Source organism: Lytechinus variegatus, chromosome 2, assembly GCF_018143015.1.
Source record: "Lytechinus variegatus isolate NC3 chromosome 2, Lvar_3.0, whole genome shotgun sequence".
NCBI classification, from domain to species: Eukaryota; Metazoa; Echinodermata; class Echinoidea; order Temnopleuroida; family Toxopneustidae; genus Lytechinus; species Lytechinus variegatus.
In genome coordinates, this window is record NC_054741.1 from 81,963,922 (window position 1) to 82,108,100 (window position 144,179).

The window sequence follows — 144,179 nt, forward strand, 5'->3', positions numbered from 1 at the left end:
TGCTCATGCCCTTATGTGCTATTTAGTTCTCTATCTTGTTATGCAGCTATGTGCATATAATCTTGTATATTGTATTTTATATTTAGTTTATGCAAGGATATTCATATCCTTCCTCTTGTTAGGTGTACCATGTAACATTTATGTCATACAAGACATTTGTTTTAGTTTAAATCAATAGATCAGTTCTGAATATAATTCCTAATTCAGACTCTATGATAGTTGGCTACAATTTGTACAATATTTTGGCAATTTATAAGTATAAATGTGAAATCGCCAAGATTTAAATACTATTTATTTGGGGATTTCTTTGAAAATCACTTTTCGACATTCCCTCATGAATCTCATTCTTAATTCCCACCTGAAGTCCTGATTACCAGTGAATATTCTTTAATATGCTGCAGTCATGTGTTTTTTGTTCAAACTCTGATTTTTGGAACACACATACATGCAAATTTTGCTTGATGTGTTGACATCATTTGTTAGGTAAATCATGTTTTAAATTTGTGTACGTAGTAGACGAAAGAAAAACAAAGAGAAATAAACTTTGACAAAAGTTAAAGTTTTAAAATATTCCTATGTTAAGAGTCTAATTTTCATATATTGCTTGGGTAAGTAGTACCATTGAAAAAAATGTTAAAATTGAAGACTTTGAAATAAGAGATGAATTTTCTTTAGCCAGGAGTAAAAATATAAGGGTTTCATAAAACTCTTCAATGTTAATATGACTTGTGACCATTTCTTGCGCTAAATTAAAACCCATAATATGCCTTGTTTTGACATATTCTCACAACCGCATCAAACATGAAATATTGAAATATTTCAAGTCATGTCCTCGCTGAAAATGAGAATTATGATCTTGAAAGATGTACATGTAGGTGACGGGAATACAAACAACAGACAATAGTGTATCCAGCATCAGCTATGTCAAAGAAATGTACTGGCACAAGCATGATAGTGTCACTATTGTCCCCTGACAATTGGGTACATGAAATGCTCTGTAGAATCTGATGCTGGATACATGGCTGACAGAGAACTGCTTGGGATCCAATGAAAGGTTATAAATTATTTGTAAAATGGTGTTTAACTTATAGATTTATCAAACCTCACACATGTAAGATCATTGATCTCTACTTGGTGTGAGAGGGAGTTGTATAGAGGTTACTAATTCAAGGTTGTGAGTAAAGCAGTTAATGCACAAAGATAGTGCAGCTTAACATGTTATACATGTAATCGTCTATTTGATATACTATTCCTCTTCAACATATACAATATGTTTATTCTATTTCTTGTATTGTATTTGCAGTGATCATACTATCATATTGAAATATTTCTATCCACCTCGTATAATGCTCTTCCATACATGTATATGCTGAAATCATAATCATTTCTCTATGAACTAGTTTTTCATGTTGGGTTTAAAGTTTTTGATAATCTTAGATGTAATTTCATTCTAGATGGATTGAGAATTGTAAGAAAGAAGGGGTACATATTAAAGTAATGCATTACTTGAAACATTTTTTTTTCTTGATTCTTCATTAATTTGTTAGCCTAAAAGGAAAACAAATGCTGCCAGGATTCTTTTTAAGACAGTGAAATTTTGAATAAAGGAAGATACACTGTTATTACAGTATATATTAATTTTGTAATTGTACTTATCCTCATGTTTTGAGTTTGGAACAAGATGTATTCCCATAGAATGATAAGCAGATAACCTAAACATATTGTGTTTTCAGTATGTATCGATAAAGGCCAAAAGGGTTTCAGTCAGGTGCTTGTCAAGATTGCTGGATTGTTTGCTTTCACTATCAGTCTCGTAACAGAAATAGACTCATTTTCCTTCATTTTATTTCTCTCTTTTCTTCTTTTTTTTTAAGCATTCCAAAGGAAATACTATCCTTCCATGTACTGTACTTGTCACAATCATTGATGAAATGGTTTAATTAACTCTTTACATGTCCCTGTCGCCAAGTGGTACCAAATTATACACATTCAAAAAGAGCTGCAATTTGTCTGGCATGTTTAGAGTTTAACTTTTTACCCTGGCTAAACCCTTGTCCAATCTTTTAATTGTCACACGATCTAATTTTTATTAGGTATAATAGACTAACAACCCCTTTGGTGAATTATTAACATAGAGTACTATTTTTGGTAATTACTATGTCACCCCCCCCTCAGAAAAATGATTGAATACAGTAAAATAGAAAACAAGAAAGGATTAAAAAACAGGATATTAGATGAATTGGTTGCTTACAAAATGAATTGATACCACCTGTAGTTTGACCATACGTTAATAAGATATCTGTAGACCCAGTGGTTTTTAGATCAAGGGGTGTATCAATTAAATTGGATGTATTTTCTCAATAATACATGTAACATTAATAGTCCATTCAAGTTTCCCATCAACAATCATATCATAAGAATTCTCAAAGGTGTTTTCCAACCTGTGGTTTGACATTGTGATTTATCCAGATTTCATTTTTAATTACGCTTCAGCAAGTATATTCAAAACCACCTTAAAGAAATTTCGGCCAATGTTTCAAAAGGAAGTCACTTCTAAATAAAGCATAATAAATTGAGTGCTTCACGATCCTTTAGAGAATTTATACTATGGTTTGAAATTGGATATTGACCAGTCAATCAATGAAACAATTTCCAGGGATAAATGTGTGACTATCTGGAAAAAATAATGTTGGCTTCTGGCTCTACCAACTTACTTTCAGGCCACAGAAAGACATTCATGTATACAAATTAGCTTGATATTTTTTAATGTAATTTTGGATGTAAATATAAATATGTATATTGAACTCATTGTAAATGTAAAAAAATGAAAGGGAAAATATATGAATTGAATATATCAACTTGGCTCTTTCATATAAGAAGACAATTACTAAGTTCAGAGGAACAAAGTTGAGTTCTTTTCTCCAATACCTTGGTAATAATCATAGATTGAATATGTATAAAGTTTTAGCTCCTGTGCTAGCATTAAATTATAGAAAGTACTGTATACATATTATATACAAACTATCAAGATTTTTGTAACTATGAATAAAAGAAAATGAATAAGAGAAAAGTGTTAATGTTGTTTGATGTGGTCTCTTTTCATGCTCATCTTCCAACTGTTTGACCGGAAATAAAAAAATGAGGTAATAATTTTGATCTGTGTAGATATTTCTTCTGCAAGGAATAGAGGAATTTTGCCTCTAAATTGTGAGATAGTCACATATTCAACCTGCTGCAACATTACAAGCTATTGCATGATTTTCTCATTTATCATTATACATGTAGCCAGGTACATGCCATGTTGAGCATGTAACCATCTGAGACAACTTACTTTGCTAGTCATGATGAAAATAAAATAGATTTGATTTGCTCAACAGTTGGCATTTCCTGAGGATTAATGTATTTTACTATACATGCATCTCCAAAATTTCATGAAAGATCTTATTGCAACATCTCGTTCTTATGGCATGTACCGTGACCGAACAATAAATCTAAAATTGTAAGAAGAATGTGGATTAATATGTAGAACAAGCATTGAAAACCAAGATAAACTAGGCTGTGTTTATGCGACCTCAAGCCAGAATCATGATTTGAGTCATGATTCTAGGGTAAAAAAGTGGCGCATAAACGCACCCCTATATTGCCTAACTGCCCGGGGGGGGGGGGGGGGCTCACTCACATACATTGGTGGTATGGGGACGTGCTGCTTTGATGACCCCTTTTTCAGACCTAATTTTCAGTTCCGAAAAAATTCTGTTCAGAAAGCCGCCCTGCCCTGCTTGCAAGACCTCCGTTTCGAAACATCTCAGTTCCCCAGCCCTACCAGATTTGTCCAGCGTGAGCACTGTATGTGAGAGCTGCACGCACAACTTCAAAACTCAGCAGCTAGCAGCTCCATGCATGGCTATCGCCCACAAATACTTGCACAGCGCTAGTGTGCACCGTACCTACAGTACCGCGTTCCCGTTCCATAGACCGTTTTCCACACTGCCCGATATGTTTAGTTCCCAAAGATCCTGTATTTTACCTGTGTAGTCAGTTCCTTAGACCCCCATTTCACTGTTTCATGAGGGGCACACCCCATCAAAATATAATTATAGTGCCCCCCCCCCCCCGGGCTTGACTGAGGCTTGAAATAAATTGGAATAGGAGAAACATGCGGGGTGAATGCATAGGAGTGATGTCACAATAAGGACCAAACTGGCATGGCATGTGAGGATCATAAAATGTGCGCTAATGCCCTCCATTTTATTTTGTTATGAAATGTCTTGCACAAACTTCTCATTAACCTCAGCTTTACTACAAGAACCATTCTGTCCGTTAACATCCTTTCATTTCTATCATCTACATCTCCATATTCTAAATTCCAGATTATTTCATAATGGCTATGTCCACTCCAACATCAAAATCATTTGAATGAACAGGACATATCAAACAAGCATAAAATCAAAACTTCAGCAAAATCTTCTGTAAAATAACATTTTTGCAGAATGTTTAGAGTGAAGGCATGCTCTATTTTTTTTGTTTTTATTATCTGAAATTAGAGGAATTTCATTTATGATTTGCTTCAACAATGTAATAGTCTGACTCAATAGACTGTATCTTTATCATCAAATCTATGAAGTGTCATGAAATTTCCAATTTGTGAAAAATCATAGGCAAGTGTGTCATGTTGACCAGAAAAAAGGGGATCAAACTAAAATATATCAATAACTTATTGATTTAACCTGTCACTTTTTTCTTTTGCCAAGACACAAGGTGATTATATACATATTGCAGATGCAGTTCTCCATGAAGAGATTATCAGAACATGAGATAAAAGATGAAATACAGCAAGAGAAGAAAAGGCAGATCAGAATAAATGTCTAATAAATCATTTATTTACGATTTTAGTACACAATAATTACCATCAAGTAAAAACACAAAAATCATAGTTGTATCTGATTCAGCTATAAAAAACAATACTTTACATTCCAGACAGTAATATTCCTTTTGAAAATCATTCATAAAAATGAAAAAAAAATCAACATTGAGGTTTCTCACAACTTCATATACAAATGGAATTTTAATAATATCCAGGAGATTAAAACAAATCATGCAATGTATATATTTTACAAAATATTTAATTTCTTCTGAAGATAAAAACATACATTAATCACGGAAAAACTATCAAAGAAATATTTATCAAAATACATATAGGAAGTATTGATCTATTTATGTTCAATATACCATTTTTGCCTTAATTTATCAATAACACTAAATAAACATCTTGTGACTATGTCTAATGTATTTAGTAAGATGAAGTGTGTGTGTTTGTGACATTAAAAATAACCTTTCAACAAGCAAACAAAAAAAATTTAGGCAATTTGTTTGGAAAATTTTTCTAAACAGTCTTGTAGTTTATTTTTGACTCTAAGTGCTAGATTTTTTTTGTGACAATAAGCAGCCAAGATTTGAGGGAGGGGGGGGGGGGTTCAAGTTGACCCCACAATAAACCTGGTCTGAAATAGCCCAGTTAAATCAAGATTAGGGGGGGGGGTCCATACAGTAATCTCTATACACCTTGGCCTGTATCCTGAAGTCAGGTTTAACTTAGACCACAGTCTAACTCTGTGCTAAAGTTATGGGGAGCCAAAACTTCAAATATTCTGTTTATATTGTCTATTTCTTATGTTTAATATTTTGTTTCCTTTTGCTTTCATTATGAAGAAAAATACTTATCATTTATCATTCCCAGACATTTACGAACAATTTGGGTGTCATACATGCATGAGTTAATAATTTGAATGTGTACTGTTAGGGATTTGTGCTCCAATTGGCTCTCCATAGTTAAACCACACCTTTAAGCCAGGGTTTAATTTAAACCCCAGTTCAGAATATGGGCCCTTGTATTTCATGAGCATGCTACTATTCTTAACCGCCAACCAAATGTTCCAAGATTTCAAATTAACTGAATTCTAAAGCTGTAGCATAAAAGAATACAAAAAATAATAACTTGGTATTGATAAAGAGATGAAAATCTGTCTATTGAATAATAAAGCAGTAAGATCACATAATAGAATACAAGTTTTTGGTAGTGCTGATAGTCAAACAAACAGCTGAAATACAGAATATCTAGGACTTCTAACACAAAGCTTTGTAATCGATTGCATAGTTTGTATGATTGATATCACATGATAACCAATGCAATCAATCTCAACTGTATGAACAATCTTTGTGTAACAGGACAAAGATGAACTTGGAATGTTTACATCATACTAGTCTATTCCCTGTCAGCTATCCAAGATGACATCATCAAACAACCTCTTAAAATGAACGGCAGTAATTCAAGAATAGTGCACTCTACACTTTGCAAAGAATTAGTGAGATTGTGCTATACAGTGCGTATCAAAAAAAAGTTTACACTTTGAAAAAGCCCTGGGAATTAAAAAATATACATGTGGGTAATTTTTTCACATATAATTATGGGTTTGGGTCTCATCTATCCAATGAAAGTAAAAGTTTTGACAGAATGTTACACTTGAGTGAGCACTGTCCATTTTTGTAAAGCTCGCAGAAATCTGTTTGCGCAGAAATGATTGTTTTCACGCTGTGTCAAGGGGAAAGGGCGAAATCAAACTTACCCTGCGAAGCATTTCTCATAAATTTTCCTAGCACTTTTAGCCAATTGAAATAAAACGGATACATTCAAGCATTTTGTAACAATTTTGCAGCCCAAATTTGAAATTTCAACACTTAGTAAGCACAACCTTTACCCTTTTTGTGCCAGCTGGATCTGAGGACATAACTGAATCTGAACAAAAGTTTATATCAGACATCTCCAGCATTTTTCACTAAGTTTTTATCATTTAAAGTTGGTTTACATTTCATTTTCATTTAATACTTGTTTCTCCACACTTTTTCCAAGCTTGGCAATGATTAACAAAATGAAAATCAAGCCTAAGCCATTTCATGTAAATCACAGCTCAGTGTAAAGCAAATATCGTCACGATGGACTCGGTGTGTGGGGGAGTGGGATGGGGCGCAATGCACTCTTCGAAGTGTTTTGGGCAAGGAAACAAGTTTAAAAAGGTAAAAGATATCTTCATATCAATTTTACTTGCTAATTTCCACGTGTTCTTCATGATTAAGGTCTACTTTTATTCGCATAACTATTTCAAAGTTCTGCGCAAATCATTTTTCACCAACTTTTCAAAAGTAAGTGGTGCTCACTCAAGCGGAAATATTTTTCGACAGTTATATCGTCATTTGCTTAAATGGATCTGTACCAATGCTAAAATGTGGAAAAATTGTCAGGATATTACAAATATATAATTTTACAGGATTTTTTCTAAGTGTAAACTTTTTTTTGATACGCACTGTAGTGTAGAGAATTTATGAGAATTATAAGTTTTCCACAATCTAGACTAATATCACACACAAAAATATTAATTATCATTTTTTGTTTCAAGAATCAGTTTTATGAAATATTACTTTGTAGGTTAAACTGTTCAATGATGAGAGATTCAAAATGGTAGAGAGTGGCAGTTTGTACATGTCTACCTTCTTATTAAATTGTTAATGAGAGAATGATGTGCTTCAATTTTGGCAGATAGATGTGTGATGTTAAAACAAATTAAGTCTGCACTATATGCAGTATTTCCAACTCATTCTTCAATTAAAATAGAACATGAACAACAACTTCATTATTATTCATGAATAGCGCCATGAAATGGGATTAACTTACAACACATCTACTTATGAAAATGATATATTAAAAATCAGAAAAAAATAGATTACAAATATAGAATTATTTAGTGTTTGATTTTTTTAAGTAAAAAGAATTGACCATGGAAAATTAACAATACTATTGTGATCAATTACAAGATTGATGGTATCTTAATTTACAGGCTAGCAATCTGGCACACTATGTTTTATCAGCAAGAATAACATTTAGATATACAAATAAAATGAGCAAAAAGCTACATTGACAAATCATTATTTTTTAAATCAGATGTTTGAAGGCTTGCATGTTGCAGAGCTGCCAAGTAGTACTGGTATTCAGTAATTATTACTGAAAAATTAGAAAAAATATTGGTAGTTTCATGCAAATTACCGATTTCTTAAGTTTCAGTTTATGTGTGGTCCTATGGTATTCTGTGAAAATACTGATTTTCAGCCTTTTTCAGCACTGAAATGTTCTTGATCAGGTTCGCATCTCTGATGGTGCTATGGACAATTGTGGAAGTGGTTTACAGTACATGATGTGTTTAACTTAACACATGGTGTTCTGTAAACCGCTTCAGTGATATATTTTTTGAATAATAGTCATGGAAATGGTTCTAATATGTTGCACTTGGTACACCAAACAATACAGAGGATATCAAAAATCAATTTTTGATAATAACAGAACCCATGGAATATGTATTCAATCATCAGCATTGCTTATTCAATTCTACTCCAAAAATTCAAACCATAGTTTTGATTCCTCCTGAAAATGTTCCACCTATCTTGATATCAATTCAAAATCAAGTTTAGTTGCTAAAGCACCCCTTGCACGTGTTATGAACTTTAGACGTGAAATACTCACAAATAAGTGAACCCCACCACAAAATGCACTCCTTCATACTGAGTGTTGAATGTAGACAACACTACAATGTTCGGTGACCCCTGGGTAACACTTTATTGAATGTAATATTTTATCACCAGACTTCATAATTAAATACCTAAACATGGCAGATCTTGAACACTTTAAATTCTCTTTTGGGGTTAACTAACCTGTTTTTGGCACCACTGTAGGTCATAGGTGACAAGGGTTTAACAAAAATGCGATTAATAAAAGTTCCAAATTTTAAGATGTTTTCCACATACATGTACATTCATGTTTGATGAATTGTAAGAAATAAAAACCCACAGCACTGAAATGTAAATCAAGTGAATACATGTCATAATATATACCAAATACTCAAACAAGACAATAAAGAGTTATAAACAATCTTAATAATGACATCACTCATCATCAGGCTAAATAAATCAAGGAATAACACAAGTACTGGTCAAGGAAAAATGTGAAAACTACTGGAACAAAAATGCATTAGGTAACTGATAATTTTTCATGGTTGACAGGTTGAGAAGTATCAACATTTGTTTGGTAGCGAGTAGGGAAACTTTTATATAAATGTTATTGCAATTAGTCTTGGGTTCTAGCATTCTTACTAAAATAGTCGTGAAAAGGACGACAGAAAAGCTCTAAAAAGCAAGGATGTATATTTTTTTTATCTATTCAAACACCTGACAATTAACATAAATACAAGACCTAAACAAACTGACCTCATGAGCATTCACATTATTATTATTAATATTACTATTCATATTAGTGCACTCCAGAATACATTATGTCTAAATATATGCACTCTATAAATTCTTGTTATCATTACCAAATAATTTTTTCATGAACATTTAAAATATGAAATGCCAAATTAAAAGCATTTTTTGTCAAAAGATATTTGATAGTATTTCTCATCAATACCAAAATTTAGTAATTTTCTTTGTTTGAAATTGTGTCTATATCAGTAAAACTATATTCAACAGACATTCAATGATATTACCCCCTTCTCAATATAAATCTGATAAATATAATGAGAACCCCACTTGGCACTTCATACATGTATTTATTCACAAAGAATCTTCTAAAGCATTCTAAAGCCCCAGACCAGAACATGATCTATAAAATTCTATTACAAAGAAAGACGGCCATTTCATTTACATACGTACAATGTATATTTATCTGTATCATCATTTGCACTATTTGGTATTAAAACGAAAAACAAAAATCTAATATTTACAATACCATGTCTAAAAAGGCAAGGATATTGCTAACATCATTAGCCATACTTACATCAGTACTGAAAGATCCAATACAAATGAATAAAATTAAACCTAACATTCATTTCTATAACATGACTCTCAATAGGATACAGGTATGAACACAGATCCATCTTCATATGTTTACAATAATAGCAAGAAAGATGAAAACTAATAAATATCAAAAGGACAGTATATGCAGAAATTACCAATTTTGGCCTGAAATGATTTAGACATATTATTCATGGTATTAAATACAAACAGAAGTGACCTAAACAAATGAAAAATAATGTGTATAATGCCAAACAAATCATTATAATACTGATTTGGGCCAATAACCAAAATATCATTTTACAATTTTTGCTGAGTACAATATGGTTTGTAAATGCCTGTACAAAACTAAAACTTTCTCTCAAAATAATTATAGGACTGGCTCAGTGATGACTGCCACCATAATAATGGAGACTCATGAATATCTTTATGTATATTGCATTTGGGATACAGTTGTATCAACAAATAATAGAAAGCTGTATTGGGAAAGTCTGGTTTGAAAAAAAAAGATAAAATGTTGAGATTCATCCCAATCGTAATCTAACATTTCTTTCACTTTCTGGAAAGTTTCAAAACATGAAAGGCCACCAGAGCAATGCAATAAGAAAAACAAGATTTTGATTAGACTAATGTTTGATCTGGTGTAGAAATTCATTGGGAATTCAAAATACAAGGGTTGCTATTATGGTCTCACGCTGCACCTGCAATGCCAAGAGACCAATGATGTAAATTAACATTCAGCAGTAAGATAATCTCCTCTTTCCAATACACTGAATAGGTAAAATTATTGCACAATTCCATTGAAGGCAAAATCAGTGATTGGTTAAAAATATTCCCTGCTTATGCTATATATGATCGTATTTCAATAACAAATAAATTCCATAAATCTATATTCATCATTCATGACAATATCTGATTTGTTTTCATCTCAACATATAAAATTTCAACATTTTTAACACAGAATTCTCTAAGCACAACTTCTTGTCTGTGCATGACTATTATACAAACAGCAATCTATTTCATGTTATTTGCTGAAAATAAACTGGTGATTCTTTACAGTGGAACATGGAATAATAATATCTCAATGGCAGCCAAATTAAAAGGACAGTGCTTTAAATATCATATTCAAATCACTAATTTGGTTGACTCTCTACCATTTTCATACAGTATGCTTCAATAATTTCAATTTTAAATATAAATCTTGCATTGTCACGGGGTGAATCAACATAATCGTGTACCAATAGGATAGCTGAACTAGACTAACTCCTCACTGCATGATAACATCACATATGGTCCAAATCACATCATCAAATACTGAGTTTCTATTTCCACTTTAAATGTTGAAGGTACATTTTGTTTCCATCACTTGAGTGCAATATCTAGGATCTTTATCATTTACATGTAAAGCAAAATTTCATATCTTTAATGAATTTTGTAAGTTAGAAATTCAACATCAGGGTAAAAATGAACATTTGTACAGAGTGTTTTTTTAAAAACTTGTATCCATCTTTAATCTACAAAATTTGAATATCAAATGAAATGAATGTAATATCAAATTATGTTTTTGATCCATTGACTCAGTTTATAACCATCATCCATCTATATTGAATTGCATTTCCATTTCATTTTAGTTTCATTTACAATTAAAACAATGTTTGATATTTATACCTCTAAAGTTAATTATGATTGCAATTAAATTTCAAAATACAATTTTCAAATTCATTGGTCCACTCTCCTTATAAAATATCTACAGTTTATTCTATCTGCATTTAAATTTCAATTTGATATTCCAATTTCAATTTCCATCATTGGTCTATTTTCCTGATAAAACATCCATCCTGGCAACCTAATCCTCTTCCATCTCATCAACATCATCTAAGTCTTCATCTTCTAGGTTACCATTCTTCTCAGTAGAGACCATACCAACCCCTCCTCCTTGTCCGGTACTAAGCTGCCGAAGTACCAGTTTCTTGTAGACACCACCCTTATTGAGAAGTTCATCATGGGTACCCCTCTCTGCAATCTTACCCTTTTTAATCACAATAACCTGGTATGATAGAGAGAAGGGAAGAGACATGAAACCATATCAAATTCAAATTCAAATTCATTTCACATCTCTCACAAACAGGATACAATACATAGTGAGTTAATGCAATAGAGTAAAAACAACGACAGTTGTAAAATTTAGACAAAAAATAACAAGAAAAAACATAGAGTAATGAATGGGATGTGAGGGAGTAACAAAAAGCCATTGGCCTATCTAGGCTACTCCCTTTTTATATTCATAACTGATAATAAAACAAAACATTATCTTCCAATCAACTTTTGAGATTGAAAACAAAGATCTCAAAATCAAACCAAATCAGTAGACTGGTAGAACAAAAGAACAGCAAACAACTATATTCAACAGAACTATCTTGAGTCCAGCATATAACATAGTGCCTGTTCTATGACCTGTTTATGAATGAATACACATTACATTTTTATTTACTGATTGCAGGGCATAACTTTACTACTTTGAGGCCATTGTGAGAACCATGGTAAAGATAAAACAAATATCCATGCTCTCCCTATTCATTCTGTTTTATCAATATCCGTTTCACAGTTATCGTAAACATGGTATTCGAGGCTTGCTGTGAGTTTCAAACGGTGTAAATATACATGTATGTCTGCCTTGCATGTTACAGATCATATCACACTCGACTTTACAATGAAATAATTGGAATGCCTTTATCACCTCTCATCAAAACCCATCCTATATACTGGCTTTTCTTAAAAAGGAACATGGGGGGGGGTATCAGGGCATTTGATTTGATGAAAAGGTTCAGTCAAAAGGAAAGGGGGGGGGGGTGGCTGCTTTGAACAATATTCCTGGATCTAACACAGTTTTATATATCTACTTTTATCAAATCTTTCATCATAAAGAAGGCTGTGTACCAAACATTTTCATTTGAATTTTTAAATGTTCAGGGTGCTTACCCGCAATGTCAGTTAAACTGCCATCATCCAGAATGGAATATTGATTTACAGACAATTGACATCATGTAATTGATATATTCTCCTCCTTGCCTCAAATGAAACAATCATTATCTCACTACCCTCATTCCAACAATTACCATATATGGTAACGGTAAAGGATTATCTGTGATTCAATATGAAAATGCAGACTAATTGCCTGAGCCCCAAAGATGTAACAATATTACAGAGATTCATATTGCTTCTTACATCTGGTATCAACAAATTATAATGTACTTCTCATGAATTGTCAAGCTTGGCTTGATTCAAGTTACGCTGTCTACTCACCTGAGATGCATGTTTGACTGTTGATAATCTATGAGCAATAACCAACACAGTTCTACCAACCATGGCCCTGTCAATAGCCTCCTGTACAAGATGCTCACTCTCTGCATCTAAAGCACTTGTTGCCTAGACAACACAAATTAATAAGATGAATCAGAATGATAGTCTCTCTGTTCATATCATGCAGGATATTTCACATGCATCTATACAATTTTTCTTACCAGTTTGTGAGAGTTGCATACTTGCATTAATGGCCTAGTAACAATAAACCCTACCTGAGTACAACAGCAAATACATTCAATTCCTACAAATTTAATATACGAGTACACCTATGTGAAACCATGTACAAAGAATTACAATCAGATCTTAATACTGGTTTTATTTCTGCATGTAACAGGACTCTAATATTCAAAGGTCAAGTCTACCCAATAAAAAGTTGGTTTGGATAAATGGAGAAAATCAGACAAACAAATCTGAAAATTTCATCAAATTTGCATGTAAAACAAGAAAATTATGTTGTTTTAAAAATGAAAACAGTTAAATGCATATCCTGGTCAGTATTCAAATGAAGGACCGAAAGCATCACACACTCACTAAATCTTTTGTATTCTATTGTACAAAATATGAACTTTGGTTTTCCTTGCTATAATGTGAAAGAGTTTGAATTACTGTCTGAATGTGTGAAATTACCACTGTTGCAACATATGATTCAACTGAGGTTCCTTTCCAACTAATCTATAATAATCATATTATTAAATTTCAGATAAAAAAATAAAAAATGATTAACAAGTCTGTATCATCAAATCCTTCATTTGCATAGATCTCACCTGTGTTGTGCATATAGTGAAATAAATTAATTTAAAATGTCTCTGATTTTCTGGTTTTACATCCAATTTTGTTGATACTTTGTTTTATGCTCTGTTGATTTCTCTATAAACAGTCAAATCAAATTTTTTTCGGGTGGAGTTAATCTCTAAGAGGGAAAACTATCATAAACATAAGCATACTTATTCATGTTTAGTTTTGCTATTCAATACTTTATAAATTTTAGAGTATAATGAAGTGTACTGTTTGAGTAAAAAAACCTGACACCTCACAAATCTATAATTTAAGGAACAATATGTCTTGAATGCATAATTATTATATATGGCCTAAATAAGTATGTTCTCCCAAATACCATATTTATGTGTTAACGCTTGGATAATCAGGAGGTATTCTTTGCAGTGATGCAAATTTTGATTTGCACGAATGTAAGGCATGACTGCAATGATGTCTTCATCCTACAAGGGTTACATCAAAATCCATTTCACAACACTTTTTCAGTGATTTACACTATAATTGTTTAATACACACTTTTTAGTATCAATTCTCAAGTAATTTCATTGAAAAGGGATTTGAAAATATGTTTTCTTACTAATGTACGATTATGACATTATTGGCATCTGGTGTTTATTTATTGCATTCATGCCTTACATTGGTGCATATCAAAATTTACATGACAGTAAAGAGTACCTCCTGATTATCCAAGCGTGAAGACATACATGTACCACATAAATATGGTATCAAATTATTTGGGAGTAGATACTCTTTCCAGCCACATATTATAATGATTTTTTCAGGACATATTGTTTCTTAAATCAGGGATTTTGGGGTGTCAAGTTTTTTTTTTTTTACTCACATGGTAGTGCATAAATATTTATTGTCCTACAAGATGAAATTCATTTTCCAAGTATTATGACAGACAAAACATACAAATCAGTCAATTAAACAAGATGAACACACTTGTCGGTAATAAATTACCATCAATACAGAATCCATAGTGAATAAATAAAAATAAAAAAAACAAGGTAATGAATCACGATTCATACAGAACACATAGTGAGCAAATTATAAGAAAAAAATAATAATTAGAATGCCATTGTTTCTTTTGATTTTTTAAATGGATCAAATTTGTTTTAACATATAATCACAATATTAAAAATATTAGTTAATTTTATTATCAATATTCATATTCAATTAGCATTGAGAGAAATCCAGATAAGAGTATATTATTCTCACCTCATCAAGCAATAGTATTGTAGGATCCATGATAAGAGCTCTAGCAATAGCTAATCTTTGCTTCTGACCTCCTGATAACATTATCCCTCTCTCACCAACCAAGGTATCATAACCCTTCTCAAACCCTGTCACAAAGTCATGGGCATTCGCCATCTTAGCTGCTTCATAGATCTACATGTATTAAAGAAAATATTTGAGACTTGAATTCAAACCAGACAAGAAAATTCATGTTACAAAAATATTACAGCTTAGAATAAGACCAGTGTATTGACAGAAATTGCTCTTCAAGTTACTGTGCAATTTACTCACTTTTTTCCATTGTTTAACCATACGTATTTTGCCTGATATATAGTGTACAGAGACTTGACTATGGTTTTGGTGCAGATTCTATCCAAATTATATTTGATTTCTTTACCACAAGTGTAAAGTGTTTAACATTAAAAATATGAATCAGCAGAAAGAGTATCAAGAACGCACACCTTGAACTGACGCATTTACTTTTTCTAGAAATACTTCAATAATTGTAGAGTCATAATGACTTCATGACAAACTTTTGAAACATCTCTCTCCCTCCTTGGGTGTGAACTGTACCTTTAACTGATCTTACCTCATCATCTGTTGCATTCCTTCCATATGCTATATTATCTCTGATGGAACAAGCAAAGAGGACTGGTTCCTGACTCACTAATGAGATCCTTTGTCTAAACCACTTGGGATCAAGACTTGCAAGATCAACACCACCTGCAATAAATACAACAGAAGTCAGATACAATTATATATCTCATACATTCTAATAAATCATTGGTCAAAACTGCAAAACTGCAGAGGAGCCAAGGTGCAGTGGTTCTGACTCTCGCCTTGTAAACAGAGGGTCATGTGTTTAAATCCCACCACGGTGTGGCGTCCTTTGGCAAGGCGTTAATCTACACTTTGCCACTCTCAAACAAGGTGCTATATGGGTACCCGATAGGATGTGAAAGTCATAATTGGAGCTTGTCCAGTACTGTGTGCGCCTCACCGGCGACCAACTGGAATACTCCCCAGGGAGTGGAGGATGTGCATACATTGTGTGTGGGAATGACTGATTGAATCTGATGACTGGGGTAATAATATATCTGTAAAGCGCTTAGAAGCGACGTTTTGATTTATTAAGCGCTATATAAAAGCGGATTAGTATTATTATTAACTAAATCATGTGACGAGCAGTTCCGTCTATCATCCCTGTGATAGAGCACATAAACCCTTGAAGGAGGGGCCATGGGTAGCTGTTTAACTATGCACAGCTAGCTGAATACCTCTGCAACTGTACATGCAGCCAATTACTAAATTGGCTGGTAGATGCCTGTGCTTGACAAACAGAAGCACAGCACATTTTAATTACAAAGTGATCTAGTGAATCAACATAGACTTGACTTACACTAATGGTCCAAAAATAGATATTAGTGGCCCTTGAGTTCAGATTTAGTGTAAGATATAACTTTATGAGTTACAATGATGTCAAATAAAACAAATATGGACTGCTCTGTAGTCGGACGATCGTGGAAACCATCACTCGCTCTCTGCTTTTCATACTAGTCCTTTTAAAATGAAAATTTCAGTATTTTTAAAGCTGAAAATCAGTATTTCATTGAGGAAATCAGTATTTTAAAAAAATACCACATGAAAACACATAAAGCTGAAACTTTAGAAATCAGTATTTTACATTAAACTATCAGTATTTTTCTCACTTTTCAGTACTAAATACTGAAAATCAGTACTACTTGGCAGCTCTGTAATGTTCATTTATGCACAGAGATCTGTTTCATACAAGTATGGCAAAGATTTCATACAAGATACATGCAGTCCCTTTCAGACAATGAGTATTATGGGTGTTTGGACAGGAAAATTTTGCAAAAAAGTGTGAAGTAGCAGTGTGGTTCCCAACATAAGAAAATAGAAGTGACAAATTGCGCTTACTGAATTTAACTTGTCCTGAATCTGGATTGTAGAAGCGTTCCAATAGATTGACAATGGTAGACTTGCCTCCACCTGATGGACCAACAAGAGCAACCATCTGACCAGGCTGAACATCAAAACTAACATCCTGTGTATCATGAAAACAACAAAATCTGATCATATTCTGGCGATGAATCTGAATATTAAACTCTAATGGGAAGCATCAATATTTGATCATCTCCAATTCTAATGATTTCCTCACTATCATGCATTTCTATATCATTTACACATACTTCTCTGGCATTATCCTCATGATGAACACCGAACCACAATCAATTCCACCAATATCATCACCAACATCATCACATACTGGTAATTAAAATTGTCATCTACCCCACTAAACATCCAACCCCCTATATGCAGGAACTTCCTAAAAAATCATTTGCCTCTGCCTTGCGTTTCATATGAAAAAGGTGTAATGCTCTCAAATTATCACTGCATGAGTAATGCATGAAGTGAAGTAAAAATGGGGTCAGACTAAATTAAGTTTGATTAAATAATGGCATTGCACAACTGCATCACCAATGCACTGAACACCACAACCAAGAGCAGCAAACCTTGACTGCTATAATCCAATCTAACCTGTAATATCTTGGTCTCTGGTCTTGATGGATATGTAAAGCTAACTCCTTCTAGAGAGATCTCTCCAGTGAAGTCCATGATCTCTTGACCCCCCTCTTCTGGTATCTCTGGTTTCCTGTCCATCAGCATAAAGATTCTCTCTGATGCTCCCACAGCTTTCATGAAATCACCATAGAGGGCAGACAAGAATGCAAATGCCATGGCCACATTCAATGTGTAAAGCATAAAGGCTGTCATGAGATGAAAGTGGGTAGTATTAAAAGTTAATAATAACAAGGAGTTTCAAGAGATGGAGTAAAAACGGTATCCAAATCAATTCATGTAGCTTTAAATTTCTAAACAAATACAGAAGAATACACAGGCACACTGTAGCCTTTGGTGACGACATGTGATGCTCCCAGATTCACGGGAAAACTGAAGTGATTTGTGTTGAAAATAAATGATTTGGAATATTTCCAGTTTTATTTGATTACAAAATACAGATTTTAAACACAAGACGAAATATATCCCAAAGCCTTATCATGGTCTAAAGTTGGGCGAAATATTGTATGATAATAGTTTCAAAATGTGAACAACTCTTAGAATTTGAAAATTTCAATGTTAACATTTTACAAATTTCCACATTACAAAAAATTAAGATTAGTTTGACAGAATATACTATCTGTGCTGTTACGAATCACAGATGTGGCCAGTAGAGTAATCTGAAATCAAACTTTCAATAGATATTGCAACATTTATTAGTGGTGTGTTTGCTCATAGTATCCAACCAGAGGCAGCGAAAAGCAATCATCATTACAAAAGCATACTTTCTATTTTATCTGACCAGTAATTCTGTAGTTAGGTTGGAATCTTTTGTCTACAATTGCAAGAAAAATCCAATGAAGAACATATATCTATTTTATCCTTGTGGCATCAAAGTTGTGTAATAAAGAGGTTCAATGGAATGTATTGGATTGTTCTCCATCTCTTAAAACTCCTTGAATGATAATAACATCACAGTAATATGCAGTATATAAATCACAATACATAATAAAGGAGAATGAAACCATTAGCTTAAATGAAAACAGACAAGTCAAAGAATAAGATAAATTAAAATTTGAGAACTGAGAAAGTTATGAGCAATCAAATTGTTTTGATTTAGGTGGAAACTATCAAGAAAGATCGCTTTCAGATCTACCTACACAAAAGTCTACATGGAAGTATAGACAGGGTTCCCAGTCTTTCAAGAAAACCAAATTCCCTGATTTTTCCTGATGAAGTTTAAAAATTCCCTGATAATCATTTAAACCCATTCCCAGTTTGCATGTTTTCTAATTTGTTGCAGTGAATTACATGTATTTTCAGTATAAAAACAATAATGTAAAACTAATTAGTACCACCACAACCAGTCATTCAATGGATGTTGTTTTGATATGCAACAAAATATAACAGAGTCTGACTGACTACCATGCTTTCAACTTTTGGGCTGATCATAATTCCCTGATTTTTCCTCATTTGAGGCATTATCCCCTGATTCGAGGTACTTTTTATCAAATTCCCTGATTTTTCCGACTGGAAAAATTAAAATAATTTTCCCTGATGAGCTGGGAACCCTGATGGAAAATTGATGACCATTGCATGGATGTTTGTGCTAACAGTTGTTTGAACGGCTTTGAAATGTTTTTGCTTGACTCAGCCCTAGTCGAAAACATTGATTGCTGTGGAGATCCTCCAAAGGTGATGCGACCAATTTGTAAATTTCCCCCATGTATCCTGGATTACAGGTGCATGTTACAACCTCCAGTGTGGTATTTGCTATGAAATCACATAAAGATACTACCAATGTTCCCAGTTTTTTTCAATAGAAATTGAATGACTGTATTTCTTCAAAAGAAAAATTACAGAATATTACCACTTATTTTACAAAATTTTAAATGCAACAAGACTATTTTAGTGCACATGGTATGAAATTCATTGTGGACTACAGCTCCTTGAAGTTCAGGGTAATGTCTGATTCAATATTTCTCACTGGTTTTCAATGATAAATTTGCCAATCAGATGCAGGGATTTACGATAGCTTATAAAAAATGTCTGTGAAAATCACTAACAAATCTCTAAATGAACAACTACCCTGTTCTACACTAAGTTAGTTAAGCCAGAATTCAGAATGTGAGTCAGATTTTGTACCAATATACTAACATGTGAGTTGTCCAACAGAGATTCCCTGTGTCGGGTCTGTTTGATTCAAATGAACCAACTTGCCACCGTACCAGAGCACAAGTGCTATAGCTCCCTGGAAGAAGAAAAAAAATCCAAAATTCAACATCCTAACATTCTCATTCAAATAAATACAAACAAAGAAGACTCTCTAAATAGTTAAAGCATGTTCTGCAAATGGGTGATTTGGCAGATATTTTCTTATTGGTTTATTATGTATTATTTTGTCAATCCAACATCAAAGCAATTTTTATTCATGAAAACTTATGGCCACTGCCCCCTGCATGAAAGCATTTCCAACTTTGCTTAACTCTTTGTGTGTTTCGTCGGCATCAATGCACATCTGTAGACATTTTTCGTTCGCATTTTGCTCATTCACGTTTCCCTATTCATGCCCCCTTGTCCGGCTTAGCTATGTTTTGTTTTGGAAACATTCTCTTTCAAAACCACTTAAAGGAGCTTTATTGTGCCTTCTTTACAAGTGAATAATCAATATGTCCTCCACCAGACTCAGGAAGTCATTGAAAAAAGAGAGGAGAAATCAATAAATCCTTCTTCACAAATAATACCATGGTTAACTTCATTGTTAAGGATTATGACTCATAAAACCTATACGTGACATAAGTTCTTTTATCAGGTATACTTTGATCAAATTATTATGATTTGATTTCAATAGATAACTAGTATAATGAACTGTCCAGGTGAATAAAAAAAAAATCATGCCACTAAGAAGCAAAATAAAGGATTATACTTATATTGGAAATGTAAGAAGAAATAGTTAATAAAACATAATATCCTGTTCTTTATTACATTTCCTAGATTACATTAGTCATGTCTTAAATTTTGCGACACAAAATTTCCTTTTAATATATTCAGATAAAAGTCCTAGCCCTGCATATAAAATAGGAAATTATACCACGTAGAAGGGTACACTGCTAAAATAGTGCAACGCACAGAGGGCTTACGGTCAATGCCCAAAGAGTTATTTCGGGCAAAGATGCTTTAGTAGGATAAAATTCTCATCATAAATCCATCAAATTATGGGCTGCAAACTAAGTCATTCCGTAAAAACAAATTCAACATATAGAAAGCACAACTACAATTCACGGAACTATGAGCCAACAATTATCTGGTTTCCTCTGTCCCCTACCTGCATGACGAGACCAACAATTCCATTGAAGACACCATTGGCTGCAGAGATACGCTTTCCAAAGAAGTAGCTCTTGTCAATCTCTTTTTCATAGCTTTGAATAGCCTTGGGTTCTCCAATGAATGACCTCACAGTCCTGATACTGGACAGGGCCTCCTCTGCAGCAGTTCCTGCATCTCCAAGGGCATCTTGGAAGTTCTTCTGGAAATTCTGAACGTATCGTCCTGTCAAAGATTATAAGGAGCATTAAGAGATAAAAGCTGAATCAATCTGGCAGCAAAACTTAAATAATAAATCTTCCTCTCAATGTGAGAGATATCAGAATTCTGAATAAGGAGAGGTATAAGTCTTGCAAAAAGCAAGAAATCCTGAATCCTGGTATTTTTTTTTTTAGATGATACAAAGCAAATTTAACAATAAAAATGCATCTCAACGAATCAGGCCAACCAACCCCTTACAAAATCTTCACTGATAATTCATCTGACATCAATAGAATGCTCAATAGGAAAACCAGATTCTTATGTATTGATTTGCAGTTTATATTGTAAATAATACAATCTAAAGTACATGGATTTGGAGTGGTTGGTGGCTGGTCAGTCTCTGGATTTATCTTCGGTCCTGGGGATTTGTTTTAAAGTCTCAAATTGAAGTCTTTGGGATTGAAATTAGATCCTTAAGATTAGACTTAGATCCAGAATTTGATTGATCATTCACAAACCCAGACAATCTAGATTTATTTTTAAGCCATACAGGTTAATGTGAGGGCAGGTATATTTTCTTTAAAGAAAACCCTATGTTTAAAAGTCTTTTGCTTTCTGAAAAAAAAATTAAATTTACTTAAAAAAAAAAAATAATGAACAGTTTATCAATTTTTACCTATGTTTCCACCATGAGTTACTTTAGTTGCTTATGAATATATTTTCATCTCAGTATTAAACTCTTTGGTACCGGTACTTTATTTCACTATTTTTTTATAGGTTCATGTGTCCTACGTGAATCAATAACATGGCCTAGTCCTGGAATCTATTTTACTATTTGTTATCTGATATATACAATGTATTTGTCTTGTACTTTACACTTTATTGTTAAATATTCAAGAAAGTAACACAAAACAATATAAATGTATCTGTACTTACCATACTGCACTGCACCAATTGCTATAATAGGGACTACAGAGAGTAAGACACCAGTAAGGGATGCACTCTGACTGAACATGATTGCAATTGACCCCAGGATTTGAAAAGAATATCTGACAAGCATAGAAATGTTCACCTGTTAAAGAGAGCATAGAGAGAGAGAGAGAGAGAGCATTCATTATAAATAGTGAGAGACAAAATAAGATGCATTATAAAATGAATGAAAAAAAATGATGAAAATCCATATTTTATTGTTCGAAAATTGACATGGAATGAAATACTCTGAAAATTTGCTTTGCCAAATTGATTGTGGGCTTGGCAGCCGCTGTGCAGCGCCAGATTGACGAGGCTCTATCCCTTTAATCATTGGAACGCCACACAGGGTAGCAGTAACTCCTATCTTTTAAAATCTTTTGGTCTAACACGGCCGGGGTTTGAACCTCCAACCTCCCGGTTGTGAGACGGATGCTCTACCAACTGAGCTAACACATAAACAAGAGGGAAGAGAGGATGAGGAGGGACTTGATAGTTGGTATGAAAAGAAAGAATGAGACAGAACTGCCCTTGATAGTGAAATAATGTATATGAAATGTGAAGAAGCTTACCGTGACGGCATTCTGCACCACTTGAGTGTCGGAAGAAAGTCGACTGGTGAGTTCACCAGTACGGTTAGTATCAAAGAATGCCACTTCCTGTCTTATGATGGCAGCAAACAGGGTATTCCTTAAACGACAGACCACACGCATCCCAGCCAGAGTAAAGGACCAAGAACGGACCATAGAGCAGATAGCACCCCCAGCAAAGATGAGGAATAAAATGAGGACAACTCTGTTCACACCATCTATTTGTTGTCAGAAGAGTGTAAGAACAATCACAAAATTTCATCAAAATCTGATAACAAATAAAAAAGTTAGTAAATTTAAAAAATAAGCAATATTAATGAAAACAGATACATGCACAGCATCATAAATATTCATAAGTGTGCTGATGTCATGTTATGTACCCACTTTGCTTTTTCCTTACGTTATTACATGAAACCATAATTATTTCATATTTCCATGTATTGATAAATACATGTATGTCTCTCTTGAAGTAAAATTAGTTACAGTAATGATTATCTTACACATCAAATCAGTTGTCTATCACTTTTTTTTCAATTCTTGTGGACACAATTTGAATAAATATAATTTCATGAAATAAAATTCAAAATAAGTAGGAATCTGACATCATCAGCTTGCTCATTGCATATTCATGAAGACATGCACAGAGAATTCACTAAAATAATGCAAAAATATAAATGCCATTGATTTGTCATGTACCTTGCCCAATATATTGATGACATTTTCAGTGGTTTTGCTTGTCTGATTTTATTACATCATTAGTTCCTAAAATCATATTTTCAGCTTGGAGTACCCCTTTATGTGTGAACCTCTCTGTCAGTTTTATTTTCTCCAAGAACAATCAATTACCAAGCAGCCTTTCAAGGACTTAAAATTAAACATGTTAAAACACGAGTAGAATAGTACTGTATCTTGTAGCTACACTATAAAAAGTACAAGAGCCATTATCTGAAGCAGCACAAATGTATCATGGACAGACAGATATCTTGTAGGTGAGGTATCCAATCACATGGGGGACTAAAATGCTAGAGGGCAAAAACTGCCGTAATTGTACATGTAGGCCAAAGTCATAAAATACTAAGCACCAGGAATGTCATATCAGTGCTAGAACCCACTAAACTACTGTCTTTATCAGAATAAGCCTGTTTAATCTTGTGTAAATATTGACATTATCTCTTTATGTAACAGGGGCTTGATTAAATAGATGCCCATTCATGACTACACATTGTCTGGCTTATTATGCGATAACTACCAACTGATACACAGAGAATGACTCATATTCAGACCATTAACCCTCAATGCAATTATGTTTGTGATTTCCAGTCAGGATGGTAATGATCCGCTTTCTAAAAATAGTTTAAAAAACTCTATGAATGTAATGTCTGTAATGGGGTATTGTTCACATACAATGGAACAATATATAAAGCTTTCCTGACTCACCCATTGATTTTGAAGTGACTGCTTCATCTACGACCTTTCCAAAAAATAAAGGAGCTGCCATGGAGGATGCACTAGATCCTATCAAGCCAACCATTCCTAGTGATATCAAACCTACTTCCTAAAATATGAAAGAAAGAAGAAAAGTTGTGGGGTTTGTAATAATGTGGTGGTTGTTCTATATCTTCTCAGAGTGAAACAAGATTAAATAATGAAATATGCTGTAAGCAAAGACAAGATAAACTATCCAGTCAATCATATGAGTTTGGATAATTGAAAAAAAAAGGAACACAGAAAGGTAACAGCTTTAAAAGACAATAAACAATATGTCATGCTACTGGAAACTAGGTTTAGTTCACTTACTGGTTTAGCAAGAGACAACACTCTGCCCAGATCAGCTTTGCTTTCTTTCTTCTCCTTCTTCTCATCCTCATCATTGAGTCTGTGCTCAATGCGGATGATCTGCAACTTCCGCATAAAGTAAGGTCCTGTCAACGATGTAATCAACTCCAGGAATGAGAAGGCAACCGAAGATATCACAAGGATGTTGTAGGTAATATGCATAAGTTCATATTTGGGGTTGTTCAGAATAGCATTTAACACAAGGCCACCCTATATAAATAATATATAAAAATAAATATGAAAATATCGACATCATATCACTTCACCAGAAAAAAGAGCTACGTCTTTACGATTCAAGATTTTATTAGAACAAATGATAGCAGCTTGTTACAGCTGAATCGGCAAATGTTTTACAAAAAAGCCTAAAAATACACATAAAATCACAAAAAGCAATGTTACAAAAGAATCAAGAAATTACAAAAATAATTACGGTTAATTCATGATAATAATGAAGAAGTGATCTTAGCTTTGGAAAGCTTTGAAAAAGTACATATGTTGGAAAAATGATTTGCTCCTAAAATATAAAATTATTGTGATGTAATATGAGTTAAAAGAAGAATTAGAAGGAAATTTATTGTAACGGCTTTCTGAGGTGGGGGGACGGTCCCCCCTAAACTCACCGAATAAGGAAACCCACAAGCCCTTTCCATCAAATATATTCATTTTCCAAATAGGTGAGACCATTAAAGAAATCCACTGTGAGAGATGTTTATAGATCATATAGTGGGATTCAAAGTCCTCACACTTTCAAAATGGCTTTCCCATATCCTTCATAAAAATAAAAGTGAGGGTTAGCTATGTAAAGACAGTTGAAAGGACGAAGGTAAGAGACTTTTCATATAAAGACACCTTTCATTATCTTATCTTTACATTTCATTATTATAAATATATACACTCAGCAAAAAAAGTTCTTGGACACTTATAAAAGTTAAAATATTCCATATAGATATTTGATTAAAGGCAAATTATTGTATGTCAACAAGACAAAACAATATTCCTCTTCCAATATGACATGACATTTTCATGTGAACAGTCATGCATGGGTGGTTAAATGCTTTAAACAATAGCAATGTCAGTAAAAGAAAATAGCAAGAAATGGATCAGTCAGTGCATGGCTGGTTACAGGCATTAAAAATAGCAATGTCAGTGAAAGAAAATTGCTACAATGTAGCAAACGATCAGTCATTCTTTCAGTTGTGAAAGTTTGTGTGGCATAAATATCCATTAAACGACAAAAGCAAACCTAAAGTCAAATACCACTCTAATATTGAAGAGAAAGTTATCCACCTTGGATGCATCACTATTCCACTGGAATTTTAAGTCAAAGTTAGTCGATGAACAAAATGTCAAATTTCAGTATCTTGGCATAAGCAAAAGAAAATTATCCTTATCCTCCTATCTACTGCAGGGGTGGTGGCCCTAAGTCGACCACTCCTAGGACGGTCTCTAACTTCATTTGTAGCCAAATACCGCTAGTTCAAATTTGAAATTGTTGTTGGTGACACTTAGAAATATCGAGCCACTTGTCTAAATGACTGCCCAGACTGCAACATTCCTATTGCTCTTGCATGCTCTTGGTTGGAAAGCTTAATCTTGAAAGTGAGTGTCCAAATGATCCATCTCATTATGCATCTCATGATGCATCCCTATAGCATTCAATTCAAATGATAGACAGATGTTGCTGAATTGTTGAATGTATGCCTACAGGATGGCTATGATCATTAGCATTTGAATGGTCCATTTCTTGCAATTTTCTTTTACTGACATTGCTATTGTTCAAAGCATTTAACCACTCATGCATGAATGTTCACATGAAAATGTCATGTCATACTGGAAGAGGAATATTGTCTGGTCATGTTGACATACAATAATTTGCCTTTAATCAAATATCTATATGGAATATTTCAACTTTTTTAAGTGTCCAAGAACTTTTATTGCTGAGTGTATTTCCATGGATTACCCCAATATTGTGTTATGTAGACTTTAAATCACATCCACATGTACATGTAGCTTGAGAATAAGATGTAGATATCAATGGATTCATGTCTGTCTGAAATAAGCAGTGTGTTAAACATATATAGGCCCAGGTAAAGAACATCTAAAGTCATAAGGTTTTGAAATCAGCATGTTAAAGGATTTCTCCTCCCTCTAAAATGAATATTTTATTTGTTGAAAAAAGAACTACCAAGATATAGCAGTGTAGTAGCCTGATTACAGGCAAGAGAGTACCCTATTAAGAGATTACTTGAAAACAAAATAATTTCGATAGAATCTGATTCTAGTTTGAATATTTATATTCCTTGTAGGTGATTACCTTTGTTGTTGTGTATGCCAAGCTGAGAAAACTGAAGAAGATGGTAAAGATATGGCTTGACTTCTTCCATGACTGAAGAGAAGCATCAAAGGGATAATCCAGGAGAGCCAGGGAGTAGTCTTCCATCTTGGTGAAGGCATAGAAGAGAAAGAGCATCTTAAACAGGCCTAAGAGGGCTAACTCAAAGGTAGAGCCAAGGATAGTCCATTGCGTCACACTGCTCTCAAGGTAGTTTGTATGGCCACCTGTATTTGAGAGAAATTAAAAGATATTTTCTTATCAGATCAGAAAATATTACATTACTGGTACACAGATGGGGAGCTGGGGGCAAAGAGCCCCAAAAGTTTCATGATCAAGAAAAAAAGTTGATAAAGAAAATAAAGAAAAAGGTAAAATATGATATTATATTTATTAATTTATTCATGTCATTGAAATCTATCACAAAATAAGATTTTTGTATCCAAAGGTCAAAATTTAACTCACTTGCTTCACTCGCTTGAAAAATATATTTCAGTAATATTGCCCCAAACATCATGTCTGGCCTCTCCAAATTTTTTTGCTCATTACGCCATTAGGGTACATGCATGAAATTTCAAGTGTAAAATAAGAACTACATGTACATGTAGGTGTAAAAGTAATACAGAACATTAGTGGAGCCACCAAATTTTCATCACCTTAGCCTCAGGGACTTTCGACCATTAAGAGAGTGAGATAGAGATGTTATGAGGTAATTTGCAGATCATACAGTGCATTTGTTTGCTTGTCATAAAACTGAGTGGATCAGCATTTGACTATTATCAAATTCCCTACAAAAACCCGATAATATCGCTTTAACTTTATACCCATTGAATCTGGTATTGTTTTAAAAGACAAGGGAGACAACTCAGACAAGTCATCAAAACATACATGGTCTCATCAAAAGGTTTACCCACTAGGAAACCGACATTATACAGAAGAAAAAAAAAGAATCAAAGGAAAGAATTAAAAAAACAAAATCCATCGATAGACATGGGTGTCAGATAATAACAAAATAAAAATCTGAATGCCTTAGGGTCTGTTATATGTTTTTTTCACTAAAAAGAATGTTTACATGAAAATGGAGTACATTTCAAATAATCATTCCATATTCATACTATTCAATTTTTAGTGATACATTTTTACATGTTACTCTTATTATGCATTAGACAAGTAGAAAGGTGAAGTTCTGATATTTTTTTAAGTTGTAAAAATACCGTGATGCAAACTTTGTTGGCCACATTGGTAATGAAATAGAAGGCAAGGACTACTCTTCCATTTATTCCAAAAAATAAAATGGCTAATTTTTCTTCAAAGTAACAGAGGCACTAACACATCATCTGCGTTGCAATGGTAAGATATGCAAAGTGTATGTATACGCAAGCATTGTTCTGTCGCGTAATACCTATGGATACGCAAGATAAAATTTATGTGCAAGATGAAATTTAAAATTTTATCTGAGAGATAAAATGTCATCTCAGAATACCAATCTCCTTTTAAGAGATAAAATGAAATATTTTAATAAGATAAATGACCTCAGAATATCACCCCAGATTGACTAAAATCAAGATGCACAATGTAAATATCATAATACTCACCAGTTACCCATAGAGCAAGAGACACAGAGCCATCTAAGAAAACTAGAAACCTTGCAAATGTACTGAATCTCCAAAATGGCATCGAGTATCGTACTTTTGCCATCATGTAATTGTCTAGTTCGATCAATTTTGAGTATTAATCCCCTCCTGTAAAGAATAAAGAAAAAGAGTATACATATTTATTATTTTCTCAATATGCTTTTAGTTTGGTTGTTAATAATGAAACAGTTTTGTACATTTGTAATGCGCGGTAATAACATGTACCCAGGAGGTCTTGGATATATGCTTTGCCCACAGAGAATGAACATGTACTGCAATGTCTGATTCCTATGCAAACTAAAATCTCTATATTATGGAGCTACTACACTATTTCTTTTTAAATCTTGAAATGACATTTTAAATTGTTAGTTTGGCCAAGGAGGGAAGGAAAAGGAGTTGTTCATTCTATGGAAGCCCTGCAAGTGGATCTAGATGGAAATTAGATTAAGTTTAAAGTTTAGCAATATTTTGTGAAAACAGTCATCATGAATATTTATTAGGTGGGCTGATGATGTCACATCTCCACTTTCCATTTTCTTATGTTATTACATAAAATTGTGTGAATAATTTGTCTTCCTTATAATGAAATAAGTTGCATCAATAAATATCTAATGCACTAAATCAGTTGTCAATCCAATTTTTCTAGTTCTTGGAATAAAACAAATAGAATAAACCTAATTTCATATAATAAAATACAAATGAACAAGTGGAGATGTGACATCATCAGCCCACCTAATGAATATTCATGACGACTGTTTTTACAAAATATTATGAAACTTTAAAATTCAATAACTTTGTTACTTGTTATCCGATTTTGATGAAATTTCGGCATTTTGCTCAGTGAATTCTACTTTATTTATTAAGCTATACTTTCAGCCTGGATCATCTATAAGTAATATCCACAAGGAAGAACTCTATAGAAACTTGGGAAGACATTTTGAGACAACCCATAAAGCCACATGGTATATAGTTCATTTTTTCTTAGTTTCCTTTCTTTCCTTCATTCTTCTTTCTGCCTTACTTTCCTTCTTTTTTTTCCTTCATCTCTTTTATCTTTTGTTTTCTCTCTCCCCATTTTAGGTAGCGCGATTAATAGCGCGCCTCGCGATCGCTGACCTGCGCGGAAATGCCTAAAGTCGCCCTCGAAATCACCCAAAATCATGCTTTCGGAGCGACATAAAATCTGAATGTCGTCCCTGAAATTATTGCCGAGTGATAACAACTCAACACCTGCTGGCTAGGACCCAAAGGTTACACTGTTCCCCAATCCACTATTTCCCAAGAGTGTGGGAGGAATTAACACCTAGTCTACGAAACGAGTTTGTCCTGGTCTGTGGATCTTTAAATCCATGGCTAAGATGCTTACGGACTGAGTTATTTGAATAAGATGTATAATGATTACTGCGAGGGGGGGGGGGCTCTATGAGCAACAGAATGGAATATTGGTCAGCTTCATCTTTCCTATACTCACTGCATTAATTTGTCTAATCTAATGTTCTTTAATCCATTTGCTTTTATATACTTTTAGTTTGAATTACGTTAAACAATGTATATTTATTGTAATTCCTAGTGAACTGTTAACCTGATAAATTTCTGTTTAAATATACACTCATTTACCGGTACATTATTCTAATATACATATTTTCTTTTTTTATTAATTTCAAATCTTATTAGGTTTCCCTTTTTTTACTGCTTATACACCTTCCCCAATACAATGTACTTTAAAGTTTATATTTACCTGGCTAATTCAAATGTATATCTAAATACCAATTTACTACAACTTCTTTAAGTTGCCCTTTAATTACGTTTCAATCACACTATACATGCTATATTGCATTGTTCTTATGCATATCAATTTCAATATGCTTTTTCTATATGAATTATTGCTTGTATTAATATAATAATCTATATACATGTTTTTATTCTTGGGGTGTTTACATACAAGTCCAGGTCGGGAAGGATAGCCTGCGGGCTACAGTTATTTATTTAACTTTTTTCTTTTCCAGGCAACCTGGACTTGTTCTGCAAACATCCCTTTTCACTCTGTAATTGTATTTTCTCCTATAAATTGATTGTAAATTTTTTGTTGTTGAAATGCCAAATAAAATAATAACGGCACTAGCCATCATATGCTCGAGCTCCGCTTTATACCATTCAGTAAAAATCATCCAAAATAAACACTTAAAATCATAAAGCCGGGCGGGCGGGAGTTTCCTGGGTTAGTTTTTGCCAGCATTTTTTTAAATTGGTGGAGAGGATATATGGTCAGAAAGTCTTTCCTCCTTTTTCTTCGTCTTTCTCATTACCTTTCTTCCACCCTGAAATCAATATTGACGACCGGGAAAAGCGGGCTGTGGGCGCGGGGGGACTCGGCGCGGCACGATGAAGCTGCAGCGACGGCAACATGGTCATGGATTTGCTTTTGATTTGATTTTGAAATGATACTTGATTAGTTTCTTACAGTGAAATAACACTCACAATTGCACGAAAATGCCGCTTCATTCTGAAAATATACTAATAATACTTACCCGTATTGCACAACACTATCAGCCAGCAGAAGATGACCGGTTCAGGCCGCGCCGACACATCAATTCATCGAATCATCTCGATCGATCGTAGCTAGTATCCCTAGCTCGTATCACGGTGGTTCGATTCGCGTCCAGTCATCGTGTTGCTGCCCTCTCCGGTTGTTGGCCGTAATTCTTTACAAATTACAGGCCGAATGATTTACACGAATCTTCTGTTTCTCAGGCCTCATTAGGTAAGCCAAACCCTCAAATCTTGGATTTTGCCCAGAATATATTCCGAAACTATCACCCACAACTAAACTTTTGGGAAAAACCTCTGAAAAGTTGAAACCAAAGGCAAGAATAGTAATACTGAGACTGAGTAGGCCTAGGCTACATATATTCCTGTAGTCCCACATATCGCCAATTTTGTTCCCGGAATTTAAATTCAACAGACACACCTGGCTATGGCATGCCTATGCCATGGATACCTATGGATGCTTCTGAACGCAGTCTAAGACTCTATATTCAGTTCCAAATTCTGTCTCCTTTTTAGGTTGGCCGGGTCATGTCCTGGTGGGTCAGCATCAACAACGTTCTCGCCAGCGTAGAACACACGCGTCGCATGCGACACACGCAAATTCCACAAGCTCCTGGTGCGTCACGCGCAAAAAGTGAGCGACACGGGCAAAAAAAAAATTATAAAAAGTGAGGGAAAATCATCGAAAATAATTGTTGCATCATTCATCATCAATCCTCAAAAATATAGAATGTTTCAGAATCATTTCGGCAACAGACAAACTACGATCTTATCACTTGACCGGATAATATCCATGCATAGACACTGGCGCATTTCCACTTCCAGCCAGCCACCCAGCCACGCTAGCTTTGCCAGCCCGCTGGCGCGGGTAGCTAGCTGAGCCAGAGCCGGACCTGCACCGGCTGCATGCAATGTTTGGAACTGAATTGTCCGCGATGCGACGTAACTTCATTTTTACATGATACCGTATTCTGATAACTTTCAAGAAATTTTGATTTTAAAATGAATTGTTCCATATAATTTTCCTGGTAATTACTTGCTAAGTATATTCTTAACGTTCATTCTCAATTTCTGCTGTCATGTAACAACGAAATAATTGTTGAAATTCTTGGATGTATGAACTGTAATAGGCTTGGCCGGCCAGCGACATGCGTATGGCAAGCTATTTTAACATTTTCTGATATAAAAAATTATTAGATTTATTGATATCAAGAATTAATTTCTTGAATTCATTTCTTGATATCAAGAACTCATTTCTTGATATCATAAAACGATTTCTTGATATCAAGAAATTAATTCTTGATACCAAAAAACATTTATTTTTATATCAAGAATTAATTTCTAACTTGAAATCAAGAATTCATTACTGATTAATAATCAGAATGATTTTTTTTCAATAAATTGACGATCGAATTCAGAAATGAATTCTTGATATCAAAGATTCATTTCTTGTGATATCAAGAATTCATTTCTTGATATAAAAAAATAATTTCTGGATATCAAGAATTCATTTCTTTAAAAAAATCAGATTGATCAGAAATGAAAATGAATTCTTGATATCAAGAATTGATTCCTGAATAAATATCAGAATGATTTTCTTGATATCAAGAATTCATTTCTTGATATCAAGAATTAATTTCTGAATAAAAATCAGAATTATTTCTTGCAATATATTGATGCACGAAATCAGAAATGAAAATGAAGACCTTGATATCAAGAATTAATTTCTTGATATCAATAATTCATTTGTGAATAAAAATCAGAATGATTTCTTGCAATATATTGATGCATGCACAAAATCAGAAATGAAAATGAAGATCTTGATATCAAGAATTAATTTCTTGATATCAAGAATTTCTGATTGAAAATCAGAATGATTTCTTGCAATACATTGACCCTCGAAATCAGAAATGAATTCTTAATATCAAGAAATTAATACTTGACATCAAGAAATTAATTCTTGATATTAGAAAATGTGAATGAATGTTAAAACGGTTTGCGATATACATGTGGATGATTTTGTGAAAGGAAAAAAGCGAGATCCTGGGAGCGAGATGTTAATGTTATTTGTATGACAGCTAATTGCTGGATTCACCATTTATTTTTCATTCTTTCATCTAAAACAGACTATAATTTCTTGTATTGTTTTTCACATGTGTGTACAGTTCTATTGATTGATGTTCTAGGGGGGGGGGGGGGGTGGCGTGAGATCGATGTTTAGGTATTTTTAATCGATATGTCATGCCAACTCCCCCGCCCCTAGATCCTGCATCGTACAGATCAGAAATATGCCTAAGACTTTGCAACATCTCTCTAAAGGGAATTTGAATTGCAAAATGATGAAAATGGTCAACACATTTTCGAAGTCTCAACCTGAAAAAAATAAAGCATGGTAAAAATGAATAAGTGATTTTGTATATTTCCAATATTTCCCAACTGAAAATTAACTTACTGAAAACACACGTTCGTGATATACGTAGGTGTCATTTTCAAGTGACCAAACATTAAAGCGGGAGTTCACCCTGACAAAAAGTTTATTGTAAACATAGCAGAACTTAAACATAATGATAAGCATTGATGAAAGTTTTACGAAAATCCATCAAAGACTTTAAAAGTTATTAGAATTTTTATAATTTTTTTTATTTGTATAGTCGCTGATTGAAAAAAAATCAATGAAATGTCCGTCACCACCCAAAGCAATCGCTCTCATGCATGGCTCATGTTTTAAAATGACCTCGGTGGCTGCCCAAATGATACCCAAGAGAAACGATTTTCATCTCATGTTTACCTGATTTAATGGTTCAGCAAATCTTGGCAGATTATCTAAATTTGTTGTCGAGTGTCCTGATGACAGATCTATCCCAGCTGCTTCACCCAAGGTATTACGCAATGTACCTTATATGACGAAGGAGGTATCACTTGCTTTGGCTGTAGCTTCATTTTTTTTTATTTCTTAAAGAGTTCATAGCAAAAGCCTAAAGGTATATAAAATATATTTTAACTCGTTAGGACCTCAAAATTTTTTAAAACATTCCTAATGGATCGTTCATTAATCTGACATTTTTGTGACTTCTATTTCGTTTTATTTTCTTTCCCGCGGTTGTCAGAAAAATGCGTGATTTATATTTCTTCTCGGAGAACGGGAGTCCATACCGTAAGGTATATCAGATATATTTTAAATCATTAACACCTTAAAACAATGTTAAAACATGTCCTGAGATAGATCGTTCAATAATCTTAGATGTTTGTGACTCTGTTCTTTTGTTTTCATTTCCGCTGTTGTCAGAATAAATGTATGAATTTATTTCTGAGAGAGTTCAAAGCGAAAGGTATATAAAATATATTTAAACTCGTTAGGACCTCAAAACAATTTTAAAACATACCTAATCGATCGTTGAGATGTTTGTGACTTCTATCTTGTCTTATTTTCTTTCCCGCTGTTGTCAGAAAATTGCGTGTTTTATATTTCTTCTCGGAGAACGGGAGTCCATACCGAAAGGTATATCAGATATATATTTTAATTCATCAACACCTTAAAACATTTCCTGAGATAGATCGTACATTAATCTTAGATGTTTGTGACTTCTGTTCTTTTATTTTAATTCCGCTGTTGTCATATACATGTGTGATTTTTATTTCTTAGAGAGTTCAAAACGAAAGGTATATAACATATATCTTACATGTAACTCGTAAGGACATCAAAACAATTTTAAAACATACCTAATCGATCGTTCATTAATCTGAGATTTTTGTGACTTCTATTTTGTTTTATTTTCTTTCCCGCGGTTGTCAGAAAAATGCGTGATTTATATTTATTTTTGGAGAACGGGAGTCCATATATAACGAAAGGCATCTCAAACACCTCAAAACAATGTTAAAACATGTTCTGATAGATGCGTGATTTATATTTCCTCTCGGAGAACGGGAGTCCGTACTGAAAGATATATCAAATATATTTTAATTCATTAACACCTCAAAACAATGTTAAAACATGTCCCGATATATCGTTCATTAAACTTAGATGTTTGTGACTTCTGTTCTTTTATTTTCAATTCCGCTGTTGTCAGAATAAATGTGTGATTTTTATTTCTTAGAGAGTTCAAAACGAAAGGTATATAACATATATCTTACATGTAACTCGTAAGGACATCAAAACAATTTTAAAACATACCTAATCGATCGTTCATTAATCTGAGCTTTTGAGACTTCTATTTTGTTTTATTTTCTTTCCCGCGGTTGTCAGAAAAATGCGTGATTTATATTTATTTTTGGAAAACGGGAGTACATAACAAAAGGCATATCAAATATATTTTAACTCAAACACCTCAAAACAATGTTAAAACATGTCCTGATAGATGCGTGATTTATATTTCCTTTCAGGGAACGGGAGTCCGTACTGAAAGATATATCAAATATATTTTGATTCATCAACACCTTAAAACAATGTTAAAACATGTCCTGAGATAGATCGTTCATTAATCTTAGATGTTTGTGACTTCTATTCTTTCATTTTCATTTCCGCTGTTGTCAGAATAAATGTGTGAATTTTATTTCTGAGAGTTCAAAACGAAAGGTATATGAAATATATTTTAACTCGTTAGGACCTCAAAACAATTTTACAACATACCTAATCGATCGTTCATTAATCTGAGATGTTTGTGACTTCTAATTTGTCTTATTTTCTTTCCCGCGGTTGTCAGAAAAATGCGTGATTTATATTTATTTTTGGAGAACGGGAGTCCATATATAACGAAAGGCATCTCAAACACCTCAAAACAATGTTAAAACATGTTCTGATAGATGCGTGATTTATATTTCCTCTCGGAGAACGGGAGTCCGTACTGAAAGATATATCAAATATATTTTAATTCATTAACACCTCAAAACAATGTTAAAACATGTCCCGATAGATCGTTCATTAAACTTAGATGTTTGTGACTTCTGTTCTTTTATTTTCAATTCCGCTGTTGTCAGAATAAATGTGTGATTTTTATTCTTAGAGAGTTCATAGCGAAAGGTATATGAAATATATTTTAACTCGTTAGGACCTCAAAACAATTTTAAAACATTCCAAATAGATCGTTCATTAATCTGAGATATTGTGACTTCTATTTTCTTTTATTTTTCTTTCCCGCGGTTGTCAGAAAAATGCGTGATTTATATTTACTCTTGGAGAACGGGAGTCCGTAACGAAAGGCATATCAAATATATTTCAACTCAAGCACCTCAAAACAATGTTAAAACATGTCCTGATAGATGCGTGATTTATATTTCTTCTCGGAGAACGGGAGTCCATAACGAAAGGTATTTCAAATATATTTTAAGTCAATACAGCTCAAAACACTTTAAAACATTTCCAGACAAAAAGACCCATACATTTTTAGATAAACAGCAACTTAACATTTCAACATTTTGCCGATATCAACTCTAAGTTAGGTATTGGTGTGCGCCGCCGATTAGAACAATATTACAGTGAACTTCGCGGATTGGCAATGAAACTTGACTTTACCGGGATCAAATCATCAAAGCACATGTGAAAATCAAAACATCACGTGTAAAATCGGCCACCACCGAATCGGCGGGTTTGCGACACGCGTAAGAAAAATCCTGGCGAGAACGCTGAGCATCAAACTTGAACTTCACAGGTTCACATCAATACTTATCATGCTTATCCAATCCATTCTCGAAGCTGTGGACACTGGGTGCATTTACTAATTCATTACTTAGGCTATTCCAAGGTTTCCTCATTCTTATGTAAAAGGAATTCTTACGTTTCTCAGTTACTGACCTCGGAATGTACAATTTTTTATCATGACCCCTGGTAGGCCCCTGCACCTGTCCCAAATCTGGCACTACTTCCTGGTCATACCTGTGAAATAACTTGTATGTTTCGATCATGTCTCCTCGCGCACGGCGATAAGCTAATGTAGGAAGTTTTAGTTGAATCAATCTTTGTTCATATGGGAGGTTCTTAACCTCAGGTACCAACTTAGTGGCCCTTCTTTGTACATTTTCTATTGCTTGAATATGTTTCTTTAAGTATGGACTCCATACTGCATGAGCATACTCCAAATGAGGTCTAATCAATGCTTTGTATAGGAGCAAGAAGTTCTCCTTGTGAAGATAAACAAATGTTCTCCTAATAAGATTCATTAGCCTATTGGCTTTATTTATCTTTGACTGAAAGTGCTGGTCAAAACTAAGCTTTGTGTCAACGATCACTCCTAAATCTTTACTAGTTTCAACTTGTGATAGATTATGTGAGGCATTATCATGTGTCATTGTATAGTCATTGGAATCATTTCTTTTACCTATTGTAAGTACACAACATTTATCCGGATGGAACTTTAATAGCCACTTGTCTGACCATGAAACTAGACGATCTAAGTCCGCTTGTGATAACTCAGCATCTCTGTCATTTTTTACATGCTTGTATAAAACTTGGTGTCATCTGCAAATAAATGAACAGTACTTGACAATATCTGATCTGGTAGATCATTAATGTACATTACAAAAAGCAGGGGTCCGAGGACACTCCCTTGCGGTATTCAGCTGGTTACATCAGCCCAGTCAGAGAACACACCATTCACACAAACACGGTTCTGTCGACCAACAAGAAATGACCTAATCCACTCGCATATGAGCTTATATGCCAAATCCCTCAACTTTGGCTAAAAGTCTTTGGTGTGGGACCTTATCAAAGGCTTTCATGAAATCTAGGTAGATGACATCAACTGCACCACCAACCTCCAACATATTTGTCCAATCATCTAACACACTGAGTAATTGCAACATAGTTGATCGTCCTGATACAAATCCAAATTGTTTTGAACTGAGAAGATTGTTGCTCTTCATATGCTCATATATTTCATCCCTCAGGATAGACTCCATGATTTTACATACAATACATGTTAGACTTATTGGTCTGTAGTTAGAAGGGAGTTTACGATCACCCTTTTTGAATACGGCACTGACGTTGGCCTTTTTCCACACATTTGGTACTACGCCTGATGCAAGAGAGTTTTAGTAAATAATACTCAATGGTTTTGCAAGAACATGACAGAAATTTTTTTTTTCCACAAGCGCGAGTTGTGACTCAGATTTTTCAATTGAATATCTAACTCATGTCACCTGTTAGAGAAATACACCCGAACGAATTAATGTTAAAGTAATAGACATGTGTCGACGTGTCACCACTCTAGTTTATGTCCATGAGTAAACGTTTGAAGAATACTAAATTAACTATCTCTGACCATCATGACCATCCATAGGGCATAGCCTCACTCATTCAATGAACATGATGAACAAGGAAGGTTATGATATAACCTTGTTCTCAGTTACATCCCCATGTGTGGCAAAATAATGGTGGCAATGTTTGGCTTAATTTATCTTTTTATATGGGACAAATGCTTGATTTTCTTACACTGTCAGTTTTCATAACAGCTATTCATCATATAACTTGGCACTTATGTAAATTTAATTCTTTAAAATATTTTTTTCTTAATTAAAGATAGAGATTGAAAAATGAAAATTTTCTTTCCATATTACTTTCCACCAATAGAGGGCGTACACAAAAATATGCCCAAAATTCAAGTTTTTGAGCGCACTGGTGAATACAAAAAATATTCCCAAGTTACTAATGAAAAAAAATTGCAACTGCATGGAAATTAGTAATTTTGGTCACAAAAGTGATATTTTAATGATTTTTCAAAGTGTGTGCTATGTACAGCATTGGCATACCATAGTCCTACCTGTAGATTCCCCACAGGCAGGATGGTTGCCATGAACAAGTGTATAGCCTAGGCCTAGTAGATGATTTAGAATTAGATCTAGGCCTAGATCATATTATTCTTGTCAAACTTATTTTTACTATATTTTTAGTAGGCCTACCCGGTAAAAAGAATAATATACCCAGTTGTTGTGTGTCGGGACGATCAATTTTAGAAAGTCATTTGGAAAACTATACAAGCGAAGTTTCATCAAATTTTAGTACAAAATGTATTGTTAATGCAATGTTAGGAAATATTTTTATTATTATTTGAATTCATATTTTTAGATTAATCCAAAGACAAAAAGAAGGCTTCAATTTCAAAAAGATAAAGTGTCCAGACACCCAACCCCCATCATACAACTAAGTGAAACTAAAGCCGGGTTATTTAGAACCATCTCACAGCCTGGGATTTTGATCATGTGAGCACCGCAAAAATTTGCAAGGTGGTAGTGAGTGATAAAATCTAGTCAAGGCTGTATGGACTATGTCTCTCATGGTAAATAAGATTTTTATTCAATAAATTAATTAGTTTGGTTATGCATGAATGATGAAATAAAACGTTTGCTCTTGAATCAACTATAATACTGCCCCAAAACTGCTTATTTTCTATTCACAGATTCTTTGTAGGATCCCGAATTTAGTATCGCAAATTGATATTTTTGAGTAATTTTCTTCGTTTTTAAAGTATGTGACGTAATTCACTCATCCAGTTTTCAAGTTTGTCAAGACAATGTTTCATTTTTAAATTTTACCCATTTCTAGATCTGAAGCAGTTTTGGTTTCTATTTTAAAAATATGATATTTTTACAATATTTCATTAAAACCTCGGGATTAAAACATTTGTCAGATTTATTTGGAACTTTTTTTTTACTTCAATGTGTTTATTTATTCATATATTTATTTTCATCTTGATCTATCTTTCTCAGTTTCTGTCCTTTCTTGCCTCTTTCTTTACTTGTTTCTTTTCTTCCATCCTTAATTTAATCCTTTCTTTCATTCATTCCTTCTGTCAGTTCTTTCTTTTTGCTGTTGCTCCAAATTTTTTCTTTCTTTCTTTTTGTTCGTCCTTCCTTGCTTCCTTCCTTTCTGTTCTTTTTTATTTCTTATTTATTTTCTTCTTTTGTCATTCCGTTTCTTCCATCCTTTCTTTCATTCTTGCTTTCCTTCACTCTTTCTTTCTTTCCTTCCCTTTTTTTAAACTTTCCTATCTTTCATTCCTTCCTGTGTATATGTCTTTCTTTTTTTCTTTCTTTCTGGATAACTGAGGGCTGAATTTAAAATGATGCAGAGGCTGAGACAAGACCTGTCAATGCACGCCAGCTGTCAGCTAAATCGGAAATATCTGAAATAGAATATAGTTTTCTTTCTCCCTATCTCCACCAGCAATATTCACCATGGCAACTCTTGAGGAGACAATGAAAATCTTCCAATCATGTGATGCAGTTTGCTTTGATGTTGATAGTACTCTCATTGAAGATGAATCAATTGATGAGCTTGCTGCATACTGTGGAGTTGGTGAAGCTGTAAAAGATCTGTAAGTACTTATAACAATGTCAGCTTTCATTGGGAATTGATTAATAGTGTTTTTTTTCTGTTACTGGGTAACACTAACAGGTAGTTGGGTACTGTCCATCATCCAGAGTAGAATTGAGTTGAATAACCCTAGACATTCTGTAAAAAATGCTATAATTCACCCATTGTCTTAACTAGCAAACAAAAGTAATCTGAGTCTTTCTGGTCAACAAACAGACTGTTGGGGATGGGAAAGGAAGATTTAACAAATACAGAACAGCTGTAAATTGGTTTCCAGTTCTTTTTGCAGACTTTTATAGCAAATTGATCTGCTCCATATAAAGACAGGATAATTTACTAGATTCTGGTAAGTGTTTGGAAGAAAAAGCTATTTGTAGTGATGGAATTTACAAATAATTCAAAAAGTATCATTATCATTATTTGAAATGTGAAATTGCTGAACAAATTATTGACTAGTAGAGTAACAGAGTAATATCAACATTGAACAAAGAAATAGAATGAGCAAGATAATTTTTTCCTGTAGATTAATCTCCCTCTCCTTCCCTATTGCAAATTACTTTTTAGGTTGTGATTTAAAATCTTCATAAAATATTGTATGAAACTTAATGGTTATCAATTACTTGCAAATAGTTGAATGAAATTTTAAGTAAGTAGGTGAAGGTCAAATATCATTTTGGGGTCAAAACTCATATCAATTTTTTAAAAATCTAAGCAAAAGTTAATGTACTAAAGTTTGAAGATTATGTTGAAGTTATAAGTCTGTATTATGTTACATTTGGATATATGCTAACAAGTATCTTGGATGAGTATACACATGTGAAATGGTTACTGGTTCAAGGTCATTAATGGTCATTGTAGATTTATAAATTTGGATAAGAATTGATACTTTTTTCAGTACTTTAAGAATGCTTTATACATATTATATAAGATTGTTATTTGATATCACAAATAATATGAAAAGAATAACAAGTTTGAGGTCACCATATTTCATTACCAAATGAATGTTGTTTCTTTCCTCTCCCTTTTAAGAAAATTAGTCATCCAAGTTGTTTTCAAAGTCAGCACTGCTGCAATTGACATTGCATTTTGGAATGAACAAAGAATACCAATATTTTGTACATTTCATTCACAAATTTAATTCATGATTATTATAATTCCTTTCAGAACAAAGCAAGCTATGGGAGGTCAGATGAGCTATAAAGAAACCTTAGAAGCCAGACTGAACCTGATCAATCCAAGTAGAGAATTGATGGAGAAGTTTATTCAGCAATCTCCTATTAAATTCACCAAGGAAATACCGTAAGTAAATCAATTATCAAAACAAATATTGTTAAATAGTTTTAAAGAGAAACTTGAATTCATTTGCAGTTTTTGTCTCACCTGCGAAGCAAAGTGAGACTATAGGCGCCGCTTTTCCGACGGCGGCGGCGTCAACATCAAATCTTAACCTGAGGTTAAGTTTTTGAAATGATGTCATAACTTAGAAAGTATATGGACCTAGTTCATAAAACTTGGCCATAAGGTTAATCAAGTATTACTGAACATCCTATTAGAGTTTCATGTCACATGACCAAGGTCAAAGGTCATTTAGGGTCAATGAACTTAGACCATGTTGGAGGAATCGACATCGAAATCTTGACCTGAGGTTAAGTTTTTGAAATGTCATCATAACTTAGAAAATATATGGACCTAGTTCATGAAACTTGGACATAAGGTTAATCAAGTATCACTGAACATCCTGCATGAGTTTCACGTCACATGACCAAGGTCAAAGGTCATTTAGGGTCAATGAACTTTGGCCGAATTGGGGATATCTGTTGAATTCCCATCATAACTTTGAAAGTTTATGGATCTGATTAATGAAATTTGGACATAATAGTAATCAAGCATCACTGAACATTTTGTGCAAGTTTCAGGTCTCATGATTAAGGTCAAAGGTCATTTAGGGTCAATGAACTTTGGCTGAATAGGGGTATTTGTTGAATTACCATCTTAACTTTGAAAGTATGTTGGTCTAGTTCATAAGACTTGGACATAAGAGTAATCAAGTATCACTGAACATCCTGTGCACATTTTAGTTCACATGACCATCAATTGTGTTTATCCTTTGTACAAATTATACTTGGGTAATACCACAGGTGTGTTCCTAAGGATGATGGATCAAAGTTCATGTAGAGGTCAAAAGTTTGGTTTATTTCCAATTCGTCACTCGTCCAATTGTCAACTCTTCTACTATCATTTGGTCTACAATCAATTCATCCACTATCCACATGCTCTAATTGCCAATTCGTCCACTCACCATTTCATCTAATAACCAATTGGTCCAATAGCCATTAGCCAGTTAGTTCATATACCAATTGGTTTAATTGGACTAATTGTTAATTGTGCAAAATGAATGAAATTAAAATGATTATTGGACCAAATGTAGTAGCTCCATGATTAGACCATGAGTGGACATATTGGCAGTAGACCAATTGGCAATTTACCAAAAGATCATATGGCATATTCTATAGATCGCAAAATCAGACAAGGCTTGTGGTTTGTGAACCACCTTGTTATTTCAAGTTGTCAGTCAATATGGGTGCGTGCATAGAGTCTTTTGACTATTATGCGCTCTATAAATTTCAAATATTATTATGAAATATTATTTCTGAAACATTGAAAACCCTTCATTTGTCGATATCAATGTCGGTATAAGGTCACTCAACAACATGTTGACAAACCACAAATCATGTATTCTACATTATCTGAATAATTCTAAAACAAACTTAATTTTGATAGCAAGTGTAGTCATTCTAAATATAAAATAAGCCTGGAAATTAGAGGAATACACCAATATATTTGTGAGTGTAGACCCTGTTACTGCTTAATAGGTATTGCATTTTGCTTTTTAGTGTCTCTAATAAATCACTTTAATGTTACACAAAATCACATCCCATTTTATGTTTTAAAAAAGACAATAACAGGATGTGCAAAGTACAAGGGGTTTAGAAGGAATGATTACAAAATATTTGGAATAATAATCATACAGTGTTATTGTTATTGCTTCCTTCACTTTAAAATGAAAACAAATAGTATCATGATCCTATTGTCATTGTCACTCTTGAAGGTAAAAGACAATAGTTGCAGCAATCAATTATTTCATGAGAAAGTCTTTTCATTTAAGGTTATTGTCAATATGTTATCATACATCTAGATCTGGTACATTGAAATGAAACTTGTCTTTGTGAAATCAGTCATAAAATTTCAGCTGGTTTCTGATGATCACTGACACAAAAAGGCATATTTGGGACAGTGTGTTAATATTGCTTGGAAAATATTTTGCTCCTCTCTAAGAAATTACGCATTTTCTTCCAGAGCTTTTTGCCACATAAAATACATACAAACACTTTAATGGTAATTTTATTGGATTCTATTCAAACTCATTTTGAGATCATTACCACAACTGGTATTCATCTTTAATGTTTTTGTTGGTATTATTTTGTAGGACTTTGGTGAGCAAACTTCAGGAGCGAGGAACAGCCATCTATTTAGTAACAGGAGGATTTACTTGCATAGTAAGAAGCTTTGCAGAGAAACTCAACATCCCAGTAGAGAACATATATGCTAATAAACTTCTCTTTGACTATGATGGCAAGTAAACTATCATTTTTTTTAGTTTCTCTATTCATTCAGTAATGCAACTATTTATGTATGTGCTCATGTATTATACTAACTTCCTCATTAATTTGTTTTAGTTATTTTTCTGTATCCTGCTAATTTATCATTCCATTTTTTGAAATTTAATTAAGGCCTGTAAAACAAGATTTTTGATCTATCTATCTCTCTCTCTATCTATCTATCTATCTATCTATCTTCTTCTATCTATCTATCTATCTATCTATCTATCTAACTGTCTGTCTGTCTGTCGGTCGGTCGGTCGGTCGGTCTGTCTGTCTATCTATCTATTTGAACTACATGTGTATGGTGAGCATCAAGATTCAAATATCACTACATGATAAATCACAGAATTTCTTTATTTCTTTCATCTTCATAGGCTTTTCTTCCCTTTTCAATCAGAAATTATTTATGTATTATTGTTTCTGTATTCAGCTTGTTTAGTTGGTCTTCCACATTTTGTGTGTTTTGTTCATAATGCATTTGCTTTTGAATGATATATTTGTGATAAACATGTGTACATGCAAAGTCATTTTTGGATTGGACCCAGTGAACAAGATTGTACATTCAACCTAAAATGCAAATCTTGTAACAATCTTGTAACTGGCGGAATCCATGACTAGGCAGGCAATGTCTCTATACCAAATAGCCATTACTGGTCCATGCATGGCACTGTCATGATAAACTAGAAACAAATAACCAGATCTGTCTTTACATTATTGAAACATTCCTAGAAAAACCTTTAAGAACAATTTGCCTTGATTGTATACCTGAAAGAGTAAATGGTTATATGATATTTTTAGTTATTAATATCTGATTATAATATTGTTATATAGGGAAGTATGTGACATTTGATGAGTCCCAGCCAACATGTAGTACAGGAGGCAAGCCAAAGGTGATGTCAATCTTGAAGGAGAAGTTTGCCTATAAACACCTTGTCATGATAGGAGATGGAGCTACAGACATGGAAGCAGTCCCTCCTGCTGTAAGTACATTCATTTCAACTTTTCAACATGATATTATTTTTTCATGCTAATTTGGTCACTTTGGCCCGAAATCACAAAGGTGGTACAACCACTAGTTGAACCCATGGTTTATGCAGATTTTCTGTATAAATTACGCTTATTTTCTACATATATTGAACAATTTCCAATACTGATGCACGCTTTTGTAACAGTGTGCCAAATTGACGCCTGTCGCCATGGTAAATATGCTAATTCATTCATGAGTCCACTGTTTTGGAGAGTGAACTCACTTATATATGCAATAAATTAGGCATAATTTATACAGGAAATCTGTATGAACCATGGGTTCAACTGATGGTTTTCAAAACCACCTAAGTTGTGAATTTGGGCCATAATGATTCATATTGACATCAGTAACACTGTATTTGCTGTTACATTATTTCAATTGTGCAATGGTTAATACTAGTTGAATATGAACAATCCTGGTGGGTGTTTCATAAAGCTGTTTGTAAGTTAAGAGCTACTTTAAGAACGACTGGTGATCCTTTCTTGTGGAAAATGGTATAAAACAAAATGTTCATTGGCAATGGTTTAGCGTAATACAGGTTCACCAGTCATTCTTAACGTCGCTCTTAACTTGCAAACATCTTTATGAAATGGCCCACAGATTAGAAACATTATAATGATAGTGACTTAGAATGTCCAAACATTTATTTATGACATAAATTTCACGGCACATATTATAAGTGGTAAAAATTTCATCAATGTTGATTGTTTTTGTGAAACTTAGCAAATCACAATAAAGTTATAATCATTTTTATTTATGTCCAGTTGTGATAGAATTTTAAAGTTATTGTTCATTTTCCTATACATGTATTTTTTAAAAACAATTTTTGTCTCACATGCATAGCAGAGTGAGACTATAGGCGCCGCTTTTTGAACGGCGGCGACAGCAGCGGCGTCAACATCAAATCTTAACCTAAGGTTAAGTTTTTGAAATGACATCATAACTTAGAAAATATATGGGCCTACATGTAGTTCATTAAACTTGGACATAAGGTTAATCAAGTAACATCAAACATCCTACATGAGTTTCACGTCACATGACCAAGGTCAAAGGTCATATAGGGTCAATGAACTTTGGCCGATTTGGGGGTATCTGTTGAATTACCATCACAACTTTAAAAGTTTTTGGATCTGATTTATGAAACTTGGACATAATGGTAATCAAGTATCACTGAACATCCTGTGCAAGTTTCAGGTCACATGATCAAGGTCAAAGGTCATTTAGGGTCAATGAACTCTGGCTGAATAGGGGTATTTGTTGAATTACCATCTTAACTTTGAAAGTATGTTGGTCTAGTTCATAAGACTTGGACATAAGAGTAATCAAGTATCACTGAACATCCTGTGCACATTTTAGGTCACATGACCAAGGTCAAAGGTCAATGAACTTTGGCCATAATGGGGGTATCTGTGGAATTACCATCATAACTTTGCAAGTTTATTGTTCTGACTTTAGAAACTTGGACATAAGAGTAATCAAGTATCACTGAATATCCTGTGCAAGTTTCAGGTCACATGATCAAGGTCAAAGGTCATGTGAGGTCAGTGAACTTTAGCCACATTGGGGGTATTTGTTGAATTACCATCCTATTTCTGTAAGTGTATTGTTCTAGTTCATAAAACATGGAAATAAGAGTAACCAAGTATCACTGAACATCTTGTGCGAGTTACAGTAGTTTTCAAAGTCAGCACTGCTGCTATGTTGAATCGCATGATGCAGGTGAGATGGCCAGAGGCATTCCACTTGTTCAGGTGAACTTGGCCTCAGAAGATTCATTTAGCTGTTAAACTTGTGTGTGTTTTTTGTCTTTTGATATAGGATGCCTTCATTGGGTTTGGAGGGAATCAGATCAGATCTAAGGTACAGGAAGGAGCACAGTGGTTTGTGACTGACTTCAAAGAACTTATCAATGTATTAGATGCATCAAGTGATTCATAATAGTAGTATGGTCATAGAGATTGTAGACAAGTGTCAGATACATATTCATAACATTAGTTCTGTGCTCATGCCATATTCAATTCAATTTTCTCCTAAATTCCGTTTATAATCATCAGAAATTGAGTTGAGCGGGCCTCTAGGACCCTTATTCGTTTGATTGTCTTAGTGATCAGATCTGTGCAATGCCATTGGTTTAACATTTCACAATTTTGATTTTGCACACTTCAACCAATCATAAGTACCACAGGTCTTCAAAGTGACACTATCAGTAATGAAGATAAAGATAAATTGATTTTCAGATTAAATTGCCTGGTGGGTGTTTCACGACTGGAACATGATCTTATGTCATAACTCAATTACATAGGGATATCACATAGCACAAGAAAGGATGACCAGTCATGCTTAAAGTTATTCGTATCTTTCAAACTGCTTTATTTTGTAGGGCAAGTCAGATGTACAGAGGTTATAACATTTACCTATCATGATTGAAAAAATAGTTGTCAATGTTCCCTTACTACCTCAAATAGTAGTAAATTTAAGATTGTATTTTAGGTTTCAACACTGCGTCAGAATGTGTCTGAGTTTCTTAATTATTTCATCATTAGTCCATTCTTCTGGTTCTAATGTCTATTGAGGGTTACGATAGGACATTGTGATATTAAATGACAGGCAGATCTTGTTCTTAAACAAGAATTTTAACTTTTATCTCTTGTTCCATTATGTCACTGCAAAGCAGTGTGTGTATCTTCTAGACATTACTTATCTTGCATTCTTGTTTTTGTGCTTCTTTATTATCTGGTGTGTAAATTCTACAAATTTTTTCCCCTCTTTTGCTATGGATTTTTTATAATCATTTGAAGGTACTTTTGCTTTAGTTCAGTTTAGTTTATGATCAATATTGGAAGCTTTGTTTCCGTTCATCCAGCTTGAAAGTTATCTAAACCCATATCATTTTTCAAACACTACAACTTTATTTTCTCTGGTGCTATTTCTTTCAGTCTTTCCATATTCCCCTTTTTTGTTTTCTTTCACACACTTCTGTTTATTTCCTTTTTTCCTTGAAAGATAAATTCCAGGTGTGGGAATGGTCACAAAATGAATAACAGAATCCCGTGAATTGACCATTGAGTATTTGTACATGTATGAATTGATAAAAATCATGCGACAAAGTATTGTAGTAGAAAATTATTAATTGCTCAGTAATTAGCAACTTAAGCAAGACATTTTGCACTTTGATATTCTTTGAGATATTGACCATTATAATATACAACCTCCAAACTTGTGGTAGACCAACTGTCGTTATGGTTTAATACCAATCCATTGAATAGCATCTGATTTTAAACCTTGGGAGCAGTGCATGAGCTATTTGTTATAAACTACTCATATCCTTGCATTTGATCGGCTCAAGACAGATCTCAAACAAAAATTGATGCATCAGGGATCATAAGTAACATTAAAAGCCCGCTTCTTGATGTTGTGCTTATTTCTTGTTAGAATCAGGAAATTATGTTCACGCTGATATTAAAGTTAGTTTCAATAACAGCAGAAAAGTAGATAATTGGTAATAGTAAGATAAAAATCTGTCAAAAAATGTAAATATATTATTCTCAAAGCTTTGATTGTGACATCACGGACGAACAGCTCTTCCATCTGTCGTTTGATAGGGATTTTTAAAAATTCAATTTTCTCATGAAATTAAAAGTTATTTTATTTGCAAAGTGGATGTATCATTAGACACATAATTTCATACCCCTTTCTGTAAGAAAAATATTTAAATTTTAAAAATTATACCATAATTTCATACCCCTTTCTGTAAGAAAAATATTTAAATTTTAAAAATTATACATCATGTTCAATTTGAGAATTTGAATGTATGGAATTTATATTAAATGATATATGAGGAGCTGTTCAAGATCCTATGATGTCACAATTTAAGAATTCATTACTCTCTTATTCCTTGGATTTTGATCAAACCACCAATATTTTTCTCTGTTTTTTTCCGCTAACGTTTTAAAACTTATTGTCAGGGTCAATGAATAGGGAACAGAAACTGAATGCTGCCATGAATATGTAAATCATGTTCTTTTTCAATATTTGAATATGTATCACTCAATATTATGCCTTGAACATTTTTATTCCTCCTTGTCTTATCTGATGTCAAATGATACAATTTTGTATAAGAAAGATATTAAATTCAACCTTATAGGATGAAACAAGAATTTGCATTTATATTTGGTAACAATGTGTTTGGTATTAGTCTCTCTTTTGCATGTTTAGTTAGGCAACCAATGAGTCGCTGGTTTTACATCTGTCTCGAGATTAGCCTTAGACTATGAAAGATTAAAAGTGCCACCCAAATGTTCAGATAATAATCTTATGTCTACATCCCTTGGAAGAATGGCCAGATCATGAGATCTCGTCATGTCAACATCCTGTGGGAGAGATGATGAGACAAGATCTTCACTCACATGTCTAAATCCTGTCTAATGATCTCTTCCAAAATATATTGCGCAGCAGATTGTGAAAAATGTAGGGGGGGGGGGTGGAATCTGCCCCCTGGGCCTTTTAGGGTTAAGTTACAACCAGTGCTTCTTATCCAATTAAACCTAAACTTTTCTCAAGGTGTTGCTGGATTAAAACTTGTCAGTGATAGCAACCTTCAATAACCCTAAGCAGCATTCCACAAGATGATCTGTCTTTTCTATCATTAATCTATTGAAATCATTGCATCTGATTGATTCAGGGCAAGTTGTTATTTATTGGGATGACATTCAGGAGAACAGTAAAAGTTAATTCTAAAACTGATTTAAAAAAAAACCTATGAGCCATCCAGAAAGAATGCAGACTTAGAAAAAATATTCTGAAATTATGATCGATGTCCTTTAAAGATAAATGCCATTTGTGGTAACAATATAAAAATGAGTTCATACAGAATCCAATGAAATGACCACCGAAGTGTCTGTATAAATGAAAAAGTATGTGCCAAAGGATTCTGGAAGAAATTATGTAATTGCTGAGAAATTAGCAAATAAGCACAGGATTCGGGTCAAGTGTCGGGCCGACATTCAAAGCAGTAATAATACACTGTCCCACGTGCGCTTATCTGTGTTGGTGATCTTCAGTGTGAACCTTTTTAGCGTAGTTTTCAAGATTTCACAAAATTCAGTTTATGTAACTGTACCAGATATAAATCCTTGATGATATAGTGACAATTAAGCCTGGTTTTACAGACTTTCTCGTGAAATCAGTGTTTACTGCAACTACTCTCACTTATCTTTAATTTGAACATATTTTTTATATCCTAAATATCTGAGCAAAAAATGTTGGCTTAAAAATACATACTATGCATCAGGATGAATAACAGAAATATCTGAAGTAGTATCTCAGGAGATGAGGTGAAAAATTACACACAGGTACTGACAATACCTTAAATTTGTTTACTAAACGTTCTTTACTGGTAGAATCTATTAAAAATTTTGAAATGTACGGACCTTGTGAAACAACAACAAAAACACACCCATGTATTTACGTGAAAACAATATTTTTATTCTTTCATTTTCCATTAAAAATACAAAAAATACACATAGTATACAACAATGAGAATGTGAAATGAGGACTTTGCAAAAGTGGCTTTGAATGAAAAAAATTGTGTTTTGCTTATACTGTAATTATGGAGCATATATTTCAAGGATACAAATGAAACAGAAAATACACACAAATTTAGGACTCGCATATATTCAAAAAGGAAGTCAAAAGCAGGGAAATTTAATTGTTATATGGGGAATATTTTCAAATCAGATCTCTAATCCATTGAGGCATGAATGCTTTGAATGCATAAAATCCTGATATTTGTTTAGAAAATATTTTTTTCACAATCATGAAATTTTACCCATTTTTGTAAGCTTTTGCATGCATGGCTGCAAGCTTTATCAGACCTTCAAGTCATCACACTAACCTGATAAATCAAAGGTTTATCTATCAATGTACTACTCTGATTTTACTGTTACTCATTAAACTCTCTTATTTTTGTCTCACCTGCGAAGCAAAGTGAGACTATAGGCGCCGCTTTTCCGACGGCGGCGGCGGCGACGGCGGTGGCGGCGGCGGCGTCAACATCAAATCTTAACCTGAGGTTAAGTTTTTGAAATGACATCATAACTTAGAAAGTATATGGACCTAGTTCATGAAACTTGGCCATAAGGTTAATCAAGTATTACTGAACATCCTATTAGAGTTTCATGTCACATGACCAAGGTCAAAGGTCATTTAGGGTCAATGAACTTAGACCATGTTGGAGGAATCAACATCGAAATCTTAACCTGTGGTTAAGTTTTTGAAATGTCATCATAACTTAGAAAATATATGGACCTAGTTCATGAAACTTGGACATAAGGTTAATCAAGTATCACTGAACATCCTGCATGAGTTTCACGTCACATGACCAAGGTCAAAGGTCATTTAGGGTCAATGAACTTTGGGCGAATTGTGGATATCTGTTGAATTCCCATCATAACTTTGAAAGTTTATGGATCTGATTCATGAAACTTGGACATAATAGTAATCAAGCATCACTCAAAATTTTGTGCAAGTTTCAGGTCTCATGATTAAGGTCAAAGGTCATTTAGGGTCAATGAACTTTGGCCGAATTGGGGGTATCTGTTGAGTTACCATCATAACTTTGAAAGTTTATTGGTCTAGTTCATTAAACTTGGACATTAGAGTAATCAAGTATCACTGAACATCCTGTGCACGTTTCAGGTCACATGACCAAGGTCAAAGGTCAATGAACTTTGGCCGAATTGGGTGTATCTGTTGAATTACCATCATAACTTTGAAAGTTTATGGATCTGATTCATGAAACTTGTACATAAGAGTAATCATGTATCACTGAACATCCTGTTCGAGTTTCAGGTCACATGATCAAGGTCAAAGGTCATGTAAGGTCAATGAACTTTGGCCATGTTGGGGTTTTTTGTTGAATAACCATCATATCTCTAAGTTTATTGGTCTAGTTCATTTAAAGTGGACATAAGAGTAACCATGTATCACTGAACATCTTGTGCGAGTTAGAGTAGTATTCAAAGTCAGCACTGCTGCTACATTGAACCGCGTGATGCAGGTGAGACGGCCAGAGGCATTCCACTTGTTTTAATAATGTATTTATACTTATATATGGTTTTATTTTGTACTATTTTAATATGGAGAAACAAATAATATAAATGTTTATATGAAGACAATACATGTACATAAATCATACACCATGAGGGGAAATCAAGATGTATGAGGAGTATCACAAGAACTAAGATTTGACTAAAATCGCACCTTAAAAACGTAGGCCATCAATGCCCAAGAGCTCCGCTCATCTGTAAGAGAGATAAGGAACACTTCCCTGGGTAGCTTTCTACCATGAGGAAACCACCGCCTCTGCACCCCCTTTCCTCATAGGACAGTTCTTCTAAAACCGCTTTTCACCATCATTACAATAGACAGATGATGTATCATTGTCAAAATGATATCACTCAAATCACACATTTTTCATAGCACTGACTACTAGAGTGAAACCAGTTGGTCCCAAGTTCAAGAGCAATTCAAGTCAATTTTGTTCTGTGTGAAATACTCCTCTTTAACTTCGTTCAAACCTCTTTACACTCACAACATTGCACACAATTTATTTCAGATCATGGAAAATATGCAAAGATCAAACATGAAACGAAAGCCTTATCATGATCAAAGAAGATTCTTTTAAGGATATTGCCATCTTTTCCATGACCTTTTTTCCCAAAAACATAATGGTATTTGTATTTCATTTCCAGCATGTTTTCCAACAGAATTGGAACACACAACTACCTCCTATTTTTCAGAGTATGGGCAAACTTCCGTAAGTTAACTCTCCAGAAGTCAGAAATTGGCACAAGTCTGTCCAGTTTTTGTTACCAGATTATATAAAGCTTTTGTTATATACCTCATCAAATTAAAACAGATATCTGTGGTCTCAAAATATTTGACTTACCGTTAGCCAAATTTATTTGTAATATTCTTGTCATACAGTGCGTATCAATAAAAAGTTTACACTTTGAAAAAGGGAATTAAGAAATATAAAACAGGATAATTCATTGAAAAATGTTCATGGTTTCAGGTCTCATCTATCAAATGGAAATAACAAATTTCAGAGAATGTTACACTTAAGTAAGCACTGTCCATTTTTGTAAAGCTCGCAGAAATCATTTTGTGCAGAAATGCTCATTTTCACGCTGAGTCAAGGATAAAAAGGCAAAAACAAACTGACTGTGATACATTTCTCACACTCTTCTTTTACATTTCAGCCAATTAAACCAGATACATATAAATATTTTGTAACAACTTTGCCACCCAAATTAACATTTTAAACCGAGGTACCAGTAAGATCAACCTTCACTTTTGCGCTAGCTGGATCTGAGGACATAACTGAATGAAAAAAGTTTATTTCATAAATCTCCAGCAATAATTTATCTTAAAAAGTGGGTTTATATTTCATACTTCATTTAAAACTTGTTTCTCCACACTTTTCCCAAGCTTGACAATGAAGGAAAATCAAGCCTAAGCCGCTTCATGTGAATCACAGCTATGTGTAAAGCAGATATCACGATAGCCTTGGTGTGTGTGTTTTTTTTTTTTGGGGGGGGGGCAATGGCGCTCTTTGAAGTGTCTTGGGCAGGAAACAAGTTAAAAAGGTAAACAATATCTTCAAATCAATCTGCCTCGCTACTTTTATTCATATAACTACAAGTTCTGCGCAAATCATTTTCACGAACTTTTCAAAAGCAAGTGGTGGCCACTCAAGGGGAAAGATATTTTGACAGTTACATCGTGGAAAAATATTCAGGATATTACAAATATATTATTTTACAGGATTATTTCCAAGTGTAAACTTTTTTTGATATGCACATGATAAATATTTTGATGTCATCTACATCAGTGACAATTAAAATTAGAATCTTAAAATTAGAATCAAGTACAAATTTGATTTCTTTTAATTTTTCTCCTTTAAACAACAACTTTCCACAGTGCTCAATTGAAATAAAAATACTCTCAAATCTACATGTGCATTTTTTAATCCTTTACCTCTTTCTATTTTGGATTATTCCTTACAGCCTCAAAATTCAAATCTTTGTGTCAATACTCATTTTATTACCTACTCTTTTTATACAATTGCAAATATTCTGTAGAATCACAAATTATAGATTTCCAGTTAAAAGTGAACTCTACAAGTTCTTTGGTAACAGTTCCTATTTTTATTACAAATCAGTTAATATGTTGCATTCATGCTGTAACACTTGAATTCGTCAAGACTGGACAACACTGAAAGTTCTCTCCCACCTTTCTCCTAGCACACATCCCCCCCTCTTCCCTCTCTCTCTCTCTTGCACACACTCTTGCACTCTCTTCCTCTCCTACCTTTCTTATTGCTACCATAAACTGTGATGTGAAAATGAATGGGTTAAGCCCATTGTAAGCATCTTGTAATCCTCTATCTATATATATTCTCTTTAATTCTTTTATGTCTATTGTATCAAACATCCGAATGACCAATGTCTTCCCTCGTCTACCTTCTAATCAGACCATACCACCTCAATGGGTTTAAAATCAAACAAGTCAGGATGACCTAGGTGAAGAGTTTGGTTGAAATCAGACTTGCTCCACTGGAAAGGAGGTTGTTGATCATGGGTTGGTCCACAAACAGCAATCATTGAAAGACTCTTCATCATTGAACTTGTAGTTACCTTATAAAATAAACATTTATAAAACTTTTCTAAGTACATAATCTTAAAACAGAGCAGTAAACAATGATAATAGATGCAAAAAGCACCAGATCCACTAAAGCAGAGTACTAAATAAAGGGAAAATGAAAGAAAGGAGAAGAAAAAATATACAGGAAGAAGTAAAGACAAGACTAAAAGACAATTAAGAAAAGGATGCATTAAATAAGCACTTCTTCAGGTGACATTTTGACAGAAACGCTGTCTAATGTACCAAAATGAGATCATTTGAGAGAGATAGAAGAGCATGTGTATATTACCCTCTATATCTATGTAGAGTTGGGAATAGTAATATAACCGTAGTTGGACATAGGTAACGATCTGGCAGGAGTGTTAACTGTTTGCTATAACATCACCAATATACTTCTAACCTAAGTCAATGGAGGGACTCGCTAAGTGTTACATCCAGGGTTGTAGCTGGAATCTGATTTCATCAAAATTGATAACCAATGAGTTTGTAACAAGCAAACCCCAAAAGATAAATTTCTTGCCAAAGACAATTAATCACTTGAGTTGGATTTAAACTCAATGATTGAGAGCAATTGGTCAGTAACTCTTGACCTTGAGGTTTTATTACCTTCATGTCTGTAGCTCCATGTAATCGATGACCAAGAGCTGAGAATGGATAGTGACCTTTGACTGGATTCAGATCAGATCTTGCAGCTATAGCATTCTCTGCACTGTATGGTGGGTTGCAATCACAAGCAGACAGGGGATCATGCTCAAAGTTATTATACCTGAAACAGAATATGAACAAATGATATTTAATCAAAGTTACAAGTGCAAGTAATAAATTATAATAAGGGCAATTCAATGGTAGAGATATAATTCCAGCACTAAATTTTGATATATTGTGCATTATCTTCATTTTCAAAGTCTATAATAGTAAAATAAATTCAAGATATAGTGAGAATTGCTTCATCAACAACCATTTTGGAAGGACCAACTGCACATAAAAACCACTAGATTGGTTTCCCTTTAATAATTTTGCCATTGAATCATATATCGAAAACCTGTCCATAAAGGGCATTTGCGCATAAAGATTTTCTTTTCTCCCTTATATGTTCTTTAGAGAAACATTTCAATGTAATTGAACTGAATACATTTTCTTTTGGAAATTTGCACATCAGGATAAATGTTAACAGAACATGAAACCTAATCCTGATTCTAATCCTAATCATTTAAGCTGTTTGAAAAGAAAAATAAGTATCTCTTCTCATCCCTAGGCTTGGCTTGGAGATTTATTTTCAAGTTTGTCCCAAATGTGAAGGGTTATACATCACTAGGTTGTCATTGGATGCAATGAGTGAGGTGCATAACACTCTTTATCAACTCAATGCATGATGTGAGACATATTACATGAAATTGGATTCTAGTAAAAAATATGCCATGTGATGAGAGTATACTTTAATCCTCTTCAACCACTGAATGTTGAACTAAGCAACCAAACTCTGAATGAAGTAAACGCGGTGAAAATACTTGGCATCCTTCTCCAAACAGATCTAAAATGGAATGGCCATTAGCTCAATGATTTCTAAGGCCAAACAGTGAAGGTACATGTTAAAGCAACTTAAACCCTTTAAACTCAAACAGGGTGATCTACTGACCATCTATAATGATTACCGGTATGTGAGGATATTATATGAGTATGCCTTGCCCTTGTTAACTACCTAACAACGAACGCAAATTAAAAGTATTCAGAAACGACCCCTCAGAATCATCCTCAGGCCCCTGTACATCATTATAAGAATGCCTTTCAAATCACAAATCTAAAATCCCATTAATTGAGACGACAGGACTTGTGTCTCAAATTTTCTACATCCCTCCAAAACTTGCCCATCTTCAGATCCTGGTTGCCTAATCCTAGACAGAAGCCCTAATCACTCAGGAGGATTACTCCCTACAATCAGATCAAATCAGAACAATTTTGTTCATTACAATAACTCACGCACAAGTGCAACCAACGACCACAGCCTGCCAACCTGCTGAGACCGCCGGCCCATTGTTTCTCCCAGGTCTGCACTCACGCCACGTGCGTACATTAGAATGAAATATGTTTCATGTGCATTGTGGTTGAAATGGATTAGAGTTGAGATCTAGATCATGATATTCTTTTTAACTAGTACCACCCCTGGACTTTGTAAATTTGTAGAAGATTGATTGCCCAACATTAAAGATTTAGCACTGATACTGATCTCAATAATAATAATAATGGGTATTTAGAGGTGCTAAAAACAAAAAGTACCATAGCGCGTACAATGTAGGAATAACATTTAAACATTTGCAATAATTACAACAATGTTCAAGATATTCTTGTATGTTAGGTTGGTCTGAAGGTAATCAGACAATATGATGAAGAGAAGAGGGGGAAAGACAATCAGGACAAAGAGCAGAAATGAAGCAAAAAAAGAAAAATTAAATGAAAGCTCATCTACCTCATGAGTTTTATCATAGATTTCAGATCAGTCACATCCGTCTCATTTCTTCTGAAGATGTTTGCTCTGGCTGTCTTATTGTATGAAAACCAATTACCATACCTGCGCTTATTGGCAGGCCAGCCACTCTTGTCGTAGATGTCTTTAAAAAATCTGAAAACCAAGCAATCATAATGATCTCAGTATGAGGTAAACAAGAGGTACAATCAATTAACAACTACGGGTAACCATACATGATGACTCTGTATATTTCATCTCTGTACTGGACCTGGATGGTGTTTCACAAAGAGTTAAGTATGATTAGAGTCGCACTTAAATGCCTTGTTGCGTGTGTTATAAAAGGAATTACTGCATTGGTCAGATCATACCAAGAGGACTCGCACTACTGCATATTGATCAACAAGATAGAGTATTTCATATCATGTATGCGTCAACATTTAAGTGCGACTCTAAAGGCCACCGCACACTTTACAACCCGACTGGTCGGCGACTGGCTTGCGACTGAGTGAGGGGAGATGAATCGCAAGGGAGTCATAAGCCTCGACACCGCACACCTTGCAATCCGATCTGCGACTCACGCATGCGCTTTGTGCCATAACAAATGAGAAAATGCGCTTACTACTACGTATGCGCGTTGTTTATCATATACGCGTTATGCAACTCTGCTGTCTGATTGGCTGGAGGTTGGATTGAGCTTGCGATCCAGTCATAAGGATTCGACATGTCAAATCCTTCCGATTTTCCTTGCGACTTGTCTCTGACCGGTCTGCGACGTTCAAGCTGACAAGAGATGTGACGTCACATCTCCCCTCACCCAGTCGCAAGCCAGTCGGCGACCGGTCGGGTCGTAAGGTGTGCGGTGGCCTTCAGTCATACTTAAATCTTTGTGAAACACCCCCATTTTACAGTCTTATGATTGATCAAATGCAACGAGTCTCTGGAAAGCCAACTATGTACACCCAGAGGCGGCAGAACATCAGGCTCGGACAAAGAAAGTGGAGGGGCACCTTTGTCTGCCAAACAATAGGTGCCCCTCCTCTTTCATTGTATGACCCTGACGTTACGCCGCCTCTGTGTACACCACTAATTGAATTCAAATTGATCTATAAATATGAAGAAAACTTGTGCATGGCCATTATTTTCACCTATCATTGTGCCCCTCGATGTAAACAATATGAAAACATGCAGGCCCATGTATGCATCCTAGATGAAGAGTAATGACCTGAATTACCTTTTCTGTAGCTATGACTGATCAGATCAATCTTACAATATCACAGTTTACATACCTTCTAATAGAATATTATGACACATATACATGTACTTGTCCTTGATTGTGATTTAATGGATTAAACAAAACTCTTTCTTAGCCATATCCCTGGTATTATGATGTCTATGGGATATTTACATTCATCACAGTTTGGGTTAATCAGCCTCAGCATTACTCATTTTGCAACAATGAATTTGAAACAATTTTCTCATCAGGTATTGTCATTTGAATTGTCGAAGCAGTAGTTTTTTTTTTAATCTATATACCTGAAATTGCTAGAAACTGATATAGAAGAAGTTTTTAAGTAAGAAAGTTTTCCAATTCAAAAAGAGACATTTGTTTTTACCTTTCCATCATACCGTCAATCAAGGATTTCTTTAAAACATTTTACACCTTATAAAACATACATTTTTAATATCGAAAAATGGGTGAATATTTATAGATCTTATTACTCATATCTCTAATGTTATGTATTTTAATAAATTTAAGGGCATTCCATCAAAATTCATCAGACCAAACCAGTGTCTTTGGCTTGATTACATGAGCTCCAATCTGGTTTCATTCCTACTCTACATCTCAGCATGCATATAGTGATGGGGATACTTACGGTGTGTTATAGGATGGCCAATAGGAATGCTCTCTCAAGTAATATGTCATGTCTTCTGCATGTATTGTTCCACTTTAAATGAAATGAAAGAAAAAACATGTGAGACTATACCATACAATTTGAAGCTGAATGCTGACATATATATATATATATATATATAAGACAAGGCAGACATGAAATCGTTCAATCATTCAAGAGTTTGTTCTATCTCAAGATCCTAGCTTGATTAAACATACTAAAACAAAACGTTCAAGTGTAAAATTATATATTCAATCAGCTCAAGTCAAGCAAGTTAAGCAATTACTGTTTGAGCATTAACTAAGACCCAAGACTATCGGGAATGTACACTTTGCTTTGGGCTCTCTGTTATGGACAGCATATGATGGCCAAGTATCACTGAATAAATTCTAATCCAGGTAAGACAGGGGAAAAATATTTTTACTAGAATTAGACTAATTTCTGGATAGTGTTTGACATATTCTTACAATAAAATAATGACAAATCTATGAAATCTGTAGGGGCCGCGGAACCGGGGGGGCTTCAGCCCCTCCACTTTTTTCCAAAACCGTGTACAAAAACGTAAAAATGACCATATAATTGTGATTTTTAGCATGGTCAGCCCCCCCACTATTGGCTCAGCCCCCCCCCACTTTGAAAACCGTTCCGCGGTCCCTGATCTGCATCTGACAACTTTTATACAATATAAGTTGTGCATATTACGACACTACATGTAAAAACACTTGTTTGGAGCATATTACCAGTATGTATGTGACAATCAACAGACTGTGCTCACTTGGCTGTATGCACTGCATGCACTAATGCATCCTAAGTCATAAATGTCAAGGATCATTTTTTTTAGTTTTGAATAAAACTTTACACTGAATGTTTCTGAGTGCAAAAGACAGAATACTTAAAAAAAGAAATCATCTTTAATGTTTCAATTCTCGTGCACCGTGCAAACTATCTATAAAAAAGGTTAATAGGAAAGAAGGCTCTGGACATTGGTAACCCTGGAAGGCATGAACCTTGGAAGGTTGAAATGACTTACGGGATTTGTTCTAATACTACAAGAAGTCCATCTGATGGAGTCTGACCTGGAGTAAACCTGTTATAATCAACAATCATCCATTGATTGTTGTACCTTTAAAAACAAACAAAAATAAATATATACATTAATCTACATTGAATTCTCTCTAATAAAAAAATGATCATAAATCCACAAAATGTGTACAATGGGAAACTCCGGTATCTCATGCCTATTTATTATGCATGAACATCAATTATCACTCAAATCCTATAACTCTGTAACTGATATTTAAAGAGAAATTTGCATGAAATTTCTCAACCTGATAAAATTAATTCTAAAAATTCACAAGGAGCCGTCTCACGCAGAGTGGTGATTAATCAAATTAATTTCAAATATGGCTAGCAATTATTATCTTTATACATGTATATAGTGGGGGTCCTTATTTTTATCTGTTTATCAGTCATATTGATTATTTTACAGAAAATAATCATACAAATACACCATGGCACTGGATCTGGCTAAAACTATTCACATCGAAGGGACATCAATACTACCCTTCATCCGAGGGGCAACATCCCAATTAAGAATGGTACTACTGACGTCCCTGAATGTGACCATAACCATGAGTTATCCGCCAAATTGTGGTTTCGGGAACCACCCGTCAATTTGTATGCGTGCTCTTGTGTGCAAAGTGAATGAAGGTGGAAATAAGGAACTGTGCGTGTGACTGAATAAAGCGCTGCTGCTGAACAAAGTGAATGGCGGTTTCCAATGTTATGACAATGCCGAGTTATCTATATATGAATAGCATAATGATGCTTTGGGACATCATCAGCATTTAGACTTACGTGCCACTGTTGTATCTTGTAAAGATGTCCGCCCAGTGTGATGCATTCTTTGCCAATCGGTTGGCGATGATATTCCTTGCCCATTCTAAAATCTGACCAGTAGGCTGCACATACTTCCACAGATCATTGTTAGAATTGCCAATGGTTGTCTCTATGGTCACCTAGAGAACGTAAACATGAAACAGTGATTAATAATAAAAATACCCTGTTGATATATACTTGAAATACCGTAATACAGAATTAGTCTCTTTAGTTTATATATGAAGAATAATTAAAAAGCCTTAACAGCTTACATGTAGCCATACAACTGCTCTTTAGAATACACACCCTAGATTGCATAGTTTGTGTATCATATTGGAAATTGTGCTATAACACATATTTCCAATAGACCCGTGCTTTCCCAGTCACAAATGGCTTTAAGATACCAAAACATTGTAATATCTCTATAATGATATTTTACATATGATAAAATATGGTAGTCTTTTATTCCACAAACACACAAAAAAGCTGTTTCAATGAAAAAATATCAAATTGAATGGAGAAAATAGAAACAAAACTTGTTTTATATCATGGGTTTTATTTTTCAATAGCTTTCTTTTTTTCAATCAATACTGTATTTCACTGTCACCATCATTTCTTCTTTCTCAAAATCTATCCAATCTTTGGTGCTAGATTGAGTTTTCCCAAGGTTGCATAATACTCGTCGTTGGTACACCTACCAGGCCAGAGTTGGTAATGTAGAAATCATCTCCAGATAAAACCATACCAGGGGCAGATGAGAAGGCTGCTGTTTGACCGGGGATAACTTCATCTGGAAATCAAAACATTATATGTATGATGCCTCTTTAAACACAACTAGAAATATCACTGAAGATGATGCTCATATGCCATTACCATGCAGTTTCCAACACATTATTCAAAGAAATCTTGCATGTCTTTACCCAAGTTGAATGTTGGTGCCAACTTTTATGAGCACTGGCCAGAAAAATGGGGAAGTAGTTTGATCCACAATTAGTTTTCCAGGATTTTTGGCTATAATAAATGGTAACAATGGCTACACAATTTCTGACAAAGTTGTCTTTACTCCAAGACCTATCATGTGCGTTCCAAATTACATGAGAATTGGTTAAAAACTGAGGAAGTAGTTCAAACTGCAAGATTTGCAATGGACCATCTGCCCACCGACCGACGGTACGCAGCTAATAATTTTTTACTGATTACTGCTTTAAGATTCAACATCATACTACAATCAATACTATTTGTTGTTCTTTGGGAAAAAGTCACCTGTTGTTAATATCAGCATAAACTTTCTCTTTCCAAGTTAGCATTTTGAATATTAAGGTTTGAAGGCAAGCTATAAAACATAAATTCAATTACTCAAGTCATAAGGAATTGCCATAACGTATCTATTATTTACAGAAGGCCATTGAATTAAATTAAACATGAACAGAATCAATAGATACCAGATGTTTCTGTGAGATGAAAAGCAAAGTTGTATTTTTTGATGGTCCTGAGCATGCCTTGGTATCCATTCCATGTGTCATGTGATGCAAACAGATCCATGTTACCAGGCAACAGTTTAATAAGTGCAGAGCAATGGCCATCTCCAGGCATTCTTTGCTTCCTGGATTTGCTAAGGGCACTCTCTAGATCTTCCAAGTCACCACCGGTTTGGAAGAGACTGAACAGAATTTAAAGAATTAATAGGTTGCAATCTGAAAATTTGATTCCTCCTGTACCTGTGAATTTGCCATTGTTATAACCTTTGTTATTCAATTAAAAGGGTCCTTAATGAAAAATCTGTAACAACTAGTGGAATGCATCTGGCAGTCTTGCCTGACTTAAGAAAAAAAAACCTTGGTTAAGATTTCAATGTTTATATCACCACATGGTCAAAGTTCATTGACCCTAATATTAATAATTGATATAGAAGGGAATAATACACAAAGTCCCTTTCCAAATCAATTTTTTAATTATACAAATGATCTGAGCTCTACTTCCTCTTTTTTATTACTTGCATTTCACTCTCAAATTTCATCATAAGATTACATGTGCGATTGTTCCATGTTGCTTACTTTTATATAGGCAATATGTGACTTTATGATTGAAATTAATTAATATGAAACACTACAACATCACCTTTTCATTTAATCAAACCCCCTTATAGCTCTCTGATATTTCCATAATGTATTACAGAAATCTGCCTTAATTAAATTAATAAACTGTTCACGAAAAATTTTCCCTAAGTTAATGATATCATTATCCATTCATTAATTCAATCATTTATTCTTATATTCAATGATATAAATAAATATACATACTAAACATAATTTTAAAAAAAATGGAAGAGTCTCCTATTAGTCAAATGACCAATCACAGTCTTGGCTCAGACAACAAACAAACAATGAGTGGGGAATACTCACAGAAATCCAAATGGATCTAGGTCTATCTGAGGATTAGCTGGTAATCCTAAATAGCCATCCTCTAATCCTGATATCTGTAGCAATAGAAGATTCAACTGAAGAGAAAAATGAGAGAGAAAGGAATACAAAAAACTGTACAATGATAATGCATTTATTGCTTCATTAAACATGCATGCTGAATTAAAAGCTCAATATGAGATCATGCTGATAAGCCACAATTAATACAGGTACCTCAAAAAGGCCTGACCATATAGCTCTGTTCATCTCTGCTTTTCCTTGCTAATCCTCCCTTTCAGCATTAGTACAATAATGGGGAATGCCCTAATTGTGAGAGAGTAAGATTCCACTTAAACGGAACAGCTACGGCTTGTTTGCATTGGGTTTTGGTTTACTTTATCAGTTAAAATGAAACAAAAGAGTATTAATGACTCTCTGAAATGCTTCATGTAGGTTAAAACATTTATCATTGTTAATGCATAGTAACAATAATAAATGTTTTAACCTACATGAAGCATTTCAGAGAGTCATTAATACTCTTTTGTTTCATTTTAGAACTTGCGGAAAAGTTTTGCCTATACTTTTCCACAAAGATTAAGGACATTCGAGAAGGGCTTGATGCTGAAATGGTAGCTGGCACTAATATAATAACTGATCATTCTGCTGGGAAAGATGAACATCTTGACACCTTTGATTTGGCTACTGAGGAGGAAGTAAAGAGGATTATTAATAATTCTCCATCCACTTCTAGTTCACAGGATCCAGTTCCTACGTGGATTCTGAAAAAACATCTAAATCTTGTTCTGCCAAGCATTACACTTATCATAAATAAGTCACTGGAAACAGGCATTTTTCCCGATTCGTTCAAGGAAGCTGTTGTTCGTCCTATTCTGAAGAAGCCAAGACTGGACCCGGAAAACCTGAAGAATTACCGACCGGTGTCCAATCTCAAGTTTATTTCAAAAGTCTTGGAAAGAGTTGTAGCCCAGCGTCTTCAAGATTATATGGAACAGAATGATCTTTGTGAACCGCTCCAGTCAGCTTATAAGAAGCATCATAGCACTGAATCTGCCCTTGTCAAAGTTCACAATGATATCATTCAAGCACTTGACCAGAAGCAGGCTGTCTTCTTGGTCCTTCTCGACATGTCGGCAGCCTTCGACACTATCGACAAAGATATTCTAATCAGAAGGTTCTGTTCGATAGGCTTGACTGGATCTGCACTCGCATGGATTTCTTCGTATCTAAGCAACCGCTCGCAGATTGTTAGGATCGGCGATTGTGTGTCATCTGAAGCTGAACTTCCGTACGGAGTGCCGCAAGGATCCGTCCTGGGCCCATCATTCTTCAGTATTTATGCAAGCCCTCTTGCCAAGATTGCAAGATTACACGGCATCAGCATACATCTTTACGCAGATGACACCCAGCTCTACACACCGTTCGATCCATCGGATCCTTTAAGTGAGGCCTCTTCTAGACGTAAACTTGAAGCTTGTATTGATGATATGAGGGCATGGATGACAAAGAATAAACTGAAACTGAATGATGATAAGAGTGAATTTATGATTTTTGCCTCTAAAAGCCTGTGTGCTAAGGTCCGTAGTAAGTCAATACGCATTGGGTGTGTTGAAGTACAATCTGTGTCCAGTTGTAGGAATCTCGGTGTTCATTTTGACTCTGAGCTGTCAATGTCATCACACATCACAGCTACTTGCCGATCAGTATACTTACAATTACGTAATATTCATAGCATAAGGAAATCTCTGTCATCTAAAGTTGCAGCATCTGTGATTCACTCATATGTAATATCTCGTATTGATTATGGAAATGCTTTATTGTTTAAGATCACATCGTATCAACTTGCCAAGCTGCAACGTGCTCAAAATTCTGCTGCTCGGGTCCTCAGTGGAACATCTCGTTTCACCCATATCACTCCAATTCTCAAAAATCTTCACTGGTTACCGGTATCTAAAAGAATAGAATTCAAAATCCTACTCCACACATGGAAAACATTGCATGGTCAGTCTCCTTTATACCTTCAAAATCTAATCTCTGAATACATTCCCGTAAGAAATCTCCGATCCTCTACTAATAAACAGCTAAATGTACAAAGAACGAATTTAACTCTGGGAGAAAAGGCATTCGCCTCATCAGCTCCATCTCTCTGGAATGCTCTTCCACTGACGATCCGATCAGCAGAATCACTTGAAGCATTTAAAAAATACCTAAAATCTTATCTGTTTTCTTCTTATTTTTGTTAAATATTGTTAGCTAATTTCATTTATTCATGCACCCATACATATGCAAATTATTTTATCTGTAATTCCCAATCCCTCTGCGCCTCGGAATAGTTCACTAGATAGATGGCGCATAATAAATGCTGTGTTTATTATTATTATTATTATTTTAACTGATAAAGTAAACCAAAACCCAAGAAGAGAAGTGCTGGATCTGATTGGAAAGAGTAAAATGAGAGGAACAAGTTTCATCAAAATCAGTTGTGAAACAAGCAACTGATGGATGTTTAAAAGGTCTTGTTGTACTTTCTATAAGGTTCCTTAAATTGGCAAACATGCTTCAACATGGCTGATTTTGTGGATAAATCTCCATTTGTTTTGTATATAATTTTTAAGATTGTCCCCATTATCTTCCAAATTGCATATTGCCTCATTCTGAGCATAATATAAGTCATGGGAAAATAAACTTCACACCACATATATCAAGATGAGGAGGAAATGATGTGAATTATGTAAAACTTCTACATTGATATCACATAGAGTTGATAAAATAGAAAAAGTAGAAAAAATCCTGATTAAATCATCTACCTGATGAAAATATGGATCCTGAGACTTGAGTTTGATCTGCTGCTGCATCCATTCAAGGTTTGTAGTAAGGAAGGTTTTGAGTTTCTGACAGTACTCTGTTTCATCTTGACAGAATGTATTGATTGTATTCATCCAATTCATAAAGATGAATGTTGCAGAAACATGACCCTCAGCTAAACCAGCAGCATAGGCTTGAATGGAATCAGTATAAGACCCATTGGTTGTCACTGTCAGATGAGACCATCTAATAAGAACATAATAATAACCCTTACTTAAATGGGAGAGGAATTCTGTGAAGTTGCCACACAATTGTTTTTTAACATGTCACTCACTGACTTTCCTTTCAAGTCATGCGCATCTTCTGAGACCACCTTTGCAACGCCTGGGTACGCGTTTCCGAGAGTATGTAACATTTTGTAAGTGCATGTCAGATCAAAATTTGCTCTAAAACATAACATTGTAAAAATGCAAATTGTGTTTTCAACCGAAAATCTTTAATGTTTGACTATTTGAACTTTTGCTGGTTCAATGATTTATTTCATGCTGTTTATGATCACAAAAAGAAATACATAATTCAATTAATTCACACAAAACAGTAAAATACATAGGAAATTAATGTTTCAGCATTTTTTCTGTAGATTTTAATCAGAAATGTCAAAATTAATATTTCCACCAAAAATTAGCATTCTACAAGCTATTTAAAACTATTTAAAGGACATGTCCACCTCAACAAAAAAAATAGGCCTACTATTGTTTTCATATTTTATGGTTCAATCAAGTTGATCCTTATTGTTAAATCTGTAAAAAATTAAATTATATTTAAAACAATAAAAAACAAAAGAAATAGTAAGTGAGGAATATCACCGACTCTCTCATTTGCCATCATTTCACTGAGTTGTGCATATAGATCTAACTTTTTGTAAAAATAAGCGAAACATTTAAATGTCGTAACTTTCTAATGTTACATCGGATTTTGATGAAATTGTCAGTGTTATGCTTGTTTGATTTTTCTATATTCATTCAAATCAACATTTTTCCTGAGTGGACTTAACCTTTAAAGGCAAAAAGTAGAAAAACAAAATTCTATACACTAATTTGCATAATTGATTACTTAAAAGATAGAAATATTCAATTTCTTGAAAATTTTACTTGACAGTCTTGTAGTTTACATCTGACTCTACGAGCGTGCAAATTTTCATGGCGATCAGCAGCAGAGATCTGAACTCTGAAGGGGGTCAATTTGACCCTCCCCCTACCTGGTCTCAAACAGCCCAGTTAAATTAGGATTAAAGGGAAAATTAATCTTGACATCAAGAGGGTATTCGTAACAATAAGAGTTAAAAATGAAGGTTTAGCAGCTAGCAGATAAGTTAAAACCAGGGGTAATAAGCAGGACGTGTTGGGAAAACAGTTTTAGGAAATGAAGTGACTACCCCGGGTAAATATGAAGACCACTGGTGAGTATAAAAAATAGTAAATACTTATTCATTATGCAAATTAAAGGGGGTGTGTCCCTCTAACCCGTCGCTTGATCCCCCACTGGTTACTGGGCAATAGTGAAATATTGGGAAAATCACATGGGAAAGGAGGGGGGATAGAAGAAAACAGAACTTATGCATGTGACATCATAATATCATAGCCCCTCCCCCCTTTGAGGATACCGAATTATGCATAGACAGAAATGTCAGAGATGCACAAGCTGCAGATTACCTGATTACCTCAACACCTGTAGAGGTGTTTTGGCTCAGTGGATAAGTCTCCGGACTGTGAACCACAAGGACCGGGGTTCAAATTCCACCGCAGCACTAGCGTCCTTTGGCAAGGCGTTTATCTACATTTGCCACTCTCGACCCAGGTGTAGTAAATGGGTACCCGGTAGGAAGATTCCTTGAATGCTCGATGCGCCCGATCAGGGTAGCCGTGCTAAAGCCGGGGTAATAGTATGCAGCGCTTAGAAACATTTGTATTAAGCGCTATATAAATGTTGCATATTATTATTATTACCAATGCTTAAAAGGCGATGGGTGACTTCTGCCTTTGGACAGTATCACAATGACACCAATAATAACACATTTGTCCGAGGACCATTTTATTACTAATACCTTGGTCAAATTTGCTCTACTTGGGGCCGTAAGGCGATTAAAAAACAGTTGTTTTATTCATTTTGATTCAAACCACCTATATGTAGCTGGTACAAAAAATGTAAAAATGCCTGCCGTAGAACAAATGTGACCAAGGTATAATCTTTCACAAGAAATAACTTTTGCTCACCCTGTCTGATTAATAGCATCTGTAAAGTTTGCCCATGCCACTGCATTTTCGATCCTGCCTTCCACAAGTTCAAAGGTCTCCTGGGAAGGGTCATAGGTCACGGATGCAATCACATTCTTGGATATGTTTGGGTAATACTTCTCCTTGATCTTGGCAGTGCATCCTGATTGGGTAATAGCTAGGCTTGCACTCAAGAAAAGGTACAACACTGATACCAACTTCATTCTCTTCTCTGCCTGATCCTTTCCTAAACAGAAGAAAAATAAAAAGCTACTGGTATAAAATGAGTCTTTTAATTCAGGGCTATCCTGAGCTGATGTTGTGTAACTGTGATTGCTTGTTAACTTGGATCAAGACTGCATGAATGATTGAGGTTTATCACATTCTTGTGGTGGTAAAACAAAACTTTATATTAATTGCCTAAATTGTATTTTATAGAGGCTGATAAAAATTACCTCAAATACATAAATTTGCCATGATTTGACACGATTGGAGGATGTTAACCTGTCATTTTTTTTTAACTAACGCAAGTGATTACATATTGGCACTAATCAAGGTTGGCGATATTTTGATTTTTTTTTTTAAATAAAAAAAATCGGATTTTTTTATTTAAATCAGATTTTTTTTTTTAAAGTTCCTTCGAAAAAAAGGGTAATTATCCCCCCCCCCCTTACTCTTACAATGACATCAATATTGATGTTATACATTTCACCCCTAATATTGTTCTTAACCACATATTTTGTAATTAAAATCCAGTAAAAATGGACAATTAAAAATAAATTTGAGGAATCATGTATCTGAACTTAATTCTATCATACATAGGCCTATGAAGGAATATTCCATAGGGAATTCCCAGTGAATGGAGAAAATTCCCCTCTGGGATTTTTCATTCAAATATTTAAAAAATCCAAGAGAAAAAATCCCTTATCAAAACTGCCAACAAACCCTTTGCCAATTACTAGTATTCATGTATATTGTAAGAGAAATAATTCAAATCAATGATTTTTTTTCAATTAGTCACAGCTTTACAATAGTCAAAGAGAGACTGCAACTGTACATTATATGTTTAGGATCTTTTTAGTTTGATAAAAAGCTCTTCTCTTGCTACAGATATAGATGCAAAACTCTCAGTTTTGGAGAACAATATAAGAGATAGCTTAGTCAAAGCTACTGTGATTTTTTACATTAATCTACAATTTTTATTCCCATATTCTCTACAAAAAATGTTTGATCCAAGAAGTATGAAAAAAATCTACTTACTTTTAACTTAAAGGATAAAAACTGCAAAACTGCTTAAATTATAACATATGTATTACAAAAAGAAGTATTTTATTATAAATGAGACACAGCTTACAACTGCCAATGATTGTAACTGAAGCAGGCTGAACTGAAGTACCTGCATCTTAACATTTAAATGCAGTGTTAACCCTTTGAACCCGATAGGCCGGAATACCGGCCTGCCAGAAAACATGCAAATACCCGATAGGCCGGAATACCGGCCTCCAGCCATGTGATTTCAAAAGCATGGATTCTAAATGTCAGGTGATCTTCTAAAATGACGTCATCTTTCTCGTACGTGTAGGAATATTTAGTCGATAATTTCAGTCAATGTCGGCAATGATTTCGGAAGGATTTAGCTTAAAAAATGGCCAAAATATGCCACTTTTTTGTGATTGCTCGTGTCGTAGGTGCGGTAATACGTGGCGAGTCACGTGCTTACTATGGGGAAGCAATTGGTATATCTCACTTTGGTGAAAACAGTGATTTTGAGCCCAAAACAGACACTAAATTTGATATTTCTGATTGTAGACTAGGTCTACGAGAAGCCAAACAACTTCAGCCGGCTCGGGCGGGGTACTAGTGGGGGGAAGGTGCCGTTGGGTCTCGAATCATGGGGGATTGTATGAATGTGGTCGAGAAGTCATTTATGTGCAAATAATTCAGGGTGTATGTCACGACCGCCCCAAATAATTCAGGGTTCAAAGGGTTAAATGTTTATTCTGAGTTTTGCAAATTGTTGTTATAGAGCTCTTTCCATTATTACATGCAGATACAAAACTTCCATTATTTGAAGCACTGAAATAAAATGGGCTGCAGTGACTTAAAAGGTTTATAAGAGAAAGCTTTTCTCAACAGTCAAATTATGACTGTACTACATTATGTTAATGTGATTTTATAATTATGTTATTTAAAACATCAAATGTATGATAAATGTAACAATACGAAATAAGAGGCATGTTAAATATGTTGATTACATGCAGGTATCATTTTTTATTTTACATGACAGAAGTAGTTATGTGTAGGCGAAGGATCAAAACTGGAAAACTGCCAACAAACCTTTTCTCATTGACTTTTATATATTATATATCTTTTTTTACAAACTGCTCTCTGAAAAGTCTTTGGATTATGTGAAAACTTTATGTTAAGAAAGAAATTGACTAACAATAACTGACAAAGAATGTAAAATTTCAGAAGAAAAACTCGACATAATTTACAAAAAATGAGTACCTATTGACAACATACATCTGTAGTTTTTAAGGAATTGCCTGATTTTATTAATTTGATTTTAATTTGTTTTAAGTAGATATGAAGACTTTGTTGATCTTTTGTTGATATAAAGTTAATTCAAAGTTTTTCAGTTGACTTGAAGAATTAAAACTGCATTGAACAAATACTTTGTCCATGATTTGTACATTTTTCAATGGAAGTGATTTAAATCAATGATTTAAAAAAAAAATCATGGTGATTTAAATCGCGATTTAAATCACCATAAATCGCGATTTAAATCACGATTTAAATCAACGTGATTTAAATCCGCCAACCCTGGCACCAATAAATGAAATACTTTCAAACACTTTTTTTGGATTTATTCAAAATGATGACTAAATTTTTACAAAATAGAAAAAATCTACATGCCTTGAACAAAACAAGCAGTATTATTAATAATTCGTAGTTATAATCACGTATTAAATTTTAGTATTTGTGAAATAATAATTTATATCTATGAAGTTTCATAGATAAATAAAATTCAACAATACAAACTGATTTCACCCTCTAACTTTGGATATCCTAGGGGAATCCATCTTTGTTTTGGTCAGTCTCTTATGTGTCTATGGGAAGAGTGTCAAGACGTCAATGATGAAGAAGTATATGTCAAGATTTTAAAAGTCATCATCATTGCGTGCTCAAGACTATCACCATGGTGAATACTGGGGGAAAATTGGATTCACATTCTTCGGTAAGTGATAAACAGATAAATGAATTAAATTTTTATTTTAATTAATTTCAGTTAGTATTACCCCATGGAAGTGTTGAACATATGCATGCGTTGTGCCTTGGCTTGATTTTCCTGTGCACGGCTAGCCTGGAGGCGTCTGGGGAGTAAAAGTCATCTACTCTACATAGGCTTACTCCCCAGTGACGCCTGGGACGCTTGGCGACAGCACGCAAATCGCGTGATTTGCATGCCATCTCCAAGAGTTAAGACTAAGAGTAGACAAAGAAATCAAGATGGCAACGTAAACACGGCCGTAAGCTATTCCCATCTTTTCATAACATTTTTTTAATGAATTCTTCTTTATAGATGAAATCAATATCGTAGAAATGTTGGAAATGAAGTTGAACCCCACGTAGGGCCTACATGTTTTAGGGCTAGATCTACTTTAAGAGGGAAAGTAGAAATCTCGGGGGCGAAAGTTTTAGATTTTGTACCCGTACGTGGGTGAATAAAGCTTGGCGTCCCAGACTCCCAGGCGTTAATGGGGAGTAGGCCTACGACATAGAGTAGATGACTTTTACTCTCCAGACGCCTCCAGGCTATGCACGGCGCCAAAGAATCCTTTTGGCCTTGGCTTGAGCTTGAGTGCATTGAATCATGACTGTGATTTGAATCATTCACAGTGATTTTGTGCATGAGATAAAATTTTAGCTAAGTTTGAGTTACCTTTGGCTTTGACTTGAATTTAATTTTCCAGCAACTAACTGATGATGCCTTCCACTGTCACTCAGTACATGCAACGTCAAAAGTCGGGCCAAATTATTTTAAAACTCAGAAAAGTTGATATCATTTGTGACTATTTACTTAGGCCGAGGAATATATCGCAGTCCGTTCGTGTGTGCAGTATATAATCACCGTATTATCAGGCAGTCACGTGCGCGCAGCTGAACGATATCACGTGAGAGTTCGAAAGAGTCACCTGATCATGATCGTTGTCAAAATATAGGGAGGGGGGGGGGGGGGGTTCTCTGTCGAATATCGGGGGGGGGGGGTATTCTTATTTGGCATTCAGTCAATAATTTTCGCCATCATGAACATTCTTTTTTCTCCTTGTTGTTAATTACCCCAAGGAGTTTCCAGCTCCTTGATTACCCAGACAGCAAAGTATAGGCCTATTTGGATCCCATATATAGGCCTAATTTTTATCTGGGATATGGGTCCCATGCATGTTTGGGGCCCATATCACATATAGGAAACACATGGGTATTGATACTTGGGGCCCAGGTGGGCAAAACGACATGGGACCCATATGGGTTTTATCTGTGCCCATTTATCTCAGTTGCATGGGTTAAGGTATTTTTAAATGGGATCTGGGTTTTATCTGTGCCCATATCCCAGATGGGCATGACTTGTGTGGGTATTTCTAAATGGCCGGATCAACTGATAGGCCTATATGGCTGGGGGACCGGTGGGTTTGGGGTTTTATCTGTGCCAATATATCCCAGTTGGGTTATAGATGATCAAGATGGTAATGAGCACATGAGACACAATCATAATGCTGCGTATTTTTGCTGTCAACTTGACAAACTTGAATTATTTTGAATTTGGGTGCCTTTTTTCGTCACAAGTTAAAATATGTGCCAACAAACTGAGCTCAACCCAGTTATCTTTTCAAAGAGTCACATCACACAGGGGGAGGCGAGACCGCGGTGGGGGGGGGGGCAGGGGGCACCCCCTCCATTTCTGTAGGAAATATTTATTTCAAAATAAAAAGTGCCTTTCTTTGAAATGAAATTGAAGAGTACTGTACCCCCTTTTCAAGATGAAATGTGCCTTTTTTCAAAATGAAATATCTTTTTTGAAGTAACACAAATAAAACACAAAATTTTGACTTACGATTCGCGTTATTTTTTCAGAAGACACCCATCCTTTCATGTTTACACAAAGTGCTTAGAATGACCAGTTTTTTGTCGGAATATCAACAATTTTCAGCTCGCGCTTCGCGTAAGCATTTTCTAAGTTCAAATATATACATTAGGGCATGAAATTAGATTAAGGATAACCTGATGAAGTTATTTTTTTTTTCAATTGATCGCGCAACTTCTGGTCGGGTCGGCTCCGGGCGGGTAATATCTTTATATAAATTTCTGCCGTCACCTCCATCATGTCCATTGGCAACTTCTCCCGCTTTTCAGCTCATTACTAAACAACATAATTTGGAAGCAAACAGGTTCCTAATTCAAATAGAGGAAGGTACAAAATTCGTGTCGTATTAAATAAAAAAGTACAATATTTTTTTTATCGAATTCTACTGACTTCATGTCATTTCCCCGGCACAGTTATCTCCTGTCCTGTTTTGCGCCCTCAGTTTGAAATTTTCAAAATGAAGCGCATCAGGATAAGTCAAGTAAATAATCATCCTGTTTTATATAATTTCAATAAATCACAGAAGTTTCAACTTTTTGCGCACTATTTTCCTTGTAATGAAGTTCAATAATCTTAAAGGAAAAACAATTGAATTAATCCGATGGGGTATAAGAGATATCTGCATTTGATGAAACGTCCGCCCTTTGAAATGTCAGAATTTCATTGCTCTGCGCGGGGAGGAATATCTTCTTCCTAGCATATATCCTCTTCTCCTCTGTTTGGCGAGTTAAGATATGCACTGTCGCTAAATTGTATGTAATCAAATCTGATCTTTCCAAGGGAAGAATTCAATATAACTTAGAGAATACCCTTTCTCGGGACCCTTTTCTTTGCAGAAAATGATAAAACGCTTCAGCTTCCGCGCTTCGCGGGGGTTAATATCATTTTAGTTTCCTCCATTTTATCCCTTTTTTGTGCATTCACAATCACTTTTGAAAACAAGGTTCAAATCACAATATATAGTCAACTGAATTGGGGCTGATATAGGTACTAGAGACAAGAGAAACGGTTCCTGTTCGTTTTAATTTTGGAAACACCGAAAGGTTCGCGCTTCGCAATGGACGGGGAAACTCCCCCTCCCTGCACTCACCCCATATAGGGAGCGTGCTCTGTAAGTGTTTGCACCTTTGCACGCTTCGCGTGCATTTACCGCCCCCTCCAAAATGCCAACAGAATCCATCAACAGATGCCTTTTCAAGCCTTTTTCGTAGTAATAAAAACCTCTCTGAAATTTTGATTTTTATGTCTAAATAAACCCCTCAAAAAAAGTTCTGCAACTCAAGTTCGAGTGCTAATAAATTTCTTAGTGTGCCATCATCATGTAAAAGTGGTATATCATTGGAAAGTATGATTATTCCTCTTTACGACCATGTGTCATTTGTAATGCTAATGTTATCATGAAATACACAGACATGATAAATATGCAGCAATGTAAAAAATGAAATGTTGCAAAATTCGTTACCATGTCATGTTTGAGTTCTGCAACTCAAACTGCAAGTTTGAGTGCTAATACATTTCTTAATGTGCCATCATCATGTGTAAAAGTGATATATTTAGAAAGCATGATTATTCTTCTTTACAATCATGTGTCACTTGTAATGCTATAGTGTTATCATGAAATACACAGACATGATAATACGCAGCAATGCTAGAAATTAAATGTTTCAAAATGCGTCGTTCCCAATAGCGAATTTCCAGTTGTTTCGAGGATGGACCGAGTGCATTCACTGTCACCTGCATGGTGGAAATTCTATAGATATTGAGACTTGTTAGAAATCAATGCATTTTGCAACATTTCACTTCTGACTTTTCTCATTGTTCAGGGTGATTGCATATTCCATGATTACATAATCACAGCAAATGGCATGTCATTGTCAGCTTTCCAATGATACCAGTTTCATCTTTTATACTTCATTAGCTAAAATGATATCATCCCCAAAAACTGAGTTGCAAAACTTTTTTGAGGGGATTTATAAAGGCCTACATAAAAATATGAAGAAAAAAAATGATCTTACGCTTATGTTGATATAGGTTTTTTTTAAGAATAAAACTAAGATGTACTTGAAAACTAAAGTCTTTAGTTTAGGCGTTGGGACTACCCCTTTAAAAACCAACAACAAAAATCAACTTTAAGTTGCCGATCGGGGAAAATGTGGATAATTTTGTCCTCTGCCTGCCGCCCCCCCATCGGCAAAAGCCTTCGCAAAAGCTAAATCCCGCCTTTGCATAATTTATGTTCTATTAAAGCGATAAATACTGAAGTGTCGCCACGGTCACTTAAAAAAAAAACACTTTAAGGGACTGAAGGATGCCGTACAGGGGCGGCGATTCTGGAGGACTGAAGCACTGAAAAGTGCACTTTTTACGCAGGAACTTGAATGCCCCCTTCACGAAATTGTACTGTGTCCCTTTCACCTGAGAAAAACCCGTATTATGTGTGCTCAGTGTCCCCTTGCCCTCTTGTAAGTGCCCTTTCTCTTGCCCCCTCCCCAAAATTTTCACGACCAGGAAAAAAAAAGAGACAAGGAAAGAGAGAAGCAGGGTGAAATATGATATTTGTTCAATATTAGTTGTCAAAATCTATCACAAAATTTGATTTTTTTAAATAAAAAAAATCAAAATATCTGATCGCTCGCTCCGCTCGCTCACAGCTTCTTATTAATTTACGTGATATGACATATCTACCCCCCTTAAATTTCGCCCCATTACGCCTCTGTAGATAAGTGATTTTTCATTTGTTTTAAGATAGTGCCCTTTTCCCTTTGCCCCCCATTTTCAACATCGCTCCGCCGCCCATGATGCCCCATAAATTAGAACCAAATTTGACCACAAAGCGATTTTTATATTTTTCAATTTTAAAATTAAAAAGACCGCTCGCTCCCGAAACTCAAACTAAATCTCAATCAGAAATATCTTCAAAAAGGTTTTCCTCAAGCAAATTACCCCGAAACGAACAACAAATTCATCACGCAGAAACGCAATCTAATGTGGAAAATACATATTTGCACAATTCAATTAAAATTCCCATTTTGACATGTAAGCAGTGGCGGACCGTGACTCCGAGGAGACAAAGCATTGGGGAGGGGGGGGGCAGGGCATTGTTCACAAACAATGCAGTGTCCCCCCAATGCTGTGTCTCCTCCGGGTCACGGTCCGCTACTGCATGTAAGTGTCCTTTTCGGGCTACCCCCATAGGCGGCGGAAGCGGGGGGGGACGTGTCCCCCCCCTAAATTTTAGGTGGGGGGACGGTCCCCCCCTAAATTTTGTTTTGATAACCTTTTTTTTTTTTTTTTTTTTTTTTTTTTGCTTGTCAATTTTTTTTCCTGCGTCCCCCCCTAAATTCACGTGGACCCCCTTGACACGTGTGTTGTCCCCCCCTAAAATTTAGGTTGATGACCTTTTTTTTTTTTTTTTTTTTTTTTTTGGCTTCTCAAAAATTTTTGGGGCGCTTGTCCTATTTTTTACATGTGTCCATCCAAAAATTTCAGGTGGACACCCCTAAATTTATTGGCTTCCGCCGCCAATGGCTACCCCCCCCCCCCCGACGAACATAATCACGTTCCACCGCTCCCGAGACCACATGCATTCACACCATGTGGGACCTAGTTGATTTCGCATTATAGAAAAGCTATATCTGGGTCCAATCTGGGTCCGACAATGGTTCCAAGATGAACTTTCTGCATGGGACCCATGCAGTGGCGTAGCTACGGGGGGCCTGGGGGGGGGCACGTGCCCCCCCCCCCCCTGAGATTTGGTGTGCCCCCCAGGTGCCCCCCCCAGAAAAAAATTGGCAGAGCAAAAAAAAGAAAAGAAAAGAAAAAAAGGGAGAAAGAAGAAAGAAAAAGGAAAAGAAGAAGAAAGACAGAAAAAAAGAAGAGGAAAATAAGAGGAGGAAGACGAGTGAATGAAATAATGTGAGGGGAAGACTTGCAATTAAAAAAAAAGCTTTTCATGTTACTATATAATTTTTTTGCTGGCGCTTCGGGCCATAATTGCCTGTTCGATGGGATTCATATCTTGCTCCCAATAGGCTGATGTGGAGCAAGTTTTGAAGTCAATATGCAAAACATATTTTAGCTCGGACATTGAGCTTTCATTCTTATTTTTTTTTCATTTACAAATTTAAGTTAAAATTTAATGTAAAATGTCCGTTTCATGGTCTACATATCAGCATTTTAAGCTCACGCTGCACATTGTTTGATTTGCCAAGTTCATATTGTCTACGTGTATTCTATAATGTTCCATTAAACAAATGTATTCAGAATGCCCAGATTTTAGGTCTAAATCTAAAACATGCGCGATAGCGTGCATGTTCTTTATTTAAAATGTACTTAAATTATCCAGTTTTACATCAGAATATCAATAATTGTCTGCTCACGCTTCACGATCGCATTATTAATGATACCCAATTAACTATATCCTATTTATGACTTACAAAATATGAATAGAGTGTCCCGCTTTTAGGTCTAATATCTCAATTCTCTTCCTCTCGCGCTTCGCGCTCGCATCAATGTTTTAGTTACATACCTATCCCATTAATTAATACAAAAAGTGTTTAGAATGACCATTTTTTTTTTAGGTCGGAATGTTAAAAAATTTGCTCGCGCTCGCATTATTGAAATATATACCGTCTTCGTGGGTAACTGTAAGCAGCCTTAACAGGTCCATTTTCGATAATGCTAAAACAGTTGATAAAAATTTCTGTTCGCGCTTGGGGGTACATACAAATCTTGTTCAGGATCACACATAACATTGCCCACAAAATTAAATTTCAGGAAAAAATACATTCAAGTAAAAAAAAAAAAATCGCTCGCGCTTCGCGCTCGCACTTTTTATAAGGCTTATGAGATTATTTTATGTTTATGTTGTTTTATAAGAATAAAACTAACAAGTGACTGGTATAGGTGAAGATAATTTCGGGCCCCGTCCCCTATTGGCGAAAGTCGGATCCACCCTTGTGGACACATACACACACACACCGGAAAAATGGCTGGTGCCCCCCCCTGAAAAAGCAAGGACCCCCCAGTGCCCCCCCCCGGGAAAAAAATCCTAGCTACGCCACTGGACCCATGTAGATGATTCACATTTGCATGGGTTCCATATCCCTTGATCTGGACTACACTCATCTAATTTAGACCTTTTTAGAGGCATGCAATCCCGAGGGGGGGGGGGCTTACATTGACGAGTGAATACCGTGCGCGACCCTAAAAAACACACGTAAAAAGGATGTATTTTTCAAGGTAGGACCACTAGCGTACCAACGGGGGGGGGGGGCAGAGGGGGCAGTCTGCCCCCCTGACGAGTCACAACCCATGCGAATGACATATCCCTGCCCCCCCCCGACGAGCTTGAAAACCTATTTGCCCCCCCCCCCCCGACGAGCTTGAAGACCTTTTTTTTTTGCTTGTCAAATTTTTTTCTGGTACGATTGGAGACCTTTCTGATTGAAGACCTTTGTTTTTGCTTGTCAATTTTAGACCGGTCCCCCCTGTGGAAAATCCTAGGTACGCCACTGGATAGGGCACGTTACGTGATAAGGGTGTAAAAACACAAAATATTGAAAAAAGGGTATATATTTCGCTCGGAAAAATATACGTGTTTAGGGTCAAATATGCGGGGATGATAAAACAAAATCAAAATGTTTTATAAAGGATGTCCTTTTTACCCCAACACGTGTTTAGAGTCCGATTTGCGCGAGGTGTGGAAGGTGGGGCCGTACTAAACCAAAATAATGGCGTCTAAGGGTAAAACAGACGACCGACGGACAGTGGCGTAGCTAGGATTTTTTTCCTGGGGGGCACTGGGGAGTCCTTGCTTTTTCAGGGGGAGGGGGGGGGGGCACCGGCCATTTTTTTCGATGTGTGTGTATGTGTCACAAGGGCGGATCCGACTTTCGCCAATAGGGGACGGGGCACGAAATTATCTTCACCTATATTTTCCCCGATCAAGCACTTCTTGGTTTTATTCTCATAAAACAACATAAACATGAAATAATCTCATAAGCCTTATAAAAAAGTGCGAGCGCGAGCGATTTTTTTTTACTTTCATGTACTTTGTCCCGAAAATTTAATATTCTGGGCAATGTCATGTGTGATCCTGAACAAGATTCGTATGTAACTAGATGGTTACTGCGAACGCCAAGCACGAGCAGAAATTAGTATTAACTGTTCTAGCATTATCTAAAAGGGACCTATCAAAGACTGCTTACAGTTATCCACGAAGACGGTATATATTTCAATAATGCGAGCGCGAAGCGCGAGCAAATATTTTTGACATTCCGACTTAAAAAATGGTCATTCCAAGCACTTTTTTTATTAATAAATCGGATAGGTATGAAACTAAACAATTGATGCGAGCGCGAAGCGCGAGAGGAAGAAAATTGAGATTTTAGACCTAAAAGGACACTCTATTCATATTTTGTAAATCATTGATAGGATATGGGTATCATTAATAATGCGATCGTGAAGCGTGAGCAGACAATTATTGATATTCTGATGTGAAACTTGATAATTTAAGTACATTTTGAATAAACAACATGCAGGCTATCGCGCATGTTTTAGATTTAGACCTAAAATCTGGGCATTCTGAATACATTTGTTTAATGGAACATTATGGAATACACGTAGACAATATGAACTTGGCAAATCAAACAATGTGCAGCGTGAGCTTAAAATGCTGATATGTAGACCTTAAAACGGACATTTTACATTAAATTTGTAAATGAAAAAAAAAATATTGAAAGCTCGATATCCGAGCTGAAACATGTTTAATACTGTACTATATTGACTTAAAAGCTTGCTCTATATCAGCCTATTGAGCAAGATATGAATCTCATTCGCGCAAGCAAAAATTTTATATAGTAACATGAAAGATTTTTTTCCAAGTCTTCCCCTCACATTATTTCATTCACTCGTCTCCTCTTATTTTTCTTTTTTTCTTCTGTCTTTCTTCTTCTTTTCCTTTTTATTTTCTTCTTTCTCCCTTTTTTTGCTCTTCCAATTTTTTTTCTGGGGGGCACCTGGGGGGCACACCAAATCTCAGGGGGGGGGGTGGCACGTGCCCCCCCAGGCCCATCGTAGCTACGCCACTGCCGACGGACGCGTGACATTACAATAAAATATCTCTGTACAGTTTGTTTAGGGGTCACTTCAGGAGTATCGTTTTGTTTCCAATACTTCTAAGGGGTGCATTTTCAGAATATGGAAAATACATCGCTTTACTTGTTTAGGAGCTCAGTTCTGGGAATACTTGCCAATCATATTTGTTTCCAATACTTGTTAAGGATAGGGTTTCACACGCCAATACTTGTTAAAGGTCAAGTCCACAAAAAAATGTTGATTTGAATCAATAAAAATCAGACAAGCACAATGCTGAAAACTTCATCAAAATTGGATGTAAAATAAGAAAGTTATGACATTTCAAAGTTTCGCTTATTTTTAACAAAATAGTGATATGAACGAGCCAGTTACATCCAAATGAGAGAGTCGATGATGTCACTCACTCACTATTTTTTTTGGGTTTTTTATTGTTTGAATTATACAATATTTCAATTTTTATGAATTTGATGATTAGGACCTCCTTGCCTGAAGCACAAAATGTTAAAATAATGGAATTCCACGTGTTCAGGGAGGAATGAAACTTCATTTCACATGACAATGACGAGAAAATCAAAATATTTCATATTTCAAACAATAAAAAACAAAAGAAATAGTGAGTGAGTGGCATCATCAACTCTCTCATTTGGATGTAACTGGTTCGTTCATATAACTGTTTTGTGAAATGAAGCGAAACTTTAAAATGTCATCACTTTCTTATTTTACATCCGATTTTGATGAAATTTTCAGTGTTATGCTTGTTGAATTTTTCTCTTTTTATTCAAATCAAGTTTTTGTTGGGGTGGACTTGTCCTTTAAGGGGTGCATTTTCAGAATATGGAAAATACGTGTTTAGGGTGTTTTTCAAGAGGCGTGGTCGCGCATGGCATCCACTCGTCAATGGAAGTGCCCCCGGGCATGCAATGAGAAAAAATATGTATTTAGAACTGTAAGAGTGAATATCAAATTGCTAACCCACAGCTAGAGATGAAAAGTTATGATATGCGTTTGAAAAAAGAAGTATTTTAAGCCGATAACTTTTTGTTTGAATTCTTGAACAGAATAAGTAGACTCTATATCATTAATCAAAAGTTGGCACGAATAATCATCCTTGATTTCCTTAGTAAAAAACATGCAAGATTCATTTTCTAAGATAATGAGTTGGAAATTGCAATAAAAAAGCATAGGACGGTGGTATATCACCTTGAGTGGTATTCTTTTTCTTCGCCTTTATTCAAGATTGCCTTTTCTGTATACATTTTTTTTTGCCTAGTTCTGCTTATTTTTGTTTTCCTTTTCTTCATTTGCACCCCTTTCCGTTTTTTGCGCCCCCTGAAAGTGGCACCCGGGGCACGTGCCCCCTGCCCCTCCCTAAATACGCCACTGTAAAAAGTAGGAGGAAAAACCAGTTCCACTGGACCAGTTAGACCAGTATAATTTTAACTGGTAACTCTGGTAATTGGAAACTCTGGAAACATCGGTTTACTGGTCTAACTGGTCATACTGGTCCAGTTAAAATTTTACTGGTCATGATGTACTGGAATTGTATACTGGTCTTGTTTCTGGTGGTTGTTACTGGTCTCACATGGTCTTCATACTGTTCTCACTGGATTCTATACTGGTCTAACTGGTCCTCAAACTGGTCGAACTGGTCCTCATACTGGTCTTACTGGATCAGTTTATCACATGCATTTGGTTTCTTATATACCAAGGCCAGTAACGTGTGATGGAAAAGATGGTTAGTAAATTAATCTTTCTGCTTTTATTTTGAATGTGATGTGTGAAATTACACATTTTCATTGTGAATTAGTTCACACACTTATTTTGAAGGTTTTCAAACAACAATGAGTGCTATTGCAAGGATATTCCATTATAAATCCTGATTTTTCTTTAAAAAACAGGAAATATGCAAATGAGGTAAACCACGTGATCAGCATTATCAGAATTACTGGTATTACTGGTCTTGACCAGTTTAATTTAAAACATTGAATTACTTTAGACCAGTTGACTATATATCAGAGGAATACATCTTGCTTTGATCCTAATCATAATTAGAGGGAATAATTATTTTAATGATATATCAATACTTGATAATTATGATAATAATAATAATAATAATTACAATATCAATAACAATAATAACAGTAATAAGAATGATTACAACAATGATCATAATAATCATGATAATAATAATTGTGATAATCATAAGAGCAATGATGATAACAATGATAAATGATAACGATAATAACTTTCTCTGAATTGCAAGATTCATTTTTCATAATTTGTTAAATGATATGACTTGAAAGTCATAATGGCAGTAACCAGAATGCAATTTTACTGGTCCAGCAATCATATATTGGAAACCAGTAAAAATCTACTGGAAACCATTTATTGGACCAGTAACACCAGTTTAACGAAAAACAATTTAACTGGTATTACTAATTGCTTCAACTGGAATGCAATTGTTGGAACTGGTCTCCAGTTGATTTTTACTGGTCCAGTTAAAAATCAACTGGCCCAGTAAAAATATACTGGAAACCAGTAAAAAAAAATACTGGTCTTACTGGTTTTTTCTTCTCAGGGGATTTTATTTTAGGGTAACTAAGGCAAGGAGATATATCTCCTTGCAAGGCGGTTTATCCAACCATGGACTGCTGGTAGGTCCATGATCCAACACAGCATATTTATGATACTGCAGGCGTTGCTGCCCTCTACGCTAGTTGGTCGACCTGTTTGGCTCGAGATCTAGCCATCTAGCTAAACGTCAGAGCTAAAACTTATGGGCAGCAAAAAGGACCAAAATCAACAATCTCAAAAATGAAGAAAGTTAGAAATAAATGTAGTATATCAGAAATACATGTAGTCTTTCAGAAATGAATGCAGTCTCTCAGAAAAAATTGCTTTTTCTTAGAAATAAATTAACTTCGTCAGAAATAAAAAAAAGTATCTCAGAAATATAATTCAGAAATAAATATATTACTTCTGACAAATAGTTTTTAAGTCAGAAATAAAAATATTTAACCAGAAATTGATATCATTGAGAAATAAATGATTTATTTCTGAAAGTTTCTTTATTTTTGAGATTAATAATTTTGGCCCTTTTGGCTGTAGCCAAAAGGGCCAAAATTAACAATCTCAAAAATAAAGAAACTCTCAGAAATACTTTATTATTGTGATAAAACATATATTCCTGCAAAAGCTTGCAAATCTGTGATTATGTTTATTTTCAAGAATTGTTTTAATTCTTCGTAAACTTATGATTCTGGGGTTGTCTTCATTTCTGTCATTTTATTTCTGTAGTTATCTTTATTTCTAGAGTTTTCTTATTTTTTGAAATTGTTTTATTCGCGAGATTATTATTTCTGAACGATGACATTCATTAGTAGAATATACTGCTATTTCAATTACAATATTTTTTGTATGAGTCGTATACTTCTAAAATCTTTTATCTATGATTGACAAGATTTATTTCTATGTTGTCTTTTATTTCTAAATCCATTTCTGGTTAAATACGATTTATGTTCTATTCTCAAATGTAATGTATTCAGAATGAATACATTACATTTGAGAATAGTATGGCAGTGAGTCCAAACTTCGCGCGTGTCCAAACTTCGCGGACGGTCATTATCTCAAAAAATAGCCAATATCCTTAAAATCTGACATCATCAATGTGAAAAGCGACCTAAAATTACCCTTCGCTGAAAGTTTCTTTAGGATTAGTCCAGTATTCATGAAAATATAGGCAAAAGATCGGCAAATTTGTCACCGTTAGCGCCCGTTTTGAAGAAAGCAACAAGCATCACGATATCACCATTTTACAAGCAGAAATCATAAAAAATGTGAGTTAAATTTGGTACTAACCTATTCCATAGCATTTTGCCATCAATCTGATATAAATATTTCACTTTTTGAGCTTGAGTTTTTGTTTAAATCTCCACAAAAGCTTTGGTGCGCGAAGTTAGGTCACACTTTTTCTGAACGGTTTTCAAGCACAGCCCGCATTCGCCGATCGGAATAGAATTTTGAGATCGCGATACTGGCGAAACCCCTTGACCTACTTTACATTTTCGTCCATGATTTTATAGTTTACGATCTTGCCGTCAATGTGGTAACTATTTCTTGAATTGGTTTTGTATAAATTATGAATAATTTGTGGACAAAATTAAGCCTGATGAATATTTTTGAAAAGTGCGCGAAGTTTGGACACCCCATCATACATAAATCGTATTTAACCAGAAATGAATACATTACATTTCTGAGATATTACTTTTATTTTTGAGGAAGTTAGTCTATTTCTTAAAAACTGATTTTTTTTCTGAGAGATACTGCATTTATTTCTGAAAGACTACATGTATGAGATACTACATTTATTTTTGAGTTTCTTTATTTTTGAGATTGTTAATTTGAGCCCTTTTGACTGCCCATAAGAGATGAGTTCTGCTATAGATGCACTGCCGAAGTAATATATTTTTTTTACAGGGCTAGGAACGGAAACGAAGTTAAAAATGGCCGACCAGTGTGCAACAAAAATGAAGTGGGCCAACGAATCGAGCCCCGAAATGGTGAGGGGACAGAGCTTCGATGTTGGTCCCCGCTATGTCAATCCAAGCTACATTGGGGAAGGGGCTTATGGAATGGTTTGGTAAGTAGATCTAGTTATCATGTTCCACTTCCAGTCACTTTCGAATTTGTCATCTGAGATTGAGAATGTACGGTACACTGACTGTGCTGCTATGCTGAGTGCTGTGTGTGACAGTGACTGAGAGTGTGTCCCGAACTTGCTGAACTGGGACCTCGGACTCGGTCATATGATGGGGGACCTAAAGCTACGCACTTTGTTTTCAAACAATAAAAACTGTCCCAATTTTAATATTTCAACAAAATATATTTCACTAATTTGTGGCAAACATTCTAAAGATCATTAACCAAGTAGAAAATATCACAAAACTCACTAATACGAAAATCCCGTCGTGTTTTTCGAACACCTCTTGATTTCGCCGCCCGATGTAGACATGTAGAAGGGGTCCTAAAGCTACGCACTCGATATATCATGCAAAAAAATAGTATTTCCTGTGCCTCAATTTCTAAAATATATTCAAATTATTATACTTATAGGATAAAATGAAAGCGAATATAACTCCAAACTTCCTAACAGTTGTTGGTTTTCTCTCCATTTAGAGATTTACTGCAGCCTCTGTAGAAAAAAATTAATAGGAATTGTTCATCACTCTGCAATCACAGTTCCACACACAGAGTGCGCATTTTGCCATTGAAAACTGCATGCGTGATGAGTGGTGCGTAGCTTTAGGACCCCCTACCATACATCATGTACATGTCGGTCGCTACTGAACTATTTTTAATGTAGACAGCTGGCAGCCGTCTGTTTCGAGGAGTTTTTAACATTTTTTTATTTCTCCTCGTACACAGACGGCTCGCTAGCGTGCAGCCACCATTAGGGGACTTGCAATGCAAAATCCCCCCGTCGGGGCTCTTCAATTTTTGTCTTTAATGAATAAAATTTTTGAAAATAAACGCTACCAAAATGCAAATTCATATTCCCTCTTGGCATTAATTGCCAAAAAACAGAGAAAAATCAAGTTAAAGGGAACAAAAACAGTGATTTACCTCGGCTGTCACGCAAATTCACTTCTCCGTTTTATCTGATCTTAAGTACATAAACATATGGCCATTGATACCCCTTTCATAAACCCAATAAAAATGAATTAGGCGGCTAATAGCAGCATAATTTGGTCGTAAAATTGGAGGAGGACAAGAGTTATCCGCATTACTCTGATGCTGCTATTATCCGCATAATAGCAGCATCGGGACAAGATTTTGAGTTTATGAACGCATTTCCAAATAATGCGGATAATCGCCATGGTGACCCTTTTCCCGCACGCGCGCGATTCACGAATTGTTTACGTCCTCAATCGAACGAATTCGCAAGTGCAGCGAGCTAGCTCGGTCCGCATGCTCGTCTACCCAACGTTAGCTGAACGATCGATGGTCAATTTGCCTTACTATATCTTGAATAAAACTTTTCTTCAAAATATATAGGCCTAAGTGCATTTTTTATTATAATACATAAATAATACATGAAAATGAAATATATTGCTTCATCAATGACTTGCATCACAACGAGAGCATTAGTAATTTTTAGAATGAAAATCTGTAGAGCCTAGGCCTTTTTGATCGAGGATGAGCAAACAATATTTACGTAATAATATATGGCCGGCAGCACGCGTTCGACAGGCAAATAAAACATCCATCTACAATCCGTGAGGCATTTGATTTATAATTTCTGCATTGAAATTCCGTAAAAAAATAAACTTTACAGCAAGAAATACGTGAGTAGGCCTAGTAGGAGGGTTGAGAATGCCGAAAGCACAAGCAGGGAGCTACCAGAATTGGACTCATGAAGAGGTCCGACTATTACTTCTCATTCGCACCGACAGAGAAATCGACAGGCAGATGAATGGGAAGTGTAGTGATACACCTGCCCTGGAAAAGATCTCTTGTCAACTGAAGGAGCATGGGCACAACAGAACCGCTTCACAGGTAAAAACCAAGCTAAAGAATTTAAAGAAAAAGTTCATGGCTGTCAAGCTTGCGAATAAGACAAGCGGTCAAAAGAGACAAGAGATGGAATTTTATGATCTCTGCTTTGAAATCTGGGGACAAACGGCTGCCGCAGAGCCCGTCAACATCGTAAGCTCCAGCTCGACCTCCCCCTCAGTCCCTGGTTCGGGCTCGGCTAGTTCCCTACGTGCAGCTGTGCAAGCACCAGACAATATAAATGACGACACCAGTCAGACAAGCATTCTCTCGATCTCGTCCGTCAGTGATGGCGAAGACAGCGACCATATCACTGATGATGATGATGATGATGAAGTTGCTGCAATGATGAAGTTAGCAGAAAGTCTTGAAAATCCACAGCCGCCTCCTCGAGTTCAGCAAGGATCTCAAGCTCGCCCTCGGGGTAGTACTACTAGTGCCCCTCCTGCTACTACGACTACTACTACTACAAGTACAAGTGCTGGTAATGGCAGTGCAGAGGAGGCTCGACCTCCACCTCGACGTGAATGGCACCCTCGTGACCAAAGTGGAGGTAAATTATTTTTGGTTAGTCTTATTAAGTTCATGAATATTCAACGGTAATTGGTTGATAGTTTGGTTGTGTACATGTAAATAAATAGTAAAACTGATAAGGGGGATTTAGTCTTTGGTTTATTATCGATTATCTTTTAATTCATTTATTTAATTTTTATTTACAGGTACTTATTTATTTATTCATCTGTTTCAAGTGGCCATAAAAAGGCATTACAAACTGAGACAATCCATCAGAGTTGCTAATTTTCCGGATTTTTCCGGAATTCCGGATTTTTTCCTTTGCTGAAAAATATTCCGGGAAAAAAAATCGATTGTCAAAGTGAAATCCGTAAAAATTTCCCCTCCAAATCTTGTCACGGAGTTCGCTACGGAGAGCGCAATTTCAATTTTGGATGGCCAATTTGCGCAGACGGAAAATTATTAGCGTTTTGCGCAGCATGAAGTTTAGCTGGTACGGTACGCGCGAGCAATACATTGTAGCAGTTGCAAACGCCGCTGTATACCCTGCAGGGATACGGGTGTCAGCGCTATCCCAGTCGGGCGATCGCCCGGTAGAACCGCTCGAAGCACGGCCCGGTGTGGCTGCAATTGCCTGCTGCTGCGTGAGTGATAGGTTGTCTGCCGCGGGATTTCAGCTGAAAACCTATTTGCTACCATGAAATATGTGTTCTCTGGTGCGTATTCATCAATTCATATGTGTGAACTATCCATCATTTTGATAGAAATTGTGATATATGGATTTTCAATAGTATAGGATTGTCTTGTTGATGAGTACAGTGAGTGAAAAAGGGCACCCCAGCTGCTACATACACCCGTCCCGAGTCGCACCCATTGGCCGCAGCATATTAACCCGCAGCAGGTTAACCCGTACCGTAATGAGTAGGCCCTACGGGTTACATGATTTTTTTTTTTGAGCACCTTTCTTGCCTATGATATGAAGTTTATTATGTCATTAATTATTTGTTATGTACTACTGTAGATTAATGATTTCAGCCCTCTAAAGAATAAGAAAACGTTCCAGCTTCAGGGGGCTTCGCCCTTGACCCCGCCAGGGGCCCTGGGCGGGCCCCTGGACCCCGGCCTGGGTTTTCAGGATTTTTTTGAGCTATCAGTTAGCATCTCTGATCCATAAAGCAGTCAAGCATATTTCAATTGGATCCTTACCACTGTACCAGGCTGTGTAAGATCCAGCATGGATTAAAAATGAAATGAAAAGTCTGCCAAAACCAATCTGATATTACATCTTACCCGAAATTCAAACTGATAATCGATCGTGTACATGCATTGCAACTTCATGATAATTGTATATTGCCATCGTAAAATGCCCTTGGTTAGAACCAGAACAATATTTTTCATGCTTCTCATCCCTATTTACTTTCTTTTCTTGTATACTTCTCAATGTAGCACCACCAAAGAAGAAGAAGAAGACAAAGGTTCAAGAATCGATGCAGGCAGTCTCTGCAGCATTAACAACGCACTTTAATGATGCAGAGGAACGACAACAACAGTCGGAGGACAGACGTATTGCAGCTCAAAGAGAGTGGGAGGAACGGCTGGAAGAGCGCCAGGAACAAGCACAGCGCAATCTTATGAGAGAGATGAACCAGCAAACTACATCTCTAATCAGTGGACTATGGCAAATGATGACGCAGTTCCAAAGCCAACCTCAGCCAGCAATGGGGCAGTTCAATCTCCGTCCTCCCACTGCAGGACCCACACAAACAGGAGTTCAACGACACCAGCACAGCACACATCAGATTGACGAGAACACCACATCAACAACTCCACCAAGCATGTACCAGTTTTTTACCCCACCACAGCGTCAGCTCCGAGTACCTCATGTTGTTGCAGGCAATCAGCACCATCAGCAGCATGCATCACACTCGCCAAATTTGCCAACAGACAATGAAGAAAAGCAATACACATCACTGTAAGTGGAGACTGACAAATTTCTCTCAGTGGTCCTGTGAAGATAGATGAAGGGAATACGAAACAAAGAACAAGCAAACAAGATATACATACCATCATCCCAGGAAGTTTGCCTCTCGTTTTTATCAAGTCTTTTTAATCAGTCTTTAGTGCAAATATCATGTGAATATTAAGACAACTCACAGCAGATTTGATGTTATATAGATTATTTCTATTTCTCCACTTTTTGTGTGTGTGATTTTATTTTTGTATTTATTAATTTATATTTATTTCTTGTTATTAATATTTTTTTGGGGGGATGCACCCAAAGTGTGATAATAACATAGTCATTGACTGATTCCCCCCGTGCAATAATGTGGCTCACTGGCGATCCATTCCCGATGAACAAAAAGTAATTTTAACTGAAATATGTGGACTGATGGGTAGAAAAAATATTTTTCCTTAAATTAACCAAGAGGACTAATTTTGGTGTCTGTTCATAGTTTATTATTGCAGGGCTTAAAAAGTGCAGTGTATTCATCTTATCTACATGTATAATGTTATTGGAAGACTACATGTACTTATAAAGAAGTGAATGAATCATGGTTATAATGTATTTTTGTTTGGTGCTACAGTACACATGTGCATCTCTTCAAAACGTATACAGACCTATGAATTCAAGTCAGTTTCAGCAATTTCATTATCAATTGTTTTTTTTTTAGACATTTATTAGAAAGTGTAAAGAAGGGATTGACTTCTACGAGCAGCTGTTATTCTTACCTTGACATGTAAACGCCTACTCTACCTCCTAAAGTATTCATTTTGGTATGTGTAAAGCAGGTCTGCTGGGTTGAACATGAGATTGAGCACAAATTTTCAAACCAACTGACCTGCAGTATTCCTACCATGCCATTTTCAGGAAGTTTGCTGTAGATTATTTTATTTGAATATGTAAAGATTAATTCGGAGATGGTACGGGTTGTTTTTAAATATTTTCTCATGCAATCCTTGGTGGGCAGTTAGTATGATTGTTCTTTTTGTTGTGGACATGCTGGAGGTGTATAAGAAGGTATTCATTGTAGACATAGGTAGGGAAGTGCTGTTGGTATAGGTACTAGGTTGTTTTTGTGCACTGTTTTCCATGTTTAAAGGACAAGTCCACCCCAACAAAAACTTGATTTGAATAGAAAGAGAAAAATACAACAAGCATAACACTGAAAATTTCATCAAAATCGGATGTTTCGCTTCATTTCACAAAACAGTTATATGCACATCTCGGTCAGTATGCAAATGAGGGAACTGATGAATTAACTCACTATTTCGTTTGTATTTTATTATATGAAATATTTTGGTTTTATGTGAAATGAAGTTTCATCCCTTTCTGAGCAAGTGGAATTCCATTATTTTAACATTTTGTGCTTCAGGCAAGGAGGTCCTAATCATCAAATTCGTAAAAATTGAAATATTGTATAATTCAAACAAATAAAAACAAAAGAAATAGTGACATCATAGACTCTCTCATTTGGATGTAACTGGCCCGTTCATATAAATATTTTGTTAAAAATAAGCGAAAGTTTGAAATGTCATAACTTTCTTATTTTACATCCGATTTTGGTGAAATTTTTAGCATTGTGCTTGTCTGATTTTTCTCTATTGATTCAAATCAACATTTTTCTGAGGTGGACTTGACCTTTAATGATTGTTTCCTCATGAAACTATACTTTGATATGTTTATTTAACTATAAAGAGTGTTGTGATAATGTTAGAGTAGATATCAGTATTTATAGTTTGTTCTTGCCCAAGTAGTTCAGAAGATACACGATGGCAAATACTATTTGTAAGAATTTGATGTATAAAGTGTCTACCAAAGATTCCTGAAACGTGAAGTTACTTTTTTCAGTGTGTTGCTTTTTTTTTAGGTTAGTTTTTGCAATTCAGTCTTGCAAAATTTGTAGATATTTGTAAACATTATTTAGGACTAAACTTTCATACATGTATACATTGCATGTTTTTATAAAGCATAGTTGTTGAGTATTTGTAGCTTTTAGTTTGTTCTTGCCAACTCTGGTTATGTACTCCTCAGTTTTAAGTTAACTTTTCAATACTTATGTTTTTATACGAAAATATTTTTGTAAGCAATAACTTTTTTGTGATTGGTTCCATTATTAAAAGCTTTATGGTGCCCACTGATATAGCAACATTTACTTGTCGTATAAAAAGATTTCAGTGCAAGAACCTTGACTGCTCTGTAAAGTGGAACCTTGTTATAACAAGGACCTCAGAATCATGAAGATTATGTTTAAGAGCTACATGTACAACCTGCAAAATTAGGTCATCAGGATTTCTAAATTATATCCGATGCCTTCATAACAAAGTTCCACTGTACATTGAAATTTGATGTATAAAGTGTCTACCAAAGATTCCTGAGACGTGAAGTTACTTTCTTCACTGTGTTGCTTTTTTTAGGTTAGTTTTTGCAATTCAGTCTTGCAAAATTTGTAGATATTTATAAACATTATTTAGGACTTAACTTTCATATACATTGCATGTTTTTATAAAGCATAGTTGTTGAGTATTTGTAGCTTTTAGTTTGTTCTTGCCAACTCTGGTTATGTACTCCTCAGTTTTAAGTTAACTTTTCAATACTTATGTTTTTATACGAAAATATTTTTGTAAGCAATAACTTTTTTGTGATTGGTTCCATTATTAAAAGCTTTATGGTGCCCACTGATATAGCAACATTTACTTGTCGTATAAAAAGATTTCAGTGCAAGAACCTCGACTGCTCTGTAAAGTGGAACCTTGTTATAACAAGGACCTCAGAATAATGAAGATTATAATGTTTAAGAGCTACATGTACAACCTGCAAAATTAGGTCATCAGGATTTCTAAATTATATCTGATGCCTTCATAACAAAGTTCCACTGTACATGAGAGAAAGGGGAGCCCAAGGGGGGGGGGTGGAGTGGGTGTAGAGAGATAGAGTGTATGTGTGTGTGTACAGTACATGTATGTCCAAGGGCGAGTGTGCTTGCGTATGCCAGGGAAAACAATACACGGGGGCTCGGGGCGAATTCGCCCCCAAAATGCTCGAAAGAGCCCTGGAAAATAAAAAAAGAGCCCCCGAAAATCTACATTTACTGCAATGTTAAAGCTTATCCAAAATTGCTGATTAAAGCAGTCAGGTTTGAAGGTATCTCGCGTAAACTGACAACTGTTTTTAAGGGCACACTTAACTAATATTAAAGGGGAATGAAACCTTTGGAACAAGTATGCTTGTGTCTAAACAGAAAAACCAAAGAACAAGAACAAAGAAATTTTGAGAAAAAGTGGACAAATGATGAGAAAGTTACATGTATAAGCATTTGAATACTGCAATCACTAATGCTACAGAGATTCTCCCATTGGCAACGCAAGAAGGATGTGTGATGTCACTTGTGAACAACTCCCTTTGATGGACTAAAATACCCTCAAAATGTCTTGCTTTTTTCTTATGGTGATACAAACTATTTATCCATGATGTATTCTTCAAAAATCTCTATTACATGCCCTCCTATAGAAAGAACACATGATCTACTGATATATGTGATAAAAGAGGCAATACAAGTGAAATATACCGTATACTAAATGAAGAGAGTTGTTCACAAGTGACATCACACATCTCTGTCGCATTGCCAATTTGAGCATCTATCATTAGAGATCGCAATATTTAAATGCTCATAACTTTATCATTATTTGTCCGATTTTCCTCAAACTTTTGTTGATCTGCTTCTTTGATTTTTCTGTTTTCACACAAGCTATTTTGTTCCAAAGGTTTCATTCTCCTAAAATACATTTCAGTAGAACTATGTTAACATCACCACATTACATTGGCCCGTATTCTGAAGTCAGGTTTAACTTAAACTCAGGTTTTAAGTTGTGGTTTAAGTATGGATAGCCAATTGTTACATAAATCATTAACATTAGATATGTCATATTTCAGCTCATTTGGCTCTCAAATCATTCATAATTGTCTAGGAAGGATAAAATGATGATTGTCTTCATCATAGATGAATCACGAAAGAGTACAATAAACATAAGAACAATACAACTGAATAAATATTTTGACACTTTTGGCTTCCCATAATTTTAACACAGAGTTAGACCATGGTCTAAGTTAAACCTGACTTCAGAATACGGGCCATTGTATCTTCAAATGAAACAAAAATGAAATCCTGGAAAACACAGTTCTGATTGATAACTTGAAAAGTAACATTTATTCCAAAAATATGAAGGAGAAAATAAGAAAAAATCTCAATAAATTCAATGACAAAAATTTGCCTGCATGAAAAAAAAAATTCCTGATTTAAGGGATTGAATGAAGTAAAAAGAGGGAGAGAGAAGTAGTTCCCAGAGCCATTGGCGAATACAAATAATTATGAGAAAATAAGGGGTTGAGTCGGGTTGATAACATTGGTTAACATAATTTGAAACCTTTATAAAGTTCAAGTGTGAAGTTGCTTAACTGTACAACACATTTACGTATAGAAAAATTTAAGTTTCGGACAAACAACTCGAAATGGCACAAGATGAGATAATAGGCATTTAGAGATTTGTGCTGGTGAGCAGCAAGTACATGTAGATCAATAATACCCTGTATTAACTCGAAAGACGTTTTTATTATTTATATTTCAAATTTAGCATGATGATGGAGTGAAAAAGTCAATGATCTCTTTGATTAGTATTTCATTATTAAAAATGAAATTTTGGAATACACGGCCTTTCTGTGAAAAATAGGGGAAAAACAAGTTTTTGTCTGTAGAGGTTCACGGAAACAAAACTTTTCTTCCAAGTTGCAATAAAGATAAAAAAATGCAATTTACCATAAGCTGCCACTTTAAGTTTGAAATACTTAGTAACTATTTCTTTCATATCAGGTACGATGCTTTGATTAATCATCAAACGACATTAATGATCATATACTGTCACAGATGTTCACACTGCAACTAAAATAGGAGTCCTTGGTATCCATCATTTTGTATGTATTTTAAGCCCTCAAAAAATTCATGATAGCTTCCCGAATGGCTCTTGCCTCAGCATCACGGCCTTGTCTACGTACAGGGTTATTAATCACTGGCTGGTGCACTCGTCTCTCTTCTTCTCGTCGGACATCCCATTCAGGGTAATAATGTTCCCTGTAAACCTCACATATGTTGTGAAGCACACAACATACCGCTGCTACCTCTGACGCGAAGGCAGTATCGACATCATTCCGCTTGAGAAGGCGCCTCCATCTCCCCTTCAGGCGCCCGAAGGCATTTTCAACGACCATCCTCGCTGAGCTCAGCCTGAAGTTGAAATTGTGCTGGTCCCTGGTCAAATGCCCGGTGTTGGGGAACGCTTTCATTAGCCATCGTTTGAGGGGGTAGGCCGGATCCCCGATGATCACTACAGGTACTTCCACTCCATCAATTATTCGGTTATGCTGTATGAATAAGTTCAAAGAAATAAATGCAATGTGATTTTTTGTCGAATATTAAGAGCCCATACAGCAGTACATTATGCAATAATTATACAAACCATACAAATAAAGAATAAGTGGGAAATTCAAGACAGATAAATTTTGTTATTGTGATATATTTCTACAATACATAGCAATATATAGAATGGGAAACCCTTGCGTACAATATTTCAAACAATGTACAAAAATGAAATCATTTTTATTTCCAGTAGTGCAGTTACAATTTTAACAAATGTTGATACCCTCTACTCGGTGGCGTTCCTAAGATTTTCCACGGGGGGGGGGGGCAAAACCGTCCACCAAAAAATTTGACATGCAAAAAAAAAGGGTCTTCAATGAGAAATAAAGGATTTTGTACCAGAAAAAATTTGACAAGCCCCCCCCCCAAAAAAAGGTGTTCATGCTCGTCAAGGGAGGGGGGGGGACAAAAAAGGTCTTTCAAGCTCGTCAGGGGGGGGCAGGGATACGTCCTTTGCATGGGTTATGGCTCGTCAGGGGGAGGGAAACTGCCCCCCCCCCTCCCCATGTAGGTACACTGTAAAAACGATTGGTCAAAATGACCAATCTGTTGGTTAATATGTGTCCGACCAAATTATTGGTTCAAATCGACCAAAATTTTGGTTGATATTGACCAATTTTATCGGTCGGACACATATTAACCAACAGATTGGTCATTTTTACCAATCCTTTTTAAGAGTATACGCTAGTGCCTCTACTTCTATTTAGTCATTGTCTTTTTACGTTCAGGCTAAAAACAAAACCAAAATGAATATGGTTAAAATATCAATCGGAAGAGAGAGCATATTTCTGGTTATTCGATCTTGGAGCTACCTGCATATCATTCCTACCAATTCCTTCATTACCACAACCTTGTTCAAAAGGATTTTGTAAATATACTTTATAGCATGAAAACTTGCCTCTTCTGGAAACAACTGGCCATCATTCTCCGCTCTGTGGAAAAAATCAGAGTTCGCCAACACCCTCGCATCGTGAGTCCGCCCTGGCCACCCAATATTAATGTCTGTGAAACTGTGAAAGAAAAGAAAAATTGGAAATTTCAACCACTGAGAAGAAATAGTTTGCAACAGCCAATGCACAATTAGTTAATGCTAATAATGAGCCTGGATGAGCAAAATTTTACTTACTGTTATGAAAGGCACAGGGGGTAAGTTTTCTTTTTTTTAAACATTTATTTTGATTGGTAAATGAAAGCTTTAAGGATTTAAAAAGTCAAGATAATCACCTTGTTTTCATGTTTATTGAAAGAGGTGCATTGCTGAATCCAGAATACATGGTAATTACCAGCTTTGAGATGAAGTTCAGAAAGGTTTTGGCCGTTTTGTATTTATCAAGCCTGTCAACACTATCAGTATTGAATTTACTGATAATTATGCAATGTGCTGAATTAAAGTGAGAAAGTATTATCCACGATGATATTAAAACACACATAGCGGCACATCGGAGTAAGCCTCAATTTTTTGTGTAATGTTTCAACAAAGATAACGATTTCACTGGGATCTGGTTTATGGTTAGACAATTCTCTCTCTGAAATGAGTAGATCTACATTATATAGGGATAAACTGCCTTTTTGTTCCAGATATAACTATTGTGAGGTATTTTAGCAAGCCATGTTTCATTCATTTTTATTTTAAAGTATGCTTTAATGATATTACCAGTAATTGTGGTCCACTATCGCCTGGAGAATGATTGAGTGCCAACCTTTCCTATTGTGATAATCGGCGGGACTGTCGCAGGGAGCAATGATGGGAAGGTGTGTGCCATCAATGGCTCCAGCACACTGGGGAAACCCCCTCCGTTCGAAACCATTTATTGTTTCTTGAATGCGATGTCCGGCAGGGAGGGATATGTACTGATGCAATAGAGTCTCCTTTATCGCATGGCAGACCTCTCTGGTAAGGTTACAGAGAGTTGATATACCAATTCCAAATAAAGTTGCAAGGCTCCTATATTCGGTCGGGGTTGCCAGCCACCACAGAACAATTGCCAGTCTTTTCTTGTAGTGAATGGTTCGCGGCTGTCCATTCGGGGTTCTTTTATCAAGTAGGGGTCGGAGCTGTTCTGCTATATATTCAAATGTGTCACGGGACATACGAAAATGCTTCCGCCATTCCTGATCGTTGAAGTCAGGGGCGCGGGCATCATCTCTCCACAAAGCATGTGCATGTCTCCGCCGCCAGAATGTCCGATTACATGTCCTACCGTTGAATACAGCAGAAGCGATGGAGATCGAGGTGAGTAACCAACGGCGTCGCTGGAAACGACGGCGATTCCTCCTTGTTTCTAGATCGAACAGAGCCCGCTTTCTCCTTAGTTTTTGCCTGAACTGTAATTTCATCTGGTTGAGCAGTCGTATGGTTTTCAACTGAGTATGTGCGATCACCAAATTAGTGACGATTATTTGCCAGAGAAACATATTGGGAAAGAGCGAGAGATGAGTGCATGTATATGTACGGTATATCCAGTGCAGTGGTATAATTTTGAGATTTCGCGCGCGGCAAGATACACGGAAGTGCCATATCCCGCGCCCCGGAAACACAACCCCGTCGGAGGGACGTGTGCGGTTGCCATGACGATTATCCGCCTTTTTCAGGACGGGCGCTCGTAAAAATAAGGCGGCTTATTTTCGGAGTTTATGAACGCAATTTTTATTGAATTATCCGCATTACTCTTAGGCGGCTTATTTTTATTGGGTTTATGAAAAGGGTATGAGTTCCCTGTACAGATCACGCTAGAACTTCGGTCTCTGTATTTGGTGAGTGAAGCCAACGGAGTTCAGCTGAACAACCAACATAACAGAGACCGAAGCTTTTGGTCTATTTTTAATGCAGCTTGCAGGCTCCACTTTGCACCGCTCCAATAAACAATTACATCAGGCTTTGAGAAAGTATAGTGAAATTATTTATCCGAGGTTGGTCTGGCATTTACTATTTATAAATAGTTTTGCCAGTCCAACTGAGGATTAATAATGGCTAATGCTTTTGAATGATAAGCATCATATTTGTTTTAGGCCTACAATATATCCTTGTTTTGTAACCAAAATCGGCATTATCGTGATATTGGGAACCACCGTTCACTTCATACAGCAGCGCTTTATTCAGTCACACGCACGGTTCCCTATTTCCACCTCCATACACTTTGTACACAAGTGCGCGTACACAAATATACGAGTGGTTCCCAAAACCACGATTTGGCCCCAAAATCTATGCGCTGAGCTTGGATAGTCCAGTTTTTTGCATTGAATTAACTACTTTTCATCAACAATGATCGAGCCACTGAGCTCAGCGGAACGCAGATTAGTGTTTGCGCCGACGCATCGCGGTACTTGCCCGGGTCCGGGAGAGAGAGCTCGCTGGCCGGTGCACCCGAGAGTTTAGCTAAATAACATCCAGTTTTCTGAAATAATGACATCAGAATATTGGTATAGCGAAAAATGTATCGAGGTCTGATGTCACGCAACATCATAGTTGAAATATATTTGGTCACATGATGCTATTTGGACCAATCACTATACATGATTCAATCACTCATTCAATGAACAAGGCACTTGTTCACTGCTACCACCCTGCCTGTGGGGAATCTACAGGTAGAACTATGGTATGCCGATGTTGTACAGACACACACTTTGAAAAATCATTAAAATATCACTTTTGTGACCAAAAATACTAATTTCCATACAGTTGCAATTTATTTTTCATTAGTAACTTGGGAATGATTTTTGTATTCACCAGAGCGCTCAACAACTTGAATTTTGGGCATATTTATGTGTACGCCCTCTATTGGTGGAAAGTAATATGGCAAGAAAATTTTCATTTTTTATCTCTATTTTTAATTAAGAAAAAAATGATTTAAAGAATCGAATTTACTTAAGAGCCAAATTGTATGAAGAATAGTTGTAATGGAATCTGTCAGTGTAAAAAATCAAGCGTTTGCCCCATAGAAAAAGAGAAAATAAGCCAAACATTGCCACCCTTATTTTGCCACACATGGAGATACAACACATGTATAACTGAGAACAAGGTTATATCATAACCTTTTTCATTTCTTTTCTTTGATGTGTCCTTTAGAATTGTTCCTCTTCTTTTTTTTCTAATTATTATTATTATAAAGACTATCAGGTTACCACATGATCCTGTCCCTTCTAACGACACTGTCCAGAGATCGTCCTGTCTCTACGGTGTAGACAGGGGGCTCGCTTTAGGATACTCTATAGTAAGCCTGAGTCATATCGATTATTTTGAAAACCGGTGTTCGACAGCTCTAATTCGATCGAACATCGATGCATCGAATATTGAAGGCGGGGAAAATTTAGTCTTTTGTTTTTGCGTCGATGCGATGCGCTTTGCATATGCACTACGCACTGACGGTACGCGCTGGCGTTGGCCGGGTGAGCGTTGCACAAGCAGATGACAGAGCAAAGTTCGTTTGTATTTTCCATGATCACAAAACACACAAAAAAAGGCCGGGGACCAAAGCAGAATTCTTCCCAAAATATCTTCAACAATGATATTTGCAGATGACAACATATAAGTTTAAAATGAAACAATAATAAAGACATGAATCACGCAGAGTCGATCCGAATGATTTTCGGTCGACTAGCATTCGCAGTCCATTCACCAGCCCCGTCCGCAGCTCCGTACACTCACTCTCCCGAAACGACAGGCGTGCTTGACGTCAGCGCCAGCAAACAAGTGCAATCAACGGAGAGCGCTGTAACTTGCCTGAGATTGTGTAGTTGGATCCAAAATGAGCTCCAAATAAATTTATGGGAATAAATACGTAATTTTCTCTGGATGGTCATTTGAATTGCTATTCACTGATGATTATAACGATTGTGAGGAAAGATTGTGGAATATGAGTTATGACGATGTTCGAGAATTAATCCTGATAATGACAATCCAGTTTTTTAGACGCAATTGAGCATGCGATCAAAATAAATACGAATGTTTCGAATCGAGCCCTAAATTCATCTAAATTACGATTTAACACGATTTTATGGTCATACTAAGAATATTGACGATGTCAGCAAAGTATGTTATGTTCATATGGAAGAAATAATACTGGGATTATTTCTATTGTTATTCCATCTCTGGACGTCTCCTCCAAGTTCCGAGAAAATAAGCACAATGCGCATGCGTGTTTGATGACGTGTGACATATTTTCCCATTCATGAAATCAGAGCCCAAAGTTGGGCACAAACTAGCTTCAAATTGATGGGAAAAAATATCAAACGCAATTTTCTCTGTTTTGTCATGTAAAATGTTATTATATGGTGATATTACGAACTTGAACCGAGTTTTTGCATGTAGACAATGTTCGAGAATCAATCCTGACGTGACGTGATGATTATTTTTTTTTTAGACAAGTGCACTAGCTCGACTCAAGAAGTCAAGTCGATCGTCATGAGATGTCCGCCATTGAAAATTGAAACGAAATACAAACGTTTCACATCAAGCTCTAAATTTATATTAATGATTATCATATGCAAATTATTGTTAAATATTACGATTAAATAATGTTCTATGGTCATGATTTTAATATTGTTCATGAAAGCAAGATTTATTTTACGTTGATCGCGTCAATTTCCGGCCATTTTCTGGTTTGATTAAAGAACAGTACTGCGCATGCACGATCGATGGCCATGACTTCCATTCATGAATTCATCGTGCATAAATTATCTCGGCACGAGCAGACGAGTAAGACTCGAACTGTGATCGAAATAAACTTCAAATTAATGGTGAATAGCATCATAATTACTCAATCGGTTTCATTTTGGGGGCAATAGAAATCAAGTAAGTAGTAGTAAAGTTGGACATTACTGATATTTTGATGATTGATTGTGTAAACCAAACGAATCGGCCGGCCGACGTATTTTTTTTTTTTTTTCGATGCACCGATTTTGCAAAATCTGCACCGGTGTTCGATGACATCGATCGAACACCGATTTTAAAATCGATTCGACTCAGGCTTACTCTATAGTCTTGAAACTCGAGAAGAAATAGAGAAATAAACTGTAATGAATCTTTTCCCGTGAAATGATCTCGCATATACCATTCAAATACATGTATGTCCGTTTTGTTTTGTAAAGAAAAGGTTAAATTTGATATGGGGAGATTCGGATGATTTGAAATTTATGGTGGCATCCAAGATGAGGGCTTTAATAAAGGAAATGGTGCATGTAAGATGGAAGAGTAAGAAATTGAGCTTTTATTTATTGTAGATGTCTTTTTTTAAAAATGTTTTTTAGGCAAGACTTCCATATGTCCCCTTCACTAAAATTAAAAAAAAAAACATGGAGGTTTATCAAGAATTATCTAACATATATCTAAGAGATTTAAGAAGGAAAAGTTTGATACATACCAAAATATGGCTTTATTCCGTCAAAAATTCGAATGTGTGTAATTTCCAATGGCATTGGTTTATTTAGTCAGAAAAATAAATACCCAATACAGGCCTGCCCAATAGTTGACTAGTCGTAATATCAGTTAACTGTTATGAAACCCATAGCTTTCAACAATTTCTGCTAGCTCAGTGAGTAAGGCGACAGACTGGAGATGCTCTGTTCTGCAGCGAGAGGTTCGAATCCAAGTTCCCACCAAAAGTAAGAAGAAAAAAAAGAAGAAAAAAAGAGAAAGAAAGAAAGAAGGGGGTTTTGGAGAAGTATTTTTTTAAATTAGTGGAGGGGACATTAGAAAGTCTTTCCTTTATTTACAATAAATGTGAATTTTTTCCCACCTTTGCCACTCGGGGGTATCCGAACCAGTTCACTGTCTTGAAGTTTGGGTAGGTGGAGCGTAGTGTAGCGGCAGTGAAGTGGAGTGGAGCATGCACGAACATCACTCGAGGTAACCGTGCATTTACCATAGGCATAGACACGGGACTAGGGTAGATTGTGGTCTTAATTACTTGGAAAGAAAATTGTGAAAACAGAAATTATGCACTTAATAATCGATGTGACTCAAGCTTTATATATAGAAAAATATTTTACCTCCATTCAAATTTTTGCGGAAATATTGGATCAGGGAAAAATCATTAAGATGAAATTTTAAGTCTGTAAGGAGACTTTTTATCTATTGCCTCTTTCACAACAAAATTAATTGAAAAAAAATGTTTTATCTGTCCAAAATTGCAAGAAAAAAATTATTCGTAAGAATTTTTTTAAAGATATTGTATGCTGAAAAAAGAAGAATAATTTCAATTTTTTATAGTAAAGTTGAAAGGTTAAAACTCAGATTTCAAGATGGCTGCTCACATGAAAATTTTTCTTAATTTGGGTAACTTAACTGCCACAAAATAGGGACATGATATATTGACACTAATTGACAGGTAATCAAATTTATCAACATTTTCATGACAGAATGTACATGTAAAGTACAATGATGTGAAACCATGCAACTTTTATGTTTCCACGTGCTCAACTTTGTGTATTGTACATGTAGATGTTAGATCTAGAATTGCCTCGAAAATGTGAATATTCCGTCTTTTTGGACAGAAATATAGTTTCACTTCATTCAAATTAGAAATATTAATTGGTGAAATTATATATATTCATAATTCACTTCAAAGCAGTATAATATGAATTAAAGGGAATGTTTGGTCATTTTTGGTCACTTTTCTCAAACAGTTTAAAGTTTACAAAAAAAATATTTCTATTTTATTTATTCCACTTTTAAAGTAACAAATGTGTTCATATACATTGTGTATCAAGATCAAATTAACTATCTAACATAAGTATTCAACACATGACTACAAAATGTCATAAAATTGAGGAGCCTATTAAGATACAGAGCAGAGCTTGCAGAAAATGAGGATCCCATTGGGAGAAATTATAAGGTATACATGTACTCTGAGCGTAAAAATGTGGAACGGAATAAATATTCATTAAACGTCGGTTAAACGTATTGACTCAGGCCTACTTGAAATACAGAAAAAGGGGGTGTTTTGAAAGATTTTTCTGCTGAATGATAAAGGGCAATTAAAGTTAACAGTTATTTGAACAATGATTCTGTAATGTCATTTTGTCCATCTTTCTTTGTGTTCTTGCATTACTCTCTGCCATTGTTATTTTAACTTTCCCATGTTGTCGATTGGATTGTGCATCTTTTGCAATTAAAACTTGTGTAGAAGTTCAACTACACTGTATACATGTACATCCTGAGGTGTCAAATTGCGCATACCTACAATGCGCACTGGCTAGGCTTGAAGAAGGGAGAAATCGCATTGGAGAGATGGTTGATTAAAAACCCTGATTCTGCAGTGACCACGTCCATGATTTACATGTACATGTATGTTTGTGTTTTAAATCATGATGATTTATGTTTGTGATTCTAGCTTTAAGGGATACTCTGGGTTGAAAATAATTATATCTAAATAAAAAAAGTTTAGCAGTATTTTATGAAAACAGTTATTTGCACATTGTCATGAATGAATATTCATTAGGTGGACTGATGATGTCACCTCCCCATTTTGTTATAATCATTTCATGTTTTCAGATATACAATATATTTAATTAATGTCTAATGCATTCAATCAGTTGTCAATCCAATTTTGTTTTAGTTCTTGGAGTACAAAATTTGAATAAGCATAATTTCTGATAAGGAAAATATACAAAAGAAGAAGTGGGGATATACATTTAACTTCATCAGTATGGTCTTTGAATATTCATGAGGACATGCATAAAACTGTTCACCGAAATAAATTATAATGCAAATAATGTTTTAAAAAACTGTGTCATTGCGATTGTTATGAAATTTTTAGTGTTTGTCTCATTTTTTAAAATTAATTTGTTCAATCATATTATTTTAAGCTTGGAGTACCCCTTTAATATTTGGTCACATAAATGCTGCCCAAGTTGTCAAGATTAGAGAAGCTACAGGCTTCCCATTTCCTTCCTGTTACTGTGGCAAACACTATTTACGTTACATGTACATTAGGCCTACTTGTATCCTTACAGTACAGCCAGGTCAGTTTCAAGAGCTGATGTACTACATTGTACATGTGTAGGCATAATACACATATTGTACGTACAGTATGTATGGTCATTATTCATAGACCAATCAATCAATGTACATGTATACTAGCCTCGTACACCTAGATGTTGGCTTGTATGTTTTATACAAGTGCTTGGACTCTGATCTTAATAATATATTAAAAGGTTTTATGAATGATGAATGATGAATAAGATTAGAAAATCTCAATGAATGCATGAAACTTTTCCTCTAAAATTATTGAAGACTCCTTTGTAGGCTTACATGTACCTTTAGAATCCAATGTCATGAATCAATGTGATGTTGGAGTGATGCCTCTTTCTATTATCCAATTGGATTCTAAAGGTATTCCATTCCTTAAATTGTAGACTTTTATATTTAACTGTTCAATACAAGATCGAAATTCTGAAAGTTGGCTTCGTGTGCATGTACATGTAGGACTTTTTCGATTTTATTTGAATTTACTTGTTGCAAATTCTATTTTGTGATGTATGTACATGTAGGTCTTCTATGCAGGTACATGTGTAAATTATAATGTAGGCCTACATTCAGTGTAGGTGAACTTTCTGCATTTGCTGAAAATAGACATGTCTGTATAATGTCAGTTGACAGCTGAGAACTCAATGTTTGACAAGTATTTGACAAATGTACTTTATTGTCAAGATTTATTGAGGGCTCTTGCATAAATATTTTGGTGAAGGGGCATGGTAGATCACATACACTGTACAGGCCTACATGCATGTACATGGCAGATGAAGGTTATTAGTTTCAGGAATTAAAGAGATACATACAACATGAATGCTGTTTGCAAACTTCAGTACATGAATATGCCTCTATCGATTCCAATAAACAATTTTCTTGGGTGGACTTGACCTTTAAGATTTACATGAAGAGTAGGGTGGTGGGGTAGGCATGGATTAGTCGTGCCTCCTCACTATTTTTCAGTCATAGGATACACTTGTAATTCTTGAAAATAACCAGAATATCAAAATAAAATAAATGTTGGTAGAAATAAGCAAAGATAATAGTACATCATTCATGTCATATCTTTACCATTACAGCATGCACTTATCCATATCTGTAGAATCCTATAGTACCGTAGGGAGGTTGTGGAGGAGGAGGGGGTTGCATACATGTATATGATAAGCTCAAGCTTTGGCATGATATGCCACTGCTGATTACTGTTAACTGGCTGAGATGTGTATAAAACTGTATTTGAAAACTCTAACCAAACCAAAATCCTCAAACAGAATTTAATTAAAGACTGTATTGCTTGATTTCCCTTGTGGCAATATTCATTAAATGTAAATGATTGCAGAATCCCAGTACCGGGTAGTTGGGAACAACAGAAAACGGAATGAAATCTTTAGAAAATGTATGCACAATCCTTCCTTCCAATGTACAGTGTAAGCCTTACACACTTATAAATAAAAGGCTTACATGTACATTTCAATTTACTTGAAAATGAAAGAATACCAGGGTGAATGCATAATATTTCATCTTGTAGGGAGAGTGCTGGATTTGTATGATGTCCCTATAAATCGCACACATGTCTCATAGCAATTTTAAGAATGCTCATACAAATAACTAAATCATCCTTGAACCAGTACATGTATGCAATATGGTGTGTTCTCTATAGATTGTAATTCTTATAAAAAATGATCTGCTTTGTTATTTCAGAATGCACTTGTTTCTTCTCATTACCATAATAGCATTGTCAGGGGTTTTCCTTAGAAAATGGAATTACATAACTTTCAATTGCAGAAATGTGGAATTTATATTTTGCATATCTTGCCCAATATATTTAGATAGGGTACATCAATTTTTGATATAATCTTCAGGAAATGTGGAAGTCCAATTTCACTTTGAACTGTTCAATTCAGCTTCATAATCACATAATCATAATACCAGCAATGCTCAAAATATGGTCCATCTTAAATGTATCTGCAAATGATGCAAATCGATAACACAAAAATCAAATTTCTATATAAGGTCCAATGCTTTAGAACAACCTTCAACTTCATAGTAAAATTGGAAAAATTCAAATGTTTACAATGACGCCATCTTTTTACTTCACCTGATTGATACAGATTTGATTCAAGTTTATTCTCAACTTTGTATACTGCTGTAAGGTGTCATTAAATGTGCATTGTACTTGACTGCTTTTTATGATTTATCACTACAACAGTACTCATAGTGAACATTATTTTTATGCTAAATTGTTTTATTTTTATAGTGGAAATAATTAAATTGAATCTTTCTTTGCTTGCCCCTATAACTTATGCAGTACTGTAGTGTAAGTTTGGCATACTAATGTCACTTTTTGTGGTTATGATGTATATATTCATATTTAACAATTGGGCTCTTTGATATTTTGGGTGTTCAAAATGTGTGTATTTTGTAAATCTGCAAATAAAATGCTTTAAGAATTACATTTAAGCCCATATGGGCTCTATCTGATGGGTATGTTGCACCCATAGTTTTCTCTCTGACCCAATGAATAAAAGTTTGGATGAATAGGCCTACATATTTTTTAATACAGAGAAATATATTTTGTTATAAAAAGGTTAATTGTTAATCAGGAATAATGTTTTTACGTTGATAGACATCCAGTTCTTAAATATTATTACAGGGTATCTATTGAATGACTGTGTTGTCACATAAACATGTAGACCTTTTTTTTAATATACTTGCCATGTGCAGTGGGGATTTCTCTTCTACATGTATTTCCAAATGAGACTGCATGAGAATGAGATGTGAAGAGGTCCATGGTCATAATCATGCTAAATGTCAGAGGACTTTCCCCAAGGAATGCCTTCTTTCATCAAGTGTTGACTAATCCACTTTGCTGCTGGAGTCATGCAAGCTGAGCTTCCTTAAAACTGCAAAACCTATATTACCCAAGATTAAAGAAGACCATGTTTAATCCAGAGAACCACCCTTGACCATCCCAGTATGAAACAAGAATTTGGCTAGGTTTTTTCCCCAATGAAAACTGTAATTCAAAAGAGTAAGTGTAACAGTGATCACTATCAAATCAGATCCTATACATGAACATACGTTTATGTACAGTAGAGTCTAGTTCTCTGTTCTTCTGTAAATACAACGCGTAAAGTTGCAACATGTGCTGTTACATGTACTGTAGTTTCCATCACAAGATCCACCGTTGTCAGTCGTAATATCCATCCTTGTGAATCTGAATCAAAGAGGGACAGAAGAGGGGGAGGGGGGCTGTTATTTGTTTTGATAGCATTAAAAAAATGACATTCTGAAAGTACCCAATTAATAAGTACTTTTTTTAAAGTAGATATTAAAAACACAACCTCTCACATGATTTTGATATCTTAGAGGGGTTTACTGGGCTGAAAAAGGTGATAGAGTATAATTCATCAAGCAAAACGCTAAAAAAATCATCAGAATCAGATGACAATTATTGAATTTGAAAGTGAAGCAATTTTAGGTGAACCATGAAAACAGTTTGATGCATGCCATCATGAATATGTAATAGGTGGACTGATGATGTCATAACCCCCACTTTTCTTTTTCTCATGCTACATGGAATCATAATTTTGTAAATTCATGTGTCTATGATATAGATATGGTACTGTATGGGCATAGACTTATTGGCATTAGTGAAGAATGTAAGTTCTATGAACCGTGTGAAAACGGCACAATGTTTACAGTTAGGTGACTCTTGTCAAATGAATAGGGGACATGAAGCAGGTCTTATTGTAGACACAAAATTGTGGGCCTCAAACTACATGTACCGGTACATGTACATGTATGTGTAACAGGTGTATACATGTAATCTGGAGGTGGCATCAAATTTCACCCGTGAAGTTGGCTTCGAAGCCGGCTCTAAGTCCGGCTTACAGTAAGAAGCCGATGCATGTAACAGGCTTTTGATGCTGCTTCCTTATAGTACCAGGTGGGTGTTTCATAAAGCTGTTCGAAAGTTAAGAGCGACTTTAAGAACGACTGGTGATCCTTTCTTGTGGTGAGTGGTATACACCAAAATGTTCATTGACGATGGTTTAGCGCATATGAAAGGATCACCAGTCGTTCTTAAAGTTGCTCTTAACTTACGAACAGCTTTACAAAACGGACGCATGGTGCTTTAAAAAATATTCGCAATTAAGAGTAGGGGCCAAAGAGTGAGGGATAGGGTAACAGAAAGTCAAATGAGGTACACTGTACTATGTAGCTCCCAGTTACATGTATGACTGTAAAATATGTGGCTGTAAGACCGGTACAGTTCAACCCAACACCATTGCAGCAAGATGGTGTGTCATTTGTATTTACATGTACATGTACATGTATCATGAAGGCTTGCAACGAAACGAATTGAATACATGTACATTTGTATGTATTGCTTTTTTTACTGCTGCATCAGGTTGATACAATCCTAGACTGTATGCATTCAGTGATATTATTGGTGTTTGTCAGAGTGTGACATTGCATTGTAGAATACTGTACATCAGTTCAATGATAAAAGAGAGCTAGCTCTATTGTAATCTTTGTGAATTTAATGTGTTTTGCACTGGTGAAATATGTCACATGAGCATGCCTTTATTACATGTACATGTACGTGTAGGCCCTACATGTATACATGTTGAATATGGTTGTGTTCACTGTCGATTTTCAAATTTAAACTGCAAGTAAAATGCAATTACAAATGCAGAACAGGATCAGGGGGGCGTTTCATGAAAGGTTTTGTTGGACGTTTTATCCGACAAGTCCCATTTTATCCGACAGTGAACATGCCTCTCAGCCAATCAAAGTCATGGAAAGATGTCAGATCTGACAACTTGTCTGATAAAAATATTGATGAAACGCTCCCCAGGGGTGCACCGTTCAGTGTTGAAAATATAAAGCTGATTATACGTTGATCGCCATTAAATTTCCTGCTCTCGTTAGCACAGCTAAAAGTTTGACCTGTGACATAGAAGGTCAATTCAAAGATGTTTCAAAAACCCAATTGTGTTCAATGTAGCATTTCGTTGCATTTGCGATGCTGAAGGACGTAAAATCTGAGCTTATCACGTTTTAAAATGCATCTTTTCCGGTGTTTAAATTTTTCCTTCGAATTGCGATTTGAAAGATATTTACTTTTACGACAGGGAATGGGGGACATTGAACACACCCTATGAACCTAAGTCCACTACACCCCCCATTCACATTCATGAAACTCCATGGGTAGTTGGGTATCTTACACACAGAACAATATATTTGTGTGTTCATATTCAATCAGTCCAATCATTTATCAATCAGTTGATTAATCATTTTTATTGAAATTGTTATTATTCTTCCTATTTTTTTTTTTTTGGGGGGGGGTAAAACTTAAGTGTCCCATACTAAAAATGCGGGTGTTGAGTTTGATTTGACTCTGAAAAAAAAAAGTGTCAGCAGTTTGCCATGGACTTCATTGCCAACTTTCGTACTGCCAAGTCAGTGAACGTGCTGTTCGAGCTATTGTATTGACACATCTTGACTGCGAATTCACTCATTTACAATACATGTATGAGTAAACTTGTCACGGATACAGCGTCTTCAGAGGGTCCAAAACCGTGCAGCCAAGCTGATTTTCAAAGCTTGTTTATAGCACGATCATTTTAATCCACTGTTATTAAGGGAGCTGCAGTGGCTTCCAGTGAAGCAATGAATTGTTTTCAAGATCATGACCAATGTCTTCAATAGTATCCATGATGAAGCTCCACACTTCATTGACTCTGTCATCTACCCACATCTGTCTGTATGTCCTGGGCTTCGCTCCAGTACAGACAGTCTCTGCTCCTAGGGAAAGTGATTTTCTATTTCTAGAAATTGCCTTTTCCCTTTCAGAAAATCTTAAATTCCATTTTAGCATTTCTGAAAATGGAAATTCTATTTCCCAATAGACTTTTTGAACATGAAAAATTGACGATTTTGTTATACATAGCAAATCAATACGCAACAAGTTTAGCGATGTCATAATGCTCGCGCAGGTCAAAATTTGTATCTGCCACTGCGCTAACAATGCTTTAAAATCTATTGTAATCGAGGAGATGCGAGTACATAAACTATTTAATGAAACATAATCAACATGAACAAATCCTCTTTTTGGACATTGTTTTGAGCAGTTGACAACTTTTGCCCATCCGCCATTATTAGATTTGAGGAGTACCGCGATGATGTTATGACCATGTGCAGATCAGAGGGCAGCTACACGTGGTTGTGTTTCTGCCTTTATGCAGACGTGAATGTAATTTTGATATGACTGAGTGATGGAGTCAATTGCAGTCACGATGTGTGGATTGTTAGTGTCGCGAAGTGAGATCATGTGTTTTGGCCAGTTGAAATTCGTATTTCGTTGGGGATATGGGAGTAATTTCTGTCGCTATTCTGTGCATTTTGAGGAAAAATGCATTTTCTGTGATTTTCTGTTTGAAATGCCACTTTCTGTTTCAAAAGGCCTATTCCGTGAATTCCATCCGTTTTCCATGATCACAGAAAATCACTGTCCCTATACTCCATGTTCCACAGAACATTGTGGGTGGTTGTGAAAAGAATTGGTTTGAGTTGGACCCCTGTTACATCTGAGAGATTCCCTACCTCGGGCCGGCCCGGGGCCTACCTCGGGTCGGAAAGAAATCAGATATAAACATCCCAAACCTACCTCGGGCCACCTTTTAGGGAACCTACCCGAGACCACATCCAGAGGTAGTCTCGGGTAGGTATCGGGCCAGCCCCGGTCCACCGATTCGTAGATGTAAACGCACACAAGCTTTCGAACCTATCTCGGTCCGTTCGCCAGCTGTCAAATTACGTCATAGCGCGCGCTATCCCCTCCCCAGCCCCGTCATTCTTCGAATGTTTTTGCGGCATGCGACATGTGAATTGTGATTGATAAAGTCTTTGATTTGAGTGAAAAGAAGCATTTTAACCGTATCCTTTTCAAGTCGATCATATCTTCAACGACTGCTGGGATCATCAGCATTCTTTCAGAATCTCGGGTAACTTCAATTAGCACGCGCGAATTATTCGGAGCCTAGATCGAGAGTGCCTTTTAAAGGTGTCAGCAATCGGATGCCGCTCGAAACAGTACAGATAGGGCGATAGGGGAGGGAATGAACACGGTGATGTAAACAGACCACATTTCGGACTCGGTCCGTTCGCGAAGCTAATCCATCAATAATCCAGTCAAGGTTGCAAGTGGACTCGGTCGGGTCTCGGGTAGGAAACTTTCAGATGTACAATGTAACAGGGGTCTTGGTTGTGCCATCGTTGCTACCACAAACACAGCCTATAATCTAGGCGGATGCTGCAGTTATTGTCTTTGCTGTTATGCTGAACAAAAGCGATACATGTATGTCTAATCTGCTGAAGGGTATGCATTGTGGCTGCAATTGCAGTCTTGCTTTGGATGTTGATTTTTTTATTAACGACTTTGAAATGACGCCAGTTTTTCATACGAAAAATTCTCATGCATATATATGAGAAGAAATAAATTGGACCAGAAATAAGTTTGAAAGAAGATGGTACATTGTAATGCATATATTGTGACATGACGTCACTATCTTCATCCACAATGGTGAGTATGAGTATGAGTACACGCGTGAAACTTCTGCGAGAGTTTGGATTATGCTGCCGATAAACTCTGAATTCCTAGTGGAAAATTTTGAGACCTTTAAGAATCTGCCATTCGTAGCATTCTTGATGATGGGAGGGATGTGGAAAAAGCGAAATGTACCAGGCAATCCCTCTGTGTAACAATAATAGCTTCGCTTTTGGCACACGACAGCAATACAGGTACCGGTAAGGATCTCGGTACAACAACACGTCAAACAACGAGATGAATACATGAATATTCATTGGCAGACGGGAGTGTATAGGCATATAATACATAAGACAAGAACTGCAGCCTCCGCCTACATTAGATTATAGGCTACCACAAATCTATCATTGTGAGTCTGATTATTGGATCTCTCTCTTCTTGCTAGATCTCATTCTTTTGGCATTTATGATTTAATTTCTTTTTTAAATTATTCAAAGGTAAAAAATCTGTGTTTTGGTTATGGTTTACATTGTACATTCTGGGCATTGTGATGTTTCACACAGGCTACTGCAAACTACATGGAGGCATTGTACATGTACAGTATAAAAAAAGACACTTTGTTCCGAGTATTGAAAGAATGAAAACATATGATGTGTGCTTCGGTCTTTTACTGCTTCCTTATTTTTTTACTATTAATTTGCTCAAATAATTAGTTTTAACTAAATTAAATATTCCAGTATTATGCACAATTATGCCTGGATGTACATGTTCATGTATTGTGTGCATGTAGGCCCTATTAGTAGGGGGTCTTATTTTATACCCCATCAAATATGTTGAGATTACAGGCAACCAGTCAGAAAAGAAGTGGAAATGTGGTAAACTTTATTACAATTACAAACATTTGGGTATTACATTACATGTATTTGCCTCTCAAAATTGGAGATGCTACAGTCTTCAAAATTTTATTTTTGAAGTGCTGCTGCATTCGCACTCCTGACAATATGTATTTTGGCTAGGAGTCATTCTCTATGCTCAGTATCCATGCTGAGGAACTGTCTCAAATACAACTCAAACAGGAATCCCTTTAAAGGGCAATTTCACCCTTACAAAAAGTTGATTGCAAAAATAGCAGAAAAGAAATATTGTTGCCAAAGGTTTGAGAAAAATGAATCAAAGAATAAAAAAAGTAATTAGAATTTTAATTATTTGATTTTTGATGTCATACATATGCGAGCAGCTTTCCTACGTAACATACATGTATGGTAAAAATCAATGAAATGTCATTTTCTCAAAATATTGAAAATGGATTTTACTGTACCATCAGTATATCAAAAGACAAATCATTTCACACTCGTTCCTTAAAAGAAAACAAAAGTGAGTCCTAACAAACCATTGAAAAATCTAGATTTTTTGCATTTTATTGAAATTAAATTATTATGACATATGGGGCAGCTGCTCGTTTATGACATCACAAATTTAAAACTTTAAATTCTAATTTTCTTAATGTTTGATGGAATTTTCCTGAAACCTTCATCAAAATTTTTTATAATGTTTTCTACTATGTACATGTACATGTATTTTCGACTAACTTTTCTTTAGGGTGAACTTCCCCTTTAACACTACATGAGCAATGAGCTAAAAACCATCTGGTGGCCACATTTACAAAATGTACCTGTGTGTGTAGGGGGGGGGGGGGGGGGGCTCGTTATCCCCACACCCCACTCTCCTGTAGAGAACAGGGCTGGGTTCTGAATTAAAATGTAAACATGAACATGTGAATCATCATTTCTTGGAAGATAGGATTACTCATTTGCATTAACATTGATTGTATTAAAGCGTACAAAATTGTCTTCTGTTCTAAACTTCTAATCACATGTTCATGTGATATTTGGAAACCACATTTACTAGACAGGTTCAAAGGCCCATCTTCTAGTTTTAAACCTTTGGTAATTACTAAGGGTCAATTTGTGAATTACATGTACATGTATACCTAAAGTATCATCTTATACCCCTTTCATAAACCCAATTAAAATGAAAGGCGGCTAATAGCAGCATAATTTGGTCGTAAAATTGGAGGAGGACAAGAGTTATCCGCATTACTCTGATGCTGCTATTATCCGCATCGGGATAAGATTTTGAGTTTATGAACGCATTTCCAAATAATGCGGATAATTGCCATGGTGCGGTCACAAGGTCAACCTTTTCCAACACAACCGCATCGGAGGGGGCGTGTCCAGTTGTCATGGCGATTATCCGCCTTTTTCAGGACGGGCGCTCGTAAAAATAATGCGGCTTATTTTCGGAGTTTATGAACGCAATTTTTATTGAATTATCCGCATTACTCTTAGGCGGCTAATTGGAGGATAGGTTTATGAAAAGGATATAACATTCCAATGTTACAAATATTTCATTCTTAGTGCTTTTTGAGCACATGCACATGGAACATACTGTATGTAGATGGTTTCTATAATTTGGCACTTTTCACAAGACATACTCTGATTGGGTAGTTGTACACACAAGGTGGTTTCCAGGTATTCTCTGATCGGGAAATTTACCCCGATCAGAAAATACCAGGTATTTTGGAAATGTGGAAGCAAACTACGCGTAATTTCCCCGAAAGAAAATATCCGCTAAATAGTAGGTACTTGGGCGAAATTATGAGAACTTTCGTGGGGATTTTTCTAAGGTCGCAGGTATTTTGGCATTGTGAAAGCAAATTACGGGAACTTTTAGCCCAGCGTGTCGTTGGGCGCTGCGGCGTGGGTGGCTGCTGGCCTAGTGATTTTGAATCTCGTGCCTTGCCTTCTTATCAGACCATACTGCGCATACTCGTAACTTCGGGAACTTATCCCGAAGGATGTGTTTCGGGGCGGTGTGAATGCAGGAATAATGAACGGGTATTTTTTAGCCTTAAAAGTTCTCGTAATTTAATGGGGATTCTTGTGACCAAGGCGGTTTGAAACCACCTACTGTTGCACACTGTTATACTCGAAAAAAACATTTCTGTGGTATGGAAAACTAAAGAGAGAGAGAAAGAAGTGATATCATGGAGAACACAACTTTTCAGGCAAACAGATTTGAATTTAAAAAAGTCTGTGACAATCATAGTAAAATCTAATCAGTGTCATACATGTACATGGAGACTTATACCATAATATCACTGATGAACGAACTATTCATAACTGCCAATACATTAACTGTATTCAACTGCTAATGAATTAATTGTAAATTTAAATCATGCAAATTTATTTAAGCAAAATCCAACAAAATACAACTTTGCATCAGTGGAATATATGTTCGCAGTGTTTTAGCGTACATACATGTACATGTAGGCCTAATGGAAATTGTGTTTCATGGAAATTACATGTTCATCATGTACATGTATGTAGGCCTAAATTATAATGTGCATGCCACTGAAAGAAAGATAAGTGGGAACCCATGAATGTGCTATACATGTATACGTTGTAAAGGATTTTAATGTATTTCACAGATGTCTCGCCATCAAGACATCCATGTCATATACTTGTCATATGATGGGAGCCCTATCACATGAATATTTAATGTTGGTATGAACTCAGCATGCATGCATAATCTAACATTGGAATAGGAAAAATATGACCAAAATTAATGTAGAAGAGTGTTTGGACATCTACTAAACTGTCTACATACATACATGTACATGTACAATGTAATTTAGGCCTGCATGTACACATGTATGTGTATAAAATTGAAATTATTGTAATATACAAATATACAAACCCGTTTTAACAGTTATGAAATTTTAGCATGTCATTGATACCAGTAAATCCAAAATTTGTTATTTACCCTGACTCTGGTTTGACACAATTTTTGCAGGAATTGCAAGCAGCACTTCAAAAAAAAGAACCAAATTTACATCATGTTAAAGTGCTTGTAAATTTTACATCACACATGTACACATGTAGTTGTGCACAAGTGATGTACATGAACATCACTATTATTGTTACTTGTATGTTTACTGCCCAAGTTTTTAAAGATGTCTTCATTAGGTCCTAGCTGTACATATACTATGCAAATTGTACATTTTCAATTCTGATTGTTCAATTGACCAAATTCAAATGTGTCCCCCGTGCCATGGAACCAACCTGCATTCACATGGCTATTCAAATACAATTCATTTAGTGATGCTACTATAGAAATCTAGCATTTACACAGGAGAAATAAACATCTTTGAACTGAATGACAGACAATCAACCTAATACAAAAAGGCTACATGTACATAAATGTGAATTTCAGCTGTTTCTTATTATTAAAAAAACTTATCTTTGTTTTTGGTAAATTACCTCCTTGCATGTCACTGTTTGCTTTCATTACTCTAGGGCCGTCTGCACCATCCCGAGTTTTCAAATTAGCGCGCTATTTCTGATCCGGCAAATTATCCCGATCTGAAAAATCTCGAGATTGTTTGTAATGCAGACGCAATTATCGCGCTAGTTCGTAGGATTAATCTCGAGATTGCAATCCCAAGTCAACTCGGGTTTATTTGCAAAATAGCGCGCTATTTACGAATTATCGCGCTAATTCGTAGGTGCAGACGCACTCGGGTTTGGACTCGGGTTAATTTATTCATGACCTTCAGTCCATAATGCAATTCGCGTTCCATTTCCGCCTTGGTAAAAACATAAACAGCGATTATACCGAACGCATGCGAAAGTCAACTTTATCATAGCGTTCATCAATTCCCCAATCAGCAACGATGGTGTCAAGCCCCCCGTGAATGGATTTTGGGAGAGACCAGACCGATGGGGGAGGCGCTCATTATCGACGATGGTCATAGTCAATAACAATACTGACAGCATTGTCGTCTTATTCCTTCGCAAAATGTGAGCAAATAGCATTTCTTTCCTCCCCTCTCTCTCTCCCTCTGTCGTTGCCTCGGAGTCCGCCATCATATTAAACAAAGAATACTTCACTCGCTTATAATTATAGCGCGGCTGAGCTGAGAGGATTGTTGCATAACAACGGTCAAATTCGGCGAAAGAGTACATGGACTTGATTGCATATCGCGGGAAGTTATTCAAAAGCGCGGGCCGCTGAAACTCCAAGATCGAAAGTGCGCATGCTCGGAATATCGGGCTGGTTGCCTCGCTCTAGCAAGAATCGCTCTTCGTGCGATGGTGGAGACGGGGTTTCTTGAATCTCGAGATTAATCGCGAAGAGGGCTGATCGGGCTAAAATCTCGAGATTGAGCAAACTCGGGATGGTGCAGCACCGCCTTATGTGCTCCCAAACAGTTGTGGTTTGAAGGATATGGATTAAAGATTTGTTTTATTGGATAAATTTACTAATTACAAAATTACATGTACATCAGATTATATTGGGGATGATGGAATAGAATATCTGCATATTTTTCTCTTGTTTATAAAACGTCTTCTCAATCCTGGAAAGGGCTGAAAATTTCAGGATACAATCAACTGCAGCTGTCTAATATCCAATAAATTATAAAATATGTAAAGTAAGTGCTCAAACAGCTATTTTGAGTAAAAATGAAATTCATTACCGAGAGAGGGTGCTAGATTTAAATTTAAATCTTAATGGCCTGAAAAATGCCATATTCAAATTGTAATGGGTTAAAATGCATACTATATTAAACTATTACACTTTTAAAATATTGTGATGTTTGATGGTACTTGCTGTATGTTCACATTACTGATTCTTTACCCAAACTAAAGACAGGCTTATCTACATGCATCATTCAGATAGAATGAAAGGAAGTTTAAATTCTCTTGCTACATGTAGTACAGCAAATTCTTTATTAAAGTGCTATCACCTGCCCTGCTGCAGCTAGCTGGATAATACAATTGAGATTTTTTTTTCATTTGATTGCAAGTTTTCTTTTCCAGCATTGTCTACCTGAAATGCCCCTTTAATATACATGGACACTGGTACTTGACATGGAATGATTTATACGTATTCGAGAGGACATTAAATAATGTCCTTTGTTTTATATAATACATCGGCCGTATGGCGAGTTGAAATCAGTTGTTCATTTTTATTCACACCTCCTATGTATAGCTGGTACAAAAAAAAAATGTTAAAAAGGCTGTTTTCAACTCGCCGTATGGCCGCTGTAGAGTAAATGTGACCAAGGTATAACTAGGATCAAGTGAAATTAATAGAATAACATCATGCCTACAGTCTATGAATATGTGCTGCCCAGTTTCGCATTTTAGATTTTATAGGGAAGGTTCACCCTGAGGAAAAGTCGTTAAAATAGATACCAGAAGAAATAATAGTCAAGGTTTGAGAAAAACCCATGAAAGGATTGTTTCACTTTGTGAGCAACTAATTAAAAAAATTCTCAAACTGAGATGAAACATGTGTATGAGTGGCTATATTTGTCCTCAAAAACCTTTGTTCCTGTAGATATGATACTTTGAAACTTTTGGGATGGTACTTTTACACTATTAAAGTCTAAAGGCATGGTCACACCGCCCGAGCGTTGTTGGAGCGGAGAGAAAAAAATCACCGCTCGCTACCGTTTACCATTTTCGATTTAGATTGTTTTTTTTTGTTCGATTTTTTCCCCAATTTTGTGAGCGAAATTCGGCCCTCTTTCCCTACCGCTCCACGACCGCCCCAACAACGCTCGGGCGGTGTGACCATGCCTTTATGTTTAGCCCATTTTTAAGAACCAAAATGAACATTTTTCAAATCAGAACAAAGTTAAATGATCACTTTATATAACGACAGTTATTAGAATTTTGAGATTTTGATATGTGACGTCATAGACATGTATGAGCAGCTGCCCCTTTGTTTAATATACAGTATAAAATGCATAAATATCAAAATTTGTCATGGGTCATGATGACTAAAGACAAAAATTATATCAGGAGCAGGTTTTAAAGTTTGTCGATACATGTATACTAAAGGTGCAATAAAAAGTTAGAAACCAATTTCAGGTTTTTTTAATTCTATTGATTTTTTACTACATGAAAAATAGAGAATCTGCTTGCATTTATGACTTCACAAACAAAAAGAAATTAAAATTTTATTCAATATAACTTTTTTAATCTTCGATGGATTTTTCCTCAAACATTCATCAATATTTTTAAAATTATTTTTCTCTTACATTTTTTTTCACAATGAGCTTTTTCAGGGTGAAATTTCCCTGTGAACAATACATTATTCAATCTATAACCTTCACTCTGAAGTAATGAAGAAACAGAATGATTAGCATCTGTTGTTGAAATAAAAATGCTTCTCATATATGAATGTTTTCTTTCTCTGTTTTGTTTTTCCATTGCAGTAGTGCAGTTGACACATTGAAAGGTGATAAGGTGGCCATCAAGAAAATCAGTCCATTTGAGCACCAGACATACTGCCAAAGAACTCTGAGAGAGATCAAAATACTTACACGCTTCTCTCATGAAAATGTGAGTTTATTTTCTCAGGATTATTTCAGTACTAATTTTAGCAGGATAGCTTCCTATTAAAAATCAAGTCTTTTTTGCTTTTTCGTAATTGTTTGAAAGTTACTGTCTGTTTACAACTATACAGTTATGTATGTTAAACCATAATCTTATGTACAATTTTCTCTAACTTGCTCCAAAATAATGGTTGAATTTTAGCTAGAATTTTTCATTCATTCTTTTGATCACTGCATGTACATGTATGGTGATTGGTCATCATGTTTTTCAAGGGGAAAGAAGAGGAGTATTTCCTATCAGGAGATGATTTAAAAATAAATCATTTCATTGATTCCAAATCAAAGTTTATATTTGTTGAACTCATCAATATGAGGGCAGGTCCAAGATATTGTGCACTTTACATTTGGGACATTCATATTTTCAACCTCTGAAAAATATTTAGAGCATTTGAATTTTGCTGGGTTATTATAGCATGGCAGATACATGAAAAGAATTCTGTGGAGTTTGACAACATTTGATCTTGGTTATTTTTTTTTCCAACTTAAATGTACCAATTTACATGTATGTATTATAATTCAAGTTAAAAATTCTCTGTCAAAAGCATTTTATTGATTGTGTTAAACTGTGAAGAAAAGTACAACACTGAACTATATTTCAGTAAAGTTTTTAATAAAAAAAAAACACAATTTGTTGATTATTATATTAAAAGCATAACATGTATGGGACAGAAGCCCCCCAATGAGCAAGTATGCTTCTGAATTTAATTCTGAACTTGTTCATATTCATTATTTTCATATTCAGTTCTAAAACTGACGTGTCACTATGTAAGAAATAAAATGGTCTTGTGAGTGATTACTTCCCTAGTTATGGAAACAAACAGAAGTTATTTTTTTCTTATTCAATTAATTAAAAAGCTCCATTTCATTCGTGTACATACATGTACATCCCTCAACATTTTTCACAAGAAGTTTGCATTGCAAGAGGCTCTCAATTTAACATTTCATAATTTGTTTTTGAACAATAATAATAGATTATACACTGTAGATGATAAACTGCCCCTTATTTCAGTGTTTTTTTTGTCCCATTTCCCTGTAGATCTTTAATATTCCAATGCCAAAAAGAAGAAATTTGTATTACTTCACTGTTCAAACAATATTTGTTTTGTGATATTCTTAATACGTAAAGACCTTTTGCATGTGTAAGTTTAATAATAGTAATGGAGCAATTCCTCTGGAGCTGCACAGCTCTAAAAAATTGCTTGTAAACAGAGAAGAAGAGAATATCATCTTACCATTTTATGTGTGTGATCTGTAATACAATATTCATGTTGTTTATTCTGACCATCTTCATTCTGTACTAATGAAAATCTTCACTTGGCTGTACAAGTTTTGTAAAAAAAAAATAATGCATATATATTTTGGGGCTGAACACCAAAGGTGTACAGCATATGTCAATGAGAGGAAAAGTGTTCAATTTATTTATTACTATAATTTACAAAATGATCAATAATCCCATGGTAGGAAAGCTTACGTCTAAGGGGTAGAGGGGGGGGGGGAATGATGAGAAACGCACGTAAACAAATTGAGTAGTTTTATGTAGTTTACTACCTTTGTTGTCAGTTGACCTACCACAAGATAGGTTGTTTTTAATGTTTGTGTTTCATGCAAAATTACTTCATGTCTGAACAGAGTGGTGTAATGTATATTACATTATGGTGTATTGATATCTTTTTCTCATGTTTTTTTCTCTCTTTGATCACAGATCATCGATATCAAAGATATTATCAAAGCAGACACAGTTGATTCCATGAGAGATGTGTATCCTTTTTGAACTCCACTTAAGTTTGTAAAATTGAAAAAAAAATAAATGTGTATAAAATTGTTTCAATTTTTTAATGCAATTTTTCTTTAGCTCTACTTCCAATCCCTGAAGGGGAGGTTCAACCTGACAAAACGTTTATTGTACAAATAGTAGAAAACAAATATTGTTGAAGGTTTGAGGAAAATCCTTAATAGATTCAAAATATTATTAGAATTCTAATAATAGGATTCGTGATGTCATATGCGAGCAGCTTCCCCATTAAAATCGGTGGGGTATAAAATCAATGAATTGTTATTTTCTCAAGAAACTGTAAATGAATCAACAGATAAATTATTTTCACACCTAGTCCTGAAAGGAAAAAAATGAAAGTCATCAAGAAATGTAGAAATGTAGCTTATGTAGCTTATGGGTCAGTTGCTTCTACAAAAATGACATCACAAATCAAAAACTCAAAATACTAATAACTTTCTTGATATGTTATGGGTTTTCTTCAAACCTTCATCCACAATTTCATTATTTTGTCAGGTATTTATATCTCAAAATTTTCTTCAGGATGAACATCCTCTTTAACCCATCCACTGTTTACCAAGTGTTATGAAACATTCAAGGCACATGAGGGGTGTTGACATGTATTTTCTGTATGATACTAGTTACCTAGCAAAATTAAATGGGCCTAGAAATGCACTTTATAATCTTAAATCTGAATGAAAAGGTAGAATTGTAAAAATGTGATAATCTTATTGTGAAAGTCAACAAGCATAACACTGAAAATTTCATCAAAATTGGATGTAAAATAAAGTATGACATTTCAAAATTTTGCTTCATTTTACAAAATTGTTATTTTCACTTCCTGGTTATTATGCAAATGAGAGGATCATTGATATTGTCCAATCTCAATTTTTGTATTTCATCATATAAAATAATGACATGTATGTAATTTATAATTTCCTCCTGTCATGTGAAACAAAGTTTTTTTTCCTCCCTGAACATGTGTAATTAATGTTGTTTTATCACTTAGTTGTTTATGTTGATAGTTATTGTCAGATCTGCAAAAAATTGAATATCGTTAATTCAAACAATAAAAAACAAGAAATAGTGTGTGAGGGACATCCTCAACTCTCTCATGTTAATATCACTGGTTTGTGCACATCTTACATGTACATGTATATGAAAAATAAGCAAAACTTTATAATGTTATTTTACTTTCTTATTTTACATCTGATGTTTATGAAATTTTCAGCCTTATTCTTGTTTGATTCTTCTTAGGTGTACTTGAACTCTAAAATATGAAGAATATTTTAAGGATGAAAATGTTATATCAATACTGTAACTCTTTATGGTAACCCCTGCCCCTAAACTATACCATCAAGGAGAACTCATCATTGGTAAGCTGTGGAAAAGTATCTCAAAATTTGAAGATGCTTAGGACAGCTCAGGAAAACTCTATTTTAGAGTAACCTTCTTTTGACCAGGAAGATTTCTCTGTGGGAATTCCATGTACATGTAGGAGACTGTATTCAGACAGTATCAGGTTGCTGTCATTGCCATGGCCTGAATTCACAAAGGTGGTTTTGAAAACCATCGGTTGAACCCATTGGTTATGCAGATTTCCTTTAAAAATTACGCTTATTTACAGCATCTATTAAAACATGTCTAATAATGATGCACGTTTTTGTTACAGTGCATCAAATTGACTCCTGTTGCCATGGTTAAGTACGTGTATGCTATTTCATTCTTTAGTCCACTGTTTTGAAGAGAGGACTCATGAATGGAATAGCATACTTAACCATGGCAACAGTTGTCAATTTGGCTCAATGTAATAAAAGCACACATCCATATTGGACATTTTTTTAATATACCCAGTAAATAAGCATAATTTATAAAGAAAATCTGCATAAACCATGGGTTCAACTGATGGTTTTTAATTCAATATTTGTGAATTCAGGCTAAAGGTTTTTTCAGCTGTCATTATTTTTGAATTTTGAGATATGAAGTTATAACAGGCCACAGTTATGTATTTTCCACAATGTAACTGAAGTTATTTATTATGGTCTCATAGTAGATGTTGCTGTGTTTTACCTATAATAGTGCATGAATTCTTTTATAAGCAAAGCCAGTTTCAATTTCATTTTGTAAGAAGTTCCAAGAAAGCTACTTTAAAACAGAAGAAACATCAGTATTCTATTGTTGCTATTTCGGTAGTATTTCCTTGACTTGTTGGTGATCCCCATTTAGATATATTGTGCAAACTCTGATGGAAACAGATTTGTACAAGCTGCTGAAGGCCCAGCCATTGAGTAATGAACACATCTGCTACTTCCTCTATCAGATCCTCCGAGGGCTCAAGTATATCCACTCAGCTAATGTTCTTCATAGGGACCTCAAACCAAGCAACCTGCTCCTCAATACTACTTGTGATCTTAAGGTAAATGAAGTGGGCATCTAATCAGGTTGGTTAAGCTTGGATCATATTTCATCCATTGCAGTATTAAGATGTGCTGGAGATCGGAAAAAGTTATTTTTTCTTTGGACTTTACCTTGCTCTTGGTCAGTATCATAGAGATGATAATTTGGGAATTTCTTGGGTCCTAGTCTTATTAAATGATGGTGCGTTTAATAACAAAATTAATCAGTCTTGATCAGTCACAGTGAGTTCTTCACCAGTGAATGAGGCATATAGGTATGCACAGGTAGTCTGTTTCTTTCTAATTATTGTTACGAAAAGTAATAAATATCCAAACCATTAATTACTCCAATTTTGCCATTGAATAATATACCCACTATTAAGAAAAGGTCAAAATTATTGCGCTTTTCACACCTATTTATGCTTGCGACATTTCCTATTATGTTTTTGAGCGTCAATAGCTATGTACAAATTTTAATATGCACCTAATACATTGCACAGCAGCGAACTCAAGTACACCAACAGGTCATCTTGCATAGGCCTATACTTTCTCCCATAGGTGAAAAACATGCTTGATGCAACATAGTGGAGCACATGATATTCAGAAATACTTAAAAACACTAAAGCATCAATCTGCTATAGAGGTACATTGTGATAAAGAGCAACAAAAAATGTCAGGACATTATTTACATTGCCATGTGCATCATTTATATTTACATGTCTTTGCAAATATGCCACATCATTGTTATGTATCTTGTATATTTATTACCACTTCAAAGAAATTTTTAATACCATGCAGCATTTTTGATTTATTTGTTTAAATCTCTAAATCATGAATTTTTAGCTTCTGGATTACCACTTTACTACTTTTACAGGTTGGCAGTTTTGATAAAATGTGAAATTGAGGGTAGAACATCCAAAATGAAAAAAAACCCTGTAAAATTCACCTTTTTTCTTCACTAGCCACAAAGGGTAACTTCAAGGTACCTTTAAAATGGATAATAAAAATATCTTGTGCATTGTAATTTTGCGATACAGTTATGTGAAAAATGTACACCGATGTCAGTGTTGCAAATGATAGTAACCTATTAAACGGCCTAGTGTTTCCACATTTCAGTCCCACATGTTCCAATTTGAGTGTGTTCAATGTTGATATTGCCAACAGAGCTCTCTGGTGCATGAAGTCATACATGTATGACAGCAGTAGATACTGATGGGAGGAAATGTTACCAAAAAGGCAAAATAATTTGAATTAAGATAATGGAAGGGGTATAATGATGTCCTGGGGAGCGTTTCATGAAAGGACTTGTCGGACGTTTTGTCCGACAAGTCCCATTTTATCCGACAGTTACTATAGTAACAGTGCCTCTCAGCCAATCAGAATCAAGGAAAGATGTCAGATCTGACAACTTGTCAGACAAAAATGTTGATGAATCGGTCCCCAGGAGGGCTGGATTATGAAAAAAGAAGAAAATCAGAGACTGGTAGATGGGGAAATATTAATATATCTTTGACAAATTATTGATACCATAGATATGCCTCTAAAGAAAGGGAGGACATGAAGGTGAACCGAAAATATGAGCAACAGACTGATGTGATGGGGGAGGGGTACATGTACATGGTGTATGACAAAAATAAGACAGAAAGATCTCCATGTAGATCTTGTGTGACTTAAACTGTAAGTAATCTTTTAGAGTCAAGAAAGAATCTAAGGGAATATTCTTCAGGGATTCGATTTTAAGGCGCGCGAGAGCGATCGCGCGCTACATGCGCGCCTTAATCCATTTTTGGTAGCGCGATTAATAGCGCGCCTCGCGATCGTTGACCTGCGCGGAAATGCCTAAAGTCGCCCTCGAAATCACCCAAAATCATGATTATTGCCGAGTGAATAACAACTCAATATGCTCGAGCTCCGCTTACCATTTAAAAATAATCCAAAAACCCACACTCAAAGTCATGAATAATCCTTAAAATTGTGCGAGTAGCGCAGTTTCAAATACCGAAGTTGCGTTATTTTTTCTGTACCACGTATTTCCATACACACGGTACCAACTACGGAAAAAAAATCAATGCAACGGTCGGGAAACAGTTGCATGTATACGGGTCCATTATGACTACCATCATGTGCAATTTCGAATGCACATGTTTCCCCTACAGATATCACGATTCTGTGATTAAATAATTCGAATTACACAGGAAATAAATCCCTGAGACTTGTAACCTAGCATTGGTGAGTTGTCATTCGGCTTTGCTTTTCAAAACGGCTTAGGCCTATTAACTTCCAAAATAAGTTACCTTATTTATTAATTATGACTAAAAAATCATTTATTTTCTTTTCTAGGGGATGAGGTATTATATCAGACAATAAATCATCAAACAAAGCTCCATCTATTTTACAAGGCTGGCAGCAGGCTCACGCATTGGCGCTTTTACTAGCTAGCCAGTTAGAGCTCTGTCTCTGCCAGAGCTCTGGGGGACAATTCACTCAGTAAAGGCCTCAATGATGGTGATTTTCTGTTTCAGACAGAGTTTACATTTCATGAATATTATTCAAAACTGCCAATAAAGTTTGATGATTTCTTCATTGTCATGTATATTTAAGTTCTTAATGAATACATTCTCACCGAATTTAGACTCCCCAATAGAGAAATGAAATTTTCATGGAGATCTGCGTTTTCAAAGAACTTCAGGAAAAGTTAGGGGATGTGGGCCTTTATTACATGTACATGGCTGAGTACAAGGTATTGTACTGGAATAGATGGAGTAAAAATTAGATATTGAATTCATTTATATCCAAGTCCAACTCACAGTCACACACACACACGCACTCACCCACATCCACCTACATCCAAGATTCTAAGCATGAAAAATAACTTTAAAAATCATACAATATTGAACAAAAATTAATAATTCATTAACAAGTGAACAGGTATTCCTAGTCACACACCCACACACACCCACATCCATCCACACACACCCACATCCAAGATTCTAAGCATGAAAAATAACTTTAAAAATCATACAATAATATTCATGAAATGTAAACAATATTGAAAAAAAAGTAATAATTCATTAATAAGTGAACAGGTATATCCAAGTCCAACTCACAGTCACACACACACGCACTCACCCACACACACCCACATCCAAGATTCTAAGCATGAAAAATAACTTTAAAAATCATACAATATTGAACAAAAAGTAATAATTTATTAATAAGTGAACAGGTATTCCTCAAAATACAAAAAAGTAGCATTTAAAAAGAGCCCCCGAAATGCAAAAGTAGCCCCCGAAATTTGCCCAAAAAATTTAAAATGGAGCCCCTGAAAAAAAAATTGTTAGTTACTCAATTTTAAGCCAAAGTCAAACCTAACTCAAACAGGTTTTGATAACACACAACCTAATTACAAAACATTGTAAAACAATTACAAATACTTCCTTTGGTTGTTGATTGTAACTTTATAGTACATACATTTCCTCCATCTGTTTTGTTAATTTGACAAAAAGCTCCCCTTGTATGTTGAAGAAGAGCTTTTTGCAGTGCTCCTCTACCGCTCTCCTTAAAAGATCTAGGAGAGCTATTTATTGCTCCCCTCATAATTATAAAACTGAGTCCCTGATTCTTCTTTTTCTTGATAATTTCCAAATAATCTAAAAATTCAAAGTGATTTCAAGGAAATATGGAAAAAAAGATGGTAATTTCATGGATGTAAAGATGTGAAATGTCGGCAGCTTTTGGGAAGCTTTTTTTTGTCCTTGCAGGTGAACTACTTATTTATTAATAGTGTCTAAATAGCGTTTTTTTTTATTAATGTAAAGGTAACGAATCAGGTCTCATGCAATAATATTTTAAATGGAGATTTAATTTTCTTTTATTTCTTTTGTTGCTGGAAGGATCTGCACTGACTTTATATGTGTCCCAGAAAATGCTTGATTTTATCCCATGTCTGCTGATCAGCAGATTTCTGTGCACATGTTTTCATGAGAACCAATTTAAAATAGGATTCCCCATATGGCTCCATGGGAATCGAAATGCATTTCTGGCAACGTGTCATTACCATTCGAGTGTAATAATCACCCAAGGCTATAGGTAGTAATTACTGAGATTATTCAATGCCTTCTTTATTTACCTTTCAGTTCTAAATTGATGTTTGTATCTTTTTTTATATTGTATAACTTGAGTTTCTGTATTGTGACTATAAAGACTTCTATTTCTCTTCATCAGTGTCAAATGAAAATTATTGATATTTCGAATGCAAACCTGCCTGTGCTATTGGCTGATCGCATATTGTATACTTTTACTTCTAAAATGAACAAAAAAATCATAGTCCAATCGGATTTGCACCATCATACTCATTCATGAACCAAGTACCCATTACTGCTAGTTGTTACCTACTCTTCCATTAAATGTCATTCATCATGCTCTCAGCCCCTACATGTACAGTATAGTCATGTAATTGATGTTCCATTTCCAAATGATTTTGCCTTCTTGTTTTTTGTGCGACATTTTCAACATTTGCCGGGATTCTCGCTTCCAGGATTTGAGCTAGCCGCAGTGGTCAGCGGGCATGGCAGCCATCGAAATGCGCTAGCTTGCATCTCTCCTCAAAAACCACAATTTTCAATGACTTCAAAATTATGTCAGGAAAAAGATGTATTCTCCTTATCTTATTCTTGAAAAGGGTTTTTTTAGCATGTGGAAGAGCAAGTGTGCACAAGTTCACCCTCAAGTCACCTGACCGGTTTGTAATGGTATGGTATGGCTAATCCTCTAGCTGCGCAGGTTCCAGCCCACTCACAAACATGTTGTTGATGTTGTGTACGGGGAAGGGGGACATCGACTGAAGTGAAAAATTTACTTCTTCAGTGGACAAACGTGAGCAGTTGATAAGTTGACTTTCACTTTCCATTAATGAGTACTACGTCCATGTTACAGCAAATGAAAACTCCTTTTTGCTGATGATGCAAGCTCCATCTGATTGTGAATTTCTAAATGAGAATTGAATTGAAAATAAGTCCTGGCTTGTAACAGGATACATGTACAGTGAAATAGGCTTCAATAGATCTTTTTTCATCAGTCTTATTTTTCTAAAATAGCACGCACTACCAGATTAGAACTTGAGCAGGTTCAAGTACATTTCACCTTGAATGTAGCTTACATTAAACTACATTATATTGATTTGAAGGGGAAGACACACTTAATATTTGGCTTTGTTAATTTATTGATTGTGCCGGATTACCAGACCATCATATTCTGTTCAAAACACTGAGTCCAATGATGCAAATCATGCATCACTATAGTCCTATCTTTTTTCACAGATTCAAACAACAAGATTTGAGAATTTCAGCTTTTTCTCTAGAAGGGGCCAAAATGTTGAGCTTGAACAATCTTGGGCTGATGTGAACTCTCCACACTAGCGATCTCGAGCTCCACCTGGCCTTCAGCTTAATGACGTCTTTAGCCTATAAATGTAGCAGATGTAATAGTGATTTGACACAGCAGCATCAAGTAAAAAAAAGTCCCAGACATCAATCAATTGTTTGTTAACAGACAGAGAAGGCCATTAATGTTCCATTGAAATAAATGAGTAACCAGCTTCTTTATGACAAGAAATAGGTTCTTTCTCTGAGGGAAAATATAGTTGTTTATATTGTTGAAATACACAATATAGATTGCATTAGTCTTGTTACATTGGCAGCCCTGAAATGAATACTCACTGATACTGATGACTAAAAAACTACCAGATGAGAGAGGTTTTTTTTTTGGGGGGGGGGGATGGCAAGCCAATTACTGGGATACTTACATGTACATGAGGCTTTCCTTGGATTGGTAATATTATTAATCAAAAGTTACATGTAGCAATATTAGTACTATATATTAATACCCCAGCCAATGAAGTTTGAAGGGGTATTGGGATGTAGGAATCAGTGGGCTTTTAGGCGGACATCAGCCTGTTGAAAATCTTTTGTTTCAAACCACTTTTTAACCAATTCTCATGAAACTTGAAACACATTGATCTTGGGGTATAGATGTGCAAGATCTATATATTTTTCATGTGTGTCGGAAATCGTGTTATACCATGGTAATGGTACATGTACTTATGGCAGAATTCAAGTAAAAAAATTTTGGTTTGAATTATTCATTACAGTTATCAATCAATTCTCATGAAATTTTTCGAGGTAAAGATGTTTGAGACTCATTTTTTGCATGTGTCAGAAATTATGTTGCTATGGAAACAGCATTATATTTGCAAAAATTAAGTAAAAATCTGCTTGATCATTTTTCAACAAATTCTCATGAAATTTGGCCACGTGCTCGGTGTGGCACTTAAAGGAATTGTCCGGGCTGAAAATAATTATATCTCAATAAACAGTAGAAGTCACTGAGCAAAATGTCGAAAATTTCATCAAAATTGATTAAAGTTATTGAAGTTTAAAGTTTAGCAATATTTTATAAAGACAGTCGTCATGAATATTCATTAGGTGGGCTGATGATGTCACATCCCCACTTTCCGTTTTCTTATGTAATTACATATATGTAAAATCATATTTTTTCATCATATCATACTTGTGTGAATAATATGTCTCCATTTATATAATGAAATATTAAAGTTGCAGCAATAGAAATCAGTTGTCAATCCAGTTTTTGTAGTTCTTGGAGGAAAAAATTTAAATAAACCTAATTTCATTTAATATAATTGAAACGAACAAGTGGGGTGACATCATCACCTAATGAATGTTCATGATGACTGTTTTCACAAAATATTGCTAAACTTTAACATTCAGTAACTTTGATATCAGATTTTGATAAAATTGGGGTTTCGGCATTTTGCTCAGTGAATTCTACTCTATTTATTAAGCTATAAATACTTTCAGCCTGGACCATTCCTTTAACGTATTACCGTATGCAATGATATTTCTATGTATGTACGTAATAATTGATAGACCAGATTGAAAATGGTGACTTTTGATAGCAATTTCATTGTATTAGAATCCTATCATTTAATAGGAGTGTGCATTTAATTAAAACACTCCATTGATTTCAGTTGGTGAAGTTTTAGTATGATACTTGAGATTGAGTGGCAGGGCTGTTGAGTGGGCAGATTCGAAGTTGCTTCTTGTGAAAACCAGGTTGCTATATAAAAGCTGAAGTGAAAGGTGACCTAGTTTCATCCATCTTGCCAGGGGCATAGTTGTCTTGTCTGATAATGATATTAATGAGCCGTCTTCTTCATCTAGATGTACACTGACAAATGACTTTGTGATGATTTCATCTCCAAACCGATCCATGTAGTTTATAACTGGGTGTGTATTACTGTGTGTACAGTGGTGACTGAGTATAGGTTACACGCATCAGCTAATGGGATTATTTGTGTCCGGATCAAGAAATAGGTTCTGGATACACGTTTATTATTGTAAAGGTTGCTTGTATCATCAAATTTTGTATCATATGTATAAAGATATTAAACACATCCTTTCAAATCTTGCAAACATCTTTTCAGTTTCTATTCCAGCTGTTAAATTAGTTTTCTGCTTTTGAGTATTATCTGAAAATACAAATTGATGCACATGTAATGCACATACTCTCTTCTCTCTCTCACTTTCTTTCCTTTCTTTAGATACTTTATTTTTGCCTTTAGCATTTTGTAGTAGACAATACGAATCAAATATGTTTTTTGTAACCACACAAATTGCTATAAGGATTTTTATAATATAGCTTTAATAGCTATGGCTTTAATATAGCTTTTATAGCTTCAATCCTAGTTTTTTTTTAATTATTATTTACTGCTTATCTGCAAAATAATGGATTGATGCATGTGTGTGTTAGAGTTTTAACAGATGAGTATCACTATCAATTAGAATTATGTCTGGGACCAACATTAAACGCCGGAAAGACATGACGGGGGCTTGAATCTTGAATATCTGCATCAAATTGTAACTTCCCTAATGTAGCTTGGATTACAGGCGAAAGCCACAATGCCCAACATCTTCAGAGGGATTTAAGTTATGGTAATTATGGAGTAGATTACTTGTTAATAAATTCTCCTCCCCTCTGTATTATTGGCCTGGTTCTAAATGTTAGGAGCCAGGCCAATAATACATTGACTTCAATGGGGCTAATTATGTATTCATGAGGTCATATCTCAGGCCCCCATGGACTGATTCTCACCAAATTTTGGAAGTGGGTGTTTTTTTTCATCATGATCTACCAGGATATGGTGTTTAAAACGCTCAAATGCATCACTTCAGTACTCTATAAGTGCTGATATCTACATGTAGATGTTCCAAGTAATTATGCCTTCTCATGTGAGGAATGTATGCATAATCTCATGGATTTACCTTTTAATATGCACATGACTCTCTCCTACTTATCATCTGTATATTATAAGAAAGTAAAAATTCCACATGCTGTTGCCCGGACAAAAGGTAATCGATTGTTGCTTGCTTCATTTTAAAATGCTTTAAGATGTAGATGCATTAAAAAGTGAGCACTTGACCATCTTTTGTGAACTTTGTATGATGGAACCTGTGTTTTGCTGATTTTCTTCAGTCCATACTGTATACATGTATGTTGTTTTGACCTGACAGCAGTGGAAACTGGGCCCACATATATGACCTGTCACCCCCAAACAAACAATAAGTTGCCCAAAGATAATTAAAAAAAATTAATTGAGGTTGACATTTTGACAAGGCATATTCTAAGCTTTAAAATGAAATATAACTTGTGAAAATTGATCTAAAATAACTCACAAATATATTCTTGATTGAATGCAGAAGAATCGCAGCTCCGCCTTTAAAAACAGAGTAGAAACTAAGGTTTGAAGTTTGGGTTCACTCAAGTGTGAATGTGTACACTGTGCGATCTCAGTATTGACTTTCAAGCACTTGGCAAAACTGGCAATGTAACCCACAAACACTTTTCCCACAAATGTAAAAACGCACTTTACCTACATGTACATGTAGCACATGACACTGGCCCTATTGTCCCAGACTGGTAAAAATTGCTGTTGGGCCAGTAACTTTTCAGAAAAAGCCAGATTTATTGGTCCGATATGGACTCTGCGAAATGCAAGAAATGACGTCATATGAATGGTAAACGTTATTGTGCAATCTCAGAACACACTCAGATTTGAAAATGTGGGACTGTATAAAGGGTTTAAAGCAATATGCATATATTTGCTGATCATCTGCAACATTGACATTGAAGTACGTTTTTTGTGTGAACTATATCACATACTTAATTGCACAAGATTCACAGGGATATACCATTGATATTTTTTGGACATACTCATAGTATTCATTTTGTAGCCAGTGAAGAAAATAGATGAATTTTAGGTGAGTTTTTTTATTTTTATTTATTTTTTGGGGTCATGAATTTTTTCTCCAAAATTACATTTTAGGGTAATCAACATTGAAATCTTAACAAAAGTTGAGCTTTTGAAATGTCATTTTAACTTTCAAAGCATATGGATCTAGTGCATAAAAATTGGACATACAAGTAATCAAGCATCACTGACCATCATTCCTAATAGTTTCAGGTCACATGACCAAGGTCAAAACTCATTTAGGGTCAATGAGCCTTGCCCAGGTTAGGGTATTTTGTTGAGTTGAATGCCATCATAAATTTGAAGGGTGTTCCACTGCTTTTTCTGCCAGCACATCTACATGTAAACTGCATACAAGCATCTAGATCTTGCTCGGGCAAGGTAATTGTGATGTCACAAAGGAATTTTACTTTCACAACAAACCAATTGAGGGACAGTGTACTTTTAATTTGTGTAAAGCCCAGTGCGCATTATGTGACGCGATTGCACCTTGATCCCATTGCAAACCCACAACGCACTGCAACTGTGACCCGCTTTGTTGCAGTAGGATTGCAGACCAAATCTCAGACAATTGATGTCAAATTTTCTGCAATTTTGCTAATTACAGCCAATCAGATTTATCCTAGACAATCGTGTCATGGCCAATTGGCTGCACATAGAATGGCTGCTGATACCTCATATTTTGAGAGCATAGCCAGAGATTTGCAGGCAATCTGCATACTTGCGGGTTAACTGCATGTGACTTGCGGCTCCTGCGGATCACTACTGGTGTTTTGCATGGAACCTGCAGGCTATTACGTGTAACAAGTTTTGACCATATTAAAAAAATTTTCTGCGGGTATAACAGACTTCTGTGCGCTGCTGCGCGCAACTGTGTGGGAGATAACAAGCGAGATCCTGTCAATGCGTGTGACCTGTGGGTAGCAAAACTAATTACCCACAAATAACATGCAAGACTTGCATGGAATGATGTAAAGATGTGACATAGCCTTGCAGAGCTGCCAAGTAGTACTGATTTTCAGTATTTAGTACTGAAAAATGAGAAGAATACTGATGGTTTCATGCAAAATACTGATTTCTCAAGTTTCAGTTTTGTGTGTTGTCCTATATTTCTTTCAAAATACTGATTTCCTCGCCAAAATACTGATTTTCAGCTTTAAGAATACTGAAATGTTCTTGTTCAGGTTGGCAGCTCTGCTTAAGCATGCAAAATATATTTTAGAAAATAATCCAATTGATAAGAGGGGATACATCAACTATTTGTATGATCACTTCCTGAGTGATCATTCTCAGGTTAATGGAATAGACATCTTTCCTTTAGGTGAGAAAAGATAACTATATATAAACCCAGATTGCCACAATAGTGATTTCCGTATTTCATCACCTTCTGCAAAGGTATTTTTTATGCTATATGGTTTTTTATACATGTATCCAAACAGTGTATCAGAGCAGTAAAATGCAAGTACTTGTATGCTTCTTTATCAATTTTTTTCAGATCTGCGACTTTGGTCTCGCACGAATAGCAGATCCTGGCCATGACCATACTGGTTTCTTGACGGAATACGTAGCAACGCGATGGTACCGTGCACCAGAGATCATGCTGAATTCCAAAGGTTACACCAAGTCCATTGATATCTGGTCTGTAGGTTGCATTTTGGCAGAGATGGTGAGCCAGAGACCCATCTTTCCTGGAAAACACTGTATCCTTTTACTTGTCTCAGTACATGTATGATCAGAGTCATCTGGGTTTCTGATGATTGAATGAATCACCATACACGTAAGGACCAGTAAGATATATATGTTTCTTGTCCCTGCCCGCCTCAATTTTTGAAGCCGCCTCTTTTTTTTAAAAGAGAGAAGATACATGTATATTTTTATCATCGAAAATCAGGCTAGGAAGATTCTCATAGTGAACCTCTCATGTTTCAAAAGCAAAAATATAGAAGAGAGAGAGAAAAACAATTTTCCTTGTTTCACATTGCAAGTTGTTTTGCTCCATTTTCTTTGATCTACACACACAATGTTTCCATACAGTCATACATAATCTGCTAGCGTAGCTATCTAGCTAGCTGCCTATATAGCATGCAAAGCCAATTGCAAGCAGCCTATGAACTCCAGGGAGCTGTGATACAAAATCTTGCTTCTAAGAAATCTTACACAGAACTTTAAAAATTTAAGGAATCATCACTTTTTACACCAATGAAATGCCCTTCTTCAGTCCATGTTGCTGAAATCTGGTGTACCCTGGTCATTTACAAGCATCAAAAGAAGGAACCATCACCTCTCTTGACTAAAAAAGATATGAGTTGCAAATGGTTCAATACACACAAAAACACATAGTGGCTACATCACAGTCCCACATGTGCATTTTTGTGTGGGTTGATACATGGTTTCTTTCGAAGCTCTCTTTTCAGGCCAAAAATAAACAGATGATTCTTTTGTTTATTGTTATAAATGACTTTTGAAAAAGACTATACATTGGGAGCGCATTCCATTGGTATGAAATTAAGATTTTTCTGACATTTTGGCAGGTATGGGGAAGTACTTTTATTACAGTTGTTTACAATTTTCTTACAAATAGAACTTTTGCTCTGTTTCCTACTTATCGTTTTTTTAAACTTTATGTTTGACAGTGGTTGAAATATTTTGTTTTAAGATCTTTTCAGTAAATTTATTTTGTTTTCTTTTCTTATTGTATTTTTTTTAATTGTATTTTTTTGGTTTCCCCCTTTGTTTCCACACTACCTTGGAGCAATGCAATTCATTTATTCTCTTTCAGTCAACGGTTGTTGTCCTTGACTTGATGGTGAATCTTAGATCTAGATCAGCTGAACCACATCCTTGGAATTATAGGTACACCAACCCCAGATGACCTGAAATGCATCATCAATGTGAAGGCTAGATCATACCTTCAAGGATTGCCCATTAAGGAAAAAGTCCCCTTTGGAGTTATGTACCCCAAAGCATGTAAAAAAGGTAAGTAGCTGATTTATAAAGAGATAACTTTGATAATTGTCTAGTGTATGATATTGATGACAATAATGATGGCGATTATGATGATGATGTTGAATAAACATTCTAGGATGATAGCATAGTCACAGATTTGATCGTATGATTGTTTCGAACATTACACAGTAAGATATTCCTAGTCTCAATATTAGCATCAAATTCTACTACATTTTATTCTGAAATCGGGTCTTAGACCAGTCTTAAGGCGTGCGGTTGCCTTTAGACTATCGATAGCACCTTGAGAGAAGTGGTAGCATCTAGGATGATGGCGATATGAAAGAAATAAATAACGTATGCAAAGTGACCTGAAATGGACAAAAGGGCATCTGGAAGGTCATTCATGAAGGATTTTGAAAAATGAAGTTGTTGCCTAACTAGATATGTTAACGAGTATAGACGTGAAATTATGAATGAATTTGAATAGAGGAAGGGGCCGAACAACGATGCACAAAATTTCGAGGAGACCAAGAAAGAGGGGAAGAAAAAGAAAAGATCAGAAGAAAATAGATTCAGAGTGTGAACAAAGGAAGACAAACCACAGACAGCATTGCATTTATTATGTACATTTGTTCTTCTCATGTGATAACATTCTAAGACTGGTTTAACTATTATTTTCACCCTTACAAAGCTGTTGATTTGCTGGATAAGATGTTGTCATTTAACCCTGACAAGAGGATAACTGTTGAGCAAGCTCTAGCACACCCCTACTTGGAGCAATACTATGACCCAGAAGATGAGGTAGGTTATAATGTTTCTTTGATTTCATTTCGTTTCTTGGAAGGCATATCTAAGATCAATACACTAGAATAAAAGGAGAATAATGCTACTATGACTCTTGCAGGATATTTTAGTTTATGACTAGTTTGTGCATGGAATTGTGCCACGTCGATCCATCTGAAGTATGTAGGCCAGTGTGCTCAAAAGGCCATTATTAAAAAGAATCACCAAATACTGAATACCAACCACTTTCAGTCCTTTATTTCTTTATCTATATTTATAGAACTTTCTCAAGACTATGTTTAAAACCTTTAATCAACCAAGTAGAGCTTTGGAAAAACAAGTTCTGAGCAGGTGTTTTTGCTTGAAATTAGTGGCATGTAATTTTATAATCTGATTTTGTGGATGTGGTCATTTTGTCTGTTACTCCATAAAGTAACTAAGAGTTGTTAATAGAACAAAGTGGCAGCTCCCGCTCACTGGGATTATTGCGCTATAAAATGCCACATCACAACCATTCAAACTGTCATAGCTTTGTCAAAAAAAAGAATTACGATTTGGTATTATATGAAGACCCATTGTTGGAATTGGCACATAGTTGTGGCAAGTTGCATCACATTGTGATTTGTTGTGCTCATACTCCACCGCACAATTTATCCAGTGGTTCATTGTGCTATTGGACATTATCATCATAACAATGCTGTATGTGTTAAGTATATTTGCCATTGATTTTTGTTTCCAGCCTGTGAAAGAAGAACCATTCACGTTTGCCACAGAGCTGGATGACTTACCAAAAGAAAAACTGAAGGAGATGATCTTTGAAGAAGCCAGTAAATTCAATCCACCACCAAAATCCCAATGGTAAGAGTTTTTATACGCCTGTCCTTGAAGGGACGTATTATGGTATCCCGCTCGGCGTCCGTCCGTCTGTCTGTCCGTCCATCCGTTAACTTTTCCTTGTAAACACGATAACTTCAGGTTAACTTAACCTAGGCTCAGATAATTTGATGTGTATGATACTAGCATGGATCCCAGGAGGTCAAAAGGTCAAGGTCTCAGTGACATGCTTCCATCTTACCCTTCTGAGGTCCTTGTAAACGCGATAACTTCAGTTTGACTTAACTTAGGCTCATATAATTTGGTGTGTATGATACCAACATGGATCCCAGGAAGTCTATTGAGGTCAAAGGTGAAGTCCCCACCATCCACTTTTCTTGCTTGACCAATAACTTTATTTTCCTTGTTACAGGCCGGCGTATTTTGTGCGTATTTTGTGCTCTCCTGAGTGACACTCTTGTTCAATTGTTTTCATGGTAGCTCATTGCTGGTATTGAAATGATAATTTCAATTTTCTCTTATGAGTCAGATATGATTACCACACTAAATTCTTATCACTAATTGTGCAACTATTTACACTTCATCATATGTTCTTTCCTCTCTCAGATAGCGGAAATTTGACACGTGGAACCTTCCTGACAACTGCCGTAAAGTACAGAGGGGACAACAAATGGACAGATTGATCGAGAGGGAGAGGAAAGGGCAGAGATATTTGTATATTACAGTATATATTTTTCCCTCTAGGTTGGTGTAGTGTAGTTAAAGCAGTGGCTAAAATTTGACCATGTTTTATGAGAGTATATCTTCAACTCTGTGTAGGTTCAGTGGTAAGGGTTTTCAAATGGGGACTCTTAATGATAGTATTATGAGTTATTTGAGAACTGTTTAAAGGAGGCAATGTACAAGACAGGAGCGAATGTTGAAAATCACCAAGAATTTTTTTAGGGGGATGAAATTCCATGAATACTTATCAGACATGAACCCATAATCTGGAAATAATTACTAATGCTCGTACATTTGAATTGATTCTTTGAGTGTGTAATGGGAGTGAATGATTTTTAGAGTCTCATCTGAAAGTGAATTTCTAATTTACAATTTCCACATTAGGCAAATATACACATCGATATATTGGTGTCACCATATGAAAATTGTTAGAGAGGGCCCTTAAAGTTCGCAATTTGTTATTTATTTCCACTGCTTCTCGATGGTCTATGGGGTCGAGCTGAATAGGTTAAGAAAGTAAGGAAGATGATTTGCATGAATGATTTATGATTGTATAGTTATGGATGATTCTAAATTTAAAGGAGAAGAGGGTGTGTCTTGCATATTTGTACATGCTCTTGAAATCATGCATATATAATCTAATGTACAAAGTTTATAATGTTTATACGTAAAATAGAGAAACATTGATGATTATATCAACAGATGTTATACAAAAATGTGAATTAGATGATCATGTTTGTGTAACGTTTTTATTGTTGATGTACATGTATTGTACTTTTTATTCTTGAAGTATATGTATTTAAATGCATGAATTTGTCTTGAGGGAAATCTAGTTGAAAAATATGTGATCATGTATTATAGTGGCATGGTATTTCTGTGCATGTTGGTGAACAAAATGCATTTTGAAGCTAACCTGGTTGGCAATAGTGCCATATCCAACAATATGAAATTACAGTCCTCTATTATAATAAAATGCTCTTGTGAAGCAGATTTGCTTTTAGTGGCATTTGTATTGAACAGCCCTTGATTTGAGATAACTGTACTATCCATTAGTTAGGAGGCACGATAGCTCAGTCGGTAGAGCGGGGGATTCGTATTCCGGTGACCCGGGTTTGATTCCCACTTGGTGCGCTAGTGCCCTTTGGTAGGGCATTAATCCTCAGTACCAGGTCCCTCGGAGAGGACCTTAAGCCGTCGGTCCTCTGGTTGCTTGCTTACAAGCATTCATGCTTTCTTAGCAGTCAGGTAAAAAATCACCACCACCACAATATTATGGTCGTGCGGACCCCTATTGTTAGTGTTAATATATCACAATAGAAGTCTATGTATGAAAGACATCCACAGTGAACCCTGCATTCAAGCATTGATATTATATATGTCACATGATTGTACATATATGGCCATTCATTTTGGGTTATTTCAAGCTATTCGAGTTTGAATTTTTGCTCAGAATTCCACCCATAAGGTTGATAAACATTACTGCCAAATGATATTGCTGAAGACATTTTAAAAACATACATCCATCATATTCTATAAGAGGTTACTTGATCTTAATCATATACCTCCATATTGTACACTATGTCTATGAGAGAGGAAATAAGAATTTTAACAAATGAGGCTTTGTTTCATGGACAATTTTGTTTCCTAGATGTTTTTATAATTCCTTATTAACGTCTACATTTAGAAGTATTATTCATTTCTCTAATCCTGCTATTCGACCTTGCTGGATAACCGTAATCAGGGGGGCGTTTCATGAAAGGACTTGTCGGATGTTTTATCCGACAAGTCCCATTTTATCCAACAGTTACCATAGGAACAGTGCCTCTCAGCCAATCAAAATCATGGAAAAATGTCAGATCTGACAACTTGTTGGATGAGGATATTGATGAAAAGCTCCCCTGAAGATATTTGATGGCCCACAGCATATTATTTAGAAGTAAAATTTGTCATGGTGATGTGAAAACACCTGCAGCACCTCTTATTAATTCATTGCTTTGGATTCATGACCTTTGATCATGTGTGCATATTGCGGGCATTTCTTTGTGATGGGAAGTACAGAAATGTGCTAAAGTTATTTTTGGCTGCAAGCAATCACTTATGGGACATTCATAGTCATTTTATTGAACTGACTTAAATGAGAAACAAGATAAGGACAAAAAATGTTTATATTTCCCTTGGCTTTGCCAGCACTGTATTACCTGTAAGTTACAAGTGAAAGTAAACTTTTATCATTCTCTATCACTCTGAAAAGTTAGGGATAGGATAGTGTGAACTGTGAACCATTTCCCCATGTATATATGTCCGCCAGAGCTTCGCACCTGTTGGAAGATTTCCTTGATATGGGAGTAGAATATGTTTCCCATGTATATTGGAGTAGAATATGTTTCCCATGTATATTGGAGTATGATGAGGAGAGGTGTTAACTCTCCTATTTACGAGTCTTGAAATGATTTGTAAGCAACTCAAGTAATGTAAAATATTAGTTTTCTGGTGTCCTTGCTGTAGAATGTATGATAAGGGATATGGATGATACAGTAGGGATATCATCAGAGATAAGGCCATTGCATCACATTTCCAATGTTAATTTGCTGCAGGATAATCAAGGATGACTTTGATATTGTAAAAAAAGGTATATTCCTTATTTAGAGATTTGTAAATTGAATGAAAGTTTGTCATTCCAAGTGATTTCTGTAACAAATAAAGTGTATATTTTCTATTAATCACATGTAAATCTTTATCATGGAGCTATGTGTTACATATGTAAGTGTGAATTGACACTGTTAATGATAGTGCACAACTTTTTTTCCGCCTGTACAGAATAAATAAGACTCTTATAGAATATTCTTTACCGAAACAATCATGACATTTTACTTCTTAACAGTAGATGAGGCTAAGATTGTACATTTTTAATCATGAAATGTTCTCTTTGCCCATAATACATTTCTTGACAACCTTGGAGAGAAGAAATCTGTGGATTCTAGTCCTAAACAATTCCCTTTTTATTGTTAAGTGTTGTTTTTCATGACATTTAGACCTTGAGATTGCCGGAACAAGGGAACAATGTTGACAAATTCTTAAATCTCTGTCCCCAAGGCAATTCCAAGAGAGAGGTATTTGACTATTGTATCGTAATTTCGTCTTATTAAGTCATTGTTAACTCCATATTAATAGAGAGAAGCCACACTGCTCTCCAAAAACTAATAAATTAGTGATATTGATGGGGCAAAGGAGCACTATGCCATATCCATGGTTCTATTTTTGACGCAGGGCAGGTCAATCACAACACACAATACATTAATATTACTCTGTGACTCGCAACCTTCTACCTTGTGCTCAGCAGGTATGTCAATCTGCTTGTTAGGCATGAGTTAATATGATTTCATTATTGACATATGCTCATCGGGTGAATCTTTCAAATCATTTATGCATCTTACAAAATCTATTCTGTTCAGTACCAGTCCTGGAGATGTAACTGAGCTCTCAATTTGCATGTTCACTTGTCAATTGCAATGAAAGCAGTGAACATAGCCGAGAGAGTGAACTCAATATCTTCAAATGAATAACTCAAATTTCCACAAAGAATCAACAGATTTAAAAAATATAATGGTCACTACACTGTTATAGAATGTCAGCTGGTACTTTAATAAAGCTTTTAAAAAGGCTTTGAATGGATCTCCTTGACCCTGTCAAGTTTTCCCAATATCTTATCTATTGGGTGTGCATTGGGAAGGTGAAGAGCTGACATCATTTTGGTATTGTCATAGTAACAATTACTTCGCCCCAATAAGACTGGTGAAGACTCACCTATATATGTCCCTTCTTACATCTTGTCTTGTGAATCACAAACAAGTTCATGCAATTAGGAAAACAAAAACACTACTGAACTGTGATATATGCATGTGGTAGCTCTTCTATAAAAGTTCACTTTATTTTTCTGTATTCCAAAGACTAAAAACAATAGGAAGTTAATATTGTAAGATATATTGCAAGATTTTTATTGATCCTTTAGAGATATGACTTGCTTATGAAAATATATATATGAGTATATGTTTGTGCAAAGTATGTGACACTTTCCATGACAAATAGATTATGCAGCAAAAAATTTAGAAAGAAAAAAAGTTATATGAGTGTCTTGTAAAACTATTACAATATATCCTTTACGCATGTGTATAGTTTGGTTGCCAACTTTGTTCACTATGTGAATTTGATGTCGTTTTCAACTTTTGTTATACAGAATTTATAATATTATAATAATGTAATTGGGATAATTCATGCCAGCATGCCGCAGCATAAACATTGTAGTGTTATGATCTTAGATGCAGAGGCAAAAAAAAAGAACAGATAATTTAATATTGAAGGAACTTCTGACAAATTATTATAGCTTCAAATTCACAATAAATGTACAGTACTTCACAAAATAATTTGATTGTTTAATTGCATTTTTTGTTTGCCAAACTTCTTTCTCTTTGATTTTATTCTTGTTTTCTAGTGTAATCTCTTGGTTTATCTACAGAGACAAGGGTATATGTGCCCTTAGCCCTACTTTAAGGGGGCGCAAAAAATGAATTAAAGCCTTAGATAATAAACATAATGAACAATGCAACTCAAAGAAGACATCTGCATAATTGATTGGAAGTCATGTAAAAATTTCAGCCCCAGCAATGATTGATGGAAGGGATAAGATTCCAATGCTTGCTTATCAGATGGAAATATAACCCTTACCCACCAAGGGTAATATTTTTTAGTAATATGATGATGATCCATTGCATTTATTTTTGGCCATATTTTTATAAAAAACATCCATAGGTGCAGGTTCATACAATTAAACTAATTTACTTCACATCTGCTGAAATAAGTGAGTTTTGAGGCACAATCTAAGAGTTTGATGCTGAGTTTAATTTCAAGTTCACGGAACGATGAAGGGAAGGAGTTCCAAAGCCGTGGAACATTAGATGAAAAGACACATTCACCATAACCCCTTAGGTGTGTAATGGGTACGTGAAGAGTGATACCAGCGCCAGATGAGCGCAAGCCTGGCCGTAGACGTTCTATGAGCAGGGGCAGATCCAGGATTATCCAAAAGGGGGAGGGGGTCAAATTTTTCGGAGGAAAATTTTGATGACCCCCCCAAAAAAAAGGTTTTCAACCACTAATAAAGTATATTTCGTACGCAAAAAAATCTGACAAGCAAAAAAAAAAGAAGAAAGGGTCTTCTATTTCAAGAGGGGGCAAACCTCGGTTTTAATGGCATTTTTACATTACAAATTTTATTTTTGCTTCTCAACAGGGGGGTTGGGGCATGTGCCCCAAGGCCCCCCAACCCCCCCCCCCCCGTTGGATCCACGCCTGTCTAAGAGGGAGGTCAACATATCCTGGAGCTAAACCATGAACAACTGCGAAAGTCAAGAGAAGAATTTTGAATGCGATCCTGTACTTAATTGGTAGCCAGTGCAACTTTTTGAGAACAGGGGAGATGTCATATTTCTGTGTACCAGTAAACAGGTTAACAGCAGCATTCTGAACACCCTGGAGTCTGTTCAGCATAGTAGATGGAAGACCAGCCAGCAGACTGTTACAATCCTAAAGGTATTCACTTTGTCTACAGCAGTATTACTTCTGAGATAATTTAACACCATATAGGCTAAACCAACACTCGTCTTTCAAACATGATGGTTTTTGGTTTGGAATCCCAGCCATGGCATGTTTTCGTTCAGCAGGAAATTTTATCCACATTTTGCTGCTCATGTTAGTTGAATTGATATCATCATCATCATCATCATATCAGCCATGTTTTTAGCCCACTGCAGGGCGAAGGCATCCTCAAGTTGATGCCATAAGGTGCTTGTCTTGTGCTGATGCAATCCAATTTATGCCAATGAATTTTGTGAGCTCGTCACTCCATCTCAATTTTTGTCTACCCGATTTCGT

The 144,179-nt window shown here is 35.4% G+C and overlaps 6 protein-coding genes across 8 annotated transcripts; 3 read left to right on the forward strand and 3 right to left on the reverse strand.

Moving 5' to 3' along the window:
• Positions 1 to 8,302: 8,302 nt before the first annotated feature.
• LOC121409257 (ABC transporter B family member 27-like) lies at positions 8,303 to 31,300 on the reverse strand. The gene is made up of 15 exons (XM_041601134.1): positions 31,265 to 31,300; positions 28,698 to 28,843; positions 27,085 to 27,329; positions 24,732 to 24,980; positions 24,372 to 24,489; positions 22,917 to 23,152; positions 22,312 to 22,447; positions 21,176 to 21,399; positions 20,008 to 20,101; positions 17,830 to 18,059; positions 17,209 to 17,335; positions 15,860 to 15,993; positions 15,253 to 15,423; positions 13,198 to 13,320; positions 8,303 to 11,941 (listed from the first exon to the last, which is right to left on the reverse strand). Exons 2-15 carry the CDS (start codon positions 28,801 to 28,803, stop codon positions 11,741 to 11,743), a joined length of 2,394 nt encoding a protein of 797 aa, XP_041457068.1. The 5' UTR covers positions 28,804 to 28,843; positions 31,265 to 31,300; the 3' UTR covers positions 8,303 to 11,740.
• Positions 31,301 to 31,389: 89 nt separating this feature from the next.
• On the forward strand, positions 31,390 to 49,439 carry LOC121409258 (phosphoserine phosphatase-like). Of its 2 annotated transcripts, XM_041601135.1 has the most exons (7): positions 31,417 to 31,497; positions 39,340 to 39,550; positions 40,438 to 40,588; positions 41,752 to 41,886; positions 44,075 to 44,220; positions 45,081 to 45,229; positions 47,095 to 49,439. In XM_041601135.1, the coding sequence occupies exons 2-7, from the start codon at positions 39,532 to 39,534 to the stop codon at positions 47,212 to 47,214; spliced, it is 720 nt and encodes a 239-aa protein (XP_041457069.1). In that variant the 5' UTR covers positions 31,417 to 31,497; positions 39,340 to 39,531; the 3' UTR covers positions 47,215 to 49,439. The 2 variants fall into 2 exon arrangements, with proteins under 2 accessions (XP_041457070.1, XP_041457069.1); XM_041601136.1 differs by lacking the exon at positions 39,340 to 39,550 and having other exon boundaries at positions 31,390 to 31,497.
• A 3,990-nt stretch (positions 49,440 to 53,429) lies between these two features.
• On the reverse strand, positions 53,430 to 72,841 carry LOC121409259 (putative phospholipase B-like 2). 2 transcript variants are annotated; one of them, XM_041601138.1, is made up of 13 exons: positions 72,654 to 72,841; positions 72,557 to 72,561; positions 68,711 to 68,957; positions 66,440 to 66,683; positions 63,618 to 63,712; positions 62,658 to 62,875; positions 61,914 to 62,005; positions 61,195 to 61,355; positions 60,368 to 60,460; positions 59,320 to 59,391; positions 57,446 to 57,598; positions 55,588 to 55,747; positions 53,430 to 54,974 (listed from the first exon to the last, which is right to left on the reverse strand). In XM_041601138.1, exons 3-13 carry the CDS (start codon positions 68,932 to 68,934, stop codon positions 54,804 to 54,806), a joined length of 1,683 nt encoding a protein of 560 aa, XP_041457072.1. In that variant the 5' UTR covers positions 68,935 to 68,957; positions 72,557 to 72,561; positions 72,654 to 72,841; the 3' UTR covers positions 53,430 to 54,803. The 2 variants fall into 2 exon arrangements, with proteins under 2 accessions (XP_041457072.1, XP_041457071.1); XM_041601137.1 differs by lacking the exon at positions 72,557 to 72,561.
• A 13,957-nt stretch (positions 72,842 to 86,798) lies between these two features.
• Positions 86,799 to 89,992, forward strand: LOC121406980 (nuclear transcription factor Y subunit beta-like). Its single transcript, XM_041597853.1, has 2 exons — positions 86,799 to 88,056; positions 89,463 to 89,992. Exons 1-2 carry the CDS (start codon positions 87,324 to 87,326, stop codon positions 89,990 to 89,992), a joined length of 1,263 nt encoding a protein of 420 aa, XP_041453787.1. The 5' UTR covers positions 86,799 to 87,323.
• A 4,206-nt stretch (positions 89,993 to 94,198) lies between these two features.
• LOC121409260 (protein ANTAGONIST OF LIKE HETEROCHROMATIN PROTEIN 1-like) lies at positions 94,199 to 97,922 on the reverse strand. Its single transcript, XM_041601139.1, has 3 exons — positions 97,140 to 97,922; positions 96,384 to 96,495; positions 94,199 to 95,430 (listed from the first exon to the last, which is right to left on the reverse strand). Exons 1-3 carry the CDS (start codon positions 97,898 to 97,900, stop codon positions 94,993 to 94,995), a joined length of 1,311 nt encoding a protein of 436 aa, XP_041457073.1. The 5' UTR covers positions 97,901 to 97,922; the 3' UTR covers positions 94,199 to 94,992.
• A 21,321-nt stretch (positions 97,923 to 119,243) lies between these two features.
• On the forward strand, positions 119,244 to 142,672 carry LOC121409261 (mitogen-activated protein kinase 3-like). Its single transcript, XM_041601140.1, has 8 exons — positions 119,244 to 119,420; positions 121,176 to 121,231; positions 123,471 to 123,660; positions 134,461 to 134,665; positions 135,783 to 135,941; positions 136,603 to 136,712; positions 137,434 to 137,552; positions 138,135 to 142,672. Coding segments are annotated over exons 1-8 (1,002 nt in total). The 5' UTR covers positions 119,244 to 119,258; the 3' UTR covers positions 138,136 to 142,672.
• The last annotated feature ends 1,507 nt before the right edge of the window (positions 142,673 to 144,179 follow it).

Excerpts from the sequence above, each read along its gene's own strand:
- LOC121409257 (XM_041601134.1), bottom strand. The coding sequence starts at position 28,803 with ATGATGGCAAAAGTACGATACTCGATGCCATTTTGGAGATTCAGTACA. Across the intron at positions 21,400-22,311 it reads AATTGGTGCAGTGCAGTATG|GACGATACGTTCAGAATTTC; the intron begins GTAAGTACAGAT and ends AATCTTTGACAG. Across the intron at positions 13,321-15,252 it reads CAATACTATTGCTTGATGAG|GCAACAAGTGCTTTAGATGC; the intron begins GTGAGAATAATA and ends TGTGTTGTCTAG.
- LOC121409258 (XM_041601135.1), top strand. Across the intron at positions 41,887-44,074 it reads AAATTCACCAAGGAAATACC|GACTTTGGTGAGCAAACTTC; the intron begins GTAAGTAAATCA and ends ATTATTTTGTAG. Across the intron at positions 45,230-47,094 it reads TGGAAGCAGTCCCTCCTGCT|GATGCCTTCATTGGGTTTGG; the intron begins GTAAGTACATTC and ends CTTTTGATATAG.
- LOC121409259 (XM_041601137.1), bottom strand. The coding sequence starts at position 68,934 with ATGAAGTTGGTATCAGTGTTGTACCTTTTCTTGAGTGCAAGCCTAGCT. Across the intron at positions 66,684-68,710 it reads GATGCTATTAATCAGACAGG|ATGGTCTCATCTGACAGTGA; the intron begins GTGAGCAAAAGT and ends TGTTCTTATTAG. Across the intron at positions 55,748-57,445 it reads TCTATGATAAAACTCATGAG|GTATAATAACTTTGAGCATG; the intron begins GTAGATGAGCTT and ends ATTCTGTTTCAG.
- LOC121406980 (XM_041597853.1), top strand. The coding sequence starts at position 87,324 with ATGCCGAAAGCACAAGCAGGGAGCTACCAGAATTGGACTCATGAAGAG. Across the intron at positions 88,057-89,462 it reads CCCTCGTGACCAAAGTGGAG|CACCACCAAAGAAGAAGAAG; the intron begins GTAAATTATTTT and ends TTCTCAATGTAG.
- LOC121409260 (XM_041601139.1), bottom strand. The coding sequence starts at position 97,900 with ATGTTTCTCTGGCAAATAATCGTCACTAATTTGGTGATCGCACATACT. Across the intron at positions 96,496-97,139 it reads ATAGTGGACCACAATTACTG|TTTCACAGACATTAATATTG; the intron begins GTAATATCATTA and ends TTTCTTTCACAG. Across the intron at positions 95,431-96,383 it reads GCCAGTTGTTTCCAGAAGAG|CATAACCGAATAATTGATGG; the intron begins GCAAGTTTTCAT and ends TTATTCATACAG.
- LOC121409261 (XM_041601140.1), top strand. The coding sequence starts at position 119,259 with ATGTTTTCTTTCTCTGTTTTGTTTTTCCATTGCAGTAGTGCAGTTGAC. Across the intron at positions 119,421-121,175 it reads CACGCTTCTCTCATGAAAAT|ATCATCGATATCAAAGATAT; the intron begins GTGAGTTTATTT and ends CTTTGATCACAG. Across the intron at positions 136,713-137,433 it reads ACTATGACCCAGAAGATGAG|CCTGTGAAAGAAGAACCATT; the intron begins GTAGGTTATAAT and ends TTTTGTTTCCAG.